Genomic DNA, 144179 nt, shown 5'->3' on the forward strand with positions numbered 1-144179 from the left:
ATCTTACCTACCCAGGCCTTGGCATGTGGCTTTGTTAGGAGATGATCAATGTTATTCGCTTGACTTGTGAGTGTACATAATGTTTTGGCTCATCAGTGTATTTACATAATTATTTATTTTTATACACAATTTACAATCACATTTTTATCAGAATGCACAATGATGTTTAAGATTTCTTATATATTGCAGTTTAATTTTCTGTTAAAGCATGATTTTCTTTAAGACTGCTTTGAAACGATGTGTGTTGTGAAAAGCGCTATACAAATAAAAATGACTTGACAGTGTGAGTAAATGAATGCCGCCTTTAGTCTGTACTGTTATAAAGTCAGTATGTGTAAGTGTAAGTAATATGCAAGTGTGGGGTCTGTGCTGAACTTTGCAGTGTGAAGATGGCTCGAGATCAGCATAAGGCAGGGTTCCCACACTTTTCAACCAATGAAGTTCCATGACTTGAAAAATAATTTCCATGCCTAAACATTAAGCCGAAATCACAATCGCAAATTTGTAAAAAAAAAAAAAAAACCACACCATTGTTTGATAAAAGTTCAACTGAAAACATTTCATTTTAAATTTAATCCATACAAACATATTGCGTGAATCCTAAAATGTGCGGGGATTAGCGGCACATCGTTGTCTCTAAGGATGCTTTCACACTTGGTTCGATTGCTTCGACCATACCCGGGTTCGTTTCCTTGCCCCTCCCCTTGCTGGTATCTGTTCACATTATATTATTTCAGGCCGAACCACGTGTCGTCATCAATGTGAGTACAAACGGCAGCTGTTTACCACTGTAACTAGGCAACAACTCAAGAAGACATCAGCTTCGCTGTGTTATTAATGTATTCATCTCTTTGGATTTAGCACCAAAATTTACATGCACAAAATGACACTTGTGTTTGTTGCACTGAGTGTGCAATGATGTGATGAAAATTAGCATTTGTCTGCCACGAGCCCACGGATGCATTGCAAAAGATGTGTAGAATGTGAGCAGCTCTCTGAAGGGGATTTACTTAGACACAAGCAGGTGTAAGAAATGCATTATACCATAATAATTACGATCGGGAGCCTGCAAATACGCAAATTATACGTCATCACAAGCAGTTCAATTTAGGGCTGGGTGATAGGACGATGTAATCGTATATCGATGATATCTTACAAAAAACCCGATGCTGACTGTGACACTCAATTGACTGAAGATGATCGACAATATCCAGAAATGGAAAAACCAAGGATCTGGGAAGTCAGCAAATATATTAAACAGTAGCCCAGGGTGTGAAACTAGCACCCATCACCCGCCAAATACGATGAGGCTGAATCCAGTTTGCAAGCTCTTCGTCCAAGTGTATTTCATGCGCAAGTAATTTTGCTCATCTACCTGCAACAGGCAGGTGACTTGTAGGACGTCTCGGAGTGACACTGTGGCAGCGAGGGCGTGGTCAAGCATCTCTCCAGAGAGAGAGAGAAAGCGGTAAGGGCTCTTACACCTGAGCTAAATTATGTCTAACACCTGTCTCTAATTTCAGTGAGCACGGGGAGAGCGGCATAAATAGATACACCGCAAATAGAAAAGGGAGAGTGAGTCTGGGCACGACAGACCCGAACCAGAAGCAAAGATTGTTTATTACAAATAATGAGAGTTTATTTTGTGAAGCGGTGTGCGATAGTGGATTAACTTAGTGCATAATGTGAGACTGTAAATTGTGCTGCAAGCAGAGAAAATAAATCCTTACCTAAACAAGGAAAGCTGCTTCTCGCCTCCTCCTTTACACTGGTGCCAAAACCCGGGATTGAAGTTTGGGTCGAAGATGGATGGAAGTCGTCCCGAAGAGTCCTCCCAGTTGGCGGATATCCTCCAAGCCCTCGGCAGCCTACATCAGAGCCACCAACAGACACTGCTTGAGCTCCGACAAGATTAAGACCGCCGGTTTGTCGAGCTCCTGCACGCTCAAGCCAAGGACCGGCAGGCGATCCGGAGCCTCCTCAGCCAGGAGGCATCCTCAGCCGCGACCCTGGACACTCCCACGCCGTTACCCCCGCCAGCTTTGCAGAAAATGGGGGCGGCGGACGACCCTGAGGCCTTCCTGGGGGCGGCCCGACTGATCCCACTATTGTCCGGGGAAGCCCAGCTTGCGGCTCAACAACTGCCAGCGACGAGCCTCCTGGCCTATGGAGATTTAAAAAGAGCCATCTTGCAACGGGTTGGTCGCACTCCGGAGGAAAGTCGTCAACTCTTCCGGAGCTTGAAGTTGGAGAGCTCCGACAGCCCGTTTGCCTTCGCCCAGCGGCTTCGTGACGCCTGCCGAAGATGGCTGCTAGTGGGGGACCGCGACGTCGATGGAGTTATCGACCAGGTGGTACTGGAACAATTCACAGATCGACTGCCAAAAGGGACAGCGGAGTGGGTCCAGTGCCACCGCCCGGCGTCGTTGGAGGAAGCTGTCCGACTTGCGGAGGACCACATGGCGGCGATCCCGAGGATGGAAGAGCCCTCCTACATCTTCTCTCCTCCCTCTGTTTCTTCCCCCTCCCCTCTTTCCTCTCGTTCTGCTCTCTCTCCAGGTCCCGTTCCTGCCCCACGCAGACGAGGAGGACTTCAGCCCCTGAGATGGAGCTGGGGACGGTGGTGCGGGTCTCTGACCTCCCACAGGCTGCCCCCGACCGGGCCGGAGCGTACCGGATACCGGTAAGTGTCAAGAGGGGTACTCACCAAGCGTTGGTGGACACCGGTTGTAATCAAACCACTATCCACCAATGCCTGGTTCAACCCGAGGCATTGGTCACAACTAAAACGGTGAAGGTGAAATGTGTACACGGGGATATTCACAAGTATCCGGTGGTGACCCTGACAATTAAATTCCGGGGGAAAAAGCATAGAGTGGAGGCCGCGGTTAGTTCCCCCCTCACCCATCCGCTGATTTTGGGGACTGATTGGCCTGATTTTAGAGTTTTATTAAAGGGAATTTGCGCGGATGGGTCCTGTACAAAAATAGGGAGATGTATGATGTGCGATGCTCTGGCAGGGGAGGCGGAGCCGGGGCCATCCTCGACAGCTCCACGTCATAATGACGAGAGAGGGGCTGCAGCCTCTCCCCTTCTCAGGGAATTCCCTGACGGGGATTTCCCTTTGGAGCAGTCATGAGACGAAACCCTCAAACATGCCTTTGACCAAGTGAGAGTCATTGATGGTCAATGACTCCAGCCTGACATCGCGCTTTCATACCCCTATTTTGCAATTATAAATGAGCGGTTGTATAGAGTGACACAGGACACTCGGACCAAAGAGGATACAACCCAACTTTTGATTCCAAGGAGCCGTTGGGAAATGGTATTCCAGGCGGCTCATTATAATCCCATGGCGGGTCACTTAGGAGAAAGGAAGACACTGAACCGTCTAATAGCCCGTTTCTATTGGCCGGGCATTGGCGGCAATGTCCGCAGGTGGTGTGCGGCATGCCGCGAATGCCAGCTGGTTAACCCACCGGCCACCCCAAAAGTGCCATTGCGCCCTCTCCCTCTGATCGAGGTCCCCTTTGAGAGAATTGGAATGGACCTCGTCGGGCCATTAGAACGGTCAGCACGAGACATCGCTTTGTATTGGTCCTAGTGGACTATGCAACGCGATATCCGGAAGCAGTGCCTCTTCGCAACATCTCAGCATGCAGTGTTGCGGAGGCACTCTTCAAAATAATCTCCCGGGTGGGGATTCCGAAAGAAATCCTCACGATCAGGGCACAACGTTTATGTCACGGACACTACGCGAACTGTACGAGTTGTTAAATATTAAATCGATTCGCACCAGCGTATACCATCCTCAAACAGATGGCCTGGTGGAACGATTTAATAAAACCCTCAAAAACATGATTCGTAAGTTCGTGCACGATGATGCTAGAAATTGGGATAAATGGCTCGACCCCCTGTTATTTGCAGTACGAGAGGTCCCGCAAGCCTGCACTGGCTTCTCCCCTTCGAGCTGCTGTATGGGCGACGCCCACGCGGTGTGCTTGATGTATTGCGAGAGGCCTGGGAGGTGGGACCTTCAAACAGTAAAAATGAAATTCAGTACGTTCTTGATCTTCGAGCAAAACTCCACATTTTGGGGCAGCTAACACAGGAGAATTTGCTCCAAGCTCAAGAACGACAGCGCTGACTGTATGACAGGGGAACTCAGCTAAGGGAATTTGCACCGGGAGATAAAGTGCTTGTATTGCTTCCCACATCGAGCTCTAAATTACTCGCCAAGTGGCAAGGACCCTTTGAGGTCACACGACGAGTGGGAGATCTCGATTATGAGGTTAAACAAACTGATAGAGGGGGCGCACATCAAATATACCACCTCAATCTCCTGAAATTGTGGAGGGAGGCGGTTCCCGTGACGCTGGCTACGGTAATTCCCGAGAAGGCGGAGCTCGGACCGGAGGTGAGTTCAAAACATAAACAGTTCATCCCGGTCATTTGCGGAGACCACCTCTCACCGAGTCAACTCACGGAGGTTGCTAAGTTGCAACAGGAGTTTGCAGATGTGTTCTCCCCTCTACCGGGGCATCCAAACCTCATCTATCACCACATCGAGACCGAGCCGGGGGTCGTGGTACGTAGCCGCCCCTATCGTTTACCCGAACACAAGAAGAAAATTGTTCGGGAAAAATTGGATGCGATGCTCGATATGGGGGTAATAGAAGAATCCCACAGCGATTGGTCCAGCCCAGTTGTTCTAGTGCCTAAGAGCGACAGGTCTGTACGATTCTGTGTGGATTATAGGAAAGTCAACGCGGTACCTAAATTTGATGCATATCCAATGCCTCGCGTTGATGAGTTGCTTGATCGGTTGGGCACTGCTCAATTTTACTCGACATTGGATTTGACGAAGGGTTATTGGCAGATCCCCTTGACACCAATTTCCTGTGAGAAAACCGCCTTCTCCACACTGTTTAGATTACACCAATTTGTGACACTTCCATTTGGTTTGTTTGGGGCCCCGGCTACGTTTCAGCGTCTCATGGACCGAATCCTCAGACCGCATTCAGCCTACGCCGCTGCCTATTTAGATGATATCATCATTTACAGCAATGATTGGCAGCGGCACATACAACATCTGAGGGCGGTTCTGAGATCGCTACGCTGAGCGGGACTCACAGCGAACCCGAAGAAGTGCGCGACTGGGCGGGTGGAGGTACGGTATCTGGGGTTCCACTTGGGCCACGGGCAGGTGCGTCCCCAAATTGATAAGACAGCGGCGATTGCGACCTGCCCGAGACCCAAGACCAAAAAGGGGGTGAAACAGTTCCTGGGGCTGGCTGGCTATTATAGAAGGTTCGTGCCTAATTATTCGGACGTCACCAGCCCGCTGACTGATCTCACTAAAAAGGGAGCTCCAGATCCGGTCCAGTGGATGGAACAGTGTCAGCGGGCGTTCACGCAAGTTAAAGCTGCACTTTGCGGGGGGCCGCTTTTACATTCACCTGACTTCTCTCTCCCTTTTGTTTTACAGACAGATGCTTCAGACAGGGGGCTGGGGGCCGTACTCTCGCAGGTGGTGGAGGGGGAGGAGCGCCCGGTGCTGTACATTAGCTGTAAGCTCTCGTTAAGGGAAACTAAGTACAGCGCCATGGAAAAGGAGTGTCTCGCCATCAAGTGGGCGGTCCTCACTCTCCGATACTACCTGCTGGGGCGGGCCTTCACCCTCTGCTCGGATCACGCCCCACTCCAGTGGCTCCACCGCATGAAAGATACTAATGGATCACCCGTTGGTATCTGGCTCTTCAGCCGTTTAATTTCAAGGTGGTCCACAGACCGGGGGCACAGATGGCTGTCGCCGACTTCCTTTCCAGGGAGGGGGGGGGAGTGGTAGGCAGGCCGGATGCCGCCCCGGCCTGAGTCGGGCGGTGGGGATATATGGCAGCGGGGGCGTGGTCAAGCATCTCTCCGGAGAGAGAGAAAGCGGTAAGGGCGCTTACACCTGAGCTAAATTATGTCTAACACCTGTCTCTAATTCCAGTGAGCATGGGGAGAGCGGCATAATTAGACAAACCGCAAATAGAAGAGGGAGAGAGAGCCTGGGCACGACAGACCTGAACCAGAAGCAAAGATTGTTTATTACAAATAATGAGAGTTTATTTTGTGAATCGCGGTGTGCGATAGTGGATTAACTTAGTGCATAACGTGAGACTGTAAATTGTGCTGCAAAATAAAATCCTTACCTAAACAAGGAAAGCTGCTTCTCGCCTCCTCCTTTACAGACACATAACAAGAGATGCTGTTAGACAAAAAGACTGCGCTTGAATAAACATATTTTATTATATTTTTAAGAACAGTCTAAGAAAAGCCGCCAATGTTTGTGTCTGATTCGCTGTTCAGAGGCATGCAGCACGAGTCTGTCTCATGGAACAAGCGCACAAAAAGAGTTATCACTCTTTTTTCTCTGTTTCACTCATCTGAAAATTGTTTGCAAGAATAATGTCGTCTATAAGAATGCTGCAAATGATCTCTGATCATCTCAGGAGGTGCTGTGAGTTTGCACTTAACATGCATTGTGAACGCAACTCTGCAGGTTCAGTAATATATTTCTTTGTATTAAAGAAACAAAGACGAAAGCCATTAAATCATAAAATAATACAAGAAACGTTCACCTTGAACCTAAAATTTAGTTCTATGTTATTTTCTTTAGGCAGCATTAACTGTATTACCAAAACACAATACAAATGCAAATTCGAAAAGGACACACATTTAGCAGCATTATTTGGGAACACAAGGGAATTTATTAGGCCTCATTGTTATGATTATTATTATCTTTACATTTATAATTATCTTTAGTTCTTAATTTGTAGGCTATTAGTAATTTTCCACCTGTTGTCATTGATGTATACTGTACTTGCATGATGGCAAATGTGGCCGTTGGAGATGGTGAATGTTTGGATTTGTGGAAGTGGTTATATACTGTATAAGATTTTTATAGTTATTTTATATTATGATTTTAATTGCTTTTTTTGTTTAGTCTAAAGTGCCATTTGAATTTAGAAATGTCTTTTGTTTATGTTTTTCGTGTTTCAATAAATGAATTTAAAATACATTTTCACCGACCCTCGGCAGGGGGGTTGACGGTATAATCATATATTGCAATATTTTTTAAGGCGACTATCGCTAAAATATTTTTGACATATCGCCCAGCCTTAGTTCACTTCCGTGAATTGGTACGATTGCGTTCATATCAGCAGCAAAGTGTACTGGAGTTCACATGAACCGTACCCCAGACCATTTTTTCATGTGGACTCGGGTGCAGTTCCCAGGTGTGCACCCGAGCTTGGAAAACAGTGTTCACATTATACAAACGAACCGAACTTTGACGTCATTCAAACCAAGGTGCGCACCAAAAGTGCTAGAGTGAAAGCACCTTCATTTGGCCAGGTATTCTAAATAACATAAACTCTTCACCGTGTGTTTTTAATCCAATGCAATATAACACCCTGGTTAAATATCTTAGGACAGAGCATAATAAATAAAAATATATTAACTAAAAACATTCCATGATTTTTCCATGACTTTGATGATGTTATTAATTTCCATGACTTTTTCAGGCCTGAAAATCACAATTTTAAAATTCCCTGATATTCCCAGGTTTTCCATGACTGTGTGAACCCTGATAAGGTGAGTCACATCCACATCGGACAGTAGCAGAGCATGTAGGTAAGTTGAGGAACAGCAATTATTAACAACAATAATAGGTAAAATGTGGGAGAAAGTACTGCAAGGACTAGCAGAGGGAAAAGGACTTGATGGAGTAGCTCGCAAGTGTTCCAAACGACAACTAAAACATATGCAAATACTCTAAAATATCTAGTTTGTAGACGTATGGGCGGCTAATTCAGTTTGACACGTTGCACTTGTAAAATACGGTAGGAATAGTAATATTTAGGCTATATCTCACTTTTAAAAGCTCACTTTTTAAAATGTTTTTGACAGAACAGTTTAATTTAATTGATCAATGATGCTCTCAACTGATAAGGAATTACAGTAAAGATATTTATAATGTTATAAATTACTATTTCTGTTAATATAAATATTATTTTCTTCAAACTTTGATCATCCAAGAACCCTCCACTTGCAGCAATGACACCTCAGTCATTCTAGCAGTCAGTTTATTAAAATATTCAAGAGACATTTCATCACATATTTTTGGCATGGTAACTGACAAATCTAAAAGTTTTTAATTAATATGCAATTTTTTTTTCACTCACTCACTTCACTTTCACTGTGTATGTCTTCAGGAGAAGAGAAAGAGAACACAGCCCCATCACCATCAATGGAGCACCAGTGGAGAGAGTCAGCAGCTTCAAGTTCCTGTGTATCCACATCATTGAGGAACTCACATGGTTCGTCCACACTGACGCTGTTGTGAAGAAGGCTCATCAGCACCTCTTCTTCCTGAGATGGCTGAGGAAGTTTGGAATGAAACGCCACATCCTCACACGGTTCTACACCAGCACGTAGAGAGTATCCTGACTGGCCGTATCTCCGCCTGGTATGGCAATAGCACCGCCCACAACCACAAAGCCCTGCAAAGGGTGGTGCGAACTGCCAGACACGTCATCGGAGGTGAGCTTCCCTTCCTCCAGGACATATACACCAGTGTTAAATACTCGGAGGATCATCAGAGACTCCAGCAACCTGAGCCATGGGCTGCTCTCACTGCTACCATCAGGCAGGCGGTATCGCAGCATCAGGACCTGCACCAGCCGACTTCATGACAGCTTCTTCCCCCAAGCAATCAGACTTTTGATCTCTTGATCTCTCACGATCAATATACATCAGCACTGCACTTTATTAATCTTATTATCTCACACTGGACTGTCATAAATTATATTCTCTTAACACTGGCAACTGACTATCAACCGCCTGAATGTCAATACAGTACAATACAACCTACTGTACATTTTATATATACTATATATACTATTTTTTTTTTTATTGTATAATGTGTATTCTATATTGTGTGTATTGTATAATGTACATTGTATGTTATTATTTGTATATTGTGTTGTGTGTAATTATGTGTATTTTAGATTTTAAATTGTGTTGTGTAAATTTGATGTTTATTGTAGATTGGTATATGTCTCATCACTGTCACGACTGCTATGTTGCTCGGAACTGCACCCAAGAATTTCACACACTATTGCACTTGTGTATATGGTTGTGTGACAATAAAAAAAAGGTGAGTGAAGTGAGTGAACTTTTGCTCTTGCCACACCCCCTTTAGGCAGTAGTTCCTTTGATTAAGTTTATTTGTTCTGTTTGTTACATCTGTCATGTCTGTTTTGTAAAGAAATGTATGTATGTCTATGTGACTGTATGTGTATGTGTGTGTACATGTTTATGAAACAAGATGCAGTCCCAGTGGGGGACAAAAAAAAGTGTGATAAATTTTTTATGCAGAACGTAAACAGTGACCTCACAACAGAACGCACCTCAATCATGACATCAGGAGTAGAAATACCTCTGAAATGCTTCCGAGATTTGCTTCCAGCAACTTTGTTCGCCGTGTATAGACGCAGCTCATCGCTGCTCTCAGGTGCAGCCTCGTGGCACAAGGAAGTAACGTCCGACATGAAACTGTGGCCATACAATCTCCATCTCGCTGGACGAGTTGAGATTACTCTGTGTTCAACCGAACACTCTAACGGATCCGAAGGAGACTGCCGAGCAATCCACATCTTCATCCGTTTGCCTGCAGAAGTGAAGAGATTAAAGATTTCTCTTCCATCTTCAATCAAGTCAACATTTCTGATTTTTCCGCTAGCCCGCCAAGAATCAGCAGCCGTACCGCCCGCCGACAGAGCGAGGAAATGGCCTCCCGTCATCACCCGAGCCTCGAGGAACCGAGTATGAGTTAAAGGACGGATGAACACACATTCTGCATCCTCATGCGATTCAAGTAAGAGGTTTACGTCTGGGCAGAGATAGAATATTATAGTGTGTTATTCTTGTGTTTCAAGGTTTTTGCTTGTACAGTTTACGGACCGCCATGTCCGCTCATTATTAATACTCAGGGTATTAATTATCACTAATTTTATTTGCTGTATTGTGGTCCAACCGAATTGGACTGTTGTGCATTTTCGCCATCGCGGAAATTAAATTGAGTTTATCCATTAAAGAATCAAAGAACGCAGGACTGTTTACGATAACAGTCTCTGAGTGATAAACTAACAGCTGCTTTCTCTCCCACGATCACGAAATCGGCTTTAAGGCCATCACTTAATTCTCTCTCTCTCGTACTAACCACACACACACACACACTCAACCCCTCACAAACATTCTGGCACACATTTGGCTTGTAGATAGCTTCGTGATAAAACTCAGCTTTGTCCCTAAGCTATCGTACAAGCGGATACACGCAGTAACTGGTAGACGCCATTGACTGGTTTCTCTCCGCCCACATTCGCGGCCATATTCCCTGGCCGGAAGTCTCGTGTGACATACTCTCCACGAGAGTCACGTCCGCCATTTTGTGCGCGTCCCTCCTCACACACACACACACACACACACACACACACACACACACTCGCTCTCACACACACACACACTCATGTGTTATAGGATTATTTTGATTTCCATATCTAATCATATCACTGTTTAGTTTGTAGTTGTAAGTCGGAAGTTTATTGACTGCATTGTACTAATTATTAATTGATATTACTGCATAAATAAACTTTGTTTATATTACAAAGAGAAGTGTTTTGGTTTGTTTTGCATATGCCTTTGTCATGCAGACGGGATGTCAGTGCTCAGACCTGAAGGCTGAATCCCCTATTTTGAGAAGGGAGTGGACCTCTGCATTAAGCCAAGGCTTCTGGTTGGGGGAATTTATATTGTTCGTGAGTTAGCAATATTGTCAACACACTGATATAAGATGTGACCTGTGCTGCATATTCCTCTAGGTCTTTGAAGCCCTTGGTTGTAGCAGCCACTTTGAATATGTTCCAGTCAGTGAAATCAAAACAGTCCTCAAAGCATGAGACTGCACCTTCTGGTTACGTTCTGATAGCTTGAGAAACCAGTTCCCTATCTGTCACTCACTCGACATTGGTGTCGATGTAGTGACACTAGGGGTCACTCTTGGGAGCCCGAGACACCTCTGGTCTTTGATAAAAGGCCAATGAAAATTGGCGAGTGGTATTTGAATGCCACTCCCCCGAACATATGGGTATAAAGGAGCTGGTATGCAACCACTCATTCAGATTTTCTCTTCGGAGCCGAACGGTCATGCTCATTGAGCTGAATACTACTGTCCATTCACCTCTAATGCAGAGAATGCCCCTGGGCTCTTCGGCAGAAAAACTAGAGAGTATATTTTCTGAAAGAGCATTTTTCCCCTCTAAAAGAGTATATATTTCTCTAAAAGAGCGCACACAGGGAACGTCTTTTTAAAGACGCATCTTTTTAAAGATGCTTTTCCGATTGTGTGTTATTCCTGTTTGTGCTCGTTATCTCTCGCCTTCTAACAGTCACGATCACTGTCTTTCATGTCTGGGCACTGCTCACGCGGAGACAGCGTTCATGGATGGTCATGTTCTCATTGCGAGAATATGTCCATGGCAACGTTGCGGACGTGGCTCGCCTTCAGAAAGCGAGCCACCCCAGAGGCTCCCGCCTCGGTCCTTTTACCCACGGGTTTGAGGCCAGCGCGGCTAGCACTGGGGGTGATTTGGGGACCCCAATGGGACCGCCTCCGCCGGGTATCTCCCCGCGGACCTCCCATTCCCCAGCACGCTCGTCTGTCCCGATCGGGCTTCCGGGTGAGTCCGCCGGCTCGTCTCACGGCGAGTTAGACCTCTTATTCGGAGCCCGCGAAAGTGATGAGCTCTCGAGCGCAGCATCGGAGAGCGGGCTCGTCCAGTTGGAAGCCTCAGCTGGGCTCCTCCCTTCAGGGTCGATCGCCCAGTCACAGGCTGATGCGGAGATGACGACATACTTTCCGGGCAGCCGCGAGCGTCGGTTAGAGTGGATTTCACCGCTCTTCCCTGAACCCTCGCGGCTCGGTGATTGGTTCCTGGGCTCGCGGCGCCACTCAAAGCCACGCCCCGCCCCCGTTCCTTTCTTCCCGGAAGTGCATGAAGAGCTGAGAAGGTCGCGGGAGGCACTTTTTACTGCCCGGTCCTGATCTTTTCAGCTTCCCCACCCTCACTACCCTTGATGGTGGGGCAGCCAAAGGTTATTCGGCAATCCCCCCGTGGATAAAGGCGCTCGCGGTGCACCTATGCCCGCAGAGCGCCGCCACCTAGCGCGGGTGCCCAAAGCCCCCGTCCAAGGCCTGTAGGTTCACATCGTCTCTGACGGCCAAGGCCTACGGTGCCGCTGGACAAGCCGCCTCTGCCATGCACGCCATGGCTCTCCTGCAAGTCCGCCAAGGCGCTAAAGGAACTGCACGATGGTAGTTCCGCCCTGGGATTGATGCAGGAACTGCGCTCGGCGACCGACCTCACTCTCTGAGTGACGGAGGTCACAGCGCGGTCTCTCGGGCGGACGATGGCCACACTAGTGGTCCAGGAGCGCCACCTTTGGCTCAACCTGGTCAAGATGGGTGAGGCCGACAAGACACGATTCCTTGCTGCCCCCATTTCCCAGGCGGGCCTATTCGGCGACACCGTCGAGGACTTTGCCCAGCAGTTCTCGATGGTAGAGCAGTAGATGGATGCTAGCCGGCATATCCTGCCCCGGCGTGGCTCAAGATCCCACACCCCATCTACTCATCGCCAAGGGCGTCCCCCTGCGGTGACTGCACCGGCTCTGCTGCAGCCCGCCCCTTTGGCCCGGCCCCGGCGTGGAGCCCACCACAGGAAGCAGACGCCACCCGTCTCACGGCCGCCCAGAACCCGTGAAAGGCTTCAAAGCGCCCTTGAGATGGGTGACCCAGGGACAACAAAACCCGCTGCTCTGGAGCTGGTAAGCAGATCTTCATCTTTTTGTTACCTTTTGCATTTAATTGCGCTGCATGCCCAAGTGGCTGCAGTACTCAAGAGCTCAGCAAGAGTGGTTTCCTTGTTCCCTGGGTCACGTATCCGGTGTGTACGGCTGGCATTACGGCCACCGTCCACCACTCCATTTGGCAGGTTGGCGCTCCAGCGTTGGTCTCCCGCCCCTGAGCGCCCAACTATGGCACAAATCCGCCCCCGATGTGACAGTCTCCACGGGTCACGAGGACAGGCCTCTTCCTCCCCCATCCCAGGCTGTTCCGGGGGTGGTCACAAGGAACCAGGTAAGTGCTTCGATGTCCTTAGAGTCAGCATGGCCACGACGTGATGTGGTACCTCGAGCTCCGCCCTGCCGTGAGACCCCACCTGCCGGTACATCCGATGACGTTGTCCCTTTGGTCCCCCTTGCGCGGAACTTGGACGCATGGCTTGCGCCTTCCAATCCGTCACGAGGGCTGGTCCGGACCATCCGACTTGTCTGCACGATTCACTTCAACGGGCATCCGCCCAGGTTCAGCGGTGTCCACTTCACCTTGGTGAAAGACGAAAAGGCTGCTACCTTGCGTGGAGATCGCTACTCTCCTACGGAAGGACGTGATAGAACCTGTCCCTCCAGCTGAGATGAAGAAAGGGTTTTACAGCCCCTACTTCATCGTACTGAAAAAAGGCGGTGGGTTGCAGCCAATCTTGGACATGCGAGTACTGAACCGGGCTTTACGCAGACTCCCGTTCAAGATGCTGATGCAAAGACGCATTCTAGTGAGCGTCCGGCATCAAGATTGGTTCGCGGCGGTAGACCTGAAGGATGCGTACTTTCACGTCTCGATCCTTCCTCGACACAGACCCTTCCTGCAGTTCGCGTTCGAGGGTCAGGCGTATCGGTACAAAGTCCTCCCTTTCGGCTTGTCCCTGTCTCCACGCATCTTTACGAAGATCGCAGAGGCTGCCCTTGCCCCGCTAAGGGAGGTGGGCATTCGCATTCTCAACTATCTCGATGACTGGCTAATCTTAGCTCACTCTCGAGACGTGTTATGCGCACACAGGGACCTGGTGCTCTCACACCTCAGCCGACTAGGGCTTCGGGTCAACTGGGAAAAGAGCAAGCTCCTCCCGGTTCAGAGCATCTCTTTTCTCGGTTAGGAGTTGGACTCAGTCTCCCTGATGGTGTGCATTACGAACGAGCGCGCCCAGTCGATGCTGGCCTGTTTGAAGGCATTCAAACAGAAAACAGTGGTTCCACTGAAACTTTTTCAGAGGCTCCTGGGGCATATGACATCCTCGGCGGTGGCCACCCCACTCAGGTTGATGCATATGAGGCCGCTTCAGCACTGGCTCCAGACTCGAGTCCCGAGACGGGCATGGCGCCATGGGACACCGCGTGGCCATTACGTCAGTCTGTCACCGTCTTTTCAGCCCTTGGACCGACCTCTCATTTCTACGAGCAGGTGTTCCCCTAGAACTGGTCTCCAGGCGTGTCGTGGTCACAACAAACACCTCCAAAACGGGCTGGGGCGCTGTTTGCAACGGGCACGCAGCCACCGGCCTCTGGACGGGTCCACGACTGCGTTGGCACATCAACTGCCTCGAGTTACTGGCAATTCTGCTCGCCCTGCGGAGGTTCCGGCCGTTGATCCAGGGCAAGCACGTGCTAGTTCGGATGGACAGCACGGCAGTGGTAGCATATGTCAACCGCCAAGGCGGTCTGCACTCCCGCTGTATGTCACAACTCGCCTGCCGTCTCCTCCTCCGGAGTCAGCAGCACCTCAAGTTGCTGCGAGCCACTCACATCCCGGGCAACCTCAACACTACGGCGGATGTGCCGTCACAACAGGTTACCCTCAAGGGAGAGTGGAGACTCCACCTTCAGGTGGTCCAGCTGATTTGGAGTCAATTCGACAGGCAGAGGTGCACTTGTTCGCCTCCCAAGTATCCTCCCCACTGCCCGCTCTGGTACGCCCTGACCGAGGCCTTCCTCGGCATAGACACGCTGGCACACAGCTGGTCCCCTGGCATTCGCAAATATGCATTTTCCCTCAGTGAGCCTGCTTGCGCAGACCCTGTGCAAGGTCAGGGAGGACGAGGAGAAGGTCGTCCTGGTAAGCACCCTACTGGCCCGCCCAGACGTGGTGCTCGGGCCTCACGCTCCTCGCGACAGCTCCCCCCTGGCAAATTTCCCTGAGGAAGGACCTTCTTTCTCAAGGAAGGGGCACCATCCGGCACCCGCGCCCAGACCTCTGGAATCTCCATGCCTGGCCCCTGGACAGGACGTGGAAGACCTAAGCTGTCTCCCACCTGCGATGGTAGACACGTTCACTCAGGCTAGGGCTCCCTCTACGAGGCGCCTGTATGCCTTTAAGTGGCGTCTGTTCGCTAAGTGGTGTTCTTCCCGTTGGGAAGACCCCCAGAGATGCATAGTCAGATCAGTGCTTTGCTTCCTGCAAGAGAGGTTGGAAGGAAGGCTGTCCCCTTCCACCTTGAAGGTGTACATTGCTGCCATAGCAGCACACCACAACGCAGTCGACGGTAAGTCCTTAGGGAAGCATGATCTGATCATCAGGTTCCTAAGAGGCGCCAGGAGGCTGAATCACTCCAGGCCATGCCTCGTTCCCTCATCGGACCTCTGTAATTCTTCAGGGTCTACAGACAGCCCCCTTTGAACCTTTGCAGTCAGCCAAGCTTAAGGCACTCTCCTTGAAGACTGCCCTCATGACTGCGCTCACTTCCATCAAGAGGGTTTGTGACCTGCAAGCGTTCTCTGTCAGCGAAACGTGCCTGGAGTTCGGTCCAGGTTACTCTCACGTGATCCTGAGACCCTGACCGGGCTATGTGCCCAAGGTTCCCACCACCCCTTTAGGGACTAGGTGGTGAACCTGCAAGTGCTGCCCTAGGAGGAGGCAGACCCAGCCCTGTCGTCGCTGTGTCCGGTGCGTGCTTTACGCATCTATTTCGATCGCACGCAGAGCTTTAGAATCTCTGAGCAGCTCTTTGTCTGCTTTTGGTGCACAGCAGAAAGGAAGCACTGTCTCCAAGCAGAGGATCGCCCACTGGCTCGTTGACGCCATAACTATGGCATATCTCGCCCAAAACATGCCGCCCCCGGTAGGGCTACGAGCCCATTCTACCCGTGGTGTAGCGGCTTCTTGGGCCTTGGCCAGGGGTGCCTCTCTAACAGACATTTGCAGAGCAGCAGGCTGGGCAACACCCAACACCTTTGCAAGGTTCTACAACCTCCGGGTGGAACCGGTTTCGTCCCAGGCAGTGGCACGCAACAAGCAGATAAGCCCAGGATAGCCGGCCGGGTGTATCGCTTGCACATAGCGCCTTCCACCTCCTTTTGAGCTGAAGACATGCGCTGTTAATTCCCAGTAGTGTTCACAAAATGTGTTCCCTGGTTGACTTCCTCCGAGCCCTGTGGCAGTCGAGTTTTCGGAGAGACTCGCTGCCGGCCCAGTACACGTGCTAACTAAGAGCCCGGTTCTGGGGTAGGTGCTCCGCATGTGGCAGTTCCCTGTAAGGCTAACCCCATGCGATCTATTTCTTCCGCTAATTCGTTTCCCTGTTGGCAAACTGCGTCTCCCTTGGGCAGAGCCCCTCTGCCCAAGTCTCCATGTTGTAGTAACTCCTCCCCCATTGGGCAGGATCTACCTTGAAGGCTCTCCACATGGTTGGAAAGACCATGTGACGTATTCTTCCACTTAAATATCTCCTCCTCTCTTGGGGCAAGGTGTGGTCTCCGCGGTGTCCTCCCCTTGGGAGGGACACCCCCCGACTAGACCTGGCGGCCCAGTAGGATAATCCCACTTCTTTTTTAGGGAGTGGAAAAAGAGAAGGGGAAAAGAGGCCACAACTGGGTTAAGCCTGTCTCTATCTTTGGGTAGTCGACTTATCCCCAAAAAGGGCCGTTCGACACTCATAACTGTGTTGGGGGAGGTTACGTGTCGACCTGGTGTGCTGGCTATGAGGCACACAGCATGTCTGCCCACCACACCGCCAGTTCACGTAACACAGTTCAGCCTTGTGGCATTTTGTATAGGGACCCCTAGTGTCACTACATCGACACCAACGTCGAGTGAGTGACAGATAGGGAATGTCATGGTTACTGGTGTAACCTCCGTTCCCTGATGGAGGGAACGAGACGTTGGTCCCTCCTGCCACAACGCTGAACTACCCGCTGAAATGGCCGGACCTTATATCGGCTCCTCAGCGTAAAACCTGAATGAGTGGTTGCATACCAGCTCCTTTTATACACGTATGTTTGGGGGAGTGGCATGCAAATACCACTCGCCAATTTTCATTGGCCTTTTATGAAAGACCAGAGGTGTCTCGGGCTCCCAAGAGTCGACACCAACGTCTCGTTCCCTCCATCAGGGAACGGAGGTTACACCAGTAACCATGACGTTTTCCCCATTTCTTTAGTGGTTGGTATGCAGGTATTAAATTAACACAGGAATGGTCAGAGTTTCCGAGGTGGGGGCAGGGGAGAGCTCTGTGAGTCCCGAACATTGTAAACATGGTCTAAAATGTTGTGTCCTTTTGAAGGAACAGAAACTTATTGGTAAATTTTGGAAGGACATTCTTCAGGTTGGTGTGTTTAAAGTCCCCTGCTATGATGAAAAATCCTTCTGGGTGTTTGGCCAGTTGCCAACTGACAGTGTCATAAAGTTCACTGAGCACAGTGTCAGCCTTGGCACTCAGGGGGATGTAAACAGCAATGATAACAACAACAGTGAATTCCCACTGTAAATCGTAGGCCCGGCACTTTATTATTATTTATTCTACAGATTCAGAGCAGCGGACATCAACAACAGAAGCGTTTGTACACCAATATCGATTCACATAAATGCACAATCCTCCTCCTTTGGTCTTACTGGATGAGTTTCTGTCCACACAGAAGAAGGTTTGTCCATTTAGCTGACCTGCCAAGTCGGGAATATTGTTATGCAGCCACGTTTCAGAGAAAATTATAATACAGCAGTCCCTAAATTCGAGCTGAGTGGTCATAAGAAGTCTGAGGAAGTCCATCTTATTGTCCAGGGAGTGAACATTGGCCAGAAATAGAGATGGGAGTGCAGGTCTGGTAGGATTAGTCATTAGCCTGGCGCAAACGCCAGCTTGTTTGCCATGCTTTCCTCTCACACCACTTGCGGCACCTCTTCTGCAGGTTGCAGTGCATGGACGAGGGTGCGGCCTCCAAGCCTTGTGCTCTCAGGAGCCCGTTGTTCTGCAGCTCTTCGTCCGACACCTTTTTCTCTGTTGGCATCAGGAAAAAGTCTCTGGGATGTGTTCTGGATTTCTTGCAGTTCCGTAACACTCTACACATGTCAGCGACTGTGTCTCACTGACACAGGAGACAAAAACTTTGATGGATAGACAAAGTATAAACACAAATTAGCATTGCTGCTGAGCTCCAGAGTAGCCGCTGTGTCCATATGCACCGGCATCTTTGATCTTTGATGTACTTTAGTGTACAGTGTACATTTTTGCGATGGGTGAAAGGTGCCATGCGTTGTTCCTGGCAGGCTACTCAGCCTTACAGGCTCCATATGGTTAGGATCAGGGTGGGATGCTGGTCGGGGCTGGTCAAAGGTGGAAAGTTATAGTAAAAAAAGGAATTTAATCTATTTCTCACCCACACCTATCATCTCGCTTAAGAAGATATGGATTTTACTTATTAGTAAAATAATTAAAATTACTTTTAGGCTGGCTTTATGTGATTTTTGGAGATTCAAAGTTCCGACCACCATTTACTTGCATTGTATAGACAGAGCTGAGATATTCTTATAAATATTTTAATTTGTGTTCTGCAGAAGAAAGTAAGTCATACACATCTAGGATGGTAAATGATAAGAGAATTTTTATTTTTGGGGCAACTATCCCTTATAGTTATCCCTAATATTTTCTACACAAGGGTCCACAAGTCTGAGTGATTAAAGCAAAAGGGGGACATACCAAATGCTAAGAAATTCATATACATTTTTCAATAAAACTTTTCACTCACATTTTTATGCAATGACAGGTATTGAACTATAAACTATAATATTAAAATTCAGACTGTGAATTCAGACGGTCAAAGACGGTGCCATTTGTTTGCCCATGACTTACTACTGATTTAATTAACAACACACTGTATTTAGTTGCATGGTTCAAACAGAGGTAAGTTTCTCTTATAGTCTTTATCAACAAATCCAGTGCTTATGGCGTAAGATGCACGGCATAAAAGACAAAGGTATCTGTCTAGTGCATGTTTACATAGAAAAATAATTTAAAAACATTTAGCAGATGGGCACAATATTGTGTCCTGTGTAAACCACCCCTAATAGTTGTTGTTTTTTTTTGGTGAGCAGTAATAGTATTTGATAGTTTACAGACTGAGCTGCAGTGAGCAGGACAAAAAGGTGAAGATGTAAAAATAGGCGTTGATGTCTTGCTGTGAAGATGGTAATGTGCTGATGTTTTCAATCATATAACATTACAAAGTTGGTGATGTAGAAAACAAGTAGTTTCTACATCTTGTTTACAATAAATGCTCTTGTTGGACTGGGGAGGAAGTATTGAGTTCTGAAATTTACAGTATGTTTTTATAGTACAATAAAGTCTTATATGTCAATAGACCAAGTAAAATCTGATTCCGTGTGTCATGACCCCATTGAAAGAACTTTTTGAAAATGCAATGTAACATTGTCTTAACACTCTATAGGTTTTGTGTGGTAGGCTCTTACCTGAGGTACTCATAGAGTCCATACATGGGCAGGAAGTCGATATCTGACAGGAACATGAAGGGTGTGCTGGCCTGTCCCATAGCAAAATTACGCAGCAGGTTAACAGGGTAGAACTGGCCTTCTTTATAGACAATGTGATATCCCACATTACTCCTGCTCATGAGAACCTCAGAGCCTTGAGCATAACGTAGGAACTGCTGAGCTTCAGCATCTGACAGACAGAGGGCCAGACTGATGAGCCCCTCCCAATGCTTACAGATCACCTCTAACATCTGCAGCCTACAAAAAAAAACAAAACATGATTACTAACATCATATAAACGTGATATATGACATGATAAAATATTATATGAATTATGAAATTATATATACAGGTGCATCTCAATAAATTAGAATGTCGTGGAAAAGTTCATTTATTTCAGTAATTCAACTCAAATTGTGAAACTTGTGTATTAAATAAATTCAATGCACACAGACTGAAGTAGTTTAAGTCTTTGGTTCTTTTAATTGTGATGATTTTGGCTCACATTTAACAAAAACCCACCAATTCACTATCTCAAAAAATTAGAATACATCATAAGACCAATAAAAAAAACATTTTTAGTGAATTGTTGGCCTTCTGGAAAGTATGTTCATTTACTGCATATGTACTCAATACTTGGTAGGGGCTCCTTTTGCTTTAATTACTGCCTCAATTCGGCGTGGCATGGAGGTGATCAGTTTGTGGCACTGCCGAGGTGGTATGGAAGCCCAGGTTTCTTTGACAGTGGCCTTCAGCTCATCTGCATTTTTTGGTCTCTTGTTTCTCATTTTCCTCTTGACAATACCCCATAGATTCTCTATGGGGTTCAGGTCTGGTGAGTTTGCTGGCCAGTCAAGCACACCAACACCATGGTCATTTAACCAACTTTTGGTGCTTTTGGCAGTGTGGGCAGGTGCCAAATCCTGCTGGAAAATGAAATCAGCATCTTTAAAAAGCTGGTCAGCAGAAGGAAGCCTGAAGTGCTCCAAAATTTCTTGGTAAACGGGTGCAGTGACTTTGGTTTTCAAAAAACACAATGGACCAACACCAGCAGATGACATTGCACCCCAAATCATCACAGACTGTGGAAACTTAACACTGGACTTCAAGCAACTTGGGCTATGAGCTTCTCCACCCTTCCTCCAGACTCTAGGACCTTGGTTTCCAAATGAAATACAAAACTTGCTCTCATCTGAAAAGAGGACTTTGGACCACTGGGCAACAGTCCAGTTCTTCTTCTCCTTAGCCCAGGTAAGACGCCTCTGACGTTGTCTGTGGTTCAGGAGTGGCTTTACAAGAGGAATACGACAACTGTAGCCAAATTCCTTGACATGTCTGTGTGTGGTGGCTCTTGATGCCTTGACCCCAGCCTCAGTCCATTCCTTATGAAGTTCACCCAAATTCTTGAATCGATTTTGCTTGACAATCATAAGGCTGCGGTTCTCTCGGTTGGTTGTGCATCTTTTTCTTCCACACTTTTTCCTTCCACTCAACTTTCTGTTAACATGCTTGGATACAGCACTCTGTGAATAGCCAGCTTCTTTGGCAATGAATGTTTGTGGCTTACCCTCCTTGTGAAGGGTGTCAATGATTGTCTTCTGGACAACTGTCAGATCAGCAGTCTTCCCCATGATTGTGTAGCCTAGTGAACCAAACTGAGAGACCATTTTGAAGGCTCAGGAAACCTTTGCAGGTGTTTTGAGTTGATTAGCTGATTGGCATGTCACCATATTCTAATTTGTTGAGATAGTGAATTGGTGGGTTTTTGTTAAATGTGAGCCAAAATCATCACAATTAAAAGAACCAAAGACTTAAACTACTTCAGTCTGTGTGCATTGAATTTATTTAATACACGAGTTTCACAATTTGAGTTGAATTACTGAAATCAATGAACTTTTCCACGACATTCTAATTTATTGAGATGCACCTGTATACATCATGATAAAACATTATATGAATTATTAAATTTTACATATATATATATATATATATATACACACACACACAGAGAGAGAGAGAGAGAGAGAGAGAGAGAGAGAGAGTCATAAGTGAATGCAAACAGGCAGGACAACAATCAAATCTGTGTAAATATAATGGATCTGTGAATTAGGCTTTGCAGTATAAGTTCAGTATAAACCCTAATACATCTGCCATTGATTAATATGTTGTTAATAATGCATTAATTTAGTGATTATATATATATATATATATATATATATATATATATATATATATATATATATATATATATTAGTTGTGCTCAAAAGTTTGCATACCCTTGGAGAATTGGTAAAATATGTACCATTTTTAAAGAAAACATGAGTGAGCAGGCAAAACACATTTATTTTATTTCTTATGGTATTCATATTCAACTGTAGGTTATAACAGAATGGCACAATCATAAAACAAAACATGGCAACAAAGAAAAAAATTAAATGACCCCTGTTCAAAAGTCTGCATACCCTTAGTTCTTAATACTGTGTATTGTCCCCTTTAGCATCAATGACAGCGTGCAGTCTTTTGTAATAATTGTCTATGAGGCCCCAAATTCTTGCAGGTGGTATAGCTGCCCATTCGTCTTGGCAAAATGCCTCCAGGTCATGCAAAGTCTTTGGTCATCTTGCATGAACCGCATGTTTGAGATCTCCCCAGAGTGGCTCGATGATATTAAGGTCAGGAGACTGTGATTGCCACTCCAGAACCTTCACCTTTATCTGCTGTAACCACTGGAGGTGTCAACTTGGCCTTGTGATTAGGGTCATGGTCATGCTGGAAAGTCCAAGGGCATCCCATGCGCAGCTTTCATGCAGAAGAATGCAAATTGTCTGCCAGTACTTTCTGATAACATGCTGCATTCATCTTGCCATCAATTTTCACAAGATTCCCATGCCTTTAGAGCTCACACACCCCCAAAACATCAGTGAGCCACCACCATGCTTCACAGTGGGGATGGTATTCTTTTCACTATAGGACTTGTTGACCCCTCTCCAAACATAGCATTTATGGTTGTGACCATAAAGCTCAATTTTGGTCACGTCACTCCAAATTTCATTGTGCCAGAAGCTGTGAGGTGTGTCAAGGTGTTGTCAGGCATATTGTAACCAGGCTTTTTTTGTGGCATTGGCGAAGTAAAAGCTTCTTTCTGGCAACTCGACCGTGCAGCTCATTTTTGTTCAAGTATTGTGCTCCTTGAAACAACCACACTGTCTTTTTCCAGAGCAGCCTGTATTTCTCTTGAGGTTACCTGTGGGTTTTTCTTTGTATCCCGAACAATTCTTCTGGCAGTTGTGGCTGAAATCTTTCTTGGTCTACCTGACCTTGGCTTGGTATCAAGAGATCCCTGAATTTTCCACTTCTTAATAAGTGATTGAACAGTACTGACTGGCATTTTCAAGGCTTTGGATATCTTTTTATATCCTTTTCCATCTTTATAAAAGTTCCATTACCTTGTTACGCAGGTCTGCTGACAGTTCTTTTCTTCTCCCATGGCTCAGTATCTAGCCTGCTCAGTGCATCCACGTGAGAGCTAACAAACTCATTGACTATTTATACACTAATTGCACACACACACACACATACACATATATATATTTACACCAATGAGCCAAAACATTATGGCCACATGTCTTATATGCTGTTGGTCCTCTGCGTGCCACCAAAACAGTGCTGACCCGCCAAGGTATAGACTCTACAAGACCCCTGAAGGTATCCTGTGTTATCTGGCACCAAGACATTAGCATCAGATCCTTCAAGTCCTGTAAGTTGTGAGGTGGAGCCGCCGTGGATCTGACTTGTTGGTCCAACATATCCTACAGAAGCTCGATCGGATTAAGATCTGGGGAATTTGGAGGCCAGGGCAACACCTTGAACTCTTCATCATGTTCCTCAAACTGTTCCCAAACAATGTGGGCAGTGTTGCAGGGTGCATTATCCTGCTGAAATAGGTCACAGCCATCAGAGTATACCATTGTCATGAAGGGGTATACCTGGTCTGCAACTATGTTTAGGTAGCTGGCATGTGTCAAATTGATGTCCACATGAATGGCCGGACCCAGGGTTGCTCAGCAGAACATTGCCCAGAGCATCACACTCCCACAGTCTTCCCACAGTGTGTCCTGGTGTTATCACTTCCCCAGGTAAACGGCGCACACGTACACGGCCGTCCACATGATGTAAAACAAACTGGACTCATTGGACCAGGTGACCTTCTTCCACTGCTTCAAGGTCCAGTTCGGACACTCACATGCCCATTGTAGGTGCTTTTGATGGTGGAAAGGGGTCATTGTGGGCACTCTAATTGGTCTGCGGGTACACAGCCCATACACAGCAGGGTGCGATTCACTGTGTGTTGCAACACATTCCTCCAGTAACCGTAGACCCTTCTGTCGGTTCTGACCAGATGGGATAGCCTTTGTTGCCCTTGTGTATCGATGAGCCTTGGGCATCCAACACCCTGTCGCTAGTTTGTGGTTTGTCTGTCCTCGGCCACTGCCGGTAGGTACTTACCACTGTTGACTGGGAGCACCCCACAAGCCATGCCATTTCAGAGATGCTCTGACCCAGTCATCTGGCCATAACAATTTGGCCCTTGTCAAAGTCACTCAGGTCTTTACTCCTGCCCCTTTCTCCTGCATTCAACACGTTCGCTTCACCTGTGAGTGGTCATAATATTTTGGCTCATCAGTATATATATTGTGGCAGGGTGAGCAAGAGACAGACACAGTGGCTGTGGTGTCAAGTCTCGGAGAGGCATTTATTGGAAATAATAATAAACTTAAAATGTCCAAAGGGGTAATAAAGTGTCCAAAGGGGAATAGTGTTCATAATAAAGGGGGAATCTGGCATCCTCGTGGTGAAATGGGGCTCTGTGAAGGGGCGGGGTAGTGTCCATAGGATAGCCCAGGCACGGGCTGGGTCAGTAGGCCGCTCACACTCCCCTCCAAAGTCCACGGCATGAGGGGCGGCGGCATCACTGGCGGCCTGTCTTCCCAGGCCCATGGCAAGCATGAGGGGAAGGCAGCCCGGCATCTAGCCCGTCGGCAGCAATGTGAGCTGTTCACCCCCAGCGACTCATTAACGCATCCGAGGAACTGGTCCGGCAGCACACCATCTCGTCCAGCTCCAAACCCTCCCAGCTCTGGTCCTGGGCATGTGAGGATGCCAGTGTGTGCACGTGGAGATTTGAAGCCGGCTCTCCAAGAAGAGATGCGCTCTGCATTTTAAAGACAGCAGTGAATAAGCATTATTCCCATCAGGTGTGGCTGAAGGGCAGCCCTAAGAGGTGGGGCGATGATGATGAGCTGGAGGGGCCACATATCCCTCCCAAGCGTCACCCCGTCGGCACCTCCTCCCACGATCCTATCCAATCATGGAGTCCAGAGCCAGAGGTGCACACTCTTTAGCCCACACAAGAATGCTACTTCCTCAACCAAGCCCTACGGTTGGAGTGGACGAATGGGAGATACCTCTCCGGGCCAGCTCCTCCTCTCGCTCGCACCAGGGTGGGAACAGAGAAAAAACACAAATTAATATGACAGCCTCAGCCAGCCACAGGGTAAATGCTTATTAAGTGCCACATACCCTTTACTGTAGCTAGGAGGCCATCCTCGTGTTTTGTCCATCCCACTCCAGGCTTTCCATCTAACCAGCGAATGAGGGGAAGAGTGACGTCACTGATGGTGCCCAACTGCGCCGTCTCTGCCCACAATAGTGCCCGTATTCTCCACCACTGTGGCAGGGTGAGCAAGAGACAGACACAGTAGGTGTGGCATCAAGCCTCGGAGAGGCATTTATTGCACCTCTTCTCGCTCTCCCGCCCAACTCCCATCATGAGCCTGGCTGAAGGGTGGCCCTAAGAGGCGGGGTGATGATGACGATCCGAAGGGGCAGATCATTTCGCCACTATATATATATATATATATATATATATATATATATATATATATATATAAAGTATATATACACAACCCCAATTCTGAAAAAGTTGGCACAGTAAGAAAAATGCTAATAAAAACAAAAAGGAGTGATTTGTAATTTATATTCACCCTTTGCTACATTGAAAGCACTAAAACTAAACATTATATTATGCTTTACCTTGTGAATTTTATTGTTTTTTTGAAAATGTACAGTGAGTTCAAATCAGATGATTGCAACACACTCCAAAAAAGTAGGGATAGTTGAATATTTACCACTGTGAAACATCACCATTTCCTCTAATAACACTTATTAAGCATTTAGGCACTGAAGACACAAGTTTGTTAAGTTTAAAAAGTGGAATTTTCCCCCATTCATCCATTATGCAGGTCTTCAGCTGCACAATTGTATGGGATCTTAGTTGCCGCAATGTACACTTCATAATGCACCACACATTCTCAATTGGAGATGGTTAGGACTGCAGGCAGGCCAATCTAGCACCCTCTGCTTATTCGGCCAGTATGTGGTTTGAAGTTGTCCTGCTGAACATTCCGGGACGTCCCTGGAAAAGACGGTACTGGATGGCAGTATATTCTGCTCCAAAATTTGTATTTATCTGTCTGCATTAATGGTGCCCTCACAGATGTGCAAGTTACCCATGCCATGGTCACTGACACACCCCTGGCCCATAAAGACACTGGCTTTTGGACCTGATGCTGATAACAGCTTAGATAGTCCTTTTCCTCTTTGGCTCTTCTACGTTTTTCAAAAACTATTTGAAATGTGGACTCATCGGATCAAAAAACACGGTTCCACTGATCTACTTTCCATCTAAGATGAGACCAAGCCCAGAGAAGTCAGCAGTACTTATGGACAGTGTTGATGTAGGGCTTTTGCTTGGCATAGTAAAGTCTTAACTTGCATCTGTGGATGCAGTGGCGAATGGTGTTGACTAACAATGTTGTTTTTTAAGACAGTGATGTCTGAGGGATCAGAGATCACGCACATTCAGAAGTGGTTTTTGTCTTGCCCTTTATGCACTAACATTTGACCATATTCCTTGAATCTTTTAACTATATTTTGCACTGTAAAGGGTAAAAAGCCCAAAGTCCTTCCAATTAGTCTTAGGGGAACATTATTCTCAAAGTGCTGGCTTGTTTGCTGAAGCATCTGTTGGAAATTGACAAGTATTGAATGATCCTTGCTCTTGAAGGACTGGGCTGTTTTTGGAGGCTCCTTAAATACTATGACATGATTCCCTCACATGTTTAACATCTCCTGTTTCACATTGCCTTGTTATTTTAACTTGTCAAATTGTGATTAGCCTTAAATTACCCGTCTCAACTTTTTTGGAGCGTGTTGCAAACATCTGATTTGAAATGACTGTACATGAAAAAAAATAAAAAAATAAAAAATAAATTCACAAGGTAAAACATCATATAATGTGTAGTTGTAGTGCTTTCAATTTAGCAAAGGGTGAAAATAATTTACAAATCACTATTTTTTGTTTTTATTAGTATTTTTCATACTGTCACAACTTTTTTGGAATTGGGGTTGCAAAAATAAAATAAAAAAAAAAAAAAAATATATATATATATATATATATATATATATATATATATATTGTCACAACTTGTGGTAGTGATGATGACGGAGAGGCGCTGGATCTACAGGTGCATCTCAATAAATTAGAATGTCGTGGAAAAGTTAATTCATTTCAGTAATTCAACTCAAATTGTGAAACTCGTGTATTAAATAAATTCAATGCACACAGACTGAAGTCGTTTAAGTCTTTGGTTCTTTTAATTGTGATGATTTTGGCTCACATTTAACAAAAACCCACCAATTCACTATCTCAACAAATTAGAATATGGTGACATGCCAATCAGCTAATCAACTCAAAACACCTGCAAAGGTTTCCTGACCCTTCAAAATGGTCTCTCAGTTTGGTTCACTAGGCTACACAATCATGGGGAAGACTGCTGATCTGACAGTTGTCCAGAAGACAATCATTGACACCCTTCACAAGGACGGTAAGCCACAAACATTCATTGCCAAAGAAGCTGGCTGTTCACAGAGTGTTGTATCCAAGCATGTTAACAGAAAGTTGAGTGGAAGGAAAAAGTTTGGAAGAAAAAGATGCACAACCAACCGAGAGAACCGCAGCCTTATGAGGATTGTCAAGCAAAATCGATTCAAGAATTTGGGTTCAAGGCATCAAGAGCCAACACACACAGACGTGTCAAGGAATTTGGCTACAGTTGTCGTATTCCTCTTGTTAAGCCACTCCTGAACCACAGACAACGTCAGAGGTGTCTTACCTGGGCTAAGGAGAAGAAGAACTGGACTGCTGCCCAGTGGTCCAAAGTCCTCTTTTCAGATGAGAGCAAGTTTTGTATTTCATTTGGAAACCAAGGTCCTAGAGTCTGGAGGAAGGGTGGAGAAGCTCATAGCCCAAGTTACTTGAAGTCCAGTGTTAAGTTTCCACAGTCTGTGATGATTTGGGGTGCAATGTCATCTGCTGGTGTTGGTCCACTGTGTTTTTTGAAAACCAAAGTCACTGCACCCGTTTACCAATAATTTTGGAGCACTTCATGCTTCCTTCTGCTGACCAGCTTTTTAAAGATGCTGATTTCATTTTCCAGCAGGATTTGGCACCTGCCCACACTGCCAAAAGCACCAAAAGTTGGTTAAATGACCATGGTGTTGGTGTGCTTTACTGGCCAGCAAACTCACCAGACCTGAACCCCATAGAGAATCTATGGGGTATTGTCAAGAGGAAAATGAGAAACAAGACACCAAAAAATGCAGATGAGCTGAAGGCCACTGTCAAAGAAACCTGGGCTTCCATACCACCTCAGCAGTGCCACAAACTGATCACCTCCATGCCACGCCGCATTGAGGCAGTAATTAAAGCAAAAGGAGCCCCTACCAAGTATTGAGTACATATACAGTAAATGAACATACTTTCCAGAAGGCCAACAATTCACTAAAAATGTTTTTTTTATTGGTCTAATGATGTATTCTAATTTGTTGAGATAGTGAATTGGTGGGTTTTTGTTAAATGAGAGCCAAAATCATCACAATTAAAAGAACCAAAGACTTAAACTACTTCAGTCTGTGTGCACTGAATTTATTTAATACACAAGTTTCACAATTTGAGTTGAATTACTGAAATAAATGAACTTTTCCACGACATTCTAATTTATTGAGATGCACCTGTATTTGCAGGCTTTAATGAAGAAGATACAGATCTATTTGCAGGCTTTAATGAAGAAGATACAGAACAACTTGGAGGGCCATAAACCAACATCTACAAACTAACACAAGCATTACATGAATGAGAACTGAAAATGAATGAACAAAACTGGAGGGTATATATACAAAAGGAACTAATGAGGGAATAGAAGACAGGTGAGGATGATGAGGTACAGCTGGTAGTGATGAGGGCAGTGCTCTATGGGAGATGTAGTCCGGGAGAAAACTTCAAAATAAGAGTCCTAGGGAAACATGGAGACAGAACGTGACATACATACACACACACACACACTGGGGGCCAAAAGTTTGGAATAATGTACAGATTTTGCAAGTTTGGAATAATGTACAGATTTTAAAAATCCTCCACATGCAGCAATGACAGTTTTGCAGATCCTTGGCATTCTAGCTGTCACTTTGTCCAGATACTAAGGTGACATTTCACCCCATGCTTCCTGTAGTATTTGCCATAGATGTGGCTGGCTTATCGGGCATTTTTCATGCACCTTACAGTCTAGCTGACCCACAAAAGCTCAATGGGGTTAAGATCCATAACACTCTTTTCCAAATATCTGTTGTCCAATGTCTGTGTTTCTTTGCCCACTTTAACCTTCTCTTTTTTTCTGTTTCAAAAGTGGCTATTTCTTTGCAATTCTTCCCATAAGGCCTGCAACCCTGCGTCTTCTCTTTACTGTTTGTACATGAAACCGGTGTTGAGCGGATAGAATTCAATGAAGCTGTCAGCTGAGGACACGTGAGGCGTCTATTTCTCAAACTAGAGACTCTGGGCCTTCCAAATCTCTTTCTGTCCTTGTTAGAGCCAGTTGTCCTTTGTCTTTGAAGACTATAGTGTACACATTTGTATGAAATCATCAGTTCTTTGGCAATTTCAATATATATTTGTATAGCCTTCAATCCTCAAAACAATGACTGACTGACGAGTTTCTAGAGAAAGCTGTTTCTTTTTTGCCAGTCTATTGCATACTCAAAAACAAACACAAAGACAATGTTAAGCTTCATTTAATAAAAAAAAAAAAAAATAGCTTTCAACTGTGTTTGATATAATGGCAAGTGATTTTCTAGTACCAAATTAGCTAGTGATTTTCTAGTACCAAATTAGCTATTTAACATGACTACTCAAGGATAAGGTGTTGGAGTGATGGCTGCTGGAAATGGGGCCTGTCTAGATTTGATCAAAAAACATTTTTTCAAATAGTGATGGTGCTGTTTTTTTACATCAGTAATGTTCTGACTATACTTTGTGATCAGCTGAATGCCACTTTGGTGAATTAAAGTACTAATTTTCTTCTGAAACAACAAAATCTGTACATTATTCCAAACCTTTGGCTGCCAGTGTATATAGTTGAAGTCAGAAGTTTACATACACCTTAGCCAAATACATTTAAACTCAGTTTTTCACAATTCCTGACATTTAATCGTAGAAAACATTCCCTGTCTTAGGTCAGTTAGGATCACTACTTTATATTAAGAATGTGAAATGTCAGAATAATAGTAGAGAGAATTATTTATTTCAGCTTTTATTTCTTTCATCACATTCCCAGTGGGCCAGAAGTTTACATACACTTCATTAGAATTTGGTAGCATTGCCTTTAAGTTGTTTAACTTGGGTCAAACATTTTGGGTAGCCTTCCACAAACTTCTCACAATAAGTTTGTAAAGTTCCGCTTCACTAGCGTAGCTACACAAGAATTAAGGGACTTATCTTTCCTACTGTGAATGAATGTTAATACGTACAATGAAGACCAGACACAAGCAGTACAAAAGACCCAAGGTGTATTAAACATGTAAATACCAATAAACAAACAGTGATGCACGAGACTGAAGTCTCGTGGGAAGTAACACAGGAACATATTAGGGCAAACAAAAAATGACTGGAATAAAACAGCATAATTATCTTTACCACATATGGACACATTTATCCGTGGTTATGCTGATTAACCCCCTTATGTTGTAGCAAGGATGCCGAGGCAGGAGTGTTAAGATAGATATTCAGTTTTAATAACAGTATAAATAGTAAAACAAAATAACAAAACAACAGAGAAAAAAGGCAGGCAGTGGTTCGGCACACAGGCAGACAGTCCAGGAAGGCTAACCAAGTAAATCTGATAGGCAGAAGGGTAATCCAGTAAACAGGCAATAAATCCACAAAACTCACAAGCAGGCTGCGAAATACGAGAATCAAGTCAAAACACAGGGAAAACAGGATGGGTAAATAACGCTCAGAAATGTTGTCAAGGCAAACAAGACTTCGTACTGAATGCTAGAAAACAGGGAACTTAACCAGAGTTAATGTGCAGACCAGACTCGGGAGGTGATTTGGGGACCACGGTCAGAGACAATGTCTTCGGGTAGGCCATAAAAGCGGAAGATGTACTGAAACAGGTTCTCAGCACATTCCATTGACAAGGGGAGCTTGGGCAGAGGGATGAATCTACAGGCCTTAGGGAAGCGGTCCACCACGGTTAAGATGGTAGTAAAACCTTGAGAGTTGGGTAGATCTGTGATGAAATCTACAGCGATATGGGACCAAGGATGTCGAGGGGCAGGTAGAGGCTGAAGGAGACCAGACGGGAGCTGTCGAATAGATTTAGAGGCAGCACACACATTGCAGTTCTTTTCATAATCAGTGACCTCAGTCGCTAGGTTCTCCCACCAAAACAGGTTTTGCACTAACCTGCAAGTAGCTTGAGCACCTGGATGTCCAGAGCACGCCGAGCCATGAACCCACTGTAGAACTCTGTTGCGTAAGGAGCTGGGAACAAAGATCTTATCTGGAGGGCAGTCAGCGGGAGTGGGTTCTTGGTTCTGAGCTTGGGTGATGTCTGCCATTATGTCCCATGGACGGGAGCGACAATGAGAGTGGGTGGAATAATGGAAGTCACAGGGTTGTTGCCAGTAGTGGACCCATGAATGCGGGACAGGGCATTAGCCTTGGTGTTCTTGGAGACAGGTCAAAAAGTGATGGTGAAATCGAACCTGGAGAAGAACAGAGACCGCCGAGCTTGACAAGGATTTAAGCGTTTAGCAGACTGAATGTACTCTAAGTTACGATGATCTGTGATCACCAGAAAAGGGTGACGAGCTCCCTCTAGCCAATGTCTCAACTCCTCGAAAGCCATCTTCGTGGCTAAGATTTCTCGATTGCCGACATCGTAGTTTCTTTCAGCCGCAGATAACTTGCGTGAGTAGAAGGCACAGGAATGGAGTTTGGCGGGAGATCCTTGTTGTTGGGAGAGTACCGCACCAACACCTGAATCAGAGGCATCAACTTCCAACATGAAGGGTCGATTGGGGTCTGGATGATGAAGAATGGGGGCAGTAGTGAAGCACTGTTTAAGGTCATCAAAGGCTTGATGAGCAGGAGGTGTCCAGTTTAGTTTCTGAGCTTTACCTTGGAGCAATGAGGTGAGTGGGGCCACCACCGAGCTAAAACCTCAGATGAATCGCCTGCAGAAGTTGGCAAAACCAAGGAAGCGCTGTAGTTCTTTGACTGACACAGGCAGTGGCCACTGCAGTATGGCTTGTACCTTGGAATAGTCCATGGTGACCCCCTTGGAGGAGATGACATACCCCAGGAAAGAGATGGTAGACTGGTGAAACTGACATTTCTCCATCTTGGCATAAAGTTGATGTTGGATGAGGCAGTTGAGCACCACTCAGATGTGTTGAACGTGCTCATCAAGGGAAGAAGAGTATATCAAAATGTCATCAATGTAGACTATAACCCATTTACCAATGATATCGTGAAAAATTTAATTTACAAATGCTTGGAAGACAGATGGACTGTTGGAAAGTCAGAAAGGCATTACCTGGTATTCATAGTGGCCGGTGTGTGTAGAAAAGACTGTCTTCCATTCATCCCCCTCCCAGATGCAGATTAAATTGTAGGTGTTACGAAGATCCAATTTGGTGTAGATTTTGGCATTTCATAACTGCTCCAATGCTGCTGATACCAGGGGAAGGGGATAGCGATACCTGATGGTGACTGTGTTCAGGCCTCGGTAGTCAATACATGGACAAAGACCCCCGTCCTTCTTTCCTACGAAGAAGAAGGTAGCAGAAGCAGGAGAAGTAGATGGTCGAATGAAACCTTTTTCAAGGGACTCCGAAATGTACTCCTCCATAGCTTTAGTCTCAGGTTCGGATAAGGTATATCTGTCCGCATGGAGGAGAGGAGCCTGGCAGAAGGTCAATGGCACAATCACAGGAACGGTGAGGAGGAAGCTGTGTAGCCTTTGATTTGCTGAAAGCCTCCTGGAAATCAGAATAACAATGTGGTAGGATCGAAATCTCCTTTTCAGGGAGAATTGTCGTGGTGCTTACAGGAGGGAGAGAGATGGGTTCAGGAAGGTTGAGGCAAGACTGGAAACAGGAAGCACTCCAACGAGTGATTTGTCTATCTCTCCAGGAGATCTCTGGGTTGTGAAGTCTCAGCCATGGCAGGCCAAGAACAATTGGATTCTTAGGAGAGTGAATGACAAGGAACTGAATCTCCTCATGATGAGGGATTCCAACATGAAGACGAATGGGTTGAGTGATTTGTAGAATCTTGCCAGAGCCCAGGGGTCATCCGTCTAGCGCTGAGACATGTAGAGGAGGGACACAAGGGACAAAAGACAAATTTAGATTTGTGACGAGACCCAGGCCAATAAAGTTACCTGCAGCCCCTGAATCTAAGATGGCAGATAACTGATGTTCACTATTTTGAACATGCAATGTAACAAAAAGTTCAAACTGTTCAATAAGAATTGTGTTTGAAATTTCTAAACTCACCGCCGCATCCCCCTAGGGGGACGAGTAGGGCAGGCAGCCAGGAAATGTCCCGACTGTCCGCAGTAAATACACACTCTCTCTCGAAGATGGAGTCATCGTTCCTCGGAGGAGAGAGAAGAGTGACCCACTTGCATGGGCTCATGATGACTGGTTACAGCGATATCAGAGTGAAGTGTCTGAAGGGGACTGACTGGATGATGGGCTCTGATTAGATTATCCAGGCAAATGGCTAGTTTGTTGAATTCATCAAGAGATCTCCCCTCATCACAACATGCTAGCTCAGTCTGAAGATCAGGATTTAACCCCTGATGGAACAACTGCTTCAATGTGTCCTCCACCCACACAGTTTGTGCTGCTAGTGTGCGGAAGGATAAGGTGAATTCAGCAGCAGACCTATTCCCGTTTTAAACTCAATAGAAGTTCTCCCAGGTCCTTCCCTCCCTCAGAGTGCTCAACCCCCCCCCCCCCCTCCCGTATACAAGCAAGAAAGTGAGACAGGGACCCCTTTAGAATGTTCTCACGACTCCAAACTGCCATAGCCCTGTCTAGTGCTTTTTCTGACAGCAGTGATACAATGAAGGAAACACAAGCTTCATCATTGGGATACATGAGAAGTAGTTGAGACAGAAAAAGCTCTCATTGTAAGAGAAATCCTCGACACTTACTGGGTGATCCATCAAACTTCTGTGGAAGTGAGAGTTGAGGATTGACAACAGCTGAAGAGTGCATTGTGCAGCAGGCAGAGTGGTTAGTGGAAATCCCCTTCGGAGATACTTGTGGGTTTGGCTGCACGGATTTAAAAAGTTCTTCCGTGATTGAGGTGAGCTTGCACAGCTGCTGGTGGTGACTGGTAAGCATGGCTGCTTGCGCTGAAACAAGCTCATGTAATTGTTGGAAAGCTGCTGGATCTAAGTTAGGAGAAGTCTTCAGTTGCAAGGATGCCGAGGCAGGAGTGTTAAGATCCATATGCAGTTTTAATAACAGTATAAATAGTAAAATAAAATAACAAAACAACAGAGAAAAAAGGCAGGCAGTAGTTTGGGTCCAGGAAGGCTAAACAAGTAAATCTGATAGGCAGAAGGGTAATCCAGTAAACATGCAATAGTTTGATACACAGGTAAACAGTCCAGAAAGGCAAACCTAGTAAATTCGATAGGCAGAAGGGTAATCCAGTAAACAAGCAATAAATCCACAAAACTCACAAGCAGGCTGGGAAATACGAGAAACAGGCAGGAGTCAAAACACAGGGAAAACAAGATGGGTAAATAACGCTCAGAAATGTTGACAAGGCAAACAAGACTTCGCACTGAATGCGAGAAAACAGGGAACTTAAATAACCAGATTTAATGTGAACCAGATGGGAGAGTTATCAGTCTGAGCGGAGGATTATGGGAAATGTAGTTCGTGATAAGTTAGTACACTGGGGATGGCGACCTCTGGCGGCGTACAGAAGAGATAGCAGGTGCTGCAGGTGTAACATATGTGGCTTCGCTGCAAGTTGCTGGAATTTTGGCCCATTCCTCCAGACAGAACTGGTGTAACTGAGTCAGGTTTGAAGGCCTCCTTGCTCGCACATGCTTTTTAATTTCTGCCCACAAATTAACTATTGGATTGAGGTCGGGGTTTTGTGATGGCCACTCCAGTACCTTGACTTTGTTGTACTTAAGCAATTTTGCCACAACTTTGGAGATATGCTTGGGGTCATTGATCATTTGGACGACCCATTTGCGACAAGCTTTAACTTCCTGGCTGATGTCTTGAGATGTTGCTTCAATATATCCACATAATCTCCTTCCTCATGATGCCATCTATTTTGTGAAGTCCACCAGTCCCTCCTGCAGCAAAGCACCCCCACAACATGATGCTGCCACCCCCATGCTTCACGGTTGGGATGATGTTCTTCGGATTGCAAGCCTCACCCTTTTTACTCCAAACATAACGATGGTCATTATGGCCAAACAGTTCAATTTTTGTTTCATCAGACCAGAGAACATTTCTCCAAAAAGTAAGATCTTTGTCCCCATGTGCACTTGCAAACTGTAGTCTGGCTTTTTTATGGTGGTTTTGGAGCAGTGGCTTCTTCCTTGCTGAGCAGCGTTTCAGGTTATGTCGATATAGGACTCGTTTTGCTGTGGATATAGATACTTGTCTACCTGTTTCCACCAGCATCTTCACAAGGTCCTTTGCTGTTGTTCTGGGATTGATTTGCAATTTCGCACCACACGACGTTCATCTCGACAGTATGCGTCTTCATCCTGAGCAGTATGATGCCTGCATGTTCCCATGGTGTTTATACATGTGTACTATTGTATGTACAGATGAACGTGGTACCTTCAGGTGCTTGCAAATTGCTCCCATGGATGAACCAGACTTGTGGAGGTCCAACATTTTTTTCTGAGGCCTTGGCTGGTTTCTTTTGATTTTACCATGATGTCAAGCAAAGTGGCACTGAGTTTGAAGGTAGGCCTTAAAATACATCCAAAGGTACACCTCCAATTGACTCCAATTAGCCAGTCAGAAGCTAATTGGCTAATTGCCTAAAGGCTTGACATAATTTTATGGAATTTTTCAAGCTGCTTAAAGGCACAGTAAATTTAGTGTATGTAAACTTCAGACCCACTGGAATTGTGATCTAGTCAATTAAAAGTGAAAAAAAGTTTGTCTGTAAACTGTTAAAAAATTACTTGTGTCACGCACAAAGCAGATGTCCTAAACGACTTGCTAAAACTATAGTTTGCTATATGAGATCTGTTTGTGGTTAAACATTTTTTTTTCTTGAAGCTCCAATAAACAGTATATGTAATATGTGCTTTTAGTCTAATACTTTATTTTAATTATATATTAATACAATTATAAATATTATATACTCTGCACCCATCTACTGAGGTACTTCAGCTTGTGATTAACATTCCTTGCGTTTGAACATCATATTTACAGGCAAATTAGCGTAATTTCCGTTGAAGCAAAGAATTGTGGGTTGTGAGTGCCCACGAAGGATATACCTCATGCATCCTCTGAATTCCCGTGAAAGAAGGTTGCATTCGAAAGCTGCATTTGAAGTGTCCTACTCGCTTTTCTGAAATGAGACAGCCTCAATGATGTATGTGGCCAACAAACGCGACCTCCGGAGAACGCATCCTTCCAAACGAGACACAGCCTCTACCTGCGTGCGGTGTGTTTGCTCACGTGTGCATGTGACATAGAGTGCAAAGGTCGTAAGAAATGCAAAAATAATGCAAAACTATAAAGAATGATAAAAATAATCAGATGATTATAATATATTTTTTTGGAATGCACATTCCCTGCCATGCGGTTTTTGCGGTTAGCGATTTACACATTTACATTTTCCAAACCCATTCAGAGCCCTGCATCTGCTTGATGGTGCAGAAGCATTAACATCAAAAAGGTACAGTATGTTGTTTTAAAAGGTTTTTGCAGTCTTTCAGTGCAAGGTTATGATGCAGAAATGCCATTAATTGTTTAGTTCAAAGAAAAATAAACTCACAAACAATTGGCCATGCAACAGTCAGCGTGCTGCACATCCATTGAGAAGCAGTGTCATGCCCTCATCGGTCTCTCCCCTCCCTGACACCATTCGCTCCAATTCCCTGGACTATGATTTCATCTTTGTTTTGGCTTGTGCCTTTGTCATCAGTTATCCTTTTGTATTCTTTGGCTACTGTTTCATTTGAGAAATAAAGTCCCAGCATTTGGATTCACTTTACCCACTGTGTCATCGTCTTCATGACAAGCAGTGTTTCCCAACACACTAGTGTGCCGTGAGTGATTGTCAGGTGTGACATGGAAAATTATAAAATTCCACAAAATAAATAAATGCTTGAAAGAAAATAATAATTTCAGGGATCCAAACTCCTCACCTTTCGGATAAATTCACCGTTTTGAAACCATAATCGGTCACTTTTGTGATTGTGAAGAGCAATGATTAATGTGCAAAAATGACTGATATTTATACGCGTTAAGGGTCTTTCACATGACTCAGAATACATTGAAGTCAATGAAGTTACGCCACTTTACACCAAAGTGTTTTTCACACACACGTTTTTGCTTCACCAATAATGTATTTGAGAGTACTAAGCAACAAGAAATATTTAAAAACTGTCCAAATTTGTGAAGCGACATTGAATGTCTCATAATTTCTTTTAATTAAATATTACCTTATCATTTACGAATATCAGAGACCCCAGTTATTGAACTAATTTAAATTCACCAAGAAAACGTTTAGACCTAAACATAAACGAGTCCTTTTATTACTTCTATCAAAGCAACTGCAAGCTTTTTTTCTCTCTTCTAAGTACGTTATCAATGTTTATTATGCACACCTCCTGCTTTATTACGTGGCAAACCCGTAAAATCGCCCCTCTGTGACGCTTTCTGCAAGTCTTGTCATGTGGAGGGCAATGCGACGCTTGACGCTGGTGTTGAACAGAGCACTGAAGCCTCGACTCAATTCATGTAAAATGCACTTTACAATGACGAAAGAACATTATTGAAACTCAAAAGTATTATTATTTGTCTATTATTGTGGTCTTTTCTGATTAAAGCCATGCTCAGCAGTTTAAATAGTCTACTGTAGGAAAATGATACCGTAGATCTGCTTTGTATTTATAATTCTTATACCGAAGTCAGTAGATTTGTAGCCAAGCAAGTTTTAATAAAGGAGAAGGTAAGGACGTTATTGAAACTCACTATTATTAGACTATTATTGTTGTCTTTTTGGATGAAAAATAATGCTCAGACTGAAGGAAGACTATAGATCTGCTTTGTTCTTTTAATGCTTAAACACTATAAAGTCTCTTGGTAGATTTCGGTCATGAACGACTCAAAATGATTCACTGACTCACTCATAGCACATAAGACGCTCATATGTCGCCACCCAGTGACATTTCCAGAAGGGGTCACTGAACTAATCAGTTAATAAAATTGAACAAATTTGTGAAACAGAAGCAAGCCTCACCAAAATACTCTTTATTTTGCAGTTAATTCTGCACAGTTGTAAACTTGAATAAACTTGAATCACTAAAATAGTTGGAATTGGTGCTTTTAGCTTATTCTTTAAAAACAATATCCCCAGAGAAAATGTTTGTGGACCAGTGATTGTCTTACCTTTTCCACCCCTCATGAGTTTGCATCCCTGTAATTTGTTGTGGCATTGCAAGAGCAAATCTACAAATTAGAAAAGAAGAAAATTTGTTGTTTTTTTCATTACCCATTTAGGGCTCTTGCCACCTGTGACCTCACACAGCGTAGCCTACCTATGTGACTTGTTTTTTTTTTTGTTTTTTTTTTGCATGGCCGTATTTCAAACATTACAAGTAAACGCTAATAAGACGGTCAGAAAACATGGACAAGTTCTTGAAAAGGAAAAATATTTGATGATGGTTATCCTATGTGGGATAGTGGTGTGCCGTATAATTTTTTAGTCATAAAAAGTGTGCCGTGGCAGAAAAAAGGTTAGGAAACACTGATGTATGGTACACTTCATTCTCATTCAGTTGTAAAAAGAGGCTCTGGTTGGTATAGCAACATTTCATGAAGTTTTACTACAGTTACAAGGGTGTTGAGACCTTTAGAAAATTTTATTTTATTTTTATGATGAGATTTAGCTCCTTTGCGTCATTTGGTTTGACGAGAACGCTACTGTCCTACTGGTATCAAAGCATATAAGCATATAAGTCATCAAAACTATGAAGTAACACAAATGGAAGTATGGAAATTATGCAGTGACCAAAACAAATTAAATCAGAACCATCTTATATTTAAGCTTCTTAAGTGCAGCCTTTTGTCTAGATTCCAGCTTGGCACACTCTGTTCATTCTCTCAAGCAACTTCATGAGGTGCATCCTGGGATGCTTTTTCAACAGTATTGAATGAAAAATAATAATAAAAAGAATAAATTATTTATATATATATATATATATAATGTAACAGGTATCAAAGTGTTTGTACTCTAACAAATACATATGGCTAGAGTTCGTCTCTAGGAGGATATAAAATAAATAAATGGGCTCAGTAGTCTTGTGAAACAGTAAACAGCCAGCACATAAAAATACAAATAAAGAAATAAAGAAACAAGGGCGATTCAGTAAGGTTTCAATGTCCGCTCACCTAAGCAAGATTTCTCAAATGTCCATATGTGTTCAAGTTCCATCAGAGCTTTCGTGAAATCATTAATCATCAACATCGATTGTTTTTTTCTTTGATGAAGAGATGGATTGATCAACTCAACAACTACTAACACTCTTGATGAGAGAATTTACACTTAAAGGAAGAAAACTGCAAAATTAGCATTGTTTTCTGGAACTTAACTCTGAACATGTGTGTGCATGCTCAATAGGTTTCTACATTTGAAATGATGCAATCAAGTCACTCTGTATACCCCGGAGTGCCCTCTATAGGATAAAAGTGGTACTGCATGGAATACTAACATGTACTGTAAAGTGCAATTCAAGGGGGCTACATCCTTCCCTCCTGAACCTGCAAGGGGGTTACTTCCCTCTGCATGTAGTGTACTCTTTTGGATCTATCAGAAGTCAGTATCGTAACCTCAGGGAAATCATCAGACTCAAGGGCTTGTGTGGAAAGCTTTGTTTAAGCCACTAGAAGGGAATGCATGACTAACACTAAGGGGTTTCCTAATGAAGTCAATCTGTCAGGTTGTTCCCTATTTCTTGTAGAGTGTCTGAGCTCTGGCTCTGGTATATCTTGAACAGGTATATCTTCATTTCCTCCAATATGCTCCACAATCATAATTTCACTGTCATTGTCTCTGCCTTCTTTTCTCACTTCATCCTCTTTTTGCTCAACAGGTTCTGTCCCATTTTCGATCAACTCGTCTTTGGACTCATCATCAGTGGCTTCCATATTCAGTTCCTTGACAGGTGAGTTTCTCACATTCTCTTCCAGGGTTTTTTTTCAGGCAAGTTGCTCTCTTTCAGGGTTTCTTCCTTTAAAGCTAAAGACTCTACTTCTTCCTCCAGGCTTCCTCCATCAACAGGTACATACTCAAATCCGACGTCAGCATTTTTCTCATCTCTAGAAGGCTCAAATTGGCTTGCATTTGGATTCAGTGTAATCCCACAGGAATTTCTTTCCACTGCTCTTGTGTAAGGCACTTCTCTGACAATGGTTATGGAAGGATATGGTCTGTCTTGTATAGTTTAAGGGAAATAGAAATCTACTTCAACTTTATCACAGGTCAGTTCCATGGCATCTTCCTCTGGAGTTGCTAGCATTTCTCTATGAGAAGTTATTTATTTTCTCTTCACTCTGTCATCTTCGTCAGTAGAAATGGTGGAAGTTAAAAACCCACAGGGCAGGAGTAATTCTTGGAGTACTCTTTCAGGACCATCTGTAGAAAAAGGCTTCACTATGTAGACCGGAGAATCAATTATTTGCTTTACTACTTGTTAAATGGTCTTGCTCCATCGGTCAGCTATCTTGTGTTTACCTCTTATACCATCATTTTTGACAAGAACACAGTCTCCAGCTTGCGAAGTGGATTCTCTCACCTTCATGTCATATCATTGCTTGTTACGAAGGGCTGCTTTGTTACTGTAATCCACAGCAATTTTATAGCTTTCTTGCAAACTCTCTTGAAGTTTTTTGACATATTCAGTGTGAGTGACTTTCTTCTCCCCTTCAGGTTTGATACCAAAGGTCACATCTATGGGAAGGCTTGGCTGTCTTCCGAACATCAGCTGATAAGGAGAGAAGCTGGTTGTGTCATTTTTGTACAATTATAGGCATGTACCAATGGCTGGACATGTTCACGCCATTGACTTTATCTTCCTCTTGAATAGTTCCAAGCATTTGGAGAAGAGTTTGGTTGAAACGCTCCATGGGATTTCCATGTGGGTGGTAAGGAGTTGTTCTGGTCTTCTTTATACCCAATAGGAGACAAAGGTCTTTGATTACAGCAGACTCAAAATCACAACCTTGGTCGCTGTGAAGATGTTTTGGAATTCCATAATGAATGAAGAAGTGATTCAGTAGTGTCTTGGCTACTGTCCTTGCTTTCTGATCAGTGATGACTAAGATATTCTTTGTGCCTTTACTATCTGGATCAAGAGAAAGATATTCCATGCAGACTAAAGTTCTAAAGTTCAAAAGGCCTGCTGGTGTCTATGCTAACCGGAGGAATGCTTTTTATGCTTTGGCCTTTCTTCTGATGCACCTCTCGCAAGTGTTGACTTTGTGTTAAACATCTAGGGATATCCTTGGCCAATAGAAAAGTGGGCATTCTAGATCCAAAGTACGTTTCACCCCCATATGACCCACTGAGTCATGTAGAGCTTCTAAGGAAATCTCTTTGTACTTTCAAGGAAGGACAAGTTGATAGAATGGCTCCCCTCTGTTCATGCGCTTTCTGTACAGAACTCCATCAATGACTACAAGCTAGTCCATCACTCGTAGCATAAGCTGGATTTCTCTGTTTTCTTGCTGTCTGACACGGTAAGAGAGATGTTTACCACTGTCCAAGAGGTGAATCACTCTACTGATAACAGGGTCATTGGCTTGTTCTGCTGCCCAATCTTGCTGTGACATTCTAGGAAGGGTGCTAAAACCAGGAAGCAAATCAGCTTGGGAGAATTCCGCTGGAATTGCATCAACATCTATGGTAAGACATTCCAGAGCAGCAGGTAAAGTGGCCTCTTCATACGTCACAGTGAGTCCAAACAGTTGGTGTTTTTGACAAATGGCTTTCACTGCTTCCTTAAGAAATTAAGTTTCACTTTCTGCCTTCAGGAACTGGGAAATGAACTGTTGGACGTGGTCATCTTCAGCCTTGGAAGTGAAATCTGTATCTACCTGATTGTGTGGTTGTCTGGCGAGACCGTCGGCATCTTGGTTTTTCTTACCAAATCTGTACTGAATGCTGAAGTTAAAATTTGACAAAGTAGCAAGCCAACGGTGTCCTGCAGCATCAAGCTTGGCTGATGTTAATATATACATCAGTGGGTTATTATCCATCATGACTATGAACACAGAATTTGTCTGTCACTGCCCACTTTAAGGCTAAAAATTCCAGCTTATGGGTGGGGTAACATTTTTTGACAGTTTGATAGGCCTCTTCTGGCAAATGAAATCACTGTCATGTTACCATCTTGTTCTTGGTACAAGGCAGCACCGAGACCATGGAGACTAGCATCTGTGTGCAGGATGTATGGCAACCTCGTATTTGCAAACCTCAACACGGGAGCTGTAGTCAACTTCTGAATCAGTGTCTGGAATGTGGTGTCACATTCAGCTGTCAATCTACCACCAAAACGTTCCTTGAAGTCAGAATTTGAGACAGATCTAGAGGCTTTTGCATTCTTTTGAGGTGGACAATAGCCAGCTGTCTATTCATTTAGAGGCTTGGCGATTTTGGAGAAGACTTTCACAAACCTCCGATAATATCCCAGAAAGGATTTGTAGTTCACTGATATTAGTTGGTTTTAGCCAGGTGTTAAGTGCTGAGATTTCCCCAGGGTCTGTTTCAACGCCGTTCACCAAAACAATGTGTCGAAGATATCTGACTGATTTCATGAAAAAGCTACATTTATCTGGGGATAGTTTTAGACCAAACTCTTTCAGCTGGTTCAAGACTTTCATGAGATATTCTTTATGTTCCTCCAGGCTGTTTGAGAAAATGATAAGATCATCAAGGAAGACAAGGATTTCTTTGAGATGCATGCTGCTCATGCATTTTTCTATAACATGTTGGAATGTGCTAGGCGCGTTGGTCACTCCCTGTGGCATCCTATTAAATTCCCAGAATCCCATGGGTGTTACAAATGCCGTTTTTTGTTTATCCTCCTCTTTGACTTCCACTTGGTAGTACCCTGATTTTAAATCCATAACAGAGAACCATTTGGATCCTGTTAATGCATAAAATGTCTCCTCAATATTAGGCAGTGCATAGTGCATAATTTTCTGTAGTCTACGCACAGCCGGATTGGACCATTCTTCTTCTTCACAATGACTATTGGTGAAGCAAAGGGACTTTCTGACTCAAGGATGATGTTTGCATCTCTATGCTCCTGAAGGTGAAGTCTAATGGCTTCGTAATCTGAAGGGTGGATGGGCCTTACTCTTTGTTTAAAAGGAGTTGGGTCTGAAAGGCGAATCCGGTGCTTAACAGCTGTGGTGTCCGTAATCAAGATCACTCATTGCAAAAACTTCAGCTTTGTTGTGACTCCATCTTTCCATTCTTCAGTCAACCTCTCTCTGAAGCCAACAACAATGGTGGAGGTGAAACATTTCCCTTGTTCTCCCCAACAGGGGTATTCCTCAGTGAAGTCAGAGCAGATGGAACATAGAGCTCAGCTAAACAGCAGTTAGCTGGAAGTGTGATTTCGTGTGCCGTTTCATTCTGAAGGATAATAGGAACTTTGAATGATGTTCTTCTGGGACTTGTCAGGACATAACTGCATAAAAGCAGACCACCAGGGAGACTGGAGTGAGTGGATGGCTCTACTATAAGTGGAGCATCGGCGACTGTAGACACATTCTTAGTGTATCCATCCAGGACCATCCACTAACAAGCTGGAATAGATGTTTTCTTTTAAACTTGACTTGACCCACTTTACCATTTCTATGTTCAATGGTGTATCTGTGCAATAAGTTCTTCACAAGGGGTGTGTATGGGAGTTTTTCTTGCAGACAGCATAGATGTTGCTGTTTGTGACACAGGACTTGAACAGTATGTCTAGGGTGTTGGTGCCGATAAGCACCGGGACTTCAATGTTGAATTTGTAGTCAGGGATGATAAGTGCAAGGGTGGGGACTGTTTCAGCTTTGCCAGCAATGTTCTCTGGAAAATGTATGCTCACTTCAGTGTATCCCAAGTATGGCACCGTCTGGCCTCCAGCTCCTTCAACTTTGATAAGATTGTCAAGACAGAGGATTGGAAAGGATGATAAGTATGTATCGTAGAAAGACTTGGACACAGTTGAAAAGAGAGCTCCAAGGGTTTCCCTCAATGCCGATTTCAGCTATGCATTTGGGACCTATTATGCCAGAGATTAACTCGCTGTCATGGGCAATAACACTGGAATGAGCTTGACATTTCATTTTTCTTTGATTCAATTAGTTGGGACTCTCTTTACTGAAATGGTCCCCAGTATGTCCCGTTACTGAAACCCTGTCCAGTTTAACAACACTCCATTTTTCAATTTCCATTCATCTTGTTTTGCTTTGAGTTCTTTGTACTTTTGTTCCACAAGAGGTTTGTTCATGGAGCCTTCACGTGTCCTTGCTATGTGGCCATCTTCCCCACATCTGAAGCAAAACCATGGTTCCCTATCTGTCACTCACTCGACGTTGTGTCGATGTAGTGACACTAGGGGTCACTCTTGGGAGCCTGAGACACCTCTGGTCTTTGATAAAAGGCCAATGAAAATTGGCAAGTGATATTTGCATGCCACTCCCCCGGACATACGGGTATAAAAGGAGCTGGTATGCAACCACTCATTCAGCTTTTCTCTTCGGAGCCGAACGGTCATGCTCACTGAGCTGAATTCTACTGTTCATTCACCTCTGCTGGATCTGACGGCGCATTTCAGCGGCTTCTCCCCCCTCTGCACTGGTGCACTGCAGAGAATGCCCCTGGGTGCTTCGGCAGAAATAAAAGAGTATATTTCTCTAAAAGAGTATATTTCTCTAAAAGAGTATATTTCTCTAAAAGAGCGGCACACACGGAACGTCATTTTAAAGATGCTTTTCCGATTGTGTGTTATTCCTGGTTGCGCTCGTTATCTCTCGCCTTCTGACGGTCACAATCACTGTCTTTCATGTCTGGGCACTGCTCACGCGGAGACAGCGTTCGTGGATGGTCATGTTCTCATTGCGAGAATATGTCCATGGCAACATTGCGGTCGCGGCTCGCCTTCGTAAGAAAGCAAGCCACCCCAGAGGCTCCCGCCTCGGTCCTTTTACCCACAGGTATGAGGCCAGCGCGGCTAGCACTGGGGGCGATTTGGGGACCCCAATGGGACCACCTCCGCCGAGTATCCCCCCGCGGACCTCCCATTCCCCAGCACGCTCGTCTGCCCCGATCGGGCTTCCAGATGAGCCCGCTGGCTCGTCTCACGGCGAGTTCGACCTCCTATTCAGAGCCCGCGAAAGTGAGCCCGCGCAGCATCAGAGAGCAGGCTCGTCCAGTCGGAAGCCTCAGCTGGGCTCCTCCCTTCGGGGTCGATTGCCCGGTCACAGGCTGACGCGGAGATGACGACATGCTTTCCCGGGTAGCCGTGAGCATCGGCTAGAGTGGAACTCACTGCTCTTCCCTGAACCCTCGCGGCTCGGTGATTGGTTCCTTGGCTCACGGCGCCGCTCAAAGCCACGCCCCGCCCCCGTTCCTGCATGAAGAGCTGACAAGGTCGTGGGAGGCACTTTTTACTGCCCGGTCCCAATCTTTTCAGCCCACCACCCCCACTACCCTCGATGGTGGGGCGGCCAAGGGCTATTCGGCAATCCCCCGGTGGATAAAGGCGCTCGCGGTGCACCTATGCCCGCAGAGCACCGCCACCTGGCGCGGGTGCCCAAAGCTCATCCCATCCAAGGCCTGTAGGATTATGTCGTCTCTGACGGCCAAGGCCTACGGTGCTGCTGGACAACCCGCCTCCGCCCTGCATGCCATGGCTCTCCTGCAAGTCCGCCAAGGCGCTAAAGGAACTGCACGAGGGTAGTTCCGCCCCGGGGTTGATGCAGGAACTGCGCTCAGTGACCGACCTCGCTCTCCAAGTGACGGAGGTCACGGCGTGGTCTCTCAGGCGGACGATGGCCACACTAGTGGTCCAGGAGCGCCACCTTTGGCTAAACCTAGTCGAGATGGGTGAGGCCGACAAGACACGATTCCTTGCTGCCCCCATTTCCCAGGCAGGCCTATTCGGCGACACCAAGGACTTTGCCCAGCAGTTTTCGATGGTAGAGCAGTAGATGGATGCTAGCCGGCATATCCTGCCCCGGCGCGGCTCAAGATTCCACCCCCCGTCTACTCATTGCCAAGGGCATCCCCCTGCAGTGAGGAGCCCACCGGCACACCGTCCACTGGCCCAGGTGTGGAGCCCACCGCAGGAAGCAGACACCACCCGTCTCGTGGCCACCCAGAAGCCGTGAAAGGCTTCAAAGCGCCCTTGAGATGGGCGACCCAGGGACAACGAAACCCACTGCTCTGGAGCTGGTAAGAAGATCTCCATCTTTTTGTTACCTTTTGCATTTAATTGCACTGCATGCCCAAATGGCTGCAGTACTCAAGAGCACTGCAAGAGCGGTTTCCTTGTTCCCTGGGTCACGTATCCGGTGTGCACGGCCGTCATCACGACCACCGTCCACCACTCTATTTGGCAGGTTTGGTGCTCCAGCGTTGGTCTCCCGCCCCTGAGCGCCCAACTATGGCACAAATCAGCCCCCGATGTGACAGTCTCCACGGGTCACGAGGACAGGCCTCTTCCTCCCCCATCCCAGGATGTTCCAGGGGTGGTCACAAGGAGCCAGGTAAGTGCTTCAATGTCCTTAGACTCAGCACGGCCATGACATGGTGTGGCACCTCGAGCTCCGCCCCGCCGCGATGCCCCACCTGCCGGTACGTCTGATGACGTTGTCCCTTTGGTCCCCCTTGCGCGGAACTTGGATGCGTGGCTTGCGCTTTCCAATCCGTCACGAGGCCTGGTCCGGACCGTCCGACTCGGCTGCGTGATTCACTTCGCCGGGTGTCCGCCCAGGTTCAGCGGTGTCCACTTCACCTTGGTGAAAGACGAAAATACTGCTACCTTGCACGGAGATCGCTACCCTCCTACAGAAGGGCGTGATAGAACCTGTCCCTCCAGCCGAGATGAAGAAGGGGTTTTTCAGCCCCTACTTCATCGTATCGAAAAAAGGCGGTGGGTTGCGGCCAATCTTGGACCTGTGAGTTCTGAACTAGGCTTTACACAGACTCCCGTTCAAGATGCTGACGCGATAACGCATTCTGGCGAGCGTCCGGCATCAACATTGGTTCGCGGCGGTAGACCTGAAGGATGCCCCTGGACGGGATACGGAAGACCTAAGCGGTCTACCAACTGTGGTGGTGGACACGATCACTCAGGCTAGGGCCCCCTCTACGAGGCACCTGTATGCCTTTAAGTGGTGCCTGTTCGCTAAGTGGTGTTCTTCCCATCGGGAAGACCCCCAGAGATGCGCAGTCAGATCAGTGCTTTCCTTCCTGCAGGAGAGGTTGGAAGGGAGGCTGTCCCCTTCCACCTTGAAGGTGTACATTGCCACCATAGCAGCACACCACGACGCAGTCGACGGTAAGTCCTTAGGGAAGCATGACCTGATCATCAGGTTCCTAAGAGGCGCCAGGAGGCTGAACCCCTCCAGACCACGCCTCGTTCCCTCATCAGACCTCTGTAGTTCTTCAGGGTCTACAGAGAGCCCCCTTTGAGCCTTTGCAGTCAGCCGAGCTTAAGGCACTCTCCTTGAAGACTGCCCTCCTGACTGCGCTCACTTCCATCAAGAGGGTAGGTGACCTGCAAGTGTTCTCTGTCAGCAAAACATGCCTGGAGTTCCTGACCGGGCTATGTGCCCAAGGTTCCCACCACCCCTTTAGGGACCAGGTGGTGAACCTGCAAGCGCTGCCCCAGGAGGAGGCAGACCCAGCACTGTCATCGCTGTGTCCGGTGCACGCTTTACGCATCTATTTGGATCACACGCAGAGCTTTAGAATCTCTGAGCAGCTCTTTGTCTGCTTTGGTGCACAGCAGAAAGGAAGCGCTGTCTCCAAGCAGAGGATCGCCCACTGGCTCATTGACACCATAACTATGGCATATGTTGCCTAGGACATGCCACCCATGGTAGGGCTACCAGCCCATTCTACCAGGGGTGTAGCGGCTCCCTGGGCCTGGCCATGGGTTCCTCTCTAACAGACATTTGCAGAGCAGCGGGCTGGGCAACACCCAACACCTGTTTAAGGTTCTACAACCTCCGGGTGGAACCGGTTTCATCCCAGGTAGTGGCACGCAACACAAGCAGATAAGCCCGGGATAGCTCCCTTGGAGCCAAAGACGTGTGCCATTAATTCTCAGTAGTGTTCACAAACTTTGTTCCCTGGTTGACTTCCTCCGAGCCCTGTGGCAGTCGAGTTTTCTGAGAGACTCGCTGCCGGCCCAGTACATGCGCTAACTAAGAGACCCGTTCTTGGGTAGGTGCTCCGCATGTGGCGGTTCCCCGTAAGGCTAACCCCATGCAATATATATCTTCCACTAGTTCGTTTCCCTGCTGGCAAACTGCGTCTTCCTTGGGCAGAACCCCTCTGCCCCAGTCTCCATGTTTGTAGTAACTCCTCCCCCATTGGGCAGGATCTACCTTGAAGGCTCTCCACATGGTTGGAAAGACCATGTGATGTATTCTTCCACTTAAATACCCCCCCCCCTCTCTTTGGGCGAGACCTGGCGGCCCAGTCAGATTATCCCCCTTCTTTTTTAGAGAGTGGAAAAAGAGAAGGGGAAAAGAGGCCATGACTGGGTTAAGCCTGTCTCTATCTTTGGGTAGCCAACTTGTCCCCAAAAAGGGCCGTTCGACACTCATAACTATGTTGGGGGAGGTTACGTGTCGACTTGGTGCACTGGCTATGAGGCACACAGCAGTCTGCCCACCACACACCGCCAGTTCACGTAACACAGTTCAGCCTTGTGGCGTCATGGTTACTGGTGTAACCTCCGTTCCCTGATGTAGGGAACGAGACGTTGTGTCCCTCCTGCCACAACGCTGAACTACCCGCTGAAATGGCCGGACCTTATGTCTTGTGAACAAATGTTTAGTATGTGCCACACATAAACATTATTTTCTGAAAAATACAAACATGTACATACATGTTGCTCACATATTATTGTAGCCCAGTTTGTGCTGAATACGGTGTTATCAGACTTTAGACATTAATATGTTTTTAAGCAACTGAAAAAAGCACAAATGTCAAGGCATGTCAAAACTTCTCCAGGGTCCAAAACACCCTCAGACCCCAGAGGGTTAAGCAACTTTGAGGACTTTTTTGATCCCCCAGTCATTGATTGAGCACATTGAATCCAAAGCCCTCAGAGGGAGCCAAGCCATGTGCAATTATTGTATGGATTCACTACTATCAGGATAAAGAACGTATTCTACAACTTCGACAGGGGCGCCAGCTGGATTACCATGAGCACAAGGTATTCATTTTTCCGGATTACACCGCTGAGGTGGTGGTGCAATATCGGAGCTTCAGCAAGGTGATGCAAATATTGAAAGAGCTGGTGGGACATGTTTTGCATTTTCCTGTTAAGCTTTGCATTGACCACAATGGAGTTTCCAGGTTGTTCACATCCCCCCACGGAGGCCAAGCTTTATGTGGATAAAGCTTGACCTCCAAGTGATGGACCAGGATTAAATTCTGGTATTACTGGTTTGTCTTTTTTTTTTTTTTTTTTTTTTTTTGGATGCACAGGACTCTGGTGGTTGTATAGTAAATTCTTTAAATTCATGTAATTCTGCTAGATAAGGCTTGGATATGGAGTTGTTCTTTCTGTATGTTTTTTTTCTTTCTTTCTTTTATAATATTAGACTAGTTGGTAGCGCTAGTACAAGTTCTTATTCTACTTTCTCGAGTGTTTAGCGGTCTAGTTGCTAGGGGGAGCCATAATGCTTCATTTGGGGAAATCATTTGAGGTATGGGGTGGGGGGTTAGGGAGTTCTAAATTTGTTAAAGATGATGGTTTTGTGTGGTTTTTATCTATTTTTTATGGTGGTTTTATCTCATATTTCAATAGTTAAATGAATGGGAGTGATTAAGCAGATAGAGGAAGTACTACATTAACTTTAGCACCTTGGAATGTTAAAGGGCTTGGTCACCTCATTAAAAGAGGCAAAGTGTTGGCGTATCTCACATTTCTGAAAGCAGATATTCTCTTTCTTCAAGAAATGCATATAGCCATTGGACATGAATGTAAACTTAGGGCGAACTGGATATCCCAGGTATATCAGGCACCATTTAATAGTAAAGCCAGTGGAGTAGCAATTCTCTTTTGGAAGGGTACTTCATTTTAGCTTGATTCGATGATTGCTGACTCACATGGCAGATATGTTATGATTCTGGGACGAATTAACTCTCTTTACATAACAATGTTAAATGTATATGGCCCAAATACTAATGAACCCAATTTAAAAAAAATAAAAAATAATAATAATAAAATAAATAAACAATTTGATATAATACCGTATGGGTGTGCAAATGTTATTATTGGGGGTGACTTCAATTGCTATCTGGACCTGTATTTAGATCGATCATCCACAAAGCCACCTCCCACTATAGCCTCTGTACAGATGTTAAATAGGTTGATTAAAGACAGGAATATGGTAGATATTTGGAGACTGCAACACCCAACAGATACAGAGTATTCATTTTACTCTCACATCCATAAATCCTATAATAGGATTTATTGATTTCTTTTGAACTTTTACCCAATATAGTTGGTACTCAGTACCACAACATGTTTATTTCTGACCAAATCAAAATAAAATAAAATCACATTTATTGTCACACAGCCATATACACAAGTGCAATGGTGTGTGAAATTCTTGGGTGCAGTTCCAATCAATATAGCAGTCGTGACAGTGATGAGACATATACCAATTTACAATAACATCAAATTAACACAACACAATTTAAAGTCTAATATACACATAATTACACACAACAATATACAAATAATAACATACACTGTACAGTATACAATACGCACAATATAGATACACATTATTCAATAAAAATAAAAAAGTATATATAGTAGTATATATAGAAAGTACAGTAGGCTGTATTGTACTGTATTGACATTCAGGCTGTCGGTTGATAGCAAGTTGTTAAGAGAGAATATATATAATAATAATATAATTTATGAGAGTCTGGTATGAGATATAAGAGTGAGAGTATTAAAGTGCAGTGCTGATGTATTTTGATCGTGGGAGATCAAGAGTTCAAAAGTTTGATTGCTTGGGGGAAGAAGCTATCATGGAGTCGGCTGGTGCGGGTCCTGATGCTGCGATATCGCCTGCCTGATGGTAGCAGTGAGAACAGCCCATGGCTCGGGTGGCTGGAGTCTCTGATGATCCTCCGAGCTTTTTTCACACACTGCCTCTTATATATTTCCTGGAGGGAGGGAAGCTCACCTCCGATGATGTGTCTGGCAGTTCGCACCACCCTTTGCAGTGCTTTGCGGTTGTGGGCTGTGCTATTGCCGTACCAGGCGGAGATGCAGCCAGTCAGGATGCTCTCTACAGTGCAGGTGTAGAACCGTGTGAGGATGTGGCGGTTCATTCCAAACTTCCTCAGCCATCTCAGGAAGAAGAGGCACTAATGAGCCTTCTTCACAATGACTTCAGTGTGGATGGACCATGTGAATTCCTCAGTGATGTGGACACCCAGGAACTTGAAGCTGCTGACTCTCTCCACTGGTGCTCCATTGATGGTGATGGGGCTGTGTTCTCTGTCTTTTCTTCTGAAGTCCACCACAAGCTCCTTTGTCTTACTGACGTTGAGGGAGAGGTTGTGCTCCTGACACCAGTGTGTCAGAGTGTGCACCTCTTCTCTGTAGGCTGTTTCATCATTGTCAGTGATCAGACCTACCACCGTCGTGTCATCAGCAAACTTAACGATGGCATTGGAGCTATGTGTTGCCACACAGTCATGTGTGTACAGGGAATACAGGAGTGGGCTGAGAACACAGCCCTGTGGGGCTCCAGTGTTGAGGGTCAGTGATGAGGAGATGTTGCTGCCTATTCTAACCACCTGGCGTCTGCTTGACAGGAAGTCCAGGATCCAGCTGCACAGCGAGCTGTTTAAGCCCAGAGCCCGGAGTTTTTCATCTAGCTTGGAGGGCACTATGGTGTTGAATGCTGAGCTGTAGTCTACAAACAACATTCTTACATAAGTGTTCTTTTTTCCAGGTGGGAGAGAGCAGTGTGTATTGTAGATGCATGGCATCAACAGTGGAGCGGTTGTTGTGATAAGCAAACTGCAATGGGTCAAGAGAGAGAGGCAGCACAGAGCAGATGTAATCTCTGATTAGTCTCTCAAAGCATTTGCTGATGATGGGGGTCAGAGCAACAGGACGCCAGTCATTTAAGCAAGAGATTTTAGATTGCTTTGGAACAGGCACAACGGTGGATGTTTTAAAGCATGTGGGGACTACAGACAAAGAGAGGGAAAGGTTGAAAATGTTTGTAAAAACACCAGCCAGCTGGTTCACACATGCTCTGATGACGCGGCCCGGAATGCCGTCTGGGCCCGCGGCTTTGCGGATATTTACCCGTCGGAAGAATCGGGTTACATCCGCTACAGAGACTGAGAGTGAACTAACCTCTGTAGCTTCGGCCGCAAGACCTCTCTCCGCGAGGGCGGTGTTATTTCCCTCAAAACGAGCATATAAAGTATTTAGCTCATCCGGGAGAGAGGCAGCGCATGCTTCTAGAGTTTGTGGTGTTAAACTGTCCTTCAATCTTGTTCCTGTACTGGCGTTTTGCTGTTCTGTTTTTCGGATGTCATAACTGGCTTGTTTATGCTCCTCCGCATTCCCGGAATTAAAAGCGGAGGTCTGCACATTAAGTGCCGCGCGAACATCGCTATTTATCCATGGCTTCTGGTTCGGATAGATCCGTGTTGTTCTGGTCGGAAAGACGTCCTCCACGTACTTTCTGCCTGTAAGCGGGCAGAAGCAGAATGGAAGAGTGGTCTGATTTGCCAAATGGTGGGCGGGGAAGGGATTTGTAGACATCCCGGAAAGGAGAGTAGCAACGGTCCAAAATCCGGTCCCCTCGTGTGTTGAAACTAATGGGCTGGTGGTATTTTGGTGCGACTGATTTGAAACTGGCTTTATTAAAGTCCCCGGTCACAATGAACGCGGCCTCAGTTTGCGCGGTTTCCTGCTCACTTATACTCCCATACAGTTCCTTGAGTGCCCGGTCTGTGTCGGCTTGTGGCGGGATGTACACAGCTGTGATAATGACCACTGTGAATTCCCTCGATAGCCAGAATGGTCGACCCAGAAGCATGAGAAATTCTAGATCAGGAGGGCAGAAAGACTTGATAGAATGTACGTTCCTCTGATCACACCAGGATTTGTTATTCGTAAAACATGCACCACCACCTCTGCTTTTACCTGAGGAGGTCTTTCGCTCTGTCTGCTCGGTGCACGGAGAACCCCGTGGGTTCAATGGCTGAGTCTGGAATCTCCGCAGACATCCAAGTTTCTGTAAGGCAGATAATGTCCCTCGTCTCTCATTGGAAAGAGATCCGCGCTTTCAGCTCGCAGAGCTTGTTATCCAGAGACTGAACATTTGCCAGTAGAATACTGGGTAGCGAGGGTCGATTTGCGCGGCGTCTTACTCTGATGAGAACGCCGGCTCTGTTTCCCCTTTTCCTCCTGCGTTTCCGCGGCTGTGCAGCCCAGACAAAGGGCTCCGCTTGCGTATTTGTAAACTGCGGGTCGGCATTGAGGAATTTGAAGTCCGGTTTACGGTGTGAAATTGCTGAACCAATGTCCAAAAGTGTTTGTCTGTCATAGACAATAAGGCAGACAACATCCAAGACAAAAAACATAAGAATTGTGAACAAAACAAACAAAACACTGCCATGTTGTGTCGGAGCTCGCAACACAGCAGCCATACTCGGCGCCATCTTGAGTCCATAACCACAGTCCCATCTCGCTTCAACTCAAGGATGTCTTGCCTCAGCAAAGCTATCATTGGCAATTTAATCCTTTTCTACTTAAGGATCCAGCTTTTGAAAAATATATTGGGGCTAAGCTTGACAAAAAAATGTTGACCAATGATAATGGCCAATTCCATTCTAGGTAAAAGAATTGAGAGCCTTTTACTTAAACTGAAACAAAAGCACTTTGAATAAGCCGGAAACATTATTAGCGAGATAGCTAAGAGGGGAGCAAGCAAAGCATGCAATTCATAAAATCAACTCAAAGACAACTAAAATCGTAACGAATCCAAAAGAGATTAATGAATGTTTTAGAGAATTTTACTCAGTACTTATTAGACAAAGTGTAATGCCAGTCAAGCAGATCATGACACACTTTTCGATAGTATCAACTTTGCTCAATTAAGTGAGACCTCAATGGAAGAGCTAGATAGTTCCTTTTCTGAAGCTGACATACTGGGGGCCATTAAGTACTTCCTGTCCGGCAAAACACCAGGTCCAGATGGCTTTGGCTGTGAATTCTTCAAAGCTTTCTGTTTAAAACTTCCTCCTTATGGTCAATGACTCCTATAGAAATTATACACTTCCAAGTTCATTATATGAAGCCAGTATTTCTGTACTCTTAAAGAAAGGAAAAGACGACACTGACCCAGCTAATTATAGGCCTATAGCGCTCTTAAATTTTGATCAGAAAGTGATAAGGAAAGTGCTGGCTAAAAGATTGGGAAAGCATATATCAGCAATAGTACATTCGGATCAAACTGGGTTTATACCTGGTCGATTTTCTTTTTTAAATGTCCACTTGCTTCTTAATACTCTTTATAGGGACCGAGGGAAAGAAGCCTCAAGAGTGATCATTTTGTTAGACGCTCAGAAGGCTTTCAATCAAATTGGCCATTCATGTTAAAAGTGGGTAAGAATCCTGTATTTATGTCCCTTGGCATCTATCCTGACAAACACTGACAAATCTAAACCTTTGAGTTGCATTGGGGAGTCAGACAAGGTGATCCTCTGTCTCCTCTCCTTTTGTATATTGCACTGGAGCCATTGGCAGTAGGGATTAGAAGTCATCCTCATATACATGGAATAGAGTTTGGAAATAATGAGGTACTGGTCAGTCTATATGCTGATGACCTCTTAGTATATCTCTCTGATCCAGTCAAATCAATTCCCCACTTGCTCAGTTATATTAATGCCTTTGGCTAACTATCCGGATGCATTATCAACTGGACCAAGAGTGAATTTATGTCACTCTCGGCACATATAAGTCCTAACCAGTTTTGCTCTTTGCCCTTCAAGATAGTTGAAGACCACTTTACTTATCTTGGCCTAGTAATTCCAAAAGAAAAAACCCAAGCACATATTCAAGTTGAACTTTTTGTCAATGATTGATAAACTAAAAGATAGTATTGCTAGTTGGAGACTACTTCCCCTATCCACGATTGGCAAAATTAATGGCATTAAAATGGTTCTCTTACCACAGTTACTATACCTTTTCTAAAATCTTCCTATTTATATACCTGTGTCTTTTTTTCAAGCTATTGGATTCAATTATTATGCCATTTGTCTGGGCCTACAAAAATGCATTTTCAGAAACCCACACATGCAGGTGGTCTAGGGCTCCCAGTATTTAAATTTTATTATTGGGCAGCAATAATACGCTCTAACGTACTGGCAGAAGAGTACTCCTAGCGAAGCCTTCTCTACAGATGATCTGTTGTGGCTTAAGGTAGAAACAATATCCATGGCAAAATCTTCTTTTCTAGTTCTACTTTTTCTAACGTGTTGCCTTTATCAAAATTGACTGGAAATAACTTTGTTCAAAACTTGATACGAATATTGAACCAAATAAAGAAATATTTTAAATTGCCTGACGTATCTGTTCACACTCCGATCACCCACAACCACTTATGGGTTTCACATCTCAGCTGGATCTGGGGTTTTCTGTGTGGAGAAATAAAGGTTTAATGTCCATTGTGGATTTCTATGTAGATGGGAAATTTGCATCCTTTAGCCAATTTCAGTCAATAATTAGTCACCTTGGGACGGATTTTTTTTCGATATTTACAAGTGAGGCATTATAGAAGTCATCCCACAATTTATCAATAAGCCAAAGACTAACATATTGGATGAATGCTTTCTTTTAAACCCAAGCTCTAGACATTTGGTTTCACGTTTTGTTAGTGCTTTACATAAGACTTTATAATTCCAAAACTAAACTGAGTAAAATAGTAAAATTATATTTCTCCAATGCATGACAGAGTGCTCTCTTTCGCATTTGTTTTGGTTTTGTCCTGAACTGTATAATTTTTGGAGTAGCATATTTGATTTTTTTTCAAAGGTTTTTCAGAAGGACGTTAAGCCTATCATGGCCTGGCGATTTTAGGGTCTTCTGATCCTTTGGCCACTCTCCCAAGTACTCAACAACAATCCTTATTGCTGGGTGTGATCCTTGCAAAAAAGATAATACTCTTAAACTGGAAATCATCAGACTCCCCTTGCTTCAAAACCTGGTGGAATGAAATGCTTCATGTTATACGAATGGATGGTATACGTTCTTCTGAGCCCAAACTGCATGGCCAATTTCAAACTGTGTGGCAGCCCTTTCTGGATTTCCTCAAGTCTGTATAATGTACCCCTATGTAAAGCTCTCCCTGTAACAATTTTTGGAGCCTTTTTTTTTGAGGCTATGATTTGCTTATGCCAGTCAACCCTTTTTTCCCCTTCTTTTTTCCTTAATTTGTTTTATTTTGTTTGTTTATCTATTTAGTTATTATCACTGTTGTTGTTGTATATTTTGTATTTCTTGCTTTGTATATAATGTTAAAAACATAAAATAAAATAAATAAAAAAAAGAATGCAGAGAATGGATTTTTGTTCTTATAAAGACTAGTCTTCCCAAGCTACTTTGGAAGAATGAACTCAGAAGGACAGGAGGACGCAGAACGCATCTATTGCGAGCTTTGAGATGAGCTGTGATCTTCCTGTTGAGCAATTAACCATCACAGCATATTTGAATCAAGTGAGAGAATTACTGGCATTATCACACCAGTGACAGAATTAATATCATCACACCAGTGAGGTTTTACAGGACTAGTGACATGTTAACACTCGTCTGTAAACACTCATTTTCTCCATGTGTTTATTACTGTATTAAAATTATGCCCAAAAAAATCAACAAATGGTGATGGAGTGGGGCCTGGGTAGCTCAGCGAGTGACACTGACTACGACCCCTGGAGTCGCGAGTTCAAATCCAGGGCATGCTGAATGACTCCAGCCAGGTCTCCTAAGCAAACAAATTGGCCCGGTTGCTAGAGAGGGTAGAGTCACATGGGGTAACCTCCTTGTGGTCATGATTAGGGGTTCTTGCTCTCAATGGGGCACGTGGTAAGTTGTGCGTGGATTGCGGAGAGTAGCGTGAGCCTGCAGTGCTGTGAGTCTCCACGGTGTCATGCACAGCAAGCCACATGATAAGATGCGTGGATTGACTGTCTCAGAACGGAGGCAACTGAGGCTTGCCCTCTGCCACCCGGATTGAGGTGAGTAACTGCGCCACCACGAGGATCTACTAAGTAGTGGGAATTGGGCATTACAAATTGGGAGAAAAGTGGATAAAAAAATGGTGATGGAGTATAACGACTCTCACAGGCCTTCAGATATTCACGAGCTTACAGCGGGAAACTCTTGAGGAAAAGCAAAATGATAAATGTCCTTCGTCTGCCACAGTAGTACCAAGTTCTTGCCCACAAGTCACCATTCGATGCATCCTTGATTTCAAGCACACATCCGGGTAATTTCCTGCATTCTTGGTACTTGCGTTCTGGAGGATTGGAATCGAACTTTGGCACTGGATGATGACGTAGAACGAGTCTACGAGAACGTAAGAACACAAAAGAACGCACATTGAGAAACATCCTGGTTACTTGCGTAACCTCCGTTCCCTGATGGAGGGAATGAGACGTTGTGTCGATGTAGTGACACTAGGGGTCACTCTTGGGAGCCCCAAACACCTCTGCTTTTTGAAAAAAGGCCAATGGGAATTGGCGAGTGGAATTTGCATGCCACTCCCCCGGACATACGGTTATAAAAGGAGCTGGTATGCAACCACTCATTCAGGTTTTGTGCTGAGGAGCCGAGACAAGGTCCCGGCCATTTCAGCGGGTAGTTCAGTGTTGTGGCAAAAGGGACACAACATCTCGTTCCCTCCATCAAGGAACAGAGATTACGAAAGTAACCAGGAAGTTCCCTATCTGTCACTCACTCAAAGTGACACTAGGGGTCCCTATACAAAATGCCACAAATAGCTGAACTGTGTTACGTGGACTGGCGGTGCGAGACAGGTAGACCGCTGTGTGCCTCGTAGCCAGCACACCAGGCCGTCACGTAACCTTCCCCAACACTCTTATGGGTGTCGAATGGTCCTTCGGGAACAAGTCAACTGCCCAACAAATAGAGACAGGCTAGCCCAGCTGTGGCCTCTTTTCCTCTTTTTTGAAGATGTCTGCCAAAGATGCGCCACTGGTCAGGACCCAGGAGGCCGCTACATTCCTAGTAGAGTGGGCTCATAACCCCACGGGGGGAGGCACATCCTGAGCATGATATGCCAAATGACCAAGTGGGCGATCTTCCGTTTGGAGAGAGCACTTACTTTCCACTGTCCACCAAAGCAGACAAAGAGCTGCTCGGAGATTCTAAAGCTCTGAGTGTGATCCAAATAGATGCGTAAAGCACGCACCGGACACAGCAACGCCAAGGCTGGGTCTGCCTCTTCCTTTGGGCAGCGCTTGCAGGTTCACCACCTGATCCCTAAAAGGGGTCGTGGGAACCTTGGGCACATAGCCCGGTCGGGGTCTCATGATCACATGAGAGTAACCTGGACCGAATTCCAGGCACGATTCGCTGACAGAGAACGCCTGCAGGTCCCCTACCCTCTTGATTTAAGTGAGCGCAGTCAGGAGGGCAGTCTTCAAAGAGAGTGCCTTAAGCTCAAAGGGAGCTCCCTGTAGACCCAGAAGGACTATAGAGAGGTCCCATGAGGGGATGAGGCGTGGTCTGGAGGGATTCAACCTCCTAGCGCCTCTCAGAAACCTTATGATCAAGTCGTGCTTCCCCAAATACTTACCATCCACTGCATCGTGATGTGCAGAAATGGCAGCTACATACACCTTCAAGGTGGAGGGGGACAGCCACCTCTCCAGCCTCACCTGCAGCAAGGAAAGCACCAATCTGACTGCACATCTCTGGGGGTCTTCACATCGGGAAGAACACCATTTAGCGAACAGACGCCACTTCAAGCATACAGGCCCCTCGTAGAGAGAGCCCTAGCCTGAGTGATCGTGTCTACCACCGTGGGCGGTAGGCCACTTAGTTATTCCGCGTCCCATCCAGGGGCCAGACATGGAGATTCCAGAGGTCTGGTCATAGGTGCCAGATGGTGCCCTGTCCCTGTGAAAGAAGGTCCTTCCTCAGGGGAATTCGCCCGGGGGGGGGGGGGGTTGGGGTTTGTCGCGAGGAGCATGAGGTCCAAGAACCACATTTGGGTTGGCCAGTAGCGTGCTACTAGGATGACCTGCTCCTCATCCTCCCTGACCTTGCACAGGATCTTTGCAAGTAGGCTCACTGGGGGAAACGCATATTTGCATAATCCCTGAGGCCAGCTGTTTGCGTGTCTATACCGAGACGAACTCACTCTGAGATGAGCCGGCGGTCTCATCCCAGCGGGGCAAACGAGCGTACTGGGGAATGGGAGGTCCGTGGGGAGTTACCCGGTGGAGTGGCTCCCATTGGGGTCCCAATGGTGCTAACCGACACGGCCTCAAACCCGTAGGTAAAAGGACTGTGGCGGGGAGCCGCTGGGGTGGTCTTTCCCTCTAACGAAGGAAAAACCGCGACCGCAACATTGCCATGGTCACGCTCTCGCAGTGAGAACATGACCTGTCCACGAATGCTGTCTCTGCGTGGGCAGCGCCCAAGCACGTAAGAACACGATCGTGGCCATTGGTAACGACCACATCAGGAAATACACACAAATGGAGAGGCATCTTTAAAAAGACACTCTCTGTTAATGCCACTCTTTTATAAGGGAAAACATACTCTTTCAGTAGGAAGAATATACTCTTTTAGCTGCTGAAGCACCCAGGGGCATTCTCTGCACTTCACCAGTGCAAGAGGGGGAGAAGCCGCTGTAATGCGCCGTAAATCCAACAGCTTTTCGAGGTGAATGGATCGGCAGAGTAATTCAGCTCGCTGAACACAACCGCTCGGCTCCGAAGAGAAAATCTGAATGAGGGGTTGCATACCAGCTCCTTTTATACCCGTATGTCCGGGGGAGTGGCATGCAAATTCCACTCGCCAATTCCCATTGGCCTTTTTTCAAAAAGCAGAGGTGTTTGGGGCTCCCAAGAGTGACCCCTAGTGTCACTACATCGACACAACGTTGAGTGAGTGACAGATAGGGAACAGCCAGATATGATGAAGGCAGTGGTCAGTGAAGTGTCCCTTGTTGTCTGGCTGGTAGGTGAAAGTAATTCAAATTAAAATCTCTTTATTGGCATGACATACTGTAAATAAGTACATATTGGCAAAGCAATGCAGAACAAAAAAACAATCAAAACAGAAACAAAAAACAAATGAATACCATACATTAAATGAATAGTTATGATAAGACAGAATAATACAAAGAAACAATAAATTAAAACAAGATAATTAAGAAAAGAAAGACATGAAATAATAATAATTCCTTACATTTATATAGTGCTTTTCTAGGCACTCAAAGCACTTTACATAGTATAGGGAGAATCTCCTCAACCACCACCAGTGTGCAGCATCCACCTGCATGATGCGATGGCAGCCATAGTGTGCCAGAATGCCCACCACACACTATAGGGTGGAGAGGAGAGTAGAGTGAGGAGGCCAATTCAGGGATGGAGATTATTAGGGGGCCAAGATAGATAAGGGCCAATGGGGGGAATTTGGCCGGGCACCGGGGTTATACCCCTACTCTTTACTAGAAGTGCCCTGGGATTTTTAATGACCACAGAGAGTCAGAACCTCGGTTTAATGTCTCATCCGAAAGACGAGTGTAAAGTAATTGTGCTCGACAGACTCAGTAAGATGTCATAAGAACTGTAGTATATCTAAACTAAACTAAACTACTCAAACAGGTGGTGGATGTTTGTTCACTTTACTCTTTATGCTCTTAGTTGTGGCATTTATAAATGTGATCGGCTACTAAGGAGGAAGTGGCTCCTTCACCAAGGAAAATTTTTATATTTGTCATTTTCATCAAGAGTGTGGAACTCAAGAATAAGCGGCTGTAATTTTCCACACAATTAATCCCTCAAGTGAGAGTACTTTTGGCAGTGAAGAAGGAAGCACAGCTCTGTCTCATTTTCACCTAATTTAATGTGGCAACATATTCATGTGTCTTTCGGTTGCCACGTCTTTTTATGCCTTTCTATTTGAATGGCCTGTTGGCAGTCACTAAGTCTGTATTTGGTTGATAGCTGTCTGCATTTGACATTTCTGACCAAGAACAGATATTGAGCAAGGCTCTACCCTCTGCTATGTTGAAGGTAAGGTTGTGGAGATTCATTATTTATTTTATTATTTTCTGTTGTTTTGAGGCAGTGATTTTGGGAGCTTTGTTTATGAGTTGCGAAAATAGTAGGCAAAGAGGACTTTTCTGTGGATTCAGTTCTTGTGTTTTCAGTGCTTTATGAAGTTCATCTTTAGAACTGGAATTCAAGTGAATCCAAAATGTTAACAACCTCTGTGAATTTGGCACCCAATTAAATCATTAACGAAACTATACCATTAGTTTGTGCTACGTTTGTGCTGATTTGTGCAGCAAAAATGAACTGTTTGAGATATTTGACATGATTTTTTTTTTTTGTTTGTTTGTTTTTTTTTTTGGCTTTGTGAGGTCAATTTCCACCCCATTTGGTCCAAACTGCTCTAAACCGGTGTTGTTCGTTTGTGCTCGGTTTGTGCCATTAAAAGAAACACTGTAATTATTTCCCTTAGATACAGCAAGCAACTTTTCGGGAGCAGTAATGGCACTCTCCACGCCATGTCGTCCAAATCGCTCCAAACCAGCGCTGTCCGTTTGTGCTCGATTTGTGACAGTTTGTGCCATTAAAATTAAACTTGGATCTAATTTCCTACCTTAGAAATAACAGTTTGGATGCAGGGCAGTGACGTCACTCTCCACCAAATGTGGTCCAAATCGCTCCAAAATGGTGCTGTTCGTTTGTTCGATTTGTGCCGTTAAAAGAAACATTGTATTTATTTCCCTGAATTCCTTAGAAATAAGAACATGAATTCGGTAGCAGTGATGTCACTCTCCACCCCATGTGGTCCAAATCGCTCCATACTTGTGCCGTTCGTTTGTGCTCGATTTGTGCCGTTAAAAGAAACATCATAAAGTTTTCCTTTTTTTGTATTAACATGATAGCTTTTGGGAGCTGTGAAATCGTGCAGGCTAAACCCCATTTCAATCACTCACACCTGTCTCCATTGTTTGTGCTCGCATTGGGGCTGGTTTGTGCCATGTTTGATATCGTTGAAGCATTGGCAAAGACTTAATCTTTCACCCCATCAAACTCCAAATGCAGCAACAAAAATGGTCTGTTTATGCTGTAAACGTTTGTTTGTTTGTAGCCTATTGTGGATGGATGGGTTAAAATATACAGCACTGTACCTGCTCGTGGTTGTGTACTATGTAATTGGCTAGAATAAATGAGTGTAGAATATGCCCATGTGCCGTGTGGGGCATCTGAGACTGAAACTTCATTTTCCCAATAAAAAATTTATAAAATGCATGAATGAATACAATAATCACTTCAATCACACTTTGTGTTGCCTATTTTCAACGGTTAATGTATGTTTTTGCATTGTCACCCCATTAAACTTGAAATCTACAGAGTTCACCTTGAGCACTGTGTTGTTGGAAACAGGACCACCGGTCTGTGTTAAAAGGAGTGTTAAACTGTGCTTCAGTTTACAGAAAAAGATACTTAAATATGTGGGGTGATGGGTTAAACACCACATAGCATATTTCAAATATGAAATAATTTCTGTATTAAAGAAAATGTTGGCATAGACAGTCATTTTTGTATCAGTATTTGACATTACTTAACTGAATAATAATAATAAATTATCTTGCATTATTTCAATCCTGCATTTGGATATTCACTCATAGCACCCATTAGGAAAGACAAACCTCCCAAAATATTAAGTTCATATACCGTAACGGAGTTATTTCCAGAGACAGCTCAACTTGGAATATATGAACTGCTGCAGATATTAATTTCATTTGGAATTGTTTGAACAGTGGACCTTTATTGTTGGCCTTTTCTTTGGCAGAGGTACATACAATGGATATAAAAAGTCTACACTTTTTGTTAAAAATTAAACAAAGATAAATCATATCAGACTTTTTGCTTTTTAATGCAAAAATTACATCATACAGTGCATCCGGAAAGTATTCACAGCGCTTCAATTTTTCCACATTTTGTTGTTACAGCCTTATTCCAAAATGGATTAAATTCATTATTTTCCTCAAAATTCTTCAATCAGTACCCCATAATGACGTGAGAAGTTTGTTTGAAATCTTTGCAAATTTATAAAAAATAAAAAAACGAAGAAAAAAAAAAATCACATGTACATAAGTATTCACAGCCTTTGCTCAATACTTTGTTGAAGCACCTTTGGCACCAATTACAGCCTCAAGTCTTTGAGTATGATGCTACAAGCTTGGCACACCTATTTTTGGGCAGTTTCTCCCGTTCTTCTTTGCAGGACCTCTCAAGCTCCATCAGGTTGGATGGGGAGCATCGGTGCACAGCCATTTTCAGATCTCTCCAGAGATGTTCAATCAGGTTCAAGTCTGGGCTCTGGCTGGGCCACTCAAGGACATTCACAGAGTTGTCCCGTAGCCACTCCTTTGTTATCTTGGCTGTGTGCTTAAGGGCGTTGTCCTGTTGGAAGATGAACCTTTGCCCCAGTCTGAGGTCCAGAGCACTCTGGAGCAGGTTTTCATCAAGGATGTCTCTGTACATTGCTGCAGTCATCTTTCCCTCAATCCTGACTAGTCTTCCAGTTCCTGCCACTGAAAAACATCCCCACAGCATGATACTGCCACCACCATGCTTCACTGTAGGGATGGTATTGGCCAGGTGATGAGCGGTGCCTGGTTTCCTCCAGACATGATGCTTACTATTTGGGCCAAAGAGTTCAATCTTTGTTTCTCATGGTCTGAGAGTCCTTCAGGTGCCTTTTGGCAAACTCCAGGCGGGCTGTCATGTGCCTTATACTGAGAAGTGGCTTCCATCTGGCCACTCTACCATACAGGCCTGATTGGTGGAGTGCTGTAGAGATGGTTGTTCTTCTGGAAGGTTCTCCTCTCTCCACAGAGAAATGCTGGAGCTCTGTCAGAGTGACCATTGGGTTCTTGGTCACCTCCCTGACTAAGACCCTTCTCCCCCGATCGCTCAGTTTGGGCGGGCGGCCAGCTCTAGGAAGAGTCCTGGTGGTTCCAAACTTCTTCCATTTATGGATGATGGAGGCCACTGTGCTCATTTGGACCTTCAATGCTGCAGAAAGTTTTCTGTACCCTTCCCCAGATCTGTGCCTCGATACAATCCTGTCTCGGAGGTCTACAGACAATTCCTTGGACTTCATGGCTTGGTTTGTGCTCTGACATGCACTGTTAACTGTGGGACCTTATATAGACAGGTGTGTGCCTTTCCAAATCATGTCCAATCAACTGAATTTACCACAGGTGGACTCCAATTAAGTTGTAGAAACATCTCAAGGATGATCAGTGGAAACAGGATGCACCTGAGCTCAATTTTGAGTGTCATGGCAAAGGTTGTGAATACTTATGTAAATGTGATTTTTTTTTCCATTTTTTATTTTTAATAAATTTGCAAAGATTTCAAACAAACTTCTTTCACATTGTCATTATGGGGTATTGTTTGTAGAATTTTGAGGAAAATAATAAATTTAATCAATTTTGGAATAAGGCTGTAACATAACAAAATGTGGAAAAAGTGAAGTGCTGTGAATACTTTCCGGATGCACTGTATGCAATGCCACTGAAAACCAAAGTGACACATTTCAGAGAAAAAAAAGAAAAGAAAAAAACGTAGAATAAACTAACTGCATAAGTGTGCACATCCCTAAACTAATACTTAGTTGAAGCACCCTTTGATTTTATTACAGCACTCAGTCTGTTTGGATAAGAGTCTATTAGCTTGGCACATTTTGACTTGGGAATATTTTCCCACTCTTCTTTGCAAAAATGTTCCAGATCTGTCAATCTGCGAGGGCATCTCCTGTGTACAGCACTTTTCAGGTCCACTCACACGTTTTCCATAGGATTCAGGTCTGGGCTCTGGCTGGGCCATTCCAAAACATTAATCTTTTTTTGCTGAAGCCATTCTTTTGTTGACTTGGATGTGTCTTTTGGATCATTGTCATGCTGAAAAGTGAAAGATCTCAGCTTTCTAGCAGATGCCAGAAGGTTCTGTGCCAAAACTGACAGGTACTTGGAGCTATTCATGATTCCCTCCACCTTCACTAAAGCCCCAGTTCCAGCTGAAGAAAAGCAGCCACAAAGCATGATGCTGCCACCACCATGTTTCACCATGGGAATGGTGTTCTTTTGCTGATGTGCTGTGTTGTTTTTGCGCCAAACACACCTTTTACAATTTTTGGCAAAAAGTTCAATCTTGGTCTCATCAGTCCATAACACATTTTTCCACCTGGTTTTGGGAGACTTGATATAGGTTTTTTCAAAGTTTAGCTAGGCTTGGATGTTTTTTTTCATCACAAAAGGCTTGCGTCTTGTCACCCTGCTCCATTGCCCAGACAGATGAAGAATAAAGGAAATAGTTGTCACATGTAGGGAGCAACCAGTACTTGCCAGAAAGAGATGCAGCTCCTTTAATGTTGCTGTAGGCCTCTTGACAGCCTCCCTGACCAGTTTTCTCTTTATCTTCTCATCAATTTTGGAGGGACGTCCTGTTCTTGATAATGTCACTGTTGTGCCATACTTTCTCCACTTGCTAATGACTGTTTTTACTGTGTTCCATTGTATATCTAATGCCTTGGACATTTTTTTGTAGCCCTCACCTGAGGGATACCTTTCAACAATGAGATCCCATTGATGCTTTGTAAGCTCTTTGTGGCTCATGGCTCTTGTAGTATCATGCAACCAAGAGGATGTCAGAAAAATCTTATAAGAACAGCTGAGATTTATTTTGAGTTAATCAGAGTCACTTCAGGTGAAGACAGGTGTATACTATTTCACATGAGCTTGATGATTGGTTGATTCTGAACACAGCCACATACCCAATTATAAAAGGGTGTTGTCACGATTCACTGTTGTTTGCCTTGTGTTTTGCCCCTGCCATCTGTTTCCCCTGGGCTACACTTTCCATATTTCCCTGCCCTGATCACTTCCAGCTGTTCCATATTGTTCTCACCTGTGTTTCATTTACCTCGTTTATCCCTGTATATATATTGCCCTGATGTCTATGTATCCTTTGTCAGTTGTTATATGTATATGTGTTTTGACCTCCTGTTTATTGACCAGTTCCAGTCATTGATGTTTCCTTTGTTCCTGTGTTTTCCCCTCATGGATGTTTTCTTTGTTCCTGTGTTTACCCCGTTATTCTGTACTTTTTTTATTTGATTAAATATTGTTTCGCCGCACCTAGATCCAGCTCCCATGACTTCTTTCCTAATGTTACAGAACAACTGACCGAACCAAAATGGATCTAGCGGCGTACTTTTTTCAGCTGAGCCGAGCGAACTTACCCATCAGCGAATACTCACATTTTTTAGCACCGTTGTAAGACACACTGGGTTTACTGATTCCCACCTGAAATCAATCTACCAGACTGGACTCCTAGCTCACAGGTGGAGGGATTTGCCAGAGACAGGAGACTACACTTGGGAGGAATATGTGAGTTGTGAGTAACATTGGAAACACTCACTTCAGAGGATCCTCCTCTCTCAATCCCGATCCCGGCTTCTGAGTCTTCCATGCCTGAGTCAACGTTGCCTACGCTGGCCATCCGGAGGAGGAGTAGGAGAAGGCTTCCGTTTCCAAGTCTCTTCCCGTGCACATGACCATGGAGGTAGTTTCCAACTCTCTGCCCATGTCCACGACCACAGAGGTCGTTTCCAAGTCTCTTCCCATGCAAACAACCATGGAGGTTGGTCCCGAGTCTCTACCCATGTTCATGACCACAGAGGTCTTTCCAGAGTCTCTGCCAGTGTTCACAACCACAGAGGTCGTTCCCGAGTCCCAGCCTATGTTGATGACCACAGAGGTCGTCTCCGTGTCTCAGTCTATTTTCACAACCACAGAGGTCATCTCCGAGTCTCAACCCATGTTCACGACCATAGAGGTCTTCCCCGAGTCTCAGCCTATTTTTCACGACCACAGAGGTTGTTTCTGAGTCTCAGTCTATGTTTCTGACCACAGAGGTCGTCTCCGAGTCTCAGTCTATTTTCACGACCACAGAGGTCATCTCCGGGTCTCAACCCATGTTCATGACCACAGAGGTCTTCCCCGAGTCTCAGCCTATGTTCACTACCACAGAGGTCATCTCCGAGTCTCAACCCATGTTCATGACCACACAAGTTGTTTCCAAGTCTCAGTCCATGTTCCCAACCACAGAGGTCGTCTCCGAGTCTCAGCCTATGTTCACGACCACAGAGGTTGTTTCCGAGTCTCAGTCTATGTTCCCGACCACAGAGGTCATCTCCGAGTCTCAGTCTATGTTCCCGACCACAGAGGTCGTCTCCGAGTCTCAGCCTATGTTCATGACCACAGAAGTCGTTTCCAAGTCTCTGCCCATGTTCACGACCACAGAGGTCATTCCTGAGTCCCTGTCCATGCCTATGACCACAGAGGTCGTTCCCGAGTCTCTGCCAGTGTTCACGACCACAGAGGTCATTCCCGAGTCTCTGCCCATGCCCGCGACCACGGAGGTCATTTCCCAGTAATACAGGACTCTTATTCTAGAGCCTCCCACGGCTTTGCCCCTCAAGCCTCGCACGGCTCCGCCTGACATGGCTTCGCCCCTCAAGCCTCCCACAGCTCTACCTCCCACAGCTCCGCCTGCCACAGCTCTGCCCCTCGAGCCTCCCACAGCTCCGCCTGACATGGCTCCGACCCTCGAGCCTCCCATGGCTCTGCCTGTCATGGCTCCGCCCCTCGAGCCTTCCACGGCTCTGCCCCTTGGTCTTCTTGGTCTCCAGGTCGTCTGCCTGATCTGCTCTGGTCTCCTGGGTCTCCTGGCCGTCCGCCTAATCTGCTCTGGTCTTCTGGGTTTCCTGGCCGTCCACCTGATCTACTCTGGTCTCCTGGGTCTCCTAGTCATCCACTTGATCTGCTGTGGTCTCCTTTGTCTCATGGCCATCCGCCTGATCTGCTCTGGTTTTCTGGGCAAAACTGTTGCTTGCCTTGTGTTTTGTCCCTGCCATCTGTTTCCCCTGGACTACACTTCCCATAATTCCCTGCCCTGATCACTTCCAGCTGTTCCATATTGTTCTCACCTGTGTTTCCCTTAGTTTAAACTATTTACCTAGTTTATCCCTGTATACATATATATATATATATATATATATATATATATATATATATATATATATATATATATATATATATATATTTATTTATTGCCCTGATGTCTATGTATCCTTTGTCAGTTGTTATATGTATATGTGTTTTGACCTCCTGTTTATTGACCAGTTCGTTGATGTTTCCTTTGTTCCTGTGTTTTCCCCTCATGGATGTTTTCTTTGTTCTTGTGTTTACCCCGTTATTCCATACTTTGTTTATTTTATTAAATACTGTTTCGCCGCACCTAGATCCAGCTCCCGTGACTTCTTTCCTAACGTTACATTTGTGCACACTTATGCAGTTAAGTTATACGTTTTTTCTTCTTCTTCTTCTCTGAAATGTGTCACTTTGGTTTTCAGTGGCATTGCATAGGTTGTAATTTTTACATTAAAGGTGCAATAAGTCTGATATGATTTATTTATGATTTATGTTTAATTTTTTACATCACAAAAACCTGCTGTTTTAACAGGGGTGTGTAGACTTTTTACATCCACTGTAGATACATGTATTACTATTCATTCTTCATCTGAGTTTGATCCTCCATATTTTATTACTAGATCTCTCTCTCTCTGTGTGTCAGGAAATATCATATTTGGTGTGAAATTTAAACCAGGGATGCATACTAGTTTCCTTTCAGCTAAAGTCACCTTTTTTGAAGCCAATTTACCCAAATTGTTTGGTAAAATTCTCTAAATTGTCCTTATTAAAGTCACTGTAAATAATTATTAAAGCTTAAAAACTTAAACTAAAAAAAAAAGCTTTAAATGAGTTTGCATCCATGAATTTAAACTTGAATTAACTCCTGCCAACTGAAAGGCAGATGCAGGGGATGAGCAGCAAGATACATATGGAGAGATAAAACAATTTAGCATAGTTTATTGAATTTGTTTAATCTTTGTCAAAGCGCTATCTAACTATGCCTGACCAGAAACATATACAACCAATATTTTAATAAGAAGCAAAAGGGATTTATTACTGCTTCAGCAATAGCGTCTTGTGGTCTTTGAGACCTTGAAACTCAGTTATCTACAGCAATAGCAAAACATAGCAAGATAAAATTCAAATCAAATAATAAAAAATAAAAAAATAGTAAAAGTTAGTAAATAAAATTAATAATAAGAACATGTAAATAATTTAAAAAATATATATAGCCTACACAGCTAGTTCTATGGACACTGACTAAGTTTGTTTCTCATAAGCTTAAGGCATGACCTTCTGTAAAACTGCCTTGTATTGTACAAAGTATATTGTGAAAAGTGCTATACAAAAACAGATTACTTGACTTGATCTCCCATTCAGCATGGCTTATGAAACCTTTGGAAATAAATACTGTAAATAAATAAAGGCATCAATGGAGGTAACACAGATAAATATGAATGGAGATCCACATGGAGACATTAAAATACTGCTTTGTCCACTAAATCATAATTTTGAATCTTTAATTTCTCAATTTGTAATTCCTCAGTTTTCTATCTGATTAAAGCAGCCTGTATTCTAAGAATATTTGCCAGTGATGCCCTTTTTGCAGTGTCCGTGTCTCTGATAAAAAGCGTCAGGTAAAATGTAAATGTGTTTGTGTTTTCTCACCTGTCCATGGAGAGCTGCGCCACCAGCGTCACATCAGTGTTATCTGCCATCGGTTCATATTCATAGTGCAGGAAATACACATGTGTGCGGTGCACGGTGAAACACTCCCGCCAAAACTCATAACATGGGTCATCTTCATCTAACTCAGACAGGGTCTTCTGGAGCTGCAATAATATTGGGGACACATCCATGGTACATCAGGTTATTCAGGTTATTATAAGTGCAGCTGGTGAAAGAATCATTTCAGACCAATATTCAAGCTTCTATTAGAGATAGTTCAATCTTTAAAAATAAAAAGAATCAGGAGGTGACAGTCTATCTGCAGTTTCCTTCCAAAGTTACTGCACATATTTACTGTTGGGGCTTCTAAAAAAACTACTTACCAATTGAACATGGTTGATTTTTGGATACACAATGTATTATTGAATGTAACATGTTGCAGAATGAGAATGTAATAATAATAATAATAATAATAATAACGCTACACTTATAAAATTTTTACAATTTATAAAGAAAAAATTTGACATATTGCACAGTAGCCACTACACATACAGGTGCATCTCAATAAATTAGAATGTCGTGGAAAAGTTCATTTATTTCAGTAATTCAACTCAAATTGTGAAACTCGTGTATTAAATAAATTCAGTGCACACAGACTGAAGTAGTTTAAGTCTTTGGTTCTTTTAATTGTGATGATTTTGGCTCACATTTAACAAAAACCCACCAATTCACTATCTCAAAAAATTAGAATATGGTGACATGCCAATCAGCTAATCAACTCAAAACACCTGCAAAGGTTTCCTGAGCCTTCAAAATGGTCTCTCAGTTTGGTTCACTAGGCTACACAATCATGGGGAAGACTGCTGATCTGACAGTTGTCCAGAAGACAATCATTGACACCCTTCACAAGGAGGGTAAGCCACAAACATTCATTGCCAAAGAAGCTGGCTGTTCACAGAGTGCTGTATCCAAGCATGTAAACAGAAAGTTGAGTGGAAGGAAAAAGTGTGGAAGAAAAAGATGCACAACCAACCAAGAGAACCGCAGCCTTATGATTGTCAAGCAAAATCGATTCAAGAATTTGGGTGAACTTCACAAGGAATGGACTGAGGCTGGGGTCAAGGCATCAAGAGCCACCACACACAGACATGTCAAGGAATTTGGCTACAGTTGTCGTATTCCTTTTGTTAAGCCACTCCTGAACCACAGACAACGTCAGAGGCGTCTTACCTGGGCTAAGGAGAAGAAGAACTGGACTGTTGCCCAGTGTTCCAAAGTCCTCTTTTCAGATGAGAGCAAGTTTTGTATTTCATTTGGAAATCAAGGTCCTAGAGTCTGGAGGAAGGGTGGAGAAGCTCATAGCCCAAGTTGCTTGAAGTCCAGTGTTAAGTTTCCACAATCTGTGATGATTTGGGGTGCAATGTCATCTGCTGGTGTTGGTCCATTGTGTTTTTTGAAAACCAAAGTCACTGCACCCGTTTACCAAGAAATTTTGGAGCACTTCATGCTTCCTTCTGCTGACCAGCTTTTTAAAGATGCTGATTTCATTTTCCAGCAGGATTTGGCACCTGCCCACACTGCCAAAAGCACCAAAAGTTGGTTAAATGACCATGGTGTTGGTGTGCTTGACTGGCCAGCAAACTCACCAGACCTGAACCCCATAGAGAATCTATGGGGTATTGTCAAGAGGAAAATGAGAAACAAGAGACCAAAAAATGCAGATGAGCTGAAGGCCACTGTCAAAGAAACCTGGGCTTCCATACCACCTCGGCAGTGCCACAAACTGATCACCTCCATGCCACGCCGAATTGAGGCAGTAATTAAAGCAAAAGGAGCCCCTACCAAGTATTGAGTACATATACAGTAAATGAACATACTTTCCAGAAGGCCAACAATTCACTAAAAATGTTTTTTTTATTGGTGTTATGATGTATTCTAATTTTTTGAGATAGTGAATTGGTGGGTTTTTGTTAAATGTGAGCCAAAATCATCACAATTAAAAGAACCAAAGGCTTAAACTACTTCAGTCTGTGTGCATTGAATTTATTTAATACACGAGTTTCACAATTTGAGTTGAATTACTGAAATAAATGAACTTTTCCACGACATTCTAATTTATTGAGATGCACCTGTATACTGTAAGTAAAATGTGGTTACGTACAGACTTTTCAAATTCCTCATAGAAAAGTGCAAAAGAACACCACTTGAAGTCAAACTTCCAAATTATAAAATGTGTGCAGAAATCTGCAACTCTGATTTTGCCAAGATTAAAGACAACACACAAATAATTCAAAAACTTTACAAACAAACACACACACACAGAACAGCCAACTTTTACACATGCCAAACTTTTCTAGACAACTGTCTAGAATTTAAACTTTAACCCATAAAAACCTTTAACGTCTTGCCTCAAGTAATGGATGTACACATTGTGCAGGCAATGCAGCATTGACAACATCCACTAGGACAGGGTATACACTGTGCTGCAGTACAAATTCTGCTGGACCGTTTTATACTGCTTATATCTGTGGTGTGATTTAAAAAATCCGACACCTAGCAGAAAACTATAATCTACTGTGCAAACTGTCATAGACAGGCTCTTTCAGTGTGCATTACTGTTTTGAGCCTATAGTTTTTAACTTAAGTGTTACATAATGTGAAGTATCTCTTTTGCACTGATGCCAGACTTTTCAAACATTTGTTATGAATAATCATATCTTTTGGTCTGCATCCATCAAGTTCCAAAAAAACATGAAAATTATCTAATGAGATGAAGCAACTATCAATTGTAATGCATTTGGTTTCCTGGATTATCCAAAACTAGACATTACTATGTTTTTTTCAAGGAATAGTTCACACAAAAATGAAAACGCACATGACTTTCTTTCTTTAAATGCGATGTTGGGCAAAATGTTAGGAACTGACAGTCCCAGTCACTATTCACTTCAATTGCATCTTTTTCTATACATTGAAAGTAAATGGTAACATCTCCTTGTATCTTCCACAGAAGAAAGAAATATATTATTTTGGGCATACTGCCCAACCCTAACATCAACAATAAAACAATGCTGTGTCAATGAACACATTTTGTTCCAGCAAAAGTTATTTATCTCGAGACTAGAGTTCAAGTAGATGTTATGTGAATCACTGACTGGGTTGAAACTCACGTTCTCCGAGTTGTGGTCTGTTTCACTGGGACATCCAAAGAGTTCTCTCCTCAACAGATTCCCATCATACTCCAGGAAAGTCAGGTAGAGGTTCCTGAAGAACTCCACATGCTTGTTCTTCATGTGAAGCTTCTTAGGAGAGTTTCAGTGAATTACCTACACAACATTTAAAAAATAAATCAGATGTTTCAAATACACTCCAAAAAAGTTGGGACAGTCGAGTGTTTACCAGTGTGTAACATCACAATTTCTTCTAAAAGCACTTAAGAGTTTGGGTACTGAAGAAACAAATTTGTTAAGTTAAGCAAGCAGAATTTTCCCACATTCGTCCATTATGCAGGTCTTCAGCTACGTAATTGTTCAAGGCCTTTGTTGCAATATTGTACACTTTATAATGCACCACACATTCTCAATTGGAGATAGGTCAGGACTGCAGGAAGGCAGGCTAACACCCTCACTCTCTGCTTATGCAGCCATGCACTTGTAATCTTGGCAGTGTGTGGTTTGAAGTTGTCCTGCTAGAAAATGCAGGGACATCCCTGGAAAAGACAGCATCTGGATGGCAGTATATTGCTCCAAAATTTTTACATATCTTTCTGCATTAATGGTACCCTCACAGATGTGTGAGTTGCCCATGCCATGGGCACAGACACACCCCATACCATGAGAGACACTGTTTTTGGACCTGACGCTGGTAACAGCTTGGATAGTCCTTTTCCTCTTTGACCTGAAGAACACGATGGCTGTTTTTCTGTTGACTAGTGGGACCAAAAAACACGATTCCACTGTTCTACTTTCCATCTCAGATGAGACCGAGCCCAGAGAAGTTGGCAGTGCTTCTGGACATTGTTGATGTATGGCTTCTGCTTTGCACAGTAAAGTTTTAACTTGCATTTGTGGATGCAGCGGCCAACGGTGTTGACTGACCAAGGTTTACCAAAGTATTCCTGAGCCCATGTTATGATACCCATAAAGACAGATGATGGTTTTTAAGATGGTGACATCTGAGGGATCGGAAGTGCAAAATACGGCAACAAAGGGCCGTAAAATTGCACAGCTGAAGACCAGCATAATGGATGAATGGGAGAAAATTCTGCTTGCCAAACTTAACAAATGTTATTAGAAGAAATGGTGATGTTACACAGTGTTAAACACTTGATTGTCCCAACTTTTTTGGAGCATGTTGCAATCATCTCATCTGAAATGAGTGTATATTACAAAATAAATAAATAAATAAATCCACAAGGTAAAACACTGCATGTGTTGTTGCAGTGCTTTCAATATTGCACAGGGTGATTTGAATTGACAAACCACTCCTAAATGTGAATCCATTTATTTTTGTGTAGTAAAATAAGTAAAATGTTTATAAAAACATTCTCTGCATTGAGAGAACAAGATGAGCTCTGAGATTGTTAAGCAATGATATATGCCTCTGAAGAAGCCACAAGCCAATGATTTCAACTTAAAAATCAAGTTTAGAGTAAGTGTTATTTTATTCCCTTTATATTTAGTGTGATTAAAACATTGAAATATTGTGATTTTTTACACGTTCGTTTCTCAACAGCTACAGCCTTGTCGTAAGCAAAGACCGCGATATACTGTGTGCTTTTATGGGCTGGTTATAAATGTTGTTATTTAGATAATCAGTGTGTTGAGATCGCAGCACGGTGGAAGGGGTGTGTGTTTGGGTTTGTGAGTCGACTGCAAACTCGCATGCAGATCTGCCTCCACTCCGGTTGCAGTGCCCACTTTTCACAGCCTAGGGATAAAATCAAATCCCCGCCCTACACTTTTTTTTTGTTTGTTCGATAAGCAATTTCACTCAGAAATCTGTCACAATATGGAAGTAAATTTGATCGCAACTTCTATTTCATGCAGACTTTAAGTCATTTTTCCTATAAATTCTCCTCCCTGCCCAGTAGGTGGAGATAGGCACAAAGAATGCAAATCGCCAAAAACAAAAGAAGAAATATAGCTGCAAGCAGCAATTACTGAGGCCAAGCTAATATAAATCAAGTAATATGTGGCAGTAAGCACAATGTGAGGACTCAAGCTGACACTAGTCTCAGTGGGACTTAAACAACTTTGTGTACTTACAGTGTCAGGTCAATGCTTTATACACTGTACCACTCAAATAGCTCAACATTGCCAAAAGAGACAAACAAATGTCCTGGGGATCCACAGCACTGCACATTTTGGATGGATCCCTTTTTTAACACATCTGATTCAAATCATCAGCTTGTTAGCAGAGAGATCCATGAACCGAACGCATCACATAGGTTACACATACACAATGTGCAGTGCTGTGGGACCTCAGAACCAGAAATGAGAATCACTGACAGGGTTTCCGCAGGTCTTAAAAAGTCTTAATTTTCCCTTCCGCAAATTAAGGCCTTAAAAATGTTTTAAATCGGAGCAACAAGTCTTTAATTCATAAGGTCATGGCATTAAATGTTGCATGAGGGAGTGTTTGCTCTTTGCGTTTAACTAGGGTGACCAGACATACCGGTTTACATGGGAAAGTCTAGTTCCCTATCTGTCACTCACTCGACGTTGTGTCGTTGTAGTGACACTAGGGGTCACTCTTGGGAGCCCGAGACACCTCTGGTCTTTGATAAAAGGCCAATGAAAATTGGCAAGTGGTATTTGCATGCCACTCCCCCAGACATACGGGTATAAAAGGAGCTGGTATGCAACAACTCATTCAGATTTTCTCTTCGGAGCCGAACGGTCATGCTCACTGAGCTGAATATTACTGCTGAATACTCTGCTGGATCTGACGGCGCATTTCAGCAGCTTCTCCCCCCTCTGCACTGGTGCACTGCAGAGAATGCCCCTGGGCACTTCGGCAGAAATAAAAGAGTATATTTCTCTAAAAGAGCGGCACACACGGAAGGTCTTTTTAAAGACGCGTCTTTATAAAGATGCTTTTCCAATTGTGTGTTATTCCTGGTTGCGCTCATTATCTCTCGCCTTCTGACGGTCACGATCACTGTCTTTCATGTCTGGGCACTGCTCACGCGGAGACAGCATTTGTGGATGGTCATGTTCTCATTGCGAGAATATGTCCATGGCAACGTTGCGGTCGCGGCTCGCCTTCGTAAGAAAGCAAGCCACCCCAGAGGCTCCCCGCCTCGGTCCTTTTACCCACAGGTATGAGGCCAGCGCGGCTAGCACTGGGGGCAATTTGGGGACCCCAATGGGATCACCTCCGCCGGGTATCCCCCCGCGGACCTCCCATTCCCCAGCATGCTCGTCTGCCCTGATCGGGCTTCTGGATGAGTCTGCCGGCTCATCTCGCAGTGAGTTCGACCTCTTATTCGGAGCCCGCGAAAGTGATGAGCTCTCGAGCGCAGCATCGGAGAGCGGGCTCGTTCAGTTGGAAGCCTCAGCTGGGCTCCTCCCTTCAGGGGCGATTGCCCAGTCACAGGCTGATGCGGAGATGACGACATGCTTTCCCGGGCAGCCGCGAGCGTCGGCTAGAGTGGAACTCACTGCCCTTCCCTGAACCCTCGCGGCTCAGTGATTGGTTCCTGGGCTCGTGGCAGTGCTCAAAGCCTCGCCCCGCCCTGCACGCCATGGCTCTCCTGCAAGTCCGCCAAGGCGCTAAAGGAACTGCGCGAGGGTAGTTCCGCCCCGGGATTGATGCAGGAACTGCGCTCGGTGACCAACCTCGCTCTCCGAGCGATGAAGGTCACGGTGCGGTCTCTCGGGCGGACGATGTCCACACTAGTGGTCCAGGAGCGCCACCTTTGGCTCAACCTGTTCGAGATGGGCGAGGCCGACAAGACACGATTCGTTGCTGCCCCCATTTCCCAGACGGGCCTATTCGGCGACACCGTCAAGGACTTTGCCCAGCAGTTTTCGATGGTGGAGCAGTAGATGGATGTTAGCCGGCATATCCTGCCCGGCGTGGCTCAAGATCCCACACCCCATCTACTCATCGCCAAGGGCGCCCCCCTGCGGTGACTGCACTGGCTCCGCTGCAGCCCACACCTTTGGCCCGGCCCCGGCGTGGAGCCCACCGCAGGGAGCAGACGCCACCCGTCTCGCGGCCGCCCAGAACCCGTGAAAGGCTTCAAAGCACCCTTGAGACGGGCAACCCAGGGACAATGAAACCTGCTGCTCTGGAGCTGGTAAGCAGATCTCTCCATCTTTTTGTTACCTTTTGCATTTAATTGCCCTGCATGCCCAAGTGGCTGCAGTACTCAAGAGCTCAGCAAGAGCGGTTTCCTTGTTCCCTGGGTCACGTATCTGGTGTGCACGGCCATCATCACGACCACTGTCCACCACTATTTGGCAGGTTTGGCGCTCCAACGTTGGTCTCCCTCCCCTGAGCGCCCAGCTGTGGCACAAATCCGCCCCCGATGTGACAGTCTCCACGGGTCACGAGGACAGGCCTCTTCCTCCCCCATCCCAGGCTGTTCCGGGGGTGGTCACAAGGAGCCAGGTGAGTTCTTCAATGTCCTTAGACTCAGCACAGCCATGACGTGGTGTGGCACCTCAAGCTCCACCCCACCACGAGGCCCCACCTGCCGGTACGTCCGATGACGTTGTCCCTTTGGTCCCCCTTGCGCGGAACTTGGATGCATGCCTTGCGCTTTCCAATCCGTCGCGAGGGCTGGTCAGGACCGTCCGACTCGGCTGCGCAATTCACTTCGCCGGTCGTCCACCCAGGTTCAGCAGTGTCCACTTCACCTTGGTGAAGGACGAAAATGCTGCTACCTTGTGTGGAGATTGCTACCCTCCTACAGAAGGGCACGATAGAACCTGTCCCTCCAGCCGAGATCAAGGGGTTTTTCAACCCCTATTTCATCGTACCGAAAAAAGGCAGTGGGTTGCGGCCAATCTTGGACCTGTGAGTTCTGAACTAGGCTTTACACAGACTCCCGTTCAAGATGCTGATGCAAAAACGCATTCTGGCGAGCGTCTGGCATCAAGATTGGTTCGCGGCGGTAGACCTGAAGGATGCATACTTCCACGTCTCGATCCTTCCTCGACACCCTTCCTGCGGTTTGCGTCCGAGAGTTAGGCGTATCAGTACAAAGTCCTCCCTTTCGGCCTGTCTCTGTCTCCTCACGTCTTTACGAAGGTCCCATTAAGGGAGGTGGGCATTCGCGTTCTCAACTATCTCGACGACTGGCTTATCCTAACTCATTCTCGAGACATGTTGTGCGCACACAGGGACCTGGTGCTCTCACACCTCAGCCGACTAGGGCTTCGGGTCAACTAGGAAAAGAGCAAGCTCTTCCTGGTTCAGAGCATTTCTTTTCTCGGTTTGGAGTTGGACTCAGTCTCCTTGATGGTGCACCTTACGAACGAGCGTGCCCAGTCGGTGCTGGCCTGTTTGAAGGTGTTCAAACAGAAAACAGCGGTTCCACTGAAACTTTTTCAGAGGCTCCTGGGGCATATGGCATCCTCGGCGGTGGCCACCCCGCTCGGGTTGATGCATATGAGGCCACTTCAGATGGGCATGGCACCACGGGACACGTTGCGTGGTCATCACGCCGGTCTGTCACTGTCTTTTCAACCCTTAGACCGACCTCTCGTTTCTATGGGCAGGTGTTCCTCTAGAACTGGTCTCCAGGTGCGTCGTGGTCATGACAGACGCCTCCAAAATGGGCTGGGGTGCTATTTGCAATGGGCACGCGGCCACCAGCCTCTGGACGGGTCCGCGACTGCATTGGCACATCAACTGCCTCAAGTTGTTGGCAATTCTGCTCGCCCTGCGGAGGTTTCGGCCATTGATCCAGGGCAAGTACGTGTTAGTTCAGACAGACAACACGACAATGGTAGCATATGTCAACCACCAAGGCGGTCTGCGCTCTCATTGTATGTCACAACTCGCCCGCCGTCTCCTCCTCTGGAGTCAGCAGCATTTCAAGTTGCTGCAAGCCACTCACATCCTGGGCAACCTCAACACTACAGCGGACACGCTGTCATGACAGGTTACCCTCAGGGGACAGTGGAGACTCCACCCTCAGGTGGTCCAGCTGATTTGGAGTCGATTCGACAGGTACAGGTGCACCTGTTCGCCTCCCAAGAATCCTCCCCACTGCCCGCTCTGGTATGCCCTGGCCGAAGCCCCCCTTGGCATAGACACTGGCACACAGCTGGCCCCCGGCATGCGCAAATATGCGTTTCCCCAGTGAGCCTGCTTGCACAGACCCTGTGCAAGGTCAGGGAGGACGAGGAGCAGGTCGTCCTTGTAGCACCCTACTGGCCCACCCAGACATGGTGCTCAGACCTCACGCTCCTCACGACAGCTCCCCCCTGGCGAATTCCCCTGAGGAAGGACCTTCTTTCTCAGGGACGGGGCACCATCTGGCACCCGCGCCCACACCTCTGGAATCACACCTCTGCCCCAGTCTCCATGTTTGTAGTAACTCCTCCCCCATTGGGCAGGATCTACCTTGAAGACCATGTGACATATTTTTCCACTTAAATATCCCCCTCGCTCTTTGGGCGAGGTGTGGTCTCTGCGGTGTCTTCCCCTTGGGAGGGACACCCCCCGACTAGACCTGGTGGCCCAGTCGGATAATCCCCCTTCTTTTTTAGGGAGTGGAAAAAAAGAAGGGGAAAAGAGGCCATGACTGGGTTAAGCCTGTCTTTATCTTTTGGGTAGTCGACTTGTCCCCAAAAAGGGCCATTCGACACTCATAAATATGTTGGGGGAGGTTACGTGTCGACCTGGTGTGCTGGCTATGAGGCACACAGTAGTCTGCCCACCACACACCGCCAGTTCACGTAACACAGTTCAGCCAATTGTGGCATTTCGTATAGGGACCCCTAGTGTCACTACATCGACACAACGTCGAGTGAGTGACAGATAGGGAACGTCATGGTTACTTGTGTAACCTCCGTTCCCTGATGGAGGGAACGAGACATTGTGTCCCTCCTCCCACAACGCTGAACTACCCGCAGAAATGGCCGGACATTATATCGGCTCCTCCGCATAAAACCTGAATGAGTGGTTGCATACCAGCTCCTTTTATACCCGTATGTCCGGGGGAGTGGCATGCAAATACCACTCGCCAATTTTCATTGGCCTTTTATGAAAGACCAGAGGTGTCTCGGGCTCCCAAGAGTGACCCCTAGTGTCACTACATCGACACAACGTCTCGTTCCCTCCATCAGGGAACGGAGGTTACACAAGTAAGTTTTTAAAGAGGTGTATCCTGGTGTCTTGACAATTCTCTAAAAAATGTAATTTTGTTCCAGTTTCAGCTGGCAGGCTCACTGATTCTTTTCTTCATAAATTACATTTCCTAATTTTCCTTCTCGCTATTGTCTCTGGTATTATTTGCAGAGAACAGAAGCAATTTTGTTGCGTTGCACGTTGATTTGATGAAACTTTAATTTTAGTCTTCAGCAAATCCGCTGAAATGTTTCTGATTACCATGGCAATGACGTCATGCGCTTGGTGCCCGTGCTCTGTCATCCTGTCAGTCAGCACAAGTAGAAATGCACTAATAAAAACACATTTTCAACAACGTGAACGTTTCAACAAGCAGATCCATTTCTTCGTGCAACATATGAATGTGTAAGCGATTGGTGTTCTGTCACTTTTCATGTTAATTTTCCCACGATCACAGAGGTAAATCAGACAATGTCACATTCAGACAGCTACACTGCACTTTTACTTAGTACAAGCACTGAAATGTTGAGATGTGGGGACTGTATTTTGAAGTTTAGGTTCTAATGTTGTGTATTTTGTGTTAAAATGTGCACCTGACATGACAAGTCATTTCATAATTACACATGCGATATGGCATCATATGGATAGAATAGACTACATGGAATTTCTACATTAAACAAACCTCAAATGTGGTTAAATCGTGAAAAAATAAATCTAAAATAAAATATACATTTTCTCAAACTGTATAGTCTATAGAAGTTTGCATACCCCTTTTGTTTTTTTAAGTTTTCATACCCCTTTCAGAATGTATACATATATATAAGATAAAAGATTATATGTAGTACTGCCCTTCAAAAGCTACATAACACTAAATTTACTCTAATTTACACAAATCATCCTGTTTAAAATTTGCATCCCCTTGGTTCTTATGTTCCCCTTGGTTCTTGAGCATCAATGAATGTTTGCACCTTTTGTAATAGTTGTGTATGAGTCCATCAATTGCCCAAGTGTGAAAAGCTGGATCTCAACATCATATAACTACTGTTGGGAAGAACTCAAATGTGCAGAAGATGCTGGGAACCCAAATAATTGTACAGTAGTTGGGGGATTTTTCTTAAGAAAAGTGGGAAGCTTCACTGCTTAGGACAAAGCAGAGACTCATGAATAAGTATTACACAAACAGTCACTGATAACCAAGAAAGCAATGGAATGTAAACTTTTGAACAGGTTCATTTGTGTAGATAATATTTTGTCTTGTGGAATATACTGTACAGTATGTGAGTATCTGTTATGTCAAATAGCTTCTTCAGGGCAGTACAAAACAAAAACAAAATTATATTTTTGTTATTTATTTGTTTATTTTTTTACGATAATGCATCCCCCACCTCCCACACAAATCAGTGTCCCGGAGACTTAAAAAAATCTGGTCACCCTACGTTTAAGTCAATTTAAAGTGAAGAGTATGCCTAATTTCTGTGCCACACGGCTTAGATTAGATCACTAAAGACGCATTGAACAGTAGGCCTATACAGTAGGTGGTGGTATGTGCTGTTCCATTTGTCAGTAAGTGGCACAGCAGTGTCATAGAGGAATACGTTTATACAACGGGTCTGATTAGAAGGTAAATGTTATTTCCACATTCTGGTGGTTGGGAGCAGAGGTATTCAAGCCTTAAGATACTTTTAGTAAAATAAGTTAAAAAGTCATGGAGATCTATTGAAAGTTGCATTTTTAAACATTGAAATGTTGCTATAAATATAATTCTTCAAGTGCTTAATTCTTTTCGATCTGATACCAATAATTTAAAGTCCAATTTTGTATACTGATACTTCTATTAAATTTTTTTTTTTTTTTTTTTCTTTTGTGATTTCTTGGGATAAAAAGACAGTCATACACATCTTGGATGCCATGAGGGTAAGTAAATGAAGAAATAATTTTCCTTTTTGGGTGAACTATCCCATTAAAGCCACATGGATTAGCGTCCCGCATCCCGTAGACACAATAGAGCACAACAGTGCACGCCCACTTTTTCAGCCGCCTGCGTTCCAGAAGTATTTTCCCATTCATTTCTACCATAAACCTTTCATAAAATCCTTCATAAAAGAGTTCTAAGCTATGAACAAAACCAACTACAGTGGATATAAAAAGTCTACACACCCCTGTTAAAAGAGCAGGTTTTTGTGATGTAAAAAATGAAACAAAGATAAATCATATCAGATTTTTTACACCTTCAATTTAAAAAATACAACCTATGCAATGTCACTGAAAACTAAAGTGCCACATTTCAGAGAAAAAAAAAATTCAAATAAAAAACTTAGAATAATTTAACTGCATAAGTTTGCACACCCTTTTATAATTGGGTATATGGCTGTGTTCAGAATCAACCAATCATCAAGTTCATGTGAAATAGTACACACCTGTCTTCAACTGAAGTGACTCTGATTAACTCCAAATAAATCTCAGCTGTTCTTGTAGGATTTTTCTGATATCTTCTTGGTTGCATGCTACTACAAGAGCCATGGGCCACAAAGAGCTTACAAAGCATCAATGGTATCTCATTGTTGAAAGGTATCGCTCAGGTGAGGGCAACAAAAACATTTCCAAGGCATTAGATATACCATGGAACACAGTGAAGACAGTCATCAACAAGTGGAGAAAGTATGGCACAACAGTGACATTATCAAGAACAGGACGTCCCTCCAAAATTGATGAGAAGACAAATAGAAAACTGGTCAGGGAGGCTGTCAAGAGGCCTACAGCAACATTAAAGGAGCTGCAGCTCTTTCTGGCAAGTACTGGTTGCTCCCTACATGTGATAGCTATCTCCCGTATTCTTCATCTGTCTGGGCTATGGGGCAGGGTGGCAAGACCAAGCCTTTTCTGACAAAAAAAAAAAAAAATCCAAGCCCACCAAAAACCTATATCCAGTCTCCCAAAACCATGTGGAAAAATGTGTTCCCTATCTGTCACTCACTCGACGTTGTGTCAATGTAGTGACACTAGGGGTCACACTTGGGAGCCCGAAACACCTCTGGTCTTTGATAAAAGGCCACTCATTCAGATTTTCTCTTCAGAGCCGAACGGTCGATGCTCACTGAGCTGAATTCCCATGGCTGTTCATTCACCTCTGCTGGATCTGATGGCACATTTCAGTGGCTTCTCCCCCCTCTGCACTGGTGCACTGCAGAGAACGCTCCTGGGCACTTCGGCAGAAATAAGAGTATATTCTAAAAAAAAAAAAAAAAAAAAAAAAAAGAGTATATTTCTCTAAAAGAGCGGCACACACGGAACGTCTTTTTAAAGATGCGTAATTTTAAAGATGCCTTTCCGTTTGTGTGTTATTCCTGGTTGTGCTCTTATCTCTCGCCTTCTGATGGTCACGATCGCTGTCTTTCATGTCTGGGCGCTGCCCACACGGAGACAGTGTTCGTGGATGGGTCATGTACTCATTGCGAGAACATGTCCATGGCAACGATGCGATAGCGGCTTGCCTTTGTAAGAAAGCAAGTCACCCCAGTGGTTCCCTGCCCCGGTCCTTCTACCCACGGGTATGAGGACAGCGCGGCTAGCACTGGGGGCGATTTGGGGACCCAAATGGGACCACCTCCGCCGGGTATCCCCCCATGGACCTCCCATTCCCCAGCATGCTTGTCTACCCCAATCGGGCTTCCGGATGATTCCACCAGCTCGTCTCACGGCGAGTTTGACCTCTTATTTGGAGCACGTGAAGGTGATGAGCGCTCGAGTGCAGCATCGGAGTGCGGGCTCGTCCAGTTGGACACGGAAGCCTCAGCTGGGCTCCTCCCCTCAGGTGTGGTCGCCCAGTCACAGGCTGACACGGGGATGATGGACATGCTTTCCCGGGCAGCCGCGAGCGTTGGGCTAGAGTGGAACCCTACACTCTCCCCTGAACCCTCGCGGCTCGATGATTGGTTCCTGGGCTCACGGTACCACTCACAGCCACGCCCCGCCCCAGTTCCATTCTTCCCGGAAGTGCATGAGGAGCTGACAAGGTCGTGGGAGGCACCTTTTACTGCCCGGTCCCGATCTTTCAGCTCCCCTGCCCTCACTACCCTCGATGGTGGGGCGGCCAAGGGCTATTCGGCGATCCCCCCCAGTGGATAAGGCGCTCGCGGTGCACCTATGCCCGCAGAGCACCGCCACCTGGCACAGGCACCCAAAGCTCCCGTCCAAGGCCTGTAGGATTACGTCATCTCTGACGGCCAAGGCTTACGGTGCCGCTGGACAAGCCGCCTCTGCCCTGCACACCATGGCTCTCCTGCAAGTCCACCAAGCCAAGGTGCTAAAGGAACTGCACGAGGGTAGTTCCGCCGCGGGATTGATGCAGGAGCTGTGCTCGGCAACCGACCTTGCACGCCGGGCGACGAAAGTCACGCCGCAGACTCTCGGCGGGCGATGTCCACCTTGGTGGTCCAGGAGCGCCGCCTTTGGCTCAAGCTGGTCGAGATGGGAGAGGCCGACCCTGCAGCCTGGCCCCAGCGTGGAGCCCACTGCAGGAAGCAGATGCCACCAGGCCAGCACACCAACGTAAGTAACCAGTTTCCACTGAAACTGTTTCATAGGCTCCTGGGGCATACAGTGCATCCGGAAAGTATTCACAGCGCTTCACTTTTTCCACATTTTGTTATGTTACAGCCTTATTCCAAAATGGATTAAATTCATTATTTTCCTCAACATTCTACAAACAATACCCCATAATGACAACATGAAAGTAATTTGTTTGAAATCTTTGCAAATTTATTAAAAATAAAAAATGGAAACAAAAATCACATTTACATAAGTATTCACAGCCTTTGCCATGACACTCAAAATTGAGCTCTGGTACATCCTGTTTCTACTGATCATCCTTGAGATGTTTCTACAATTTGATCGGAGTCCACCTGTGGTAAATTCAGTTGATTGGACATGATTTGGAAAGGCACACACCTGTCTATATAAGGTCCCACAGTTAACAGTGCACAAGCCAAGCCATGAAGTCCAAGGAATTGTCTGTAGACCTCCAAGACAGGATTGTATCGAGGCACAGATCTGGGGAAGGGTACAGAAAAATTTCTGCAGCATTGAAGGTCCCAATGAGCACAGTGGCCTCCATCATCCAAAAATGGAAGAAGTTTGGAACCACCAGGACTCTTCCTAGAGCTGGCCGCCCGGCTAAACTGAGCGATCGGAGGAGAAGGGCCTTAGTCAGGGAGGTGACCAAGAACCTGATGGTCACTCTGACAGAGCTCCAGCATTTCTCTGTGGAGAGAGGAGAACCTTCCAGAAAAACAACCATCTCTGCAGCACTCCACCAATCAGGCCTGTATGGTAGAGTGGCCAGACGGAAGACACTTCTCAGTAAAAGGCACATGACAGCCCACCTGGGTTTGCCAAAAGGCACCTGAAGGACTCTCAGACCATGAGAAACAAAGACTGAACTCTTTGGCCTGAATGGCAAGCGTCATGTCTGGAGAAAACCAGGCACCGCTCATCACCTGGCCAATACCATCCCTACAGTGAAGCATGGTGGTGGCAGTATCATGCTGTGGGGATGTTTTTCAGCGGCAGGAACTGGGAGACTAGTCAGGATTGAGGGAAAGATGACTGCAGCAATGTACAGAGACATCCTTGATGAAAACCTGCTCCAGAGCGCTCTGGACCTCAGACTGGGGCGAAGGTTCATCTTCCAACAGGACAACGACCCTAAGCACACAGCCAAGATAACAAAGGAGTGGCTACGGGACAACTTTGTCCTTGAGTGGCCCAGCCAGAGCCCAGATTTGAACCCGATTGAACATCTCTGGAGAGATCTGAAAATGGCTGTGCACCGACGCTCCCCATCCAACCTGATGGAGCTTGAGAGGTCCTGCAAAGAAGAATGGGAGAAACTGCCTAAAAATAGGTGTGCCAAGCTTGTAGCATCATACTCAAAAAGACTTGAGGCTGTAATTGGTGCCAAAGGTGCTTCAACAAAGTATTGAGCAAAGGCTGTGAATACTTATGTACATGTGATTTTTTTTTTTTTTTTTTGTTTTTTATTTTTAATAAATTTGCAAAGATTTCAAACAAACTTCTTTCATGTTGTCATTATAGGGTACTGTTTGAAGAATTTTGAGGAAAATAATGAATTTAATCAATTTTGGAATAAGGCTGTAACATAACAAAATGTGGAAAAAGTGAAGCACTGTGAATACTTTCTGGATGCATTGTATATGTATAAGAGATGTGATAACTTTACTTAATCGGTTAGCCAAAATTTTAGCCAGAATTTTAACATCTAGCTGGATCAGGGAAACTGGACGGTAACTTTTACACTTGCTTGGATCTTTGTCCTTTTTAAGAATCAGACTGATCCGGGCTTGTGTCATGGTTGGCGGAAGCTTTCCATTCTTTAATGATTCAGTATAAACTTCTAACAAAAGTGGAGCTAGTTCTGTAGCAGAATCAAGATAATTTTTATGCTAATTTGTCAGTTTAGGGAATTCTAATGGTTCCACAAAGTTTCTAATACCTTCATCAGTAGACGAAGACGTGGAACTATAGAGATCAAGATAGAATTCTTTAAAAGCATTATTAATATCAATGGCTGAGGTAAATATTTCACCAACAGCAGATTTCACTGAGGGAATGGTAGAAAAAGACTCTCTCTGCTTTATATATCTAGCCAAAAGCTTCCCTAATTTGTCCCCTGACTCAAAGTATGACTGTCTTGCCCTGAACAACCAAAACTCCACTTTCTCTGACAAAATAGTATTATACCTGTTTTTCAATCGGGTCAATTCTCTGAGACCATCAGATGACATACGGCGCTTCAGCTCTGCCTCTGCACTTTTAATATTACCTTCCAACTCCACAAGTTCTCGTGCTTTGGATTTTTTGATAAATGAGGCATACTGTATGATCTGGCCCCTAAGAACCACCTTAAGTGCCTCCCAAGCCACGCCCACAGAGGATACTGGGGACCAGTTGGTCTCCATATAAACATTGATTTCAGTCTCTAACATTTGTTGGAAATCAGGATTTTGCAAAAGGGATACATTAAAGCACCAACTATATGATTTCCTTTTCTCTGTATGTGGCAATATCTCTAAGTTCACCAGGGCATGATCTGAGACTAAGATATTTCCAATTGAGCAATCAACAACAGATGAAATGAGGGACTTAGATTTATAAAAAAAAAAAAAAAAATCTAGAGTAAATCTTATGAACTGATGAAAAAAATGTATAATTCCTACCAGATGGGTTCAAAAGTCGCCAGATATCTACAAGACCAAGATTTTTACAGATCTTGTGAAGTGTCAATGTTGCTCTAGGGGGCTTACACACTTTTGCTTCACTGTGATCAAGGACTGAGTCCATCAAAAGATTAAAGTCTCCTCCCAATATTATGTCATGAGAGATGCCAGCAGCTTGCAACATCCCTTCAAGATCTATAAAAAAAGCCCTGATCATCAACGTTAGGTGCGTAAATATTAGCCAAAATCAACCTTTGCCCCTGAATTTCTCCTAAAACAACAATGACTCTTCCTAATTAATCTTTAGTCTTTTTGAGACATTGGAATTGTAGATGTTTATTAATCAATATAATAACTCCCTTGCTCTTACTTGAGCCAGCACTAAAGAAAACATGTCCACCCCATATCTTCCCAAATTTTTCAGCTTCCTGCGGGGAAAGATGTGTTTCTTGAAGAAACACTATTTCATATTTCTTGCGCTTAAGAACAGAAATAACCTTCCTTCTTTTTATGGGGTGCCCCAATCCATTCACATTCCATGTGGAGAGAGATAACCCATTCACTTTAACATTTGACATATTGATATAGTAAAAAATAAAAAAATGAATGTGTCAAAAACAAGATTACACAGACCACATTCCCCATTAGTGAAACAATCAAACCCTGAACTTCCCCCGGAACAAAACAAACAGAAAAAAGAAAAACGTGCGCATTAACCCCGCGCACGACAGCGCCAACCGGCGTCATTCCCTTTAAACTCAAAGAGTCCATTGGATTATTCAAGTCCGGTGCTTCTGCTCAAATTTTGTGAGGCACAATTACATAACAGAAAATACTTTGTAAAACAGACCCCAGCCAACAGGCAGAATAACAGAAAAAACATGTAGATTAATTCACAAAACTGTCTCGAAGGTGTGTTCCTCCACAAAATAAACTCCAGCTGATAAAAAGCCATTCAGTTTCCTCGGACAGACAAACAAATGATCAGTGAGCCGGTTGTTATGAGTGCAGCAGATGAGGTAATCATTCTACTGGGAGGCATAAGCACAAAGAACAAACATATTTAACCACAATTGTCCCAATGTAGTGTAATTCCACAAAACAAGCTCCAGCCGTTAGGCAGAGCCAGCGCAAAAAACAAAACCGGCATCCCGGTTCCTCGGATGATCAAGAACCAAACTAACTCGGAGGCCGCACAAAAACAAAAAAAAAAACAAAAAAAAACACCATAACTTTCTCAGCCCGTCAACTTTATAAAAGATGTCCTTTATGTGAGCATGTAGATATTTTGTGGTCATCCAAAGTGTCCATTCTCGATCTGGCTGGGAAAAAAAAAATCTTCAGTCAATGCAAAAGTTTCTTGGAGTCATGCCATAAAAACAAACTCCAGCCGCTAGGCAGAGTCAATGCAAAAAGAAACAAAAATGGCACTCAGCTTCCTCAGATAATAGAGTCCGTGAACCGTGAGTCAGTCCACTAATATAAGAAACATCAAAATTACTCCAATGTATTTATAAAGGAGAGTGCCTGTTTTGGACATGTAAATACTTTGCGACCATTCTTCGTTTCTATTCTCAATTTGGCCGGGAACATCAATGCAAAGGCGATCTTCTGTTGGTGTAAGAGTTTCTTACATTCCTTGAACCGATCGCATTTCTCTCGTGGAATTCGCAAAGACCGGGAACAAGAAAATATTATGGTTCTTCCAAGAAAGCTTCCCTTTGCTCCTCGCCTGGCGCAACATGAGATCTTTATCGGATGATTTCAGAAATCTGGCTAGAATCGATCGGGGCCTGTCTCTCTCAGCAGATCTGCGAGCAGGGACTCTGTGAGCTCACTCGATTTCCAGCTTGTGGCCTGTTATGTCGAGCAGACTCAGGAAAAACTCATCCAGGAATTTCATCATATCTCTGCCCTCTTCATGCTCATGAATTCCAACAATTCGTATGTTATTCCTTCGGCTCATATTTTCGAAATATTCCAGTTTTTCCAAAGTTAATTCCAAATCTGTTTTGGACGTGGGCGGATTAGCAGATAATTCCCTTTTCCGTTGACTCAAGATAATCAATTCCTTTTTCAACTTCTGTCACTCTTGTAAACGACTCGGAGAATTTTGTTTCCATCGCCGTAATCGATCGACGTATTACAGCGACATCCTCCAAGTCAGCAAGAACCTTCTTCAACATCACCGACATGCTGGACAACTGACGCTGAATATCTTCTCCCGACGTGCCATCCAAATCGAGTCCCTGGCTCGCAGTCCCATCAGAGGCCTCAGCTTGAACACGTAAGTGTCTTTTAATGTCTCCAGAGTCTGAGAATTTTGACTTCTTTGCCATATTTACCTCATAGAGCAAGTATGTAACTGGGTGTATCGAATCTCACCGGATCACAACATGAAAATAATTTAAAAAATAGCAAAGTTCGCAGAGCTAGTTGCTCACACGTCTGTCTCTCGCATGGCGTCACGTGAACCCCTGTCTTTGCTTCATTAAGCTGAAGAAAGTTGGCTAACTTTTAATATCCCAGAGGCAATCAAACAGACACTGTAAACTAGAAATATCCTTTGAATGTAGGGGAAAATAGTACAGAGTGTCGTCCACATAACAATGATATGAGATGTTATATTTCCGAAAAGTTGTGTACAAAGGGATCATGTATAGTGAAAATAAAACTGGACCCAGAATTGAGCCCTGCAATGGTACCCCAAATGAGAATGGTGCATAAGATGAAGAATAGTTTCCAATCTCCACTGAAAAAGTCCTATCCTTTAAATAAGAGGCGAACCAATTTAATGCACAACCCTGGATCTCAACCCACTGCTGTAAGCGCTTCAGAAGGATGCCGTGATCAAGAGTGTAAAATGCTGCACTGAGATCCAGCAAAATTAGAATAGCACAACTGCCAGAATCAACAGAAAGTAATAAGTCATTTGACACTTTGAGCAAAGCAGACTCTGTGCCATACTGTGGTCTAAAGCCAGACTGATATTTTTCCAAAATACCATTGTCCTTTAAAAATGAAGAAAGCTGGTTATAAACAACCTTCTCCAAAACTTTTGACAAGAAAGGTAATTTAGAGATGGGACGATAATTATTTAAGTGTGATGAATCAAGGTTTGACTTTTTGAGTAGCGGCTGCACAATAGCATGTTTAAAACTGGATGGAACGGTTCCATTGATCAAACAGCTTTGGGGGGCAACATCCGAGGAGCAGAATGTGGGCTTATGTCGGACAATTTGTACCAAATAATTGAGATATAGGGGCAAATTCAGTTCAATTTGATATAGTTGGTGTAACCTGAGATAGGTCCAACAAAGAAGGAGAAATAGTCAATCTTATTCTTTCAATTTTACCCATGGAAAAATGTTAGAACATTTTCACAAGCTTTAGGAGTTGGATCAGGAAATATATTCACCACAGCATTGAGCAATACCGAAAAATATTTTTTCTTTAGCAGTCTTAGCGGCATTTTGATAGTTAATCATACAATCTCATACATTTTCATACGAGACTTGTAGTTTGTCACTCTTCCATTTTCTTTCAGCTTCATTTTTGTCTAATAACAGAAGTTTCATTATTAAGCCAGGGTTGTACTCTAATTTTTGTTCTTTTCAATGTAAAAGGGGCAACAGCATCCAGAATATCAGAACAAACCATATTGAACATGCTCACTAACTCGTCAGAATTTACACTAAGATGAGGTAATTCCATAGCACAAGTGAAGTGGGAAGTAATATAAGTGTCTGAGAATTTCCCAGCTGTAAGTGAATTAAAAGAGTGAACATACCGACCTACAGGCACACGGTCTAATAAAGGACAAGAAAGGACTATATTAAAAATAATAGGCTTATGATCAGACAAAACATTTTCTTCAATATCTACATTGAAGACCGGAAAGCCTGATGACAGGATCAAATCAAGCGTGTGACCTTGTTTATGTGTAGATCCTAGAACAGACTGAGTAAGATTAAAAGTATCAATGATTTGTAAAAACTCCTTGACCATGGGCTTAGAAGGGCAAACCTGCATATTAAAGTCACCCAAAATTAAAAGCCTATCAGCATTTGGCACAATAGTAGATAAAAAATTTGAAAATTCATCTATAAAATCCTTATTGTACTTGGGGGTCTGGAAATGAGTACACAAGGAATTGGATTACAAACATCCACCTTAAATAACTTGTACTTCAAAACTAGAAAATGACTCTGTAGAAAGTGAACAATGATTAAATGATTTTTTTAAATAGTAAAACCCCCACCGTGACCAAATGACCTTGTGGTACTAAAAAAGTTACAGTCATTATGAGAAGCTTCAAAAAGCAGACCCAGTTCACTGGTATTCAACCATGTCTCAGTCATAAATAGAATGAGATAAAAATAGTTTATTAATTATAAAAGTCTTATTCGAGATTGATCTTATATTTATTAATGCTATCTTCACTTCAGTACAATCCATTGCCAAGGCTGTAGATTGACGGTGGAATGATGTTGAGACTCCGACAACGGAGGATAATCCAATGAACGGAGGTTGCAGAGGTTTGCTCCTCTTTTACAAACGCGCAGTCTAGCTGATGTACTCCTAGACATACGCACCGATCTTGATTGTTCTGGAATAATGGGGACAAGACTAGGATAGCCATGCTCGAAAGAGCGCGAGTAGAAGATCCAGCCATGACCACGTTTAGAACCAGGACACCTCAAACCCGCATAGCTTGGGTCTCCAGACCAGGTGCAGAGGTAACTCCTCACGCGCACCAACACACCACCGTGCTTTGATCGTCTTCTGTAGCGTTTCTTCCTATGATAGTCACAATCCGGTAAGCGATATAATTCTAGTGGTAGCAAAGTCAGAAATGAAGGATCAGGAAATTTGTGCCCTCCATAATTCCAGTTAGAAAGAGCTTCAACAGAAGTTTGTATATTGAGAAGGGAAAGGCGATTATAAGCAAGCACCGTGGTAACTTTTTGTGCGGATAAACACACAAACAGGCCAAATATACACAGCGTAGAGAGCACAGATACCAGGCGACGGCTTGCCAAACAACAAACTGGCGCCATCTTGGTCGAGTCACTATAGAGGAAATAATTCTAAAGCTGCTCTATGTCTAATCTTCAAAAAAATAATACGTTTTATTAACCCTACAAATGGCAAGACCATGAAAAAAACTCAGAAAAATAATTTACTTCTATTAAGGGCCAAACTAACACATTTACATGTTTTTCTTATTTTCAATTGTTCTGTTTGTATCCCCCAGGATAGGCTGCCCCTTTGGGATATCAAAAAGAGTTCTTCTTCTTCTTCTAATGATGTTAAATGGCAGTTGGCAAACCAACTTCCGGTGCATTACCTCCACCAACTGGACTGGAGTGTAGAGCACTAATAAGCAGCTAAAAAAACAAACTAAAAAACAATAAATTCTTCCATCTAATCCTATTTTTTAAATATATTTTAAAATAGCACTATATATTTTACATTGTTCTGCATGCTCTTTCAAAAGGCTTTGCATATTAAATGATTCAACGCCCATGTTTCTTACTTCCTTAATGAGTTTTAACCTTTCTTTTCCATATTTTATACATTTCATTAAAACATGCCCTGTTGTTTCTGCCTGATCACAATAATTACATTGACCTGTTTCATGTTTTCCTATTTTAAACATAGAATGATTTAGTCTAGTATGTCCTATTTGGATGCGAGTAATAATTGTATCTTCTTTCCTATTCCTAAAAACACTTCTTCCATTTCCTACTTGCTGCTGAATATTATACACATCTCTGCCCTTGCTATCACAGTTCCATACTTCTTGCCTTTCATTGTTTATGAATTCTTTAATTTTCCCTTTAACCTCTTTCTTGCTAAGAGTCTCTTGAATATCTATCTCTGTGTGCTTTAGAGCTTGCTTAGCTAGCTTATCAACCAATTCATTAGCCTCCACTCCCACATGAGCAGGAACCCACAAAAACATTATTAAGCTTACACTACTTATTCTTAACAAGCTTGCAAGAATCTCATATATAGTGTCTTGCCTTGATGATTTTACTCCACTAGCAAGGCTTGAGATTGCTGCATGTGAGTCATAACATATTACTACTAGTCTTGGTTTTACATCCTCTACCCACTGGAGTGCTACCATCATGGCAATTAATTATGCTGCATACACAGATACATGATCAATTATTCTTTTCTTAATACTGGTTTGAAATTTAGGAATATATACTGCAGCAGCTGTTCTTCCAGAGATAGGATCTTTAGAACCATCAGTATATATATGTAACTATGATGAATAAGTCTGATCTAAATACTGCTGTACAATAATGTTCTTAGGGGTATCTTTCTCATTCTTAATTTTTATTTGTATTTGAAAGTCTACTATTGGCATTGGAAATATCCACAGTGGAATACTGGATAATATCACAGTTGGGCTAACATCACAGTCTGCAATATCAACTTCTTGTGCTTCCCTGTTAGCAATCCATCCAAAGCTTTTAATGTTTTTGTTTCCATGTTCCCACCATTCTTCTATCACTCCCTTTACTGGATGACTCTCTTTATGACCTTTTATATTAACCCAATAATTCATTCTTAGTTTATACCTACGAAGGTATAAAGGAGCTTCCCCAACTTCTGCCTGCATGGCTGCAATGGGAGATGTTCTGAAGCATATTCTTAAAGCTTGATTCTGTATTGCTTCAATCTTTTTCAGTAAGATTTCAGATGCAAATCCGAAAATTATACTTCCATAATCCAAACTTGATCTGATTAATGTACAATATATTATTTTCAATGATAATCTACAAGCTCCCCATTCAACTCCAGATAAACATCGTAAAATATTTATTCCTGTTTTACATTTATTGATTAGTTTTTTAGCATGTATTGCAAATGTCAGTCTAGGTTCCATCCATACACCGAGATATTTAACTACTGAGATTTGCTCCAGCTCTTGTTTGCATAACTTCAACTTAACCTCTGGTACATATTTCCTTTTTGTAAAACATATAACTTGAGTTTTAGCCACTGATAATCTGAAGCTCCAATTATTTGCCCATACCTCCACTTCATCTACTGCTTTTTGTAATCTTTGTGATACACATGTAATATTACATCCTCTTTTCCATATTGCCCCATCATCTGCAAATAATGCCCTTCCTATGTCACCTTTAAAATTACTAAAAATATCATTTATCATAATATTAAAAAATACTGGGCTGCATACACTTCCTTGAGGAGTTCCATTATCTGTATTGTATATCTTAGAATAATCAACTCTTACCCTAACTTGTATTGTTCTTTCAAGGAAGGAAAATCCATAATCCAGTTGTACAATTTACCTCCAATTCCCATACATTTAAGTTTTATAAGAAGTCCCTCTTTCCAAAGCATATCATATGCTTTTTCAATATTGAATAAAACCACTACCAATACTTTTTTATTTGCTTGAGCTTTCCTGATATCGGCTTCTAGGCTTAAAACAGCATCCATTGTATTCCGACCCGCCCTAAATCCACTCTGGTATGGCGATATAAGTCCTTTTATTTCCAATATATAGTTTAGTCTATGTATAATCATTTTTTTCCATCAGTTTACATAAATTCGAAGTTAATGCAATTGGCCTATAATTAATTGGAATGGATTTGTCCTTTCCAGGTTTGCCTGCTGGTACTATTGTTCCATGCTTCCATGAAGAAGGGAGCTTTCCTGCATTCCATATCTTGTTGAAAAGATTTAAAATAATTTTTAAAGATCTATCTGATAAATGTTGGATCAATGCATAACATATATCATCTCTTCTAGGAGATGTATGTTTAACTCCCCCTAGACCCATCTTTAATTCAAATATAGTAAAATCTGCATCACAATATACAAATAATAATATACAATGTACAGTATACAATAAAAATAGTGTATATAAAATATACAGTAGGTTGTATTGTTCTGTATTGACATTTAGGCTGTCGGTTGATAGTCAGTTGCCAGTTGCCAGTGTGTTGCCAGTGTGTTGCCAGTGTGTAATTTTTGACAGTCCAGTGTGAGATTTATAAGATTAATAAAGTGCAGTGTTGATGTATATTGATCGTGAGAGATCTTCTGCATTTGACACTATCTCACACAGCATACTAATTTCTCTGCTATTGGCATTTCTGGTACTGCACTGTGCTGGTTCAATTCTTATCTCTCTGACCGTCAACACTACATGTCTATTTGTCAGTCAAAATCTACTACAGCTTCTGTTTCTCAAGGGGTCTCTCACAGTTCTGTTATTGGTCCACTGATCTTCATCACTTATATGCTTCCCCTGGGTCACATCATCCACCAGCACGGACCCAGCTTTCACTGTTATTCTGATTACACACAACATAATATACAAATAATAATATACAATGTACAGTATACAATACACACAATATAGAATACACAGTATACAATAAAAATAGTATATATAAAATATACTGATATAAAGCTGACAGCTTTATATCAGTTCAAAACCCACTGCCCCCTTCCCCACAAGCTCCTTATGTGCATGTATCAATGACATCAATACCTGGATGACTAATCATTTTCTCAAACTTAACACTGACAAAACTGATGTACTTTTAGTTGGTTCCACAATCTTACATCTTGGCACTCTGATCAGTCTGTTGATATTGATGGTGTCCTGGTCAGACCCTCCTCTACAGTCAGAAACCTCTGCATTATTTTTAATTCTTCATTCTCCTTCCTCCATCACATCTCTTCTCTCACAAAACTTGCTTTCTTTCACCTCCTTAACATTGCCAGTCTACACCCCATTCTCAATATAAAAGATGCAGAGACTCTTGTTCACGTTTCATCACTTCACGACTCGACTACTGTAACGACCTCTTTTCTGATCTCCCCATCAAAACAATCAATAAACTGCAATACATTCAGAATTCTGCAGCTCGGGTTCTCACTTATTCCAAGAAATCATCTCACATCACCCCCATCTCACATCATTTTACGTAGACTGCACTGGCTACCTGTCTCTTACCACATTAAGTATAAATTACTCCTCACAACATTTATAGCTCTACATGTTCTTTCCTCTCCTTACATCACAGATCTTATTCATCCCTACATACCATCTCACTCACTCAGGTCTTCTGACTTCAGTTTATTACTCATCCCACGTTAAAATCTAACATCACTGGGTGGCAGGGCTTTTAGCACTACTACTCCAACATTATGGAACTCTATCCCACAATCCCTCAGTGAACTTATTATTATTAATGGCAGGAGGGCGTTTGCTTTACAACTATTTTAGCCAATCATAACAGTAGGTGTGTCTTAAAGGTGAAATACACAGAAAAACGAGCGTTTCAGACATAGGGCCAAAGACAAGTTAGAAAAGGTCATGTAATACTACATTATGATGTTTTTGTGCAAAAAACTTTACTAATATTATAAGTGAACCTCAAGGAAGAAAATCAAATAAAAACATGCATGTCATGATTCCTTTAATGTTCCTTAGTTACATGCTGTTAATTTCTCGACTCATTTCATAAATTCTCCTCGCCTCCCAGTAGGGGTCGACATGCACGAAAAATGTGAATCACCAAAAACAGAAGGAGAAAGTGAAAGTGAAGGAAAAAGGACTTAAATATTGATCACTTTCTCACCCACACCTATCATATTGCTTCTGAATATATTGATTTAACTATTAGAGTCATCTGGAGTACTTTTATGTTGCCCTTATGTGGATTTTGAAGATTCAACATTTTGGCACCCATTCACTTGCATTGTATGGACCAAAAGAGGTGAGAAATTCTTTTTAAAATCTTTGTTGGTGTTCGGCAGATGAAAGAAAGGGATGGCATGATGGTGAGTAAATGATGAGAGAATTTTCATTTTTGGGTGAACTAATCCTTTAAGTGTTCTTATGTGGTGTTCTAGGGCATTGCTAGATTGTTCTGGGTTGTTGCTTATCAGCTCATGTCAAAAGAGCCTACACCCAAGTGTCTATGATATTCTGGTCTTTAGATATGGGTTGGGTAACTGTAAATCTATAGGATTTTTTCAGCTGTTTTATCTTCTGCCAGGAAAACAATCACTTATAAAAGTAAAAGTACACCTCCCCTCAACATGCATCATGATTTGAGGCAAAATTTAAATCTGTTTAGTTATATCTGTGAATTACTTCAATGTAATGTTATGTCACATACTAACCTCACATTTGTTCACCACAGGCTGAGGGACACAGCCGGAGCTGTTGCCTGCAGCAACTTTTTTTTTAGCTTCACTATCACCTGTGCCCTCTTCAGTGGAATGGGTGTGTAACTGGTTGCCTTGGCGACCATTGCTATTATGGCTGCTGTGGGTTGGGACCCTGGGCAGTAGGCTAAGCTCTCTTTGAATGGCATGGTGATGCTCCCCCATGTCTCGCAATTGCAGCTCCAATGTCTCATGCTCACCAGGCACCCCAATCAGCATAAATGCAGTTGCAACGGCGATAGAGGCAGCGGTTTGACTGAGGAGGAAACAGAGTTGTCCACAGCATGTTTAATGTTCATCAGTCCACACTGCACTGTACTAAAGCTTGATAGTCCATATTCAGATTGACAACTTATGTAACTCATACTTTCATCCAACTCGAAATTAACAAATAACTGTTTTGTGTTCTTAAGGTTTGTGAGACTTAAATCAGTATCATCACTAACTAGTTGTTCATGTGACAAAGTTTAGATACACAAGACTGCAATCATGAACACATCCTATACATTTTGTATTTCTTTTGCTGTACTCAACATATATTTCTGTAGGTTAATGTAGATTCAGTTACTGTATCAACCTTGTATTTAAGTGCCTTAGCAGTTAGCATCCCTCCATAATTCAATGAAACAATAACTGCAAATAGTTTTATGCCCTGTAAATTGAAATCTTTAAACATGTTACCATAGTAGTATTTATATATATATATATATATATATATATATATATATATATATATATATATATATATATATATATATATATATATATATCTTTGTTTTTTTTTTGTTTTTTTTTACATGTTTTTGATATTTTCAAACAAACCTATTATTTGGAAACAACAGATCCCATAATGTCTTGTTGGATATCATACTAATGTCAAAGGTCAAAATCTGCAGGTTATAAAGTGTTTTGGATGGTTTTCCCTCAACGTACAGTAAGTGATTCTTTTACAACTGCCAACCCCTCTTCATAGTGTGGCTAGTATTATTTCTGGATTAAGCAGTTCATTTTACAGAGTTTTTACAGAGAGTGGTCTCCCAAGAACTCTCGATCTAAACAGGAAAAAAAAAAAAAAAATTGGTTAGACTAAACATTTTCTTGTCTGGACTGTATCTGCAGGGTTTTATGATTATACATACAAATGGTTCGATATACTGGCAATGAGTACTGTATATGTGAAGTTAAATTTCATGTTTTCACTGCAAATACCACATCAGTAATACTGAAACTGCCCCTAACAATAGCAATTTTAACCTGTCAGCAACGGTACAAATCCATTTTATATCCAACCATTTTGTTTCTCTTAATTAAATCAAATAAACTTGAATGTCTTACTTGAATGAAGTCCTGACTGCGAAAATCAGTAACTTCCATCTTGCGCATTCTTAAAATATGTTCATGATGACGAAACAGCAGTGGCGTCATTCGAGGAAAAGTTGAATGTCACTTGTTTACAAGTGCTTATTGAGAATACGCAAGACTGAGCATTCTCGATAAGATATAAAGCCGTGATGTAATATTATTAAATCGTGATACTGAAGGAACGAACAGAGACCAGGTCAGATGTCCCAAGATGCAAAGCTAATCATCACTAATGGAAAAATCACTAGCTAGCACCTGTGGATAGCTTTATACTGTAAAGGATTACACGTAGCATTCATATTTTTGTAATATATAATACATATTGCATTTCTGCCAAACACTAAAGCCACTTTGCTTTTTCAGTGCAGAACCACCAGGATCCACACCTGCTGTATTTTTCTATAGATGCTATTTTATAAATCATGAGGTAAACATCTCCTAGACAGAGGCTAAGACAGAGACGCTGGTCTGCACAGCAGCACAAAATTTGATGAACTTCCCTGACATCTCACATTTTACATGCCTGTATACACACTATTTAAACACAATAATTAACGAATAGCGCAGATGATCGCAAGAATGCATTTTCAAAACAATATACAGTGGCCTCAAAAAGTAAATAAATTACTTTGCATTTGAGAACAAAACATCAAACCATTTTGCATTTATTGTAAAGGAAGATAACTTAAGCACACTTTTTAAGCAGAACATTTAACAGCAACAACAACAACAACAAAAAAGATTATGCTTTAAATGATAAAACAACAGATAAATGATTTTAAATTAAGACAAAATATTCTTTGGACACTTGATAATGGTTTATCAATTATTCAAAATACTTAGTTTTTAGTTTGCAATCCTTTCGTTCACAGAACTTCCTGACAATGTCTGGGCATAGAATCAACAACTTTCTGTAAAAGCTGTGGTGAAAGTTTCCACCAGGTTTCAGCCATCAAAGCTTTCAGTTCATCCACACTTGAAAATCAACGGTTTGACATTTTAGGACAGAGCTTTACCTAAACTAGTGTTCCCGAAGCGTGAAGGACTGAGCAGGAAAAGATGGAGGCATTGTCAAGTGCTAGTGGACCACTTTTGGTCTAGATTCATAAGGGACTACTTACCATCTATGCAGCACTGGCAAAAGTGGCATGTCAGCAAAGCGGATCTTGCAGCTGACTCTGTCGTCTTGTTGGATCCCGAACTGCCCAGGGCTCTTTGCCTTATCAGGAAGGTCATTAGAGTTCACTAGGTGCTGATGGTCATCAGCTGATGTCTGAATCAAGGACAATATGTACACTAGACAAGTGGCCCGTCTCATTGTCCTTGCAGCCATCACAGACTCCGAAGTGGATGCGGATACTGCTCTAGTACCTTCCGAGGACACTCATTGATGAGCCTTTCTCATGTACAAATTGCCCGCAATTTAATGGCACAGTCCAGAGGACTTTTATTCTGACAATGAGCTCTGTGCTGGAAAAAGAATGAGAGAGTGCATTGATTATTGTGATTGACAGCTGTGCTTTGCGTTCACTCTCGCCCGATTCAGCGGCATATATTGAGAGTATTTAAACCTCTTCATCCTGTCACTGTCATTATGTTCTCGTGGAGTGTTTAGAGTTGTGTGCGTCCAGAGAAAAGTAAGTAATTGTCACTTACGCAACGTTATTTGAGTTACATTTCTTAGGGCTCTTCACACAGTGTTACAAGCAAGGCCGTAACCATGTCTTGAACATTAGGGGGGACCAAACCATTTTGGGGTGGGGGGTGAGGTCGTGGGTGTTGAGGTCACAGATATAACGGTCCTCGGTCCTTTAAAATAGTAAAGGCTCTGAATGCAATCATTTTCTGAATAAAGGCTTTAAATGCGATAAAGACCCAAAAAGTTTTATCATTTTTGGTTTTAAAAGATCTTTTTCTTTCACACAGTACAAGATCAACATCACTGTGTCTACATTGCTAGCAAGTTGCCTGATTTAGTCATCTTTTCTTTCTTTTTTGTGCTGTATCAAAGAAAAGACGAACAGAATTTGAATTTCTTTTCATCACTGATGTATCTGTAAAATGACATGACTGTGACAGCTGGCTAACAAAAAGAAAAAACACAAAATTATTTACTGCTGTCAAGTTGTCCCTCATTGTGTTTTTTTCCCTCCCAGTAGAATCGTAACACAATATTTTCTTCAAGAATCCTAACGCTGCTGTTTTCCATACAAAAACAGTTCATATTGACCACTACTGTCAAGGTCCAAAGAGAAAAAATCATAATTAATATACCTTAAAAGTAGTCCATATAACACATAGCTGTTGTATGGCCCCAGAAAGCTTGGAATATAATGCACGAGTCATATGACTACTGTTATGATGTCTTTATACTGAACCTTTAATTGTGCTTTGAAGTTTTTATCCTTTTTGAAGCTTGACAGCTCCTGATCACTATAAACTGTTCTATGGAACAGAGCTGCTTAAAATATCTATTTTTATGTTCCAAGTAACAGTAACAGTATGTGGGGTTTGAACAACATAAGGGTGAGTAAATGAGTGAGTAAAAGTAAATTTTCAATTTTTAGGTGAACTACTCCTTTAACTGGTGGCTCATCCTCAAAATAAAATAGTCTTTTATAAAAGAAGACAAAATTCAGAATTAAAGACAAATAAATTATTTCAAAAATCTTAAATTGATTTTAAATTATTACCTAATAATATTTGCATTAAAAATATATGACACTGTCCTCGCCACAACCTAAAAACTCAATTGAAGCCACAAGTCACAGGTTCTTGTTTTAATCTATAGGTAATAACCCTCTACTTTGTGTTATAGATCAATATCAGTATCAAAGAGGTACTTCAGAAACTTACAAGATAACCACATTCATTCAATTCCTTTACAATTTACACACATTCACTCTTTGTCTTAAGCCTTATATGCTGAAAATGGCTCCGTTAATGTTTTCACATTCAAAATTATGAATGGCATACGAATCACATACTGTATGTGACATATTTTTAATTCAAAACATCAAATTTTGCCAAATGGAGAATAGTTTGCACCACTGGAAATTACTGTTGGTCTGCACAAAATTTCAATCATAAAATAGTGGGCAAATATTGCATGTTTAGTTATATACTGACATCTTACATGACACAAACATTCTTAACCTGAACCGCTTAACCTGGACTTTTCCCCCTCAATGTATATTGTGGTTATGGATTTGGTTACAAGTGAGCTGATGTCTAGTTCTTTAGCCAATGGACAACAGCCCTAAAGTTTATATTTAGTATGGTGTTGTTTGTATTGAATTAAATAAGCTATCTGTTCTGTTTGCTATAAGGTTTGCTGTTTTTTACTGTTAAAGATGTTTATACTGTCATCTAAATGTGGATGTTCTTATGAAAAGCCAGTGGCTTAATAATTTACATTTGTGTTGTAGGCCCTATTGTTTTTATTATGCAGATATTATTGTGGTGGTATAGAGAAGTAAGCAAAAAATTACTATAAAGTAAAAATTACTTAAATATTGATCTGTTTCTCACCCACATCTATCATATCATGTCTGAACACATGGATTAAACCAATGGAGTTTTATGGATTACTTTTATGCTGCCATAATGTGGATTTTGGAGCTTCAATTTTGGCACCCATTCAGTTGTATTGTATGGACCTACAGAGCTGATATATTGTAATAAAAATCTTAATTTGTGTTCTGCAGAAGAAAGAAAATCATACACATCTGGGATGCCAGGAGGGTGAGAACATTTTTTTTTTTTTTTTTGGGTGAACTATCCCTTTAAGCAATCGCAATGCAACATGCTAAAATACACTTAAAAAACCTTAGCAACTGCATAGAATACCAAAACCCCTGGTATTCTGTTGTACTTTAAGTCACACAGTAGAGTTGAGATTCAAATAAAATGGAACTAGATTTTTTTATGAAGAAAATGTGAGTGGTTATTCACCACGAAGCACCACTCACATTTTCTTCATAAAAAATCTAGTTCCATTTTATTTGAATCTCAACTCTATTGTGTGACTTAAAGTACAATTTTATTTAATAAAAATTTGTGTATTGTCTTTCTAATCACAGACAATTCATATCGCTTTTGTGTGTGCGGTGTACAATGCAAGCAGAGATGTGGTCACTTTGGTCAAGTCAGTTCTGTTTCACAGGTAAATTTAGAGTCTCTCTCTCTCTCTCTCTCTCTCTCTCTCTCTCACACACACACACACACACACACACACACACACACACACACACACACGTTGGTATTTGTGGTTTATGAGGACTCTCCATAGACATAATGATTTTTATACTGTATTAACTATAGATTCTATCCCCTAACCCTACCCCTAAACCTAACCCTCACAAAAAACTCTCTGCATTTTTACATTTTCCAAAAAACATAATTTAGTATGTTTTTTAAGTGATTTGAATTAAGGGGACAATAGAAATGTCCTCATAACCACATTTATAGCATAATACCCTTATAATTACCAGTTTGTAACCTAAAAAAAAAAGTCCTCATAAACCACTTAAACCTGCCCACACAAACAATCACAATTGGTCTTAATAATGACCTCTCAACAATCTGAATACTGATCCCATGTAAACTACAAATTTTAACTGGTAAAAATAACTATCTCTCTCTCAACACAATACATGTAGGGTCTGCTAAAAACTAGTGATGTACCGAAGCAATTTTTGTTTTGCTGAAACCATAAATTCTGGACACACTGGGCCAAAAACTGAAAATTATTATTTCTTTTAAATTAGACTTGTTTAAAATAAAGAAATAAACAAAAACTTCTACTGAGCTTCAGTTGGTGCACAGCCACCCTGACATTATCCTGTAGGATATCTTGATAAACTTGGGAATTCAGTTTTCCCTCGAAGCAGCAGAGCAGCCCTAAATCATGATGCTCCCTCCACCGTACTTCACCTTTGGGATGATGTTTTCATGTTGGTATGCGGTGCCCTTTTTACGGCTGCGTGTTCTTCCCAAACAATTCAACCTTGTTTCATCAGTCCACAAACAATATTACCAGTAGCGTTGCGGAGTGTCAAGGTGGCCTTTGGCAAACTTCAGCCATGCAGCAATGTCTTTGGTGGAACGCATCAGCTTCCTTCGTGGTATCCTGCAATGGACACCATGTCTGTTTAATGTTTTGTGTATAGTAGACTCAGGAAATAGATGTTAACCAGTTCCAATGATTACTTAAAATCTTTAGCTGTTACTCTAGGGTTCTTTTTACTCTAGGGAGCATTCTGCAGTGTGCCCTTTGAGTCATCTTTGCTGTATGGGTAGCCACAGTACTAAATCGTCTCCATTTAAAGACAATTTGTCTAACTGTGGACAAATGAAAATCTAAGCTCTTCGAGTGCGCGTTGAAGGCAGTGAAACTTAAGTGCCTGTGATTGCTTAAACTGTCTGTGTACTCCACACAATGTCTGATTTTCAGGTATACTCAGAATTGTATTAAATCTTTTGTGGCTGAAATTCTGTTGCATCCATATAACAAATCCTAGTGAGCTACACAGACAGCTGCCTTCTAAAGTCAGTGCCACACTAGCTGATTTTCCCAGTGATTTTTAGGTTTGCGCTTCATTAACATAATCAGGCAGGGGGAGACGAAGCGCGCATTAACGTCTCTCAGCGGGAGGTCATTAATCACTTGACAGTCAGGACTCCCTGCTAATTTAAGAGCATCAAAAACTGAAAAAACTCATCTGGTTTGCTTGGATAAAAAGTGTTCTGTCTCCTGAGCGAGGTCTTGTGTTGTTGTCAAGTGACCAATGAGCTGCTGCTTTTACTGAAGAACAGACAAGACATAAAGCTGATCTGAACATTTTCATCGAACACAGCTGCATATCATCACAAATGCTAAATGTAATCTGTAGTGTTTCTGTCACCAAGCATTTTTCCTGTCTTTTTTCCTACACTAAAATGACATCAGAAAGTGGAGCCAAAACAGTCTGTTTTTATTGTATGTAATGTCTTTACTCACTGCAAGATGCATATGGACATACACATTCTACGGCAAACCTTGAGGGGATAAATACACAATCACACTATTTCACAAGGTAAAGTTATTCCATGAATTGCTTTCTAGGGGCATTTTCACACCTGGCTCTTTTGGAGCATTTGTTTCTGAACCTGGTGTTTTCTTTGGTTCAGTACATATTGGCATAGATGAGCACTTGGATCCACAACAAAACAACCGGTCCGAGACCACCTGGACGAGGTGGCCTCAGACCAATTGCAAATGAACTCTGGAGCGGTTCACTTGTTCACTAAGGATGTGCATGAGTCATCTCTCTAAACTACTCGAATATCGCAAAATTAATTTTCTTTCCAATTTTCCTTCCTGTGAGCAGCGCTGAATTACTCTTTTCCCTCTAAATCTCTCACCAAATCTTGCAGATACAGTTGAGTCCACTGGGGGAGCACTGTGGGTCTATGTCAGTGAGATGTTTCGTGAGAGAAGAATATGTGATGGCCTCTGTGAAGAGCCGTTCTGTCTGTGCTTCATAAGCAAAGCCAAGTTACAGTCTATTACAAAGCAATACTTGTAATATTTTGGTTCGTATTGAATTCTACTCTGTTTTTGTTCAGCTGGTGTTGAAGTCATGCAAACCAACAGAGTTTTTTGAGTTTACATGCATTTTAATGTACGAGTAATCGGGAACTCGTTTTTTGTGGGTTAGAGTACAAAATGTCTCGAAAATGCCCATCCCTAATAAAAATCCTGAACAATCCTGATGGATCTTTGGAGAAGAAATCTGTAGGTCAGCTCATCACTCTAATTCATCATCAAAACATGTATAAAGCCTTTCGGCGACTATATAGTTTCATGCTTAAAACGATGTCATTTATTAATTTATTACTTGTTAACTTTTTGACAAAAATAAACATGGCTTTACTCTTTCAGTGTGTATGTGAGTGTGCATGTGTGTGTGTTTTTGTGCAGGTGCAAAAGGGAGAGAGCTCTATGACCATGAGAACAGGTACTTTTCAATGCAGAAATAATGCAAAAGCAACTAATAATGGATAAAAATAACCACTACAGAATTTTACAACTCCTATTCATCCATGTTTTGGATAAAGCGCAATCTCTGACTAGAATGCACATTCTGTACTATGCAGCAACGTTTTGCATAACCTTGACATAAACAATACTGGAATAATTTTACCCGTCGACACATATTTACAGGTATATAATTTTTAATTGGTATATCGATGTAGGAGCTAAATATGAAGAAAATGCAACATTGTAACTATTTTATCCCGTTTCGGAACAAGTCAAGCAAGTCTGAAAATGCCCTAAATCACTGTATTGCAATTGTTTATGCTCACAATGCACACCTCCGACTGAAGATCTCCGCAAAACAGTCAGTCATTTTAAGTCTTAAGACAGCATCCTGACTGAAATAGAACATCACCAGCAATTTATTTGAAAAGCTCTACATAGGCAGCAGCTCCGTTCTCCACGTGAAGCACACAGGAGACTTTACTAAAGAGTTTTCAAGTGATTTCAGTAGAGTTTCATGCAGTGCCAATCCCAATCTTTTGGGGGCCCTAAACAAAAGTTTGTGTGGGGGGGCCCCCCTTTAGTGTGTTCCTAACCCTAAAAAAGATCCTCCACCCCTTAGGCCTTCCTCACAGGGTAGTTTTGTAGTATATAAACAACATACAGAGAGTTCACACAGTGCCTAACAGTGCAAAGTAATGATATCAGCTAAGCTTACATTGATGCAACAATGGTTGTGCTGAAGTTGAATGTTTAAACAAGAACTATAGCCTATACATAAAACTATCTAGAGTATATACCATAAGAACATAAAACAGATCAAACATAATAAAATAATGAACAAAAGTAAATGAATACAGACTGAAAGACAGATAAAAACATTGAAATAGCAATATTACAAATGAACAATGAAATAAACAGAATCAAATTTTGATTGACAGCTAAATGCTTGCTGAAAATAACATTACATTGTTATTTATTGAATATTTTTTATATATATTTATTGTGAGGTTGAAAGTGTCCTGTCTTCAGATGTACCACTTCAGCAGATTTCTTGTACATCCTACCTAGTACAAATACAGAGTCTCACATATCCATAGACTCCAGTTTTCTCTTTGCTTTGTTTATTGATTCACAGCCGGGAGGTCCCATCAGTCCCAGCATTGGGAGACTCTCCAAACAAAATTCAACATAAGCTGATATACATTACACTGCATGATAACATCCCATAATACTTGTTTACTTCATTCTGATTGGTTTAAAGCCTATTACTAAGCAAAAAGTCTATTTCAGACTTCATAAGGATACTTTGTAAGAGATGTTCCTGTCTGAGTCAGTCATAAGCATTAAAATGTCAGTATATAAAAACAGCTACAAAACCAGTCATAGCTGGTTGTAGTTCCTCAATTCATAGCTATATACAGTGGCAAGAAAAAGTATGTGATTTGGAATTACCTGCATTTATGTATAAATCTGTCTTAAAATCTGGTTTGATCTTTATCTAAGTACAATAATGAATAAATGCAAATAATTGTATTATTCTTGAACATATTGAATACATTATTCAAACATTCTCAGTGTAGGTTGGAAAAGTATGTGAACCCCCTAGGCTAATGACATCAACGAAAGCTAGTCAGAGTCAGGAGTTGGCAAACCTGTCATCCATTTAATGAAATGAGATTGGAGGTGTGGATTAGAGCTACTCTGATTTATGAAAAGCACTCAAAAATGTTTAGTTTGCTATTCCATGCCTCACAAAAAAGAGATCTCAGAAGACCTACGATCAAGAATTGTTGATTTGCATAAAGATGGAAAAGGATACAAAGTTATCTGAGAGCTTAGATATTCATCAGTCCACAGTTAGACAAATTGTCTATAAATGGAGATTATTTAGTACTGTGGCAACTCACCTCGAAGTGGCCATCCAGCCAAGATGACACAAAGGGCACACTGCAGAATGCTCAGTGAGGTAAAAAAGAACCCTGAGTGACAACTAAAGATTGAAGTAATCATTGGAACTGGTTAACATCTTTGTTCATGGATCTATTATATAGAAAACATTAAACAGGCATGGTCTCCATGGCAGGATACCACGAAGGAAACCACTGCTTTCCAAAAAATAAAAAAAATTGCTGCGCAGCTGAAGTTTGCCAAAGACCACCTTGACACTCCACAACGCTACTGGTAAAATGTTTTGTGGACTGATGAAACTAAGGTTGAATTGTTTGGGAAGAACACGCAGCACTATGTATGACATAAAAAGAGCAACGCATACCAACATGAAATCATCATCCCAAAGGTGAAGAACGGTGGAGGGAGCATCTTGATTTGGGGCTGCTTTGCTGCTTCGGGCCTGGACCGCTTGTCATCATTGTGGGAAAAATGAATTCCCAAGTTTATCAAGCTATCCTACAGGATAATGTCAGGTGGCTGTGTGCCAGCTGAAGTTGGGTGATGCAGCAGGACAATGACCCTAAACATCAAAGTAAATCCACTACAGAATGGCTTCAAAAAAATAAAATCCACATTTTGGAGTGGCTCAGTCAGAACCCAGACCTTGAAATGACCTCAAGAGAGCCGTTCACGCAGACATCCTAAGAACATAGCTGAGCTGAATCAGTTCTGTAAGGAAGAATGGTCCAAAAATCCTTCTGAATGTTGTGCAGGTCTAATCTGCAGACACTGGAAATGCTTGGTTGAGGTTATTGCTGCCAAAGGATGATCCACAGCACTGTGAATGTTTAATGGGATGTGTTCAGTAAAGACATGAAAGATTATAATTGTTTGTGTGTTGTTTATTTATTTATATATATTTTTAATTTGGCATCTTAAAAATGAAAAGCAAAGCAAAAATACAAAAGTAGAAAAGATAAATGCAGGAGAGGTTAGAAACCATTATGGGTTTATTTGAATACCTCACCATTTCAATAACAAACATTTAACTCAATATGAATAAAGAAAGAAAAGTAAAAAAAAAAAAAAAAAAAAAAAAAAAATCAACAACAAAAATACAAATCCCACCTTGTTTGATCAAAAATAAAATAGAAAAGACTTAGACATACGATTTAAAGGAAATAAGAACTTAAGAAGGAATTCAGAGAGTTTTAGTGTGAGAGTATAAGCATTTACATAGTGTTTTGGTTCATCAGGGTGATCCTCAATCTGTGTTTGAAGTTATAAGGGAGGTTGAGGTTTTTAGCAATGTGGAAATGTGTATTCCAAAAGTAATGAACCACTGTATTTAATGGAAAATTGACAATGTGTGGTACAGGGGAGAATGAAGGGCATTGGATTATCTGGTTCCCTATCTGTCACTCACTCGACGTTGTGTCGATGTAGTGACACTAGGGGTCACTCTTGGGAGCCTGAGACACCTCTAGTCTTTGATAAAATGCCAATGAAAATTGGCGAGTGGTATTTGCATGCCACTCCCCCAGACATACGGGTATAAAAGGAGCTGGTATGCAACCACTCATTCAGATTGTCTCTTCGGAGCCGAACGGTCATGCTCATTGAGCTGAATACTACTGTTCATTCATCTCTGCTGGATCTGACGGTGCATTTCAGCGGCTTCACCCTCCTCTGCACTGGTGCACTGCAGAGAACGCCCCTGGGCACTTCGGCAGAAAAACTAGAGAGTATATTTTCTGAAAGAGCTTTTTTCCCCTCTAAAAGTGTATATATTTCTCTAAAAGAGCGCACACAATGAACCAATGAAAACAAGACATATGAACATGGAGGGAAAACAGGACATCACATGACCAGGAACACATGACATGAAACAGGAACTAAACTTTTCAAAATAAAAGACATGAAATACATGAGCACCCACATTAAACATTACAGTAATAATATGTTTATTTTTTATTTTTACATAATTTGTCAAAGATTATTTAGAAAATAGAGGTGCTTTCAGCATATGTCCTGCTCAATATTGCAAAAATGCATACAATTAAAATTTAGAGATAATCCTAATAAAATCTATTTTCATATGATATTTTAAAATGATGTAGAAACCAGATTGAAAACACTCAAAGAGACTGTGTGAGGCCAGATAGGAATGTAGCTGAGAGGCAATCACTTTTTCCATCAATTTGGACAGAAAAGGGAGATTTTAAATAGGACGGTAACCTTGAAGTTATGCAAGGGAGGAACCAAGGTAAAAGATGCGGCATGCTCTTCACCTGCTTAACAATAAGAGTTGTGCACATTGAAATCACCTAAAGGATTGATAACGACCGTGTCAATGCATTAGGCCATTTTATATGCAGAAGAGGAAAAGTAAAAATCATGAGCTCAGACAATGGGGCAAACCTTGTTGCAGCAGAAAGAGAGATTCATGAATACATTGAACACCTCAAATAAAGGAAGCTTAAAGACGTAATGATGGAAAGAGGAATTAATTGGATTTTCAATGCACCTGCAGCCTCCCATCACTGCGATGTCTGCGAAAGGCAAATCAGTACAGTGAGAAAGGTGTTAAACTCAGTGCTGAGATAGCAGTCAGTTTAGGATGAAGACCTTTATACCTCATGTGCGAGGTTGAGTCTATCATCAATGGCAGACACCTGGAGATGTTGTGGTTATAGTGGATGATGCTGCCCCTCGCAATTCCTGGACTAAGGGACGTGTGATTGTTCAAACCAAAACCAGTAAACTGGAAAGACCGGTGAATAAGCTGTCTACTACAAGAAGTAACCTGAGCAGCTTAAGTTGATCAAGAATGGGTCATAGTATGTGAGTATGGCTCTTTTCAGGTAGTATAATTTAGTAATTATTCCCCCACTTTAGAACAATTAGAGGCCGTTAAAAGAAAATGTTGTTATGCAGTATATATACAATTTAATTTTGATTAGTTAATTTGTTGGAATTTAGAATAATTCAAGTTATTACTGTTAGACAACTGTTAGACTTCTGCAAAGGAGTTTTTTACTGGACTTCCTGTTCCTGTTTCAGACGGCACGCTGTACAAGTGTTTGTAGCCTGCTTAGCATTGCTTATTCTCATACGTTCGTCTTTTTATCCTTTGTCATTTTACCGTGTGTTTTGTGTTTTTCCACTTTTCTACTGTTTCATCTGTGTGTATTTTATCTGTTGCTGCTGGTGCCTAGCTCGAGTCTGTGTGTGTTTGTAGCCTGCTAGCTTTTTTAGCATCGCTTATCTATCTATTTTCAGCCTTTAATCCTTAACATCTGCCATTTTTCAGCATGCATAGGGTTTCCCCCCACATTATTCTCTTATTGTGATTCAACTGTGTGCATTTTCCACGTGCATCCGCTTTCTATTTTTATCTCGATTAAACTACGTGCATTTTACAGTGTGCACCCATTTTTCTCCTCTGTGTTACACGAATTATTACATCGATCTCAAAGCACCACTTATCAAGAACAACAACAACAAACAACTGCGGTAAGTCATGGCATCCACTTATGTTATTTCTTCCTGCATTGCATGTTAAGTTTACAATAATCAAATCAAATCACTTTATTGTCACACAGCCATATACACAAGTGCAATGGTGTGTGAAATTCTTGGGTGCAGTTCCGATCAACATAGCAGTCGTGACAGTGATGAGACAGTACCACTTTACAATAACATCAAATTAACACAGCACAATTTAAAGTCTAATATACACATAATTACACACAACACAATATACAAATAATAACATACACTGTACAGTATACAATACGCACTATATAGATACACATTATTCAATAAAAATAAAAAATAAAAATATATAAAAAAGTATATATATATGTATATGTATATATACTTTTTTTATATATACTGAAGTCCACCACAAGCTCCTTGGTTTTACTGACGTTGAGGGAGAGGTTGTGCTCCTGACACCAGTGTGTCAGAGTGTGCACCTCCTCTCTGTAGGCTGTTTCATCATTGTCAGTGATCAGACCTACCACCGTCGTGTCATCAGCAAACTTAATGATGGCATTGGAGCTATGTGTTGCCACACAGTCATGTGTGTACAGGGAATACAGGAGTGGGCTGAGAACACAGCCCTGCGGGGCTCCAGTGTTGAGGGTCAGTGAGGAGGAGATGTTGCTGCCTATTCTAACCACCTGGCGTCTGCTTGACAGGAAGTCCAGGATCCAGCTGCACAGTGAGCTGTTTAAGCCCAGAGCCCGGAGTTTCTCATCTAGCTTGGAGGGCACTATGGTGTTGAATGCTGAGCTGTAGTCTACAAACAGCATTCTCACATAAGTGTTCTTTTTTTCCAGGTGGGAGAGAGCAGTGTGTATTGTAGATGCAATGGCATCATCAGTGGAGTGGTTGTTGCGGTAAGCAAACTGCAGCGGGTCAAGAGAGAGAGGCAATACAGAGCAGATGTAATCTCTGATTAGTCTCTCAAAGCATTTGCTGATGATGGGGGTCAGAGCAACAGGACGCCAGTCATTTAAGCAAGTTATTTTTGATTGTTTTGGAACAGGCACAATGGTGGATGTTTTAAAGCATGTGGGGACTACAGACATAGAGAGGGAAAGGTTGAAAATGTCCGTAAAAACACCAGCCAGCTGGTTCGCGCACGCTCTGATGACGCGGCCCGGAATGCCGTCTGGGCCCGCGGCTTTGCGGATATTCACCGTCGGAAGGATTGGGTTACATCCGCTACAGAGACGGAGATTGAACTAACCTCTGTAGCTTCAGCCGCGAGAGCTCTCTCCGCGAGGGCGGTGTTTTTCCCTCAAAACGAGCATAAAAAGTATTTAGCTCATCCGGGAGAGAGACAGCGGTGTTCATGGCGGAGTTTTTATTCCCTTTAAAGTCCGTGATGATGTTAATTCCCTGCCACATGCTTCTAGAGTTGTTGGTGTTAAACTGTCCTTCAATCTTACTCCTGTACTGGCGTTTTGCGGTTCTGACTGGCTTGTTTATGCTCCTCCGCGTTCCCGGAATTAAAAGTGGAGGTCCGCACATTAAGTGCCGCGCGAACGTCGCTATTAATCCAAGGTTTCTGATTCGGATAGATCCGTATTGTTCTGGTCGGAACAATGTCCTCTACGCACGTTCTGATGAAACACATTACGCTATCAGCGTAAAGCTCGATGTCGTCATCAGAGGCGGACCGGAACATCTCCCAGTCCATGTGATCAAAACAGTCTTGTAGCGTAGAATCTGATTTGTCCGACCAGCACTGGATCGTTCTGAGGGTGGGTGCTTTCTGTTTCAGTTTCTGCCTGTAAGCGGGCAGAAGCAGAATGGAAGAGTGGTCCGATTTGCCAAATGGTGGGCGGGGGAGGGATTTGTAGCCATCCCGGAAGGGAGAGTAGCAATGGTCCAAAACCCGGTCCCCTCGTGTGTTGAAACTAATGTGCTGTTGGTATTTTGGTGCGACTGAAACTGGCTTTATTAAAGTCCCCGGTCACAATGAATGCGGCCTCAGGGTGCACGGTTTCCTGCTCACTTATACTCCCATACAGATCCTTGAGTGCCCGGTCTGTGTCGGTTTGTGGGGGAATGTACACAGCTGTGATAATGACCGCTGTGAATTCCCTCGGTAGCCAGAATGGTCGACACAGAAGCATAAGAAATTCCAGATCAGGAGAGCAGAAAGACTTGATAGAATGTAAGTTCCTCTGATCACACCAGGATTTGTTGATCATAAAACATACACCACCTCATAAAACATACACCACCAGCCTCTTCCGTCAGCAGTGAGGGATTCACATATGATAAATGTAAGGAATTAGTCAGGTTGACGGAGAAGGTTAATGAGTTAGAGACACGCAACTGAACACTAGTGGAGGTCAGTGAGAAACAGAAGCCAGTAGATACTTTTTCGGATAAGGGCAGTACAGAGAGCAACACACACACCATAGTTCTGGCTGTAGAGCCCCCGCAGCAGGGAGTTTGGGAGACATCTCGGCGGCATACTCGCTCAGCAATGCGACACCACTCTCCCGTTCCTGTTAGGGTTTCCAATCAATTCTCCCCACTCAGTGATGCACCCACTGAGAATCATGTTGAAAGAGCCCTTGTTATTGGTGATTCTATGGTAAGGAACGTGGAATTACAGACTCCAGCCACTATTGTTAAATGCATTTCGGGTGCCAGAGCATCTGACATCAAATCAAATTTACAAGTGCTGACTAATGCTAAAAGTAGATTTTCTAAAATTGTTATTCATATCAGTACTAATGATGACTGGCTTCGCCAGACGGAAATTACTAGAGATAATGTTAAAGAGGTGTGTGAATTTGCAAAACTATGTCAGACATTGTAATATGCTCTGGCCCCCTCCCTGCTTATCGTGGTGACGAGGTTTATAGTAGACTAGTGTCACTGAATGGTGTCTGAGTGGATGTCTGAGTGGTGTCTGGAGAATAGAATAGGATTTATAGACAATTGGAAGAGTTTTGGGGTAGACCTGACCTGCTAAAGAGAGGGACTCCATCCCTCCAGGGAAGGTGCCGCTCTCCTCTCTAGTAATTTGGCTTATAGTCTTAATAATGATAGTATTTGACTAACTGGGGCCCAGGTCAGGAAGCAGACAAACTGGTTAATCCGAACGTCTGCTAGCTGCCTTGAGACATCACACAGGTCACATAAACTACAACACATTGAGATTGTATCACCTAGATATCATATAGAGACTGTGTCTGTTCCCTGAACTACCAAAAACAAAACCCTCACTAAGTCATTTAGAAAATTTTTTATTAAGGTCAAACTTGAACAAAACAAACAAATTAAAGATAAACATCATATAAAGATAGGGTTACTAAACATTAGACCTCTTTCTACTAAAGCACTAATTGTAAATGAAATTATTGCAGATCATAGATTGGATGTGCTCTGTTTGACTGAAACCTGGCTTAAACCGGATTAATATATTAGTTTAATGAATCTACTCCCCCAGGTTATTGTTATAAACATGAGGCTCGTCTGAAGGGTTGAGGAGGAGGTGTTGCTACAATTTACAGTGAAGTTTTTGGTGTTACTCAGAGGACAGGATATAAATTTAAGTCTTTTGAACTAATAATGCTTAATGTGACACCATCAGATATAAATAAAAAAAACTCTGTTGTCTTTTATCCTTGTTACAGTAAATAGATCAATGGGGCCTTCTTCTGATTTCCTTGGTGAATTTGCAATTTTTTTAATCAGATCTTGTAGTTACAGTAGATAGAGCTTTAATTGTTGGTGGCTTCAACATTCACATAGATAATGAAAATGACACATTGGGATTATCGCTATTTTCAACTCTCTTGGAGTCAGACAAAATGTAACAGGACCAACTCACCGCCATAATCATACACTAGATTTAATTCTGTCATATGGAGTTGATGTTGATAATATAGAAATTCTGCCGCAGAGGGAAGATATCTCGGATCGTTACCTCGTCTCTTGTATGCTGCGATCAGCTAATGTTACTCAATCTACACCGTGCTATCATTCAGGTAGAACTATTCTTTCGACCACTAAAGATAGCTTCACTAATAATCTACCAGATCCATCTAATACACTCAGTAAACACCAAAGCCTAGAAGAACTTGATGAAATAACAGAAAATATAAATACAGTCATCTCTAGCACTCTTGATAATGTCACCCCCTTCGATTAAAGAAAATTAAAGAAAAAAGCCCTGCACCATGGTACAGTGATCACACTCATGCTCTCAAGAGAGCAGCTCGGAAATGGAGCGCAAGTGGAAGAATACAAAATTAGAGGTATTTCGCGGTGCATGGAAGGATAGTGTCTGTAGCTACAGATAGGCACTAAAAGCTGCCAGGTCATCATATTTTAGCAAATTCATAGAAAATAACCACAACAATCCTAGGTGTTTATTCATTACTGTGGCTAAATTGGTTAGGAATAAAGCCTCAACAGAACCAGATATTCCGTCGCAGCACAAGTTTGTTAGATCCAATACCAACCAAGTTCTTAAAAGAGGTATTACCTGTAATCTCAGAACCTCTTCTTAATATTATTAACTCCTCGTTATCCTTAGGACATGTCCCAAAAAACGTTAAAATGGCAGTTATCAAACTGCTTATTAAGAAGCCACAACTTGATCCTGGAGAACTGGCTAATTATAGACTGATTTCAAATCTCCCATTATGTCGAAAATACTAGAAAAGGTAGTATCCTCCCAAATATGTTCATTTCTACAGAGAAGAAAAAGGAGGATTTAGTCCTCATCACAGTACAGAGACTGAACTTATCAGAGTTACAAATGACTTGTTCTTATCATCTGATCGCGGCTGCATTTCACTTCTAGTGCTTTTAGATCTTAGTGCTGCATTCAACACGATAGATCACAACATTCTCTTGAACAGGCTGTAGAATTATGTTGGCATTTGTGGAGTTGCAATAGCATGGTTTAGGTCCTATTTAGCAGACCGCTACCACTTTGTCTATGTAAATGAGGAATTGTCAAACCAAACAAAAGTAAAGTATGGAGTGCCACTAGGATAAATATTTGGGCCTCTGCTTTTCTCCTTCTATATGCTTCCCGTGGGAGATATTATCAGGAATCGTGGAATAAGCTTCCACTGTTATGCCGATGATACCCAACTTTATGTTTCTTCAAAACCTGATGAGATTTCACAATTCTCTAAATTAGCAGAGTGTATCAATGAAATAAAAGATTGGATGGCCAGAAATTTCCTTCTACTAAATTCCGGCAAAACAGAGGTACTAATCATTGGACCAAAAACCTCTAAAAATAAGCCACTAAAATATAATTTGACTCTCAATGGATGTACTGTTACATCATCTTCAACAGCAAAGAACTTAGGTGTTATATTTGATACCAAGCTGTCCTTTGAAAATCAAATTACCAATGTTTGTTAAACAGCTTTCTTCCATCTAAGAAATATTGCTAAATTACGACACATGCTCTCTGTACAGTTCATACAAAATCTTTGTTTTAAACACTGACCCTTAACACTTACTTAGTTTAATCATTTTAAACCATAACTTGCACTATACATAAGTAATATTGGCATTATATTTATGATGTTAGCCAGAGGGGAACTGGCCTGCACAGTGAGTCTGGTTTCTCCCAAGGTTATTTTTTTCCATTAACCAACATCTTATGGAGTTTTGTGTTCCATGCCACAGTCGCCTTCGGCTTGCTCACTGGGGTTATAAATACAATTATTATTTAATTACTTATTTTTAAACACAATTCACAATCGTATTTTATCAAACTACACAATGATGACTCTAAGACATTATATTACAGTTTTTATCTTCTGTTAATGCCTGATCTTCTGTAATGCTACTTTGAAACGTTGTGTGTTGTGACAGGCGCTATACAAATAAAAATGACTTGACTTGACTTATGTTTGGTTACATATTGAATCGTGTTACCTCATAAGTGATTGGTTTTCGCTGTGTTGTTCAGTACAAGTACGGGAAAGTTAGGAGCAACACAGTTTTCTGACAATCAAGCTAGAATATAAAGAATAAGACCAAGAATATGATGTAAGATGTAACACACTCAAAACAGTATGAATGTTTTATTTTTTTGTATCATTTTGAATTCTTTTTAACTTTGATTATGAAGATTCTGTTGTCTTTTGTTACTACTTGTCTGTTTAAAGGCCTATTGACTTAACATTGGAACAAGAAGGAGTGCCATTACACCTATGCTATCAAGAACAAGTCAGGAAGAACAGCAGCAGAGAATGACTTCATTCCATGCTATGGATTTCCAAGTAAACTAAATTTACATCATGACCAAGGAAGAGAGTTTGAGAATGAACTGTTCAAATCCTTGAGGCATCTGCCTGGAGTTGGACATTCAAGAACCACCTCCTACCATCCCCAAGGCAACCCTGATGAGCGGTTCAATAGGACTCTACTGCAAATGTTGAGAACACAGCAGAAGGAAAAGGTGAACTGGAAAGAGCATCTAACATGTGTTGTCAATGCATATAACTGCACAAAACATGAGGCAAATAGATTTTAACCCCTTACTTAATGTTTGGTCGCTCTCCTCGCTTGCCAGTTGACACTGTTTGGACTGAAGAAACAGATGAGTCTCTAACAAGATATGCTGACAAATGAGACACACGAATGAAAGAAGCATATGATATTGTAAGTGAAAACAGTTGTCTAGTGAAAAAAGAAGGAAATATTACGATCGTCAGTCAAGAGGAATCATACTACGCCCTGGAGACAGTCTTTGTCCAGAACATGGTGAGAAATGTGGACCAAAAAAATCTGAGGTTTTATTGGGAGAAACAAATCTACGATGTTAGGAAGTAACTAAATGACAATCCAGTCTACAGAGTCAGTGCAGAGAATGATGCTTCAAGAACCTGTATTCTGCATAGAAATCTTCTACACCATGTGAATTACTTACATGTTGATTTACCTGTACCACAGACAGAGAGTTAATTGAACAGTGATATAACTGATTCTGAAGAAGAGAATGCGCATTACTGGCTAAGAATACCAGAGAGAAGAGTGGAAATAATTGAAAACAGACAACCTACCTGGTCCAAGGATAAAGATCCAACTCGCCGATGATCAAATGAAGAACCAACACCTTCCAGCCTCAGGAAGCCTGTAAGAAAAAGGAGACAAAGCAAACAAGAGAAGCAACCTAGGCAAAGAGAAACAGATGAAGAATACTTACCTGCAGATGAAGAGATGTCCATTCCAGAGAGCATCCATGAAGGTGAAGACAGCATTCCACTTGTTAACACAAACGCATCTCCACTGAATTCCCCACCTGCTGACCCTTCAATTAATCTCAGATAATCTGCAAGAGAGTGAAGATCTACATAGAGACTTCCCTACTCACATTTAGGCCAGCCCATATTACATCCACATGCAGCAGTAAACACTGTAGGATTTTACGGGGAACCAGCTATGCCAGTGTGGTGTCCACAACACTTTACCTCACCAATACGAACATACTTACCTCAATATTACATACATACATACCTTACATCCTGAACCATATATGCCATATCAGACATTTACAACTTTTAATTACTCCATGTTTGCCTATTGAGAGACAATATCGAACCAGAATTGGTAAGATTTTTAAAATATTTATTTCTATGATATTTATTATATATATTATATATATAGATAGATAGATAGATAGATAGATATAGATATATATATATATATATAGATAAATAAATGTGAAAAACACACATATAACACAGCAAATTGTTAACAACACATGCTCAAACATCTAATTGATGCGTTTCTGTTAAATCTTTGCTTTGTAGTAATTGTTTTTTGTCTTTTATTTGTAATAGACAAGGTCAGTTTCTTACCTGTTTTCAGAGAAAGTTTGTAGCTCTAGATTGATTGAAGGGATATAGTTTATGAGGGTACTTTTAGACTTTTCAATACATCATTGCATAGCCGTGGGAGCGGTCTTTGACACCCCCTGTCTTAATCTTAATTTAGTCATCTTTGTTATCGTTAATAAAATAAAAAATAAAATAAAAAATACCCCTAGAAACTGCTTGAAGGATTTGCTGTCAATAGATTTATCAAGCCAGCAAGTTTTGGACCTGTGCAGTCAGCGCAATTACATCACTTGGACACGCCTAGACACATGTTTGTATCAGTAAACCTATTCCACGTTAATCCTTCTCTTGCTTTGGTGTTCTAACCAACACCCAGCCTAACTCAACATCCTAGCTCGTTGCTGTCCCACTTGGTCTCAGGTACAATAATAATAATTGAAAATAAACCATGACCTATAGATAGTTTAACACAAATCTCATAAATTTGTGTTTCATAAAACAGCTATGACTGATTGTCAGGGACATGAGTTTGGACATGAACTTTATTACCATCTGCTGGTGGAATCTCCAAACTGCAAACGCAGGAACTGCCTAGTCCCTTGTGAGATTAAGTATCTAACTAAATATTTTTAACAATTTAATAAACTTTACAATTTAAATGTTGTACTGACCCACAATAATTTCCAAGGGTGCAAACTGTAAACTATTCACCATTTGGCAAAATTTGCCATTTTCAATTTAAAATATGTCATGTACAGTACATTATTTGTAATTTCATTTGTATGTGTATATATTGTAAAGGAATTGAATGAATGTGGCTATCTAGTAGACTTTTGAAGAAGCCTTTTAGAAAATCACATGACATTGTCTTAGAAAATGAGCTGTAAACACAAAGCCGAGAGTTATCACCCTCATATTAGAACTAGAACATGGTAAGACTTGTGACTTGTGGCTTCAATTGTTGTTGTTTTTTAGGCAAGGACAGTGTCATATCTTTTTAATGCAAATAAGATTAGTTAATAATTTACAATCAATTTGAGTGTGACGAGGAGGAGGGTGTGGCCAGGCCGTAAGGATGGATGCCTGGCGCTGAGTTACCACAATTAGCTGGGAGGAGGATAAGGAGGAGCCGGAGAAGCCAGTTCGAGAGAGAGAGATGCACGCAGAGCTGTGTGTGTGTGCATCAGTTTTTGTGTTGTGTCTGATTAAAAGTCTTCGTGATTGTTCACCCGGTTCCCACTTCCTCCTTTCGATAAGCAAGAGACCTTTCTGCTACAGTGGTGTCGAACCCCGGAACTTTGGAGGAGGACCACGCTGTCCTGGAGACCTCGCTGCTGGCTCAAGAACGTGACGCCGATGAAACACAATCTGGTGGTACTGGAGCGGTTCATCAGCAGGCTACTGATGTGGTCCGCCAGGAGGTGGAGGAGCCTGCTGCCATCAGCCAGGTGGCGGCTGCCATTCCCGCTGCCGGCCAGCAGGAGGTGGCGACCAAGGGACGGCTGAGCGAGTCCAGTGCCATCGCCCGCTGTTGCTGACAGAGGTGTTCCAGCTGGCTTACTTGAATCCGGTTCAACTTCCGTGCATTGAAGCTGACGTTGGTCTACTTATAGGCACCAATGTTCCCAAGGCAATGGAGCCATGGCAAGTTACATACATAATGTTACATAGTGAAGAAGAAGGATCATACGCTGTGAAGACTGCCCTTGTTTGGGTGAGCAATATGCCTTTAAGAGGAAGATGGGGATGTAATCCTAACATATGAAGCAATATGTTTCAGAGCCACACAGTGAATCGTGTCTCAGTAACAGAAATTGAAGAGTTGTTGCACTAGCAGTAAAATGCAGATTTCACAGATCACAGCTGTAAAGAGAAAGAAGAAATGAGTCAGGAAGACTATAAGTTTATACACTCATTTACCAAGTCTGTAAAACATGTTGATGCAGAGCAGCGTGTCATTGCTCTTAAGAAGAAATTCAAAACGAACCCTGACTTTCAAGCAGACTACAAAAAGTTAATTAAGGGTGTTGTTAAAAGAGTCTATGCAGACAAGGTGCCCAAGGGTCAGCTTAATCACGCAGATGGCAAGGTGTGGTTTATTTCACATCATGGAGTATATCAACCAAGGAAAAAGAAGATTCACATCATTGCACAGCTACCTTAAGGGAACCTCCCTTAATGAGCGGCTGCTTCAAGGACCCAGCCTTTCCAATACCTTAATTGGAGTCCTGGTAAGATTCAGAATGAAACCAGTAGCTTTGATGTCAGATATTAAGCCCATGTTCTACCAGGTGATGTCCCGGAGGAAGATGCCGATCTTTTTCGCTTCTTGTGGTGGCCAGAAGGGCAATTTGAATGAAGAGATGGAGGAATTCCAAATGACAGTTCTTTCTGGTTTACCTTCGTCACCCAAATGTGCCTCCTATGCCTTGAGAAAAATAGCAGAGGTTGGTAAAGGGACTTCTTTTCCAGAAGCGATAGATACAGTGCTTGACAACTTTAACGTGGATGAATGTTTAAAGTCTGTCGCATCGGAGGCTCAAGTAATTGATCTGGCAAAAGAACTTCAAGTTTTGTGTTCCAGAGGAGGATTCTATCTGATGAAATGGATTAGTAACAGTAACACTGTCTTGCTGTCCATTTCAGACAAAGACATAACCACTGATCTAAGTGACTTAGCCTTATGCCATAGCTTGATTCCTATGGAAAATGCACTGGGTGTCCAGTGGTAAAAGTGTTGGACAGGCCTGTCACAAGGTGTGGAATCTTGTCAATTGTTAACTCTAATATGATTCCCTAGGATTTTTGGCTCCAGCCATTTTGCCAGCTTAGCAAATCTTGAGGAATTCATGTAAAGAAAAGTATGGCTGGGATAAAGCAGTTATAGGTCAACATGAACAGAAACGGCTTAAGTGGTTGACAAACATTAATCACGATGGCCCTTACCGCTTCCTCTCTCCCCAGTGACAGACACATGAACACATCTCTCTCCACATACCCCCACCGCCCGATTCAGGCCCGGGCAACGTCCGGCCTGCTACCACCCCCCGAACCCCCCCCCCCCATTCCTGGAAAGGAAATCAGCCACAACCATCTGCGGCCCCAGCCTGTGGACCACATTGAATTTGAAGGACTGAAGTGCCAGTTACCAACGAATGATCCGCGCGTTGGTATCCTTCATGCGGTGGAGCCACTGAAGCGGGGCGTGATCCGAGTGGAGGATGAAGGCCTGCCCCAGCAGGTAATAGCGGAATGTTAGGACCACTCACTTGATGGCAAGACACTCTTTTTCAATCATGCTGTACTTAGTCTCTCTCAAAGAGAGCTTACGACTAATGTACAGCATGGGGCACTCTACTCCCTCCACCTCCTGCGAGAGCACGGCCCCCAACCCCCTCTGTGATGCATCCGTCTGTAAAATGAAAGGGAGAGAGAAGTTAGGAGCATGTAGGTGGGGCCCGCCACAGAGTGCAGATTTCACTCTTGTGAAAGCCTGTTGGCACGCCTCTGTCCACTGGACCGGATCTGGTGTCCCCTTTTTAGTGAGATCAGTCAAGGGGCTGGTGACATCAGAAGAATTATAGGCACAAACCTTCTGTAATAGCCAGCCAACCCCATAAACTGTCTCATCGCTATCGCTGTTTTTTTTATCAATTTGGGGTCGTACCTGCCCATGACCCAAGTGGAAGCCCAGATATCGTACTACCACCTGCCCAAATGCACACTTTTTCGGGTTTGCCGTGAGTCCTGCCCACCTCAGCGATCTCAGCATGGCTCTTAGATGCTGCATATGCCTCTCCCAAACATTACTGTATATGATAATGTCATCCAGGTAGACAGCAGCATATGCGGCGTGTGGCCGGAGGATCTTATCCATTAGTTGCTGGAACATGGCGGGAGCCCCAAACAAACCAAACGGAAGAGTGATGAATTGGTGTAATCCGAATGGTGTGGAAAAGGCAGTTTTTCTTGGGATAATGGAGTTAAGCGGATCTGCCAATATCTCTTATTTAATCCAGTGTCGAATAAAATTGAGCCGCACCCAACCGATCGAGCAGTTTGTCAATTCGGGGCATTGGGTACGGGTCAAATTTAGACACCGTGCTGACTTTCCAATAATCAACACAGAACCGGACAGACCCGTCACTCTTAGGTACAAGAACCCAATTGCTGTGAGATTCTTCTATTACCCCCATTTCGAGCATTGCATCTAGTTCATCCCGAATCACCTTTTCCTTGTGCTGGGTTACACGGTATGGCCGACTACGCACAACCACTCCTAGTGGGGTCTAGATATGGTGCTGTATGAGGTTAGTCCAACTGGGAAGAGGAGAGAACACGTCCGCAAACTCTTTTTGCAACCTGGCCACCTCCGTGAAATGGGACGGTGAGAGGTGGTCTCCACAAGGGACCGGGGTGAATGGATCGACTTTGAACTTCACCTCTGGCCCGGAACTACCATTGCCATGGACACAGGACCGTCTCTCTCCATAATTTAAGGAGGTTGATGTGGTAAATTTGACTATCCATTCGTTTAACTTCATAATTGAGGTCCCCGACTCGCAGTGTAACCTCAAAGGGTCCTTGCCACTTTGCGAGTAATTTCGAGCTCTATCCCTATCCCTAACCCTAACCCTTTTATAAAAATAAAAAAAATTACATACAACCTCTGCTTTGGCAATATTCACTGTCATGCCAATAAAACCATTTTGAATGTAATTGAATACAAGAGAGTGACAAATAGACAGACAGACAAACGAGAGTGAAAGACAGACAGATAGACAGACAGAAGAGAGTGAAAGACAGACAGACAGATAGAAAAGAGTGACAGACAGACAGAGAGAAGAGAGTGAGAGACAGACAGATAGACAGGAGTGACATGCATACAAAAACAGATAGAAAAGAGTGACAGACATACAGACAGACAGAAGAGAGACAGGCAGATTGACAGATAGAAGAGAGTGAAAGACAGACAGACAGACAGATAAAAGAGTAAAAGACAGACAGACAGATAGATAGAAGAGTGACAGATAAACAGACAGATAGAAGAGAGTGACAGACAGACGGACAGACAGACAGACAGATAGATAGATAGATAGACAAACAGACAGACAGAAGAGAGTGAGAGACAGGCAGACAGACAGATAGAAGAGTGACAGACATACAGACAGATAGAAGAGAGTGACAGACATACAGACAGACAGATAGAAGAGAGTGACAGACAAACAGATAAAAGACAGTGACTGACAGACAGACAGATAGAAGAGAATGACAGACAGACAGATAGGAGTGACAGACAGAAGAGTGCGAGACAGCCAGACAGCCAGATAGAAGAGAGTGACAGACAGAAAACAATGACAGACTGACAGACCGATAGATAGGAGAGTGATAGACAAATAGAAGAGAATGACAGACAGATAGACAGATATAAGAGAATGACAGACAGACAGAAGTCAATGACAGACAGATTGATAGGAGAGTGATAGACAAATAGAAGAGAATGACAGACACATATACAGACAGAAAGAGATAGATAGAAGAAAGTGACAGACAGATAGAAGAGAGTGACAGACAGATAGAAGAGAATGACAGACAGACAGACAGACAGATATAAGAGAATGACAGACAGACAGAAGTCATTGACAGACAGATTGATAGATAGGAGAGTGATAGACAAATAGAAGAGAATGACGGACACATAGACAGACAGAAAGAGATAGATAGAAGAGAGTGACAGACAGACAGACAGATAAAAGACAGTGACAGACAGACAGACAGACAGATAGATAGATAGATAGATAGATAGAGAGAGAGAGAGAGACAGATAGATACTTCAAATTTCTCCTGTGTGCCCTGGAAAAAATGTAACAGTATACAGTATATTTGGAATGACGTGGGAAAGTAAATTTTGGGTGAATTATTCTTACTGATGTTCACTTCAATAGCTGTCGTTTTGGCCATTTTGTCTGAACATATTTGTTGTGTGTATTTATTGTGAAAACATAGTAAATAAACATACTACATGCTTGAAAAAATTGGCCACATATAAGAAAGGAATAGAAGAACTAAGAAATTGCAGTACACCATTCTGCTGCAGTTCTTGTTTAATCAAAGCTGCATATTCTTTTGTTCAACAGCCTCTCACAAGCAGTTGAAGTTGGTAAGGCAGTATTCACACGCAGAGATAATATACACAATGGTAAGAAGGACTTTAAAATGTAATTTTGATCAATTTTGCAAGCAAGGTATCCCTCCAACTGCCTGTCACTTTTCTGACTGTATGTTTATTTCATACTTGGGAAGAAGTCATCTTTGTCAGAAGTGTTGGAGGGACAGTATCAACTGGACTGATGTGATCTCTTCTCCCAGATGGTCTCTGATGTAGTCCTGAACTGAAATGGAATGATGCTTAATTGCTGCTTATCAATTAAATTTTTTGCCAAACATACAATTCATTTTCCACATTAAAATGAAAAAGGACTGCACTACTAAACACTACAGAAGTATGGTTAAACTAATGCAACTTCAAATTTGTTTGCATTGCATTTGTTAAAGCAGTGTTTATGAAGTCCGATGAAGGGATTATGCATTCCTGGTGTAATTCGGGCAGTTGTTGTTGTTGCCATCTTGTACCTGTCCCGCAGGTGTGATATTCAGATGTACCGAACCTGTGCAGGTGTTGTTACACATGGTCTGCCACTGCGAGGATGATCAGCTGTCCTTCCCGTCTCCCTGCAGTCTTAGGTGTCTCACAGTACAGACATAGCAATATATTGCCCTGGCCACATCTGCAGTCCTCATCCCTCCATGCAGCATGCCTAAGGTCAGTAGAAAGGTCTATTTAGTGTCCTAAATTTTTATAACTGTGACCTTAATTGCCTACCGTCTGTAAGCTGTTAGTGTCTTAATGACCGATCCACAGGTGCATGTTCATTAATTGTTTATGATTCATTGAACAAGCATGGAAAATATTGTTTAAACCCTTTACAAAATTATCTTTAAAATACAGTGTCCTCAAAAAGGGATGTTTCTTTTTTTGCTGAGTTTATATAAAAATTCTAAACGTCTTGGACAAATAATGAAAACACCCTAAAAAAATAAATGTCACATGGGGAAGTTGTCACAAGTGCTATATATGCTTTTGAGTCAAAAAGCCAAAAGTCAAAAGTCCAATCAGACAAATGCTTGTTTTCTCTAGCAATGGTATTCTAATGTACTGTAGGTTGATCTCAAACATCTAAACAAAACTCTCTTAAATTCTTATGAATTCTATCCTCAAAACAACAATCTTTAATATTTATAATAAGGCATCATATAATATGGAAACATAAATATATTACAACATCATATTAAAAAACTATACTAGCATAAAGCAAGGGTCACTTGTAATGACGATCCCACTGTGAGAACATACCCCGCTAGGTCAACGCATGCTTAATTAACCAGTATCGTTGTAGTAGCTGAAGACGCTAATCAGATTTGAATGTAGTTCCCAAGAAAGCTAGCCAAATCTGGTTTCATGCTTTAGCCTAACTATTCATTTAATGATTTGATCATTCCTAACACAGAGATAATATACGGCTCCACACACGGCTTCTGTGTGCAACGTGTTTCAATTACATTACATTTGGTTTTATGTTTGGACATGTTTTATTCCATTGTGTTTTAATAAGATTGTGTTGTTGTGTTTGATGCACACTTAATGTACCGCACTTTGTTCTACACTTAAGTTTTTAAAGTGCTTTATAAATAAACTTGACTTTGACTTCCATCCAGCCATTGTACAGCAATTTACAAGTGATGAATACAGAACAAGTGATTCATATCGATGACAGCAAGAACAAACACCATAAAATGAAGTTAGGGGGACAGTGCGTCACTCATTTCTGTTTTAGCGCCATCCGCAGGGTGAAGAAACATCATCGAGAACACTAGAAAGCTCAAACAGTACTGATTTTTTAGTAAATATTATAATTTCCCCCAGTCAAAGAATGAGGAAAATACCATATTCTAAAGAATGACAGTTGAGTATTGTTCAATTAATTTTTATTTGTTACTATGATATCATTGTATTATTCATAATTTTAAAAAAAAATCAGTAATGATACAATAACACAATTTAATCATTATTCATTGTGTCAAATTGTCCTGTCATTTTTAACTGTCACTTTTTGCTTTTCTACAAATAAAAGGAAAAAAGGAAAATAAAAAGTTATCATATCCCTACATCACAAAAGCTCTGTTCCGTTCGGCCTCAAGGGTGATGCGATTTATATTCATGTACATTACAGTAACACTGAAGTGGAAAATGATGTATACTGCATAAATACAATAAAATGAACTAATATTGGCCACTCAGATCGTATGGTTAAAGTCAGGGAAACTGTGTTAATATCTTCATGAATAAATGTGAAATATCTTCACATTTGACCTAAAGCTGGATCGTCAAACGTCATTTTATTTTAACTTATAATATGACAGTAGCATACTTTATATAGCAAGATTAAACAAAATAATTATAAGTAGGCTACAGTCAGAAATGGGGACCTTGCTAATCCAGTGCTGGTCAGCTGTGGCTTGTGAATATTCACGCTCATTGTTGTCGATATAACTTGAATTACACGTCGTTAACCCTTTTCTTTTTTACAGGATGAAGTAATAGCTCCGTGTATTAATGTATGATGGAAATCATCATACATTAATGATGATTTTCCCCACATTCATTCACCAATCAGAGAAGTCGCTGCAGCTGATACAATGGGAATAAGCAATTTCCCCAATTTGCATTCCAGAATCTAAAACTTTTTATATAGGCTGTCTGAATATGTTGTTCTAAACTTCTGTTATGTCGTATTTTTATCAGTCAGTAGCTTTAGATTGAGTAATTTTTTATTGTTTTTTTATTACTTATTTGATTAGAATATTGCAACACAATGTTCACAATTCAGGGATTTTCCACAGACTATTTGTAAAGGACCCCCAGGGGTCCACGGACCCCAGTTTGAGAAACGCTGCCATAGAGGACTTACATCTGTGAAAATTTCAAGTTCCTATCTGGTCCCCCGAGATAACCAACCCTGAATGTGAGGGAAATGTTTAACAAATTGCACTTTCTCGCTCCAGTAAAAGGAAAATAAGAGAAGTCTCAAACCTGAAATGTTCTTACCTAGGTACCCCCTAAAAAACATTTAGGACTGAGAATGCTCGAACCCATTATAAGTTGCCCCTAAAAGTGGATGTGGCAGCGGGGGCGTGGTCAAGCATCTCTCCGGAGAGAGAAAGCGGTAAGGGCGCTTACACCTGAGCTAAATTATGTCTAACACCTGTCTCTAATTTCAGTGAGCATGGGGAGAGCGGCATAAATAGAGCCAGACCGCAAGTAGACGAGAGAGAGAGCCTGGGCACTGATTGTGAAGAGTTTATTGTTGCAAAGTTGAGTTATTTTGTGAAGTAGCTTGTGGATTTTTTTAGACTGAGTTATTGAACATCGTAAAAGCCTTGAAGGACTGTATTTGCTGCAGTGAGGAAAATAAACGCTTACCTGAACCAGGAAAAGCTGCTTCTCGCCTCCTCTTTACAGTGGAACTTTCAGCAATCTTGATCATTACATTAGGAAGTTCTAAGTCTAAGGAACAAGAATGTGTAAAATGTACTGTATGTACGTGCACCTTGTAATATGCTCTAGAGATCAGTTTTGTTCCAAGGAGCTATGACCATCCTGATCCGAGATATTTAGGATTCTGTTAACATCTGTATAACCAAAGTTTGTTGTGCGTCATGACACAAAGATGGCCGCCATGGTTTAACCAAGTAAAATACAAATAAAAAAAACTGGTGGTTTTGCAATACCAATACATAGAGGTAATCACTCAAAAATAAATAAATAAATAAATAATCAGCTAAAACAACAGAAGGCCACGTCGGGCACTTGATTAGGACCATAGGGTTCCTAATGAAGTGCTCGGCAAGTGTACTTGTATAGTACTTCTCACAAAACAGCTTTACAGAGAATAAAATGTTATTACAAAATCCCAGTGAAAAAGGTGAATTCTGTGACAAGGAAACACTTCACAAGATTAATAATAATAGGCTAATAATAATAACATAGGTGATGATGGTGCAAACTCACTCTTTTCATAAGGAGGCAATAGCATAATATTAGATTATCATAGCATCTCCTTTCACGTAAGTCTTAATCACACTGACTGCCTGTTCGATTACAGTTAAACATATGTGTTTGGGCAAACAAAAGTAGCAAACTGTAAATGCGTTTCTGTGCCTTTTTCATAAGTGTGCAACATCGTTTTGTTTATCTAAAAACAGGTCAGTCACAGCGATACTAACAACAGAATACAACACAGCAGGACACAAATCAGAGAACTGAACTTTCTAAATATGTCTGATGAGTTTGTAGTCAGAGAATAGATGCATTTCTCTGCCCAGCCTTATTTATTTAAAAACTGAGTTATTCCCTTTGTGAAATTGCTCCCACAATTTCTCCCTTTGTGTTAAGAAAAATAAAGTCAGTCATATGGTGCTATAACATCACATGGGTGAGTAAACAATGACTGAATTTTCTGTTTTGGGTGAACTATCCCTTAAAACTAAAAATGTATGGAAAGACTTATGGGGGAAGGTACACTGAATGCCTTGTTCATCATATTTGTTTTCTTTTAAAAGCAACAGAATTTAAATTGCATCCACTTTATTAACAACAAAGCACATGAGCGTGAATCACGGAATAACCACCTTTGATCTTGTAGGTGTCTGGATCCACTAAAAGAAGTGAGAACTGTCTGACTTCACAGCACCTACTTACCTCCTCCCCTGACTGCAGCGGTTTACTCTCGTCTACTTTCAAGGCAAGGCGTTTGGCATCACAAACAAGCAGATTGTTTACCGCAATTGTAATTCCTGTCTTTCGTAACATGTTATAGCCTAAAGGACTTGAACAAAGCATAATACAATACTCATTAAGACCTTGTTTACACTTGGTATTAAGATGCATCTGGGGTGATCCAATCACAAGTGGTCAGGCGAGACACATCGCTGTTTACATCTGATCACTCAAATGCATCTCCTGTGACCAACTGTGTTCAGATTTGGAGGGGAGGGTCTCTGATTTCATGACAACATTCATCAAACATTATGTCAGTGTGCTACTGCATGTTAATAAACAGCAAAATGCAAAATGAATGCGAAAAAAAATGGTGCTCTGTTTCTACAAGATGCGGTTGAAATTTAATTACGCACATCGCAATAATGCAACATCCCCTGCAGAATTCTCTTTTGTTTTAGTGGAGTAACTGTCTCAGCAAAACCTTAAGTGTGTGTCGCTGCATTTTGATATCAGAAATAGTGAAGTTCCGTGGAGTTCTCATACTTCTATTTGCTTTTTCAAATTTTAGGATTGGGCAGATATTTCCTTTAAAAGCCGCATGTAACTGGTGTCATGAACAGTTTAAACACTTTCTTAAGCACAGCGGTTGATTGACAAAGGCGTGGCGCATCACTGCTGCCAGGGACGAATCAGGACAGCATTTACACCTCAAATGCGATGTGGTCACTGGTCACATGTGTTTTTCACAAAAGGTTTAGCACCCCATTTACACCTGTATTTAGCACTGACTACTTGTCATCGGACCATCCAAATCATAACTTAAAGGGTTAGTTCACCCAAAAATGAAAATTCAGTCACTGTTTACACCCAATATGACTTTCTTTCTTTTTCTTAACACAAAGGGAGAATTTGTGGGGAAACAAATGTGCTCAGTGATGTCATACAATGGCAGTTTATAGGCCTTCATCACACTTCTGTGTTCGCAGAGCGGAAGCTTCACTTAGTAGTGTAAAACAACTTTGGCTGCAGTCTGTTTCAATGACAGTGCCCACAGCACATAATTATTATGACCTATTTTATGTACAATTCATCTCAAATACTCAGTGATAATAAAGTGTAGAACAATTATGTCATGTTGTTTTATTATTTTAAACAGTATGTATGTGTACAGGGAACACTTCACAGAGTACACGTTTTTTATTAGAGGAATGCAAGAATATATACAAACAAAAGTATATTTACACATTAAAGAGCATTAGAACAAGACAAAGGTACAGTAAAAAAAAAAAAAAAAAAAATTCCAGAGTAAAGATTCTACAGAGTATTTGCGATGATAATGATCACATTGCTTTCATGTACTAACGTTAGGGTAGTACGTCCTCTTTTTCCCGGACATGTCCTCTTTTGCGGACCTTAAAAAAGCGTCCGGCCGGGAATTCTAAATTAGCGAAAATGTCCGGGATTCGGCTTTTGTTGCATTATGACGTATGTGCATCTGGTCTAATACTTCATTGTGTGTGCGCGCGCATATTTGCATTGCTTTAACCCCTCTTTGTAAGTCCCGCCTTCTCGCACACCAATTGTTCAATTATTAGACGCTTGCAGCAACTATTGGCCAAATTCCTGCCTGTCAATCTCTCCGCGAGCTTGCGAAGCGCTGTTATGTTCGGCATCAAACAGTTGCTTGACAGTAGCAGCAAATGACAGCTGAGTGGAAACAATGTCCAAATGAAAAGTGCAAATTTACAGAAGATTTGCACAAAAATTCCCATGTTTTTGTCCAGGTCGAGATCCGTGGGAAGCAGAATGTATGACATGTAAAGCTGGCACTTATGTGTCAGTTGCTAATAAAGGTGCACGTGATTTAGAAGCACACATTAGCTCTGCGAAGCATAAAGGGTCAGCAAAAGGTGACAGTTTATCAGGTAAATTAACGGACTACTTTTTGCGACCAGGTAAAATTGTTATCACATTGCTTCATTTTCCATGGCCATTCAAAACAACAGTAATAGTAAATGAAGGTACACTCTTGGCATAAAAAAAGATTTTATTTTAGTACATGGACATTCAAAAGAATGTTGGACATATATATATATATATATATATATATATATATATGTTATGCTAATAGAGTGTTTTTTTTCACTGTATTAAAATTTGCATTCATAGTAACACTGTTTTGAACCCTATTATTCTGTTATAATATAGTGCTAGATAACACATGGTGAAGTGCTAAGTTACTCCAAGGAAATGGTTAAATGGCTGATGTTTACTGCCAAGTGCATCCAAGTTAGCTTTATTTAGAAAAACTGCAATCGTCCATAGATCGCTGAGCGGATGTTTGTATATGCTACTGTTAACTCCGGTTAAAAAGAAAATACATCTGGACTGCAAACTCATCAGATATGTTTTATTAGTTAGGTTCTCTGGTTTGTGTGTAGCTGTGCTGTTTTTTAGATTTCATTAGATTTCGGTTTGTTTCGCACAAAACTTTATCGTATGTTTTCATATCAATCATGAGTCACATGGAATCATTTATTAGACTTCTGAATTATACTTTTGTCTTTTTTAAGCTTGAAGATGTGGTCACTATAAACTGCCACTGTATGACACCACTGAGCACAACACTTTTTCACAACATCTCCCTTTGAGTTGAGAAAAATAAGTAATTTAGGGTTATAACAACACAGGGGTGAGTAAACGATGACTGAATTAAAATTTTTAGGTGAACTTACCCTTTAATACCAGCTGTAAACAGGGTCTAAAATGACTGCAGCCTGAGCTAGCGAATGCTATAAAACGACTTCCGGAAGAAGTCACACCAGCATCCATTTCCCCAGTAACACTCCCAGGAAAAAGGTGGCTATGCCTACACTGTCCACGCAAAACCAATCTTGGATTAATGGTAAACAAAATGTAGGAAAAGCTAATAATTCTTCATATTTAGAGTTACAGAGAGTCAAGCACTTTCAGTTTATCTGAGGAGGCCAAAATTGATCTCTTTTACAAGGGAAAACATTTAGTGAAAAATGTAGTATAAATGCTCACTTGGTTGTTTTGTCCAAGAGCTGGTTTTGTCAGTGTCAAGTTAACGGCGCTCCTCTTAAAGGGATAGTACACCCCAAAATTTAAATTATCTCATCATTTACTTACCCTCATGCCACCCCAAATGTGTATGACTTTCTTACTTCTGCAGAACACAACTTAAGATTTTTAGAAGAATATTTCAGCTCTGTAGGTCCATACAATGCAAGTGAATGGTGACCAGAACTCAGAAGGTCCAAAAAGGACATAAAAGCAGCATAAAAGTAATCCATGAGACTCCAGTGGTTAAATCCATGTCTTCTGAAGTGATATGATAGGTGTGGGTGAGAAACCGATCAATATTTACAGTTGAAGTCAAAAGTTTGGAAAATTCCAGTAAAAGATGTCAAGCCTTTTAACAATTATCCAATTAGCTTCTGATAGGAGGTGTACTGAATTGGAGGTGTACCTGTGGATGTATTTTAACGCCTACCTTCAAACTCAGTGCCTCTTTGAATGACATCATGGGAAAATCAAAAGAAATCAGCCAAGACCTCAGAAAAACAATTGTGGACCACCACAAGTCTGGTTCATTCTTGGGAGCAATTTCCAAATGCCTGAAGGTACCACGTTCATCTGTACAAACAATAGTACGCAAGTATAAACACCATGGGACCAAGCAGCCATCATACCGCTCAGGAAGGAGACGCATTCTGTCTCCTAGAGATGAACGTAGTTTGGTGCGAAAAGTGCAAATCAATCCCAGAACAGCAGTAAAGGACCTTGTGAATATGCTGGAGGAAACAGGTAGACAAGTATCTATATCCATAGTAAAACGAGTCCTATATCAACATAACCTGAAAGGTTGCTCAGCAAGTAAGAAGCCAATGCTCCAAAACCACCATAAAAAAGCCATACTAGTTTGCAAGTGCACATGGGGACAAAGATGCTACTTTTTGGAGAAATTTCCTCTGGTCTGATGACACAAAAATTTAACTTTTTGGCACATCCACATGACAAACTAACAGTGGATATAAAAAGTCTACACACCCCTGTTAAAACAGCATGTTTTTGTGATGTAAAAAATTAAACAAAGATAAATCATATCAGAATTTTTGCACCTTTAATGTAAAAATTACAACCTAAGTAATGCCACTGAAAACCAAAGTGACACATTTCAGAGATAAAAAGTTAGTTGAAGCACCCTTTGATTTTATTACAGCGCTCAGTCTATTTGGATAAGAGTCTATTAGCTTGGCACATCTTGACTTGGGAATATTTTCCCTCTCTTCTTTGCAAAAACGTTCCAGATCTGTCAAATTGCGAGGGCATCTCCAGTGTACGGCCCTCTTCAGTTCCCCCGACAGATTTTCTATAGAATTCAGGTCTGGGCTCTAGCTGGGCCATTCCAAAACATTAATCTTTTTTTGCTGAAGCCATTCTTTTGTTGATTTGGATGTGTAATTTGGATCATTGTTATGCTGAAAGGTGAAAGATCTCTTCATTTTCAGCTTTCTAGCAGATGCCAGAGGGTTCTGTGCCAAAACTTACTGGTACTTGGAGCTATTCATGATTCCCTCCACCTTCACTAAAGCCCCAGTTTCAGCTGAAGAAAAGCAGCCCCAAAGCATGATGCTGCCACCACCATGCTTCACCGTGGGTATGGTGTTCTTTTGCGCCAAACATACCTTTTACAATTTTTGGCAAAATGTTCAATCTTGGTCTCATCAGACCATAACACATTTTTCCACATGGTTTTGGGTGACTGGATATAAGTTTTTGCCGGGCTTGGATGTTTTTTTTTTTTTTTTTTGTCAGAAAAGGCTTGGTCTTGCCACCCTGCCCCATAGCCCAGACAAATGAAGAATACGGGAGATTGTTGTCACATGTAGGGAGCAACCAGTACTTGCCAGAAAGAGCTGCAGCTTCTTTAATGTTGCTGTAGGCCTCTTGACAGCCTCCCTGACCAGTTTTCTGTTTGTCTTCTCATCAATTTTGGAGGGACGTCCTGCTCTTGATAAAGTCAATGTTGTGCCATACTTTCATCACGTGTTGATGACTGTCTTCACTGTGTTCCATGGTATATCTAATGCCTTGGAAAAAAATTTGTAGCCCTCACCTGAGCGATACCTTTCAACAAAGATGATGTCAGAAAAATCCTACAAGAACAGCTGAGATTTATTTGGAGTTAATCAGAATCATTTCAGGTGAAGACAGGTGTGTACTATCTCACATGAGCTTGATAACTGGTTGATTCTGAACACAGCCACATACCCAATCATAAAAGGGTGTGCACACTTATGCAGTTAAGTTATTGTTAAGTTAAAGTTTTTTAATTTTTTTTTTTTCACTGAAATGGGTCACTTTGGTTTTCAGTGGCATTGCATTGGTTGCAATTTTTACATTAAAGGTGCAAAAAGTCTGATATGATTTATCTTTGTTTAATTTTTTACATCACAAAAAGCTGCTGTTTTAACAGGGGTGTGTAGACTTTTTATATCCACTGTACATAGTCCAAAGCATAGTGATGATCACACACAAATATCACACTGCACTGATGTGTACACTACAGATATTAGCCGGAAAAACATACAATCCACGCTGAAAAACGCTGATGACACATCCATCCGACACTCATACATTGTCCAAAGCATTGTGACAAACAGGCTCACCTGTACTGAGGCAGGCATCACCGGTAATAGGGCTGTCAATTGGGCAGAGAATCTAAATTCAAATTTTTCCCTTAAATATTTTCAAAATTTGAATTAAATTTCAATAATAAAGTCAGCTTATTTTTAAATTGACTTTGTTTCCTTAGTCCACAAGGGGATGCATTGAATACATAAACCATACAGCATCGTGTTATATTATTGCAAAGAACATTCATGGCTGTTAAAAATAGAACATTCCATTTCCAACTAATGTGCATAAAATAAATAAATAAAAGTTTTAGTTGGTCTATATTCTGAAATGTTAAGTCAAGTTAAATGAGGGGGGAAAATGCTTCAGTGGACAGTTCACAACGGTGTTACACTTGCACTGAAGCCACAGTATACTACCCCAGACAAAAGCTTCATAATAACAGCGAAATACCACACTGTTTTTTTATTCATTACAGTTGTATGTATATTTATATTTATTAATTTGGCAGACAGCAGTGGTATTCGGCTGAAATCAGTGGTGAAGCAGCTCAGACTATGAGCCCAAGCCAGTGGATGTTCAAACAAACGGAACAAAACAGAATGTAACTGAACACGAGGATCTCGAGACACACATTTCTAACTCCTTTTCTGACAAAACATTAAAAAAACTCATTGCTTAATCTGAGAAACACTTATAAGGGAGCAAGACGCAATGGCCAAAGACCTCCACCTACTGTAAGTGGCTGTTCACACAGAACACTTTTGCAAATATCCATTTGTTTTTCTATGTAATCACACGCTAGATGAACGTCTTTGTTTCGCTTTGTTTTTGTTTGTTCATTGTCTCATTAAGGAGCGTTGTTTTTTAGATGCTGTGTCTAATTAAAAATAACTTTACAATGCATCTTGAGACACCTACTTTCCGTTAAACTGTATTTGTTGCGCTGTGTCTAGTAGGAGTGCACCGATGGATTGGCCACCGATCTAAATTGGCCGATCTTCATCTTAAGTCTGTGATCAGCGATCATGCCCAGAATCAGGGCCAATCTTTTATGCAGCATGCAGGGAATCACTCATACACTGCTATTCTAATAAAATGAGCATTTTCTCAGCCCTTGATGCATTAAAGTGTGGCCTCTAAAGAGTGAATTGTTGGCAATTCTAAGTATTCACGAATTTAAAGTTTCAGAGCTGCTGTTATTCAGATTAATCTGCAGGTTTGTTTTTAAAAATATGTAAGAATTACACGTGTATGAATATTAAGTTGCCCATTTTCTAGTGTCATTACAGTAGTAATTCTGACTCGCTGCACTTTGAGCACGGAGAGGATAAAGAGACTGCAAATTGGTATAAAAATGAATTAAACAAATAAACAGAGTACACGTCTGAGTACACGTGATGTAACGCTATCACTGTTTGAGTGATCATGAGCACTTCAATATGCTCACGGTGTCAATCAAACATGCACGCTCTCCAAGTGTTCTCAGTATCTCACCACTCGCTCATCTCAGTGCTCTTCTGTGAGGATCCCAATTTAAATCAGATTAATGTTGGTCACATTTCCACTAATCACAGCAATTACATATTAACCATAACGGCACCACATCTTCAAGCATTTGCTTAATAATTAGTGATTTGTGTTACAGCAAAATGGCAAAAAGGCAAAGACGGTAAACAAATCATAGATATTAATGATTTCTCACTGAAGCAGTTTTAGAGCATGTAATGGATATATTTTTCTTATTTTTCAATGCATCTCTGCTGTATGTGATGCTCTCATGGTTTTTACTACTTACCAGTATGTCAAAATGACCTTTTGATATTGACAACAGAATTGTTCATAACTGGTTCAAAACAAATAAACGTTAGCAATTCACAATTAATGTAATTTTAATGAATTTGAACTTGATAAAAAGGTTCCAATTGTTAACATTAGTTAATGCATTAGGTATCATGAACAAACAATGCACAATATATTTTTACAGCCTTTATTAATTATAATGTTAGTTAATACAATTACAATTGTTCATTGTTAGTTCATAGTGCATTAACTAATGTTAACTAATACAACTTTTGATTTTAAAAATGTAATAGTATATGTTGTAACTAGCATTAAGTTCATTATAATGTTAACTACAGTACTTTTTTTTAAAGTGTTACCATAATTTTACTGGTTGGGGCATAAACATATAACTGCACAATATAACTTTAAAAAATCGGTATCGGCCGATCTTAGTGTTAAAAAATCGGAGATCGGTATCAGCCAAAAATTTCCTGATCGGTGCATCACTAGTGTCTAGCCTTTTTAAGCGCAAGAATGCAATTGATCTGAAGTTATCGACAGTGCTTGGCACACATCCAAAATTCAAATGCACAGTTTTAGCATTCGAATGTGCCTTTTTTTTTTTTCTTAAATTCTATGAATATAAAACTTTTTATTTGACAGCCCAAGCCGGTAACATGTCAAAACAGTCAAAGACGTCTATCTAGTGCATGTTTGCATACAACAATTAAAAATGGCACAGATATGCAAAAGAACACGTCTCAAAACAACAAGATGCAGCAGCTGAATGAAGCCGACTGGAGTCTCCTTTTCCGAGTTGTAACTTGACATTGTGTCTTTTAAAAGTGGCGTTAGATACATGGCAATGGTCAAAGATGCCTATCTTTGTATGTTTATATAAAAAAATTATTACAAATAGTCCAGATGGGTCCCCTTTGGTGTTCAGGAATATTTAGTAGGCCACACTAGGCCTCTCTGTTCCTCTAGAGCTTCTTGGTCTCTCCTGCTCTCTCTCTGTTTAGAAATGAGCAACATAGGGCTGGGCCAGTGGTGCGATGATGTAAAGTAGGCGTTGATGTTGCTGCTGTAGAGGCATCATGAATTAATGGGCCCCTTAATGATGTAAAGAAGTTGCATAAGTACTGTAGAAAATTAGGCGTTTCTGCAGCTTGGTTTTAATAAATGCTTTTATTGTATTGGGCAATAAGTTTTGAGTTCTGAAATGTATAGTATGTTTTATTGGTAGAATGACCTCTTATATGTCCAAATATAAATATTCCTCATAACATGCCCTCTTTAAGTAGGCATTTTTACTAATACAAATAATATATAATATATAATATATAATATATTCGTTTTCTAGTTGCGTTTGTATTTTAAATTAGACTTAAATTAGACACTGTGATGGACATTTTCAAGAAATCTGAATTTCATTAACTTTTTTATCAGCAACAACATACTAAAATGATGCTAACTGCAGACGACTAGCAGTCGGAGATGGAGCTCGAAATGATCGAGTTGGATTCATACAGGCTAGGTGGCTCTTCCGAGTTACTAGAACGGTTATTAAACCAAAGAACTTATTCAAAATGAATGAATCAAACAGGCAGAATCGAAAGTCAGCTTTTCAGTCATATCTGATTTAAAAAGAACTGAATGAGCCGGTCCAAATAACTGTCGAAGTTTGCAAAGGATTACCTAGGAGTCTGATGAGTGAGCTGCTAATACTATGAGCATGCGTGTACTGGGGACTTGAATGATCCTGGTGCGAAATGTAAGTTTTTTTAATAACAAACAAAGTGTACCGGAAATATGCTTATGTTATGACTACTTTTATTAAATACAATTTTTATTAAAACATGCAAAACCTGAATCATTGTTTCTGATGAGTTGATTAAGTCAAGTTTATTATTATTATTATTATTATTATTATTTTTGATTAACAATTTTTATTGATGCAGACACAAGAAACAGAAAAGCAAACATATATACACCGTATCAACTTTTAACCCCCATTATTCCCTTTTGTCCTCACAATCCCCAACCTCACCCTGACCCTCAACAAACATCCCTGTGGTCCAAATTAAGCATACACACAAAACAAATATATATATATATATATATATATATATATATATATATATATATATATATATATATATATATATATTTATATACATATATATATAAAACACACATTTAAAACCACATCTCCACTTCCCCTCCCCGACAGCCTTGCAAAAATGCCAAATAGCTGCCCCATTTTTTATTAAATAACTCCCACGTTTCCCTGCGTTTTGTATGACATTTCTTCGAATGCCACTACCCTGCCCATCTCTATGCACCACTCCTGAAATGAGGGCACTCCAGCCGACTTCCATCCCCTAAGGATGACCTGCCTGCCAATCATAACACTGGCTAGGACCCAATTTTTTATGTATTATCCCCTATATTAATGACCACCCCATCGCCTAAAATACAGAGTCTGGGGCAAAATGAAATTTGAGTCTCCAGTGCGTCACACATAAAACTCTGAACCCTCATCCAAAAATCTTGGATCTTAACACACCACCAAAAAACATGGGTTGTGTCCCCATCTTCTGATTGGCATCTCCAGCAGGTGGGTGTGTCTTTAAGGCCAAGCCATTACAATCTAGAGGGGGTCCAATAGAATCGACGTAAAATCTTAAATTGCATAAGGCGCACCCTTGCATCTGTAGATGTAGACTTGACGTTTTTTAGAATCCTAGCCTACACTCCCTCCTCCATTATCAAGTTTAAATATTTCTCCCATAATCTCTTGAGAGAAGTTGAAGCTCTGTTCCCCAGACTCTGAATTAGCAAGGAGTAATACACTGCCTCATGACCTTTTCCAAAAGCAGTAATCACCACTCCCAGAGTATCTGCCACTTTAGGGGGGGTGTATGCTACTTCAAAAAATAGTACAAAGCACGTGGCACAGCTGTAAACACCTAAGGAATTGAGACCTGGGGATCCCAAAATGTTGAACCATATTTTTAAAGGATCTCAACACTCCACTCTCATATGTCACCGAGAGTATTAACCTCCCTCACAATCCACACTGTCCAGCAGAAAGGGGACTTATTAATACATAATTTTGGGTTCAGCCATATGCTTGAGACAACATTTAAATAAATGTCTAATTTAAACACTGGACACTTCTGTCCATACCACGTGCAAATGCGAGATAACGGGGTGTAACTTAACTTCTCCGGTTAGTTTGATAGAAAGGCTTTGCAATGGCAAAGTAGGGGCAAGAACTTCTTGTACAATACAAAACCGGGGGGGGGGGGGGGGGGGGTTTCTCTCAGGTGGAAGCGACCAGTGAGCCAAATGTCTGAGACCGAATGCATAATAAAACAAAATTTTGGGTAGGCCTAGCCCACCTTTGTCGATCAGCCTATGCAACTTACTGAAATGTAATCGGAGACGTATACCATTCCAAATGAAGAACTTCCCTATGCTATCAAATTGCTTGAAATAAGAGTGGGGGACATCTACAGGGAGAGAATCTAGCAGGTAGTTGAATTTTGGAATAAAATTCATTTTATTAACATTAACCTTCCCAATCATAGCTAAATGTAATGAAGCCCACCTGCCCACATCGCTCGAAAACCTTTTAATTAAAGGGTCAAAATTAACTAAATAAATTACACAAATGTACTGGGAATAAAATGCCCAAATACTTAATGCCCTGCTTGGGCCACTGGAAGGCACCTGGCTGAAAAGCCGTTACTGGGCAGTATGCTGTCAGAGCCAAAGCTTCAGATTTAGACTAACTAACTCTGTATCCTGAGAACTTAGAAAAGGAATTAATAATTCTGTGGAGGCATGCATAGATCTAGTAGGGTCGGAGATGAAAAATACAATATCATTTGCATAAAGCAAAAGCTTATGTGCCATACCTCCTGCCATCACCCCTGGAAAATAATCCTCCTTTCTTATCGTGGCTGCTAATGGTTCCAGGGCAAGACAGAACAATAATGGGGAAAGAGGGCAACCCTGCTGGGTGCTCCTATCCAGAGTAAAATAATCTGAAATTAATCCATTTGTTGGTACCACCGTTACCGGGTGACTATAAAGTAATTTAATCCATCCAATAAAAGTATTCCCGAACCTGTATATTTCCAAAATCTTAAAAAGATAATCCCATTCTACCATATCAAATGCCTTTTCAGCATCAAGTGAGATGGCAGCGACCGGAGACTGATCATTCGCCACTGACCACATGATATTGATGAAACGCCTAATGTTATCAGAAGAGCTACGGCCCCGAATAAACCCCACCTGATCTATGTGTATAAGAGATGTCATAACTTAATCGGTTAGCCAAAATTTTTGACAATACTTTAACATCTAGCTGAATCAGGGAAATTGGACGGTAACTCTTACACTCGCTTGGATCTTTGTGCTTTTTAAGAATCAGACTGATCCAGGCTTCTGTCATGGTTGGTGGAAGCTTTCCATTCTTTAATAATTCCGTTAAAAAATTGCCTGTAGGCAAGGTCTTAATTACTTCGCCAAGCTCCTCCAAGGTTATATCAGAATCAAGAAAATGTTTTGCTCAGTTGTCAGTTTAGGAAGTTCTAATGATTCCACAAAGTTTCAAATATCTTCATCAGTAGACAAAGATGTGGAACTATAGAGATCAAGATACAATTCTTTACAAGCATTATTAATATCAATGGCCGAGGTAAATATTTCACCACCAGCAGATTTCACTGAGGGAATGGTAGAAAAAGACTCTCTCTGCTTTATATAACTAGCCAGAAGCTTCCCTGTTATGTCCCCTGACTCAAAGTATGACTGTCCTGAATAGCCAAAACTCCACCTTCCGTGACAAAATAGTATTATATCTGTATTTTAATCAGGTCAATTCTCTGAGGCCATTAGATGACATTTGGTGCTTCAGCTCTGCCTCGGCACTTTTAATATTCCCTTCCAACTCCACGAGTTGTTGTGCTTTGGATTTTTTGGTGAATGAGGCATACTGTATGATCTGACCCCTAAGAACCACCTTAAGTGCCTCCCAAGCCCCGCCCACAGAGGATACTGAGGACCAATTGGTCTCCATATAGACATTGATTTAGGCCTTTAGCATTTGTTGGAATTCAGGATTTTGCCAAAGAGATACATTAAAGCGCCAGCTATGTTTTATTTTTCTCCGTATGTGGCAACACCTCTAAACACACCAGGGTGTGATCTGAGACTAAAATGCTTCCAGTTGAGCAATCAACAACAGATGAAATAAAGGAATTAGATATAAAAAAAAATCTATTCTACAGTAAATCTTATGGACTGAAGAAAAAAAATGTATAGTCCCTACCAGATCGGTTCAAAAGTCTCCAAATATCTGTAAGACCAAGATTTTTACACATCCTGTGAAGTGTCACGGTTGCTCTAAGGGGCTTGCACATTTTGCTTCACTATCATCAAGGACTGAGTCCTCCCAATATTATATCATTGGGAATATCCTCCCAATATTATATCAACATCCCTCCAAGATCTATAAAATAGCCCTGATGATCAATGTTAGGTGCATAAATATTCACCAAAATAAGACTTTGTCCCTGAATTTCAGCTAAAACAATAATGATTCTTCCTAATTTATCTTTACTCTGCTTGAGATATTTGAATTGTAGATGTTTACTTATCAGTGTAATGACTCCTCTGCTCTTACTCGAGCCAGCACTATAAAAAAAATGCCCACCCCATATCTTTCCAAATTTTTCTGCTTCCTGCGGGGAAAGGTGCGTTTCTTAAAGAAACACTATATCATATTTCTTACGCTTAAAAGAGAAATAACCTTCCTTCTTTTTATGGGGTGCCCCAACCCATTCACATTCCACGTGGAGAGAGA

At 42.3% G+C, this 144179-nt stretch overlaps 1 pseudogene; it reads right to left on the reverse strand.

Moving 5' to 3' along the window:
- Positions 1 to 19677: 19677 nt before the first annotated feature.
- On the reverse strand, positions 19678 to 101062 carry LOC127436852 (xylosyl- and glucuronyltransferase LARGE1-like; annotated as a pseudogene).
- Between the last annotated feature and the right edge of the window lie 43117 nt (positions 101063 to 144179).

The sequence above is a fragment of the Myxocyprinus asiaticus genome, chromosome 47 (genome assembly GCF_019703515.2).
Source record: "Myxocyprinus asiaticus isolate MX2 ecotype Aquarium Trade chromosome 47, UBuf_Myxa_2, whole genome shotgun sequence".
In the NCBI taxonomy this organism is placed as follows: domain Eukaryota; kingdom Metazoa; phylum Chordata; class Actinopteri; order Cypriniformes; family Catostomidae; genus Myxocyprinus; species Myxocyprinus asiaticus.